Source organism: Eurosta solidaginis, chromosome 3, assembly GCF_040869045.1.
Source record: "Eurosta solidaginis isolate ZX-2024a chromosome 3, ASM4086904v1, whole genome shotgun sequence".
NCBI classification, from domain to species: domain Eukaryota; kingdom Metazoa; phylum Arthropoda; class Insecta; order Diptera; family Tephritidae; genus Eurosta; species Eurosta solidaginis.
In genome coordinates, this window is record NC_090321.1 from 263,953,436 (window position 1) to 264,088,141 (window position 134,706).

Here is a 134,706-nt window from a genome sequence, read left to right on the forward strand (position 1 = left end):
AAATGCGTTGGACGAAGCAAGGAAGAAAGAAGATCGAAAATTATGACATCTATGTGAGTGGCCATACGAATAAGCGCAGTTTCGGCGTCGGATTCGTGGTGGGAGAGAGACTTTGTCGCCAAGTTCTGGCGTTCACACCTGTGGACGAACGTCTCGCCGCTATCCGAATAAGAGCAACATTTTTTAATATATCATTCTTCTGCGCCGATGCGCCAACAGAGGATAAAGACGATGAGGTGAAAGACACTTTTTATGAACAATTAGAACGCACATATGTACGAGCGCTGCCCCCGTCATGATATAAAAGTCGTGCTTGGTGACTTTAACGCCAGGGTGGGCAAAGAAGATGTGTTTGGCCCTACAGTCGGAAAGTTCAGCCTACACAATGAAACTTCTCCTAACGGATTGACCTTTCCGGTGCTCGAAACATGGTCATATCCAGCAAGAGGTTAATGCATAAAAAGATACATCAAGCTACATGTCTGTCTCCTGATCGAAATACTCGCAATCAGATCGATCACGTTGTGATAGACGGACGGCATGCCTCCAGTGTTTTGGATGTGTGCACGATCCGAGGACCTAACATCGACTCGGACCATTATCTCGTTGCAGCCAAAATACGCACTCGCCTCAGCGCGGCTAAAACCAAGGAACAAAAAACACAAGGAAAGCTAGACGTCGAAAAGCTTCAATCACAGCAGACTGCCAATGATTTCGCAACTCGACTGTCACACCTGCTCTCTGAGAGCATAACTCATCCTGAAGGAATACAAGAACAGTGGGAGCATATCTCCAAAGCACTTCGTACTGCCGCCGAGGAAAAAATTGGTTACCGGCGGCCACGAAAAAACAACTGGTACGATGAAGAATGCCACGTTGCAACCGAAAGAAAAGGCGCTGTCTACGGGCTACGTTAAAAGCGCGCACGACAAGAGGAGTGTGTGAACGCTATCGTGAGTTGAAAAGGGAAGCGAGACGCCTTTTCAGGAAGAAAAAAGCAGAAGCAGAAAGGCGTGAGTGCGAGGAGCTTCAGCTGCTAGCCACCAGGAATAACGCCCAAAAATTTTACCAAAAAATACGGCGACAGACGGAAGGTTTTAAGACCGGGGCAAACTCCTGTAGGAACGAAAACGGCGACCTTGTTACTGATGTCCACAGAGTGCTTAGATTATGGAGGGAACACTTCTCTGCTCTCCTAAATGGAGGCAGCAATTCACCGCGCAGAGGTGAAGAACCCGATCCCACAATCGATGATGATGGAATATATGTCCCCCCGCCCGATTATGACCAAGTTAGAATAGCAACAACCAGATTGAAAAACAACAAGGCCGTGGGTGCTGGTGGATTGCCTGCGGAGCTATTCAAGTACGGCGGCGAGGAGTTGGTAAGGCGCATGCAGCAGCTTCTTAGCAAAATATGGGCGGACGAGTGCATGCCCGCTGGTTGGAATCTAAGTGTTCTTTGCCCAGTCCACAAGAAGGGGGATACTGCAAAATGCACCAACCATCGTGGAATCAGCCTTCTTAATATCGCATACAAGGTCCTTTCAAGTGTATTGTGCGAAAGATTGAAGCCCACCGTGAACCGGATGATTGGACCTTATCAGTGCGGCTTCAGACCTGGTAAATCTACCATCGACCAGATTTTCACAATGCGCCAAATCTTGGAAAAAACCCGTGAAAAGAGAATCGACACACATCACCTCTTCGTCGACTTTAAAGCCGCCTTCGACAGCACGAAAAGGAGCTGCCTATATGCCGCTATGTCTGAATTTGGTTTCCCCGTAAAACTTATACGGCTGTGCAAAATGACGTCGAGCAACACCATCAGCTCAGTCAGAATTGGGAAGGACCTCTCCGAGCCGTTCGAAACTAAACGAGGTTTCAGACAGGGCGACCCCCTATCGTGCGATTTCTTTAATTTGATGCTGGAGAAAATTATACTAGCTGCAGAACTTAACCGCACTGGAACAATATTCTATAAAAGCGTGCAATCACTGGCATATGCTGATGACATTGATATCATCGGCTTAAACACCCGCGCTGTTAGTTCTGTTTACTCCAAACTGGAAAAAGAAGCGGTAAGGATGGGTTTGATGGTGAATGAGGACAAAACGAAGTACCTGCTGTCATCGAGCAAAGAGTCATCGCATACGTGCTTTGGAAACCACGCTACTGTTGGTAACCATAATTTCGAAATAGTAAGAGACTTTGTTTATTTGGGAACCAGCATCAGCACTGAAATCCAGAGAAGAATCAGTCTTGCCAATAAATGCTACTTTCGGCTAGGTAGGCAATTGAAAAGAAAAGTCCTCTCTCGGCGAACGAAAATCATACTCTACAAGTCACTTATCTTACCCGTCCTGCTATATGGGGCAGAAGCATGGACCATGACAACAGCAGATGAAGCGGCTTTGGGAGTGTTCGAGAGAAAAGTTCTTCGAAAGATTTATGGACCTCTACTCGTTGGCGATGGCGAGTACCGAAGAAGATAGAATGATGAGCTGTACGAGCTATACGCAGACATCAACATAGTCCAGCGAATTAAAACGCAGCGGCTGCGCTGGCTAGGCCATGTTGTGCGAATGAAAGATGATGCTCCGGCCAAGAAAGTGTTTCTATCGGAACCCGCAGAGGTAGAGGGCAGCCCCCACTCCGTTGGAAGGACCAGGTGGAAAACGATTTAAACTCCCTTGGTGCGACCAATTGGCGCCGGTTGGCGGAGCGAAGGAGCGACTGGCGCGCCTTGTTGGGCGGCCATAACCGTTTAGACGGTTAAGCGGCAATTAAGTAAGTAAGTAATTATTGAGCTATTTACAAAGGGACCCTTTCACCAATCACAAAATTGTGCTACTTTGCGGTACGAACGTCCCATGTGTTGACGGGAGAATCGTACCTGAACAGGCCACTTTATATAGCTTCGGTCCCTTGCATAAGTAAACAAAATAATCAGGCAACTTTGCTGGTAGCTGGTAGTTCGTGTGTTTCTACGAATGCGCTCGTTGAGTGAGGGTTTAGGTTGTAATTTTGAGGTGCCTTTTATTTAGGCACATCTAGTATGTGTTGCAGGTAGCAGGTTATTCATGTGTGTGGAAGTATTCCCTCGTTAAGTGAGTGGCCCATTTGTTTGCAGGTAGAAAACTGTGGTTCTCATTCCTTTATCTTCTGAAAAATGATTGATTGCGTGATTTTGTTCTCACATCAATTGCCTGTGCTTTCTTTTTTTCGTATAGCAATTTGAGAAGGTCGAATAACAGGTCTGAAGCGGTGTTTGTTTGCTTATTATATCTCATGAAAAATATTTACTTTTCGCTGGGCTCCAAGCTATGTTCAAAATTGTATGTACAAATATTATATTAAATCAGGGGCTGAAACTGTTATTCCTTTTATAAGTCCTTGCAAAACTATTAATTTTGGACTTTAAATATATTTGGATAATATAAAAATTATTTTCGGATTTTTATTTTTTGAGTCCGATAGAACTAGTTGCACTCGGACTTTTAAAAATAAAAGTCCGGAAATAAAAGTTAAATCAAGACTTTTATTTTTTAAAGCCGAAATAAAAATCCCGCTTGATAACAAAGAAACGGCTTATTCGAAATAAATTTTTTTTAATTCCGATAAGCCGTTTCTTTGTTATCAAGAGAGACTTTTATTTCTGCTTTAAAAAATAAAAGTCTTGATTTAACTTTTATTTCCGGACTTTTATTTTTAAAAGTCCGAGTGTAACTAGTTCTATCGGACTCAAAAAATATAAATACAGACTTTTCTTTTATATGTGGACTTTTATGAAAAAAGTTCGAAAAATAAAAAGGATGCATGATTCGACATGATATTACTATAGGGTTACCTGAGAACTTTTTCGACTCCGAAAAAAAAAGTTATTATTTTCCGTCCCTGTATTAAATCTAAAAAAAAAAAAAATAAAAAATAAAAATTTTTTTCCATTTTAAAAAAAATTTTGACAGTGTACATTTTTGGAAGCCGATTTGAAACCATTCCAATGGTGCCAAGATCTTGGAAATCGGTTGAGCCATTCCGTAGTTATCACAGCTCAAAAGTGCCATGATAACAAAATTTAAAGAGATGCATTTACTTAAGAATTAAAAGAAAAAAAAAAATACGCCATTTTAGTTTTTGGATATTTTATATATATTAAATAGACCTTTCTAAATAATTTTTTTTTGTGTTAAAACGCTTGGCCTTTGAAGTTTTTTCCAAGAATAAAAATTGTTTCAGTGTAATAAAAAAAATTTGCAGTGCATATTTTCGAAAGCTGATCCAAATACCTTCTCAATAGCACCAAGATTTTTGAAATCGCTTGAGCCGTTCTGTAGTTATCACAGCTCAAAAGTACATATTACCGTAATTTTTTACGCATTGTATCTTTCCCTCCTTTCTATGTTTGATCCCTTTTGTCTCCGCCGTATCTTCCCCTTTCACTATATCGATTTTCCCTCTTCTACACCCAATCTTTTCCTCTACCGGTACTTCAAACTCCATCTCCTTACCTTCTCTTGCTTCCTATCTTTTCCTCGCAATTTCTCGATTCGTATCCTTTCTTTCATCCTTCTCACCTCTCTTTAATTTTCTTCCTCTTCTCTTTTTTTCCCTTTACAATCTCTGTGCATGTGGCTGTTCGTATACTACTATTTTCCTCTCGTTCTTCATTTTACCCACCACCCCTTTTTAAAACCCCCATTAATGCATCCTATTTGATACCCATGTTGTGAAAACACATTCTAGGGTCATTCCTTGACCGCCAACGCCGAACCCAACGCCCCTAGTTAAAAGCCTCATTAACACATCCTATTTGATACCCATGTTGTGAAAACACATTCCAGGGTCATTCCTTGACCGCTTTTTGATCGACATCTCGATATGTGATCCATACGGAGTTAAAACTTACAAACCATATACGAAATTATACGAAACATATGCAGCTTTAATATTGTGACGAATATTAGCATCTCTAAGCTGTTAGTCAATAAAGGCACAACTACAATAATGCAAGCTGCCACTCTTGTGTACGTAAACAAATCAATCATCATTTACACACATACATACAAGACAACGGATATGGCTACAAACTACAAATATACACGTATATGGCTGGTAACCAAGCATGAAGTTCGCGAAATAACTAGACCTTAGGAGAAATGGGTGAACGAGGAAACCGAGAGTATAAAAGCAGCGCAAGCTGAGGCATGACTTATCAGTTTTGATTTAAGCACGCTATTAGTTGGGAAGTATAAGTGTTATTGTGAAGTACTCTCAAAGTAGTCTAATAAAGGTTATTTTGCATTATTGAATATTGGAGTTAGTTATTCAACGTTTCAGCGATACGAACCTTTAGCAGAAGGTTTCAAATAAGCGGAATTTCCCAAAATTCGTTACAATATTTAAAATCGGTTTATCCGCTCTTTAATTATAAAGCAACCAACAGATTTTGTATTCATCTTTTCCTGGCCCATTTCTCGGAAAGAAAATCTCTGAAATACTTAGCGGGACAAAGAGGTACCCCTGTAGAAAATGACCAGCAAATGGGACCATAAATTATTTTTGTTCAGGATTGGTCGAAGGTTGTGTTCGTAATCTCTTTATGTTATTGTTTACCATCTGCTTCAATCATATGAATTAGGGACTCATCCAACCGCTGAACATTTTGACGGGAAAGATGTATTCTGGTAAAAGCAAGTCTGTTGTTTTTTTGTATATAAGGCTCAGTAAGAGTCCCATTAAAGGGTTTCTATCTGAAAGTTTGACATCTACCAATCCGTACATAATGCTTCACCTTCCTGGTGTTTTTAGTTTTTTTTTTGCTAAGAAGGGAAGTTACCGCTTTCTTATTATTACAGTACACCATATCTACAAGGCGCGATATACCTCTGAAGAGGTTTGGGCGAGCTTCTCGAGATGAGTTTTCACTGATTGAAAAAACTTGTTTCTAAATTGTTCATGTTGTTTCGCCCGGGAGCCGAACCCAGAATTTTCGGTGTAGTAGGCGGAGCATGCTACCACCACACCTCGGCGGCCGCCTCCATAACCTATATTACTATTTTAATTTACTTAGCATGTATTTAAAACCTGATAAAAAGCCCCAAAAAAGAATTTTTCTACATATAGTGCAAAAATAGCAACAAACACGTTTTGTCCCTATTATGGAGCAAGAGCTCGTGACTGCCAGACCTTCATTTTATAAAAGTTGAAATTTCGTCAGTGCATACTTCCAACTGAAGCAGGATCGTTGGTCTATTATAAAACTTGGGTCATAGTGGCTTTAACAGATATCGTGCAAAAATTTTGCAGAAAAATAGACCTTTCTTTCGCCATTTTATAAAGACTGATTTTAATATGGGTCTTCGTCTTGATATAAGAAGCCACTAGCCACATTGCCAGACACTTTCCATAGTGGCTTTGTCCAGCCAGACACTTTTCACACAATTCATTTTTTCATCCTCAGTATTTTGATATATGGAAGTCTATATTTATCTCGATTCCTTTATGTTAAGGTTAGACCGTTAGGAAAAGTTGGCATGGTGTTTAACCTATTTTGATTATCTTTACTCAGTCTATATAATTTGGGAAGAATAGTGTCTCAGACAAATTTCAATATAACATCTTTAACGGCTTGTTAAACTTCCAAATTGTCTTCTTCAAAATGTGGGTGGTGCCGCGCCCATATTCCAACATTTTTTTGAATTTATGTTTTGCACCTACCTAATGCACTTACCAAATTTCATTAGCTTAGCGATATTCGTTTTTGAGTTATCTAATTTTTTCCGTTTTTCTAAATTTTCGATATCGAAAAAGTAGGCGTGGTTATTGTCCGATTTCGCTCATTTTCAATACCAATCTATTCTGGGTGTAGATCAGCCCGTATACCGAATTTGGTGAAGATATCTCAATATTTGCTCAAGTTATCCTGTTAGTGGACGGACAGACAGACGGACATAACTTAATCCAATATTTTCTTTCTGTACTCATTATTTTAAATGCTACTTTGGACTAGGTAGGCAATTGAAAAGTAAAGTCCTCTCTCGGCGAACGAAAATCATACTCTACAAGTCACTTATAGTACCCGTCCTGCTATATGGGGCAGAAGCATGGACCATGACAACAGCAGATGAAGCGGCTTTGGGAGTGTTCGAGAGAAAAGTTCTTCGTAAGATTTATGGACCTCTACGCGTTGGCGATGACGAGTACCGAAGAAGATTTAATGATGAGCTGTACGAGCTATACGCAGACATCCACATAGTCCAGCGAATTAAAACGCAGCGGCTGCGCTGGCTAGGCCATATGCGAATGAAAGATGATGCTCCGGCCAAGAAAGTGTTTCTATCGGAACCGGCCTATGGAAGCAGAGGTAGAGGGCGGCCCCCACTCCGTTGGAAGGACCAGGTGGAAAACGATTTAAGCTCCCTTGGTGTGACCAATAGGCGCCGGTTGGCGGAGCGAAGGAGCGACTGGCGCGCCTTGTTGGACGGCCATAACCGTTTAGACGATTAAGCGCCAATTAAGTAAGTACTCATTATTTTGATATATCTATCTCGATTCCTTTATGCCTGAACAACCAATTGATATCCAATCAAAGTTAATATAGTCTGTGTGCAAAGCACGCCGTGGAAACGCCGTAACAGGGAAACATTTTCTCAGCCTTTTTACTGAAAGTGTACAAAAATGTATACGAGTTTTTGCTATATGCACACGATTCGCATGCGTTACAACATTTCATCATCATATATATTATTTCTAATTGCTGTTTTTAGGTACGGGTCCCTTTTTCGGTCTTATTTGGAATCCAATTCTATAAAGTTTTGGTTGTAAAGTTGGAGATTTGGGCTATTAGCGAGCTTTGGGCAATTTTGCTCGTAGTGCTTTTGTTTAGCTACATTTTATTAAAATAATTTGCTAAAAATAAACGATTGTGAGCACACCAAGAAATCTATTTGTACTATGGCACTATTGTGAATATTTACACTGCATTACCGGCAGTTGCTCTCATACTCCAGATTTTAATTGATTGATAGAACAGCTGATTTCTGTTATTTGATAAGAGACTTTTAGATTGGTTGCGTAAGATGCGCACGGGTACGGCTCGTTACTTAATAAATAAAACATAAAATACATATATGGATGGATTGTATATTTATATAAATTAAAATATATATATTTTAGTTAACGCTTATCTATTGGAATTACTTCTTAAGAAGACATACAATTTTACATGTACATACATTGAATAGCAAATATTAATTGGTTAACGAACATTTCAAATTAATCTACATATTAAAATCATTAAAAAAAATTCTGCATACTAATACATTTTTATAAATGGAATCACAATTGAGATGCCTTTGTCTTTGTCATCCAACCAGAAAACTGAAAAAAAAAAGAAAATAATCACAGTCTCGACACTTAAAAGCATCAGTTGACCGCTACAATTTTACTCTTAATTTCTTAACGATTTTGTAATATTTTGACTGTAGGTAATTGCACTGTATGTTATTATTATATCACACTTTCCCGATCACATCACGCACGTACGTCTTTTTGCGATAACCTTTCAGTGTAAACAATTTGAATGCCACTACCATCATTACAATACAAAATACATACAACAACATGCCCATGCCCATGTCCATTTCGGAGAACACATTATAGGTCATACGTTTTTGGCTCAGCTTTTCTGCCGACGGTTGTAATACAGATTCGTTGTCTGTGCCATAACGACTAACGTAACCAGGGTTATGTATGTTTATAAGGAAATGCAGTACGGCATCTCTATCCCAGTTGATAGTGGATTTGCTAGATGAAGATATTGCATCCGCTTTACGACATTGTGAGCAACTGGATTCGCTGGGAAATTGTATTTTGGGGAATTTCGGATCCTCAGTTTCATCGCCCGCTAGACGATTATTTACTTCATTATGCGCCTCCCATAGCCAGAGTGCGGCTTCAGCTTTACTGGATACATGCCAAATTTTGCGACGCACAGCCATTTCCTGAAGAGAGATTTAATAAAACTGATTATCGAGCATTACAAATAATAACAATAATAATCATATATATTATTTCTAATTGCTGTTTTTATGTACGGGCCCCTTTTTCGCTCTTATTTGGAATCCAAATCTATAAATAAAGTTTTGGATGTAAAGTTGGAGATTCGGGCTATTAGCGAGCTTTGGGCAATTTTGGTCGTAGTGCTTTTGCTTAGCTATATTTTATTAAAATTGCTAAAAATAAACGATTGTGAGCACACAAAGAAATCTATTTGTACTATAGAACTATTGTGAATATTTGCACTGTGTTACCGGCATTTGCTCTCATACGCCAGATGGCAGCGTAAGTTTTAATTGATTGATAGAACAGCTGATTTCTGTTGATATTTGATAAGAGACTTTTAGATTGGTTGCGCAAGATGCGCACGGGTATGGCTCGTAATAATAATAATAATAATAATAATAATAATAAAATAGTATTAACCCCAGGCTTATCGGATGCTTACCATATCAGTTTTCAGTTGGTAAATAGAAGAATGTTATAGGATGGATTGTACCGATATACATTAAAATATTAAGGAAGGGAAAGAGCGTGTCCGTATCGGTGCAAAATAAGATCGCGATGTCGATAGCTCGGCCCCGAGATAGTCGAGCTGGTACCTTGGTAAATAGAAGAATGTTATAGGATGGATGGTACCGATATACACTAAAATATTAAAGACGGGGAAGAGCGTGTCCGTATCCGTGCAAAATAAGATCGCGATGTCGATAGCTCTGCCCGAGATAGTCGAGCTGGTACCTTAAAGTGCTAGTTCCAGAGCGTCATGGATCTATATCAGGCAAAGGACTACCAACAGCGATATGACTCAAAAAACCTTCTACGCGTGTCTTTATCGTTGCAAAATCAAGTTTGACGGGTTTTACGTGGGAAGGGACTGGATAGGTGACGAACCCGCAATAAAGGGCCCTCACCATTTTTAAGTCTTGCGTAAAAAGCTAAAAGTCACGCATTTCATACGTTCATCAAACACTCATTTGGATAGCTGGATACAGAAATGTCGACGGGGAAATAACGGATGGATGAACAAGCAAATTCCCGGGCTTCGTTAGACTTTGCTGCTGAGACACGGTGCATCGTCCACTTACAACACCAAACATATTGTGACGAATATTACCATCTCTAAGGTTATTAAATAAAGGCACAACAACAGAAACACTAAGTTACATAAACACATTAATCATCATTTACCCACATATGTAGATACAAGGCAACGAAGAGATAACTCACATACAGATGTAGTCATCGGTGAAGGTAGTACTCACATATACACGCGCATATGACTATGCGGGAGGCTATAAACGTGTATCTGTAGTTTATAGCTGGTAGCGTATAGCTGGTAACCAAGTAGAAAATTCTAGCAGAAGAAACGTCTAGACATTTGGGCACAGAGTATAAAAGCAGCGAAAGCTGAGTAATAAGCAATCATTAAGCAGTTTGATGTATGCACGCTATCAGTGAAGTTTAATTTCGAAGTACTTTCCAAGTAGGCTAATAAAGACCATTTGTAATACAGAATTTTGGAGTGTTTTATTCAACAGCTTAGCGATACGAACGTAAGCAGAAGGTTGCAAATAAGCGAAATTTCCCTAAATTCGTTACAATATCCTTATACAACATATACATTAGACTGGGTTGGTCCCCATACAAAAAAAAAAGTTGCTAATGTCCACCCCTAAATTTAAAGATTATGTTGAGAGGGTTTCGGAAACATTTTTTTTATTTTCTTTATCCTTCGAAATACAGCCGAAAAGTTTTTTTCTTCGTAACTTGGTTATTTGACGTCCGATTTTTAAAATTGATATGCCATTATTTTGGCCTTGAGAAGCTTCACATTTCCGTTTAATGTCCTTTTAAGCTATGAAGCCGTTTTCACATGATTAGGCCAGCTAACAAAGTTGAGGCTTAAGTAAAGAAAGTACTATCTCCATTTTTCGAACTTAGCCTCCAAAAAAATTGGTATAACAGCTGTTATACGAGGTGAAAAGTCAGACTCTGACTTCTGAATACAGTCAGACTCTGACTTCTGACTTTTCACCTCGTACACAACCTGTTATACTAAATTTCTCAAAAAAAGAATTCAGTCCTTCAAATAAGGGAAAAGAGCGGACCACGCCCACATTTTTACTTTTTCAATTTGTCGAACGCGTTAACAAAAAAATAAAATAAATTTTCGAAATGTAAAATTTCGAACTTCGTAAGCCGATATCTATTTTTTGGAGGCTAAATTCGAAAAACGGAGATAGTACTTTGTTTACTTAAGCCTCAATCTCTACGAAAAAGTGGGGTTTGTCCAATGCCTAGAAAAAAAGTTGATTATGTCGCATAGTGTTATTATTATAAATACGAAACATTAGGTTTGACTCACTTATTTACTTTGACTTCCCCTATTCATGATATTTGGCATATCTTTATTAACTTTTCAATGCAAACCCTAATAATAATTTTTCATGATGAAATCAATATTCAGGTGTTCTCATCCCGTTGACGTTTTCCCTTATTCTGACAAGTTCGGCCTGCATAATTTAGAGGGTTGTTTATCATACATAACTGGCTTTGAATTCCAAATCGATCGGAGTAGATTTTACTATACGTTTAGAAATATAATAACTATGTAAGCCGCTACCAGAATTTTTTAGACATAAACATAAACATATTCCCCAAAAGATTATAGACAAAATTTTGCAGAAAACTTGATTTTTTTAGGAAATTTGTAGGAAAAATTTAGCACTAAAAATTTAGTACTTTTGTAATACAAGTAAATACTGGTAAATAGAGCCGCCGAAAAAGTGAGGTTATGTTGTTGACATCACCTTTATTATTTCATCATGATAATTTTTCCTCCAAAAATATCACGACTCTCAGGGGTAAGTATAATAAGAATGAGGTAAAATAACAGTTGCAATAAATATTTTCAAAGTGCTATAACTTCTTTGTTTATTATTTTAGTAATATGGTTTCAAAGCAACATTTTCTTGAATTTTAAAGTACTTTCGTTTGGTAAGGAAAAAAGGATACATTAGGGGGTACAACTATGTTAGCTGACCTAATTATGTGAAAAAGACTTCATAGCTCAAAAGGGTATTAAACGGAAATGTGAAGCTTCTCAAGGGAAAAATAATGACATATCAATTTTAAAAATCGGATGTCCAATAACGAAGTTACAACAAAAAAATTTTCGTGTGTATTTCGAAGGATCAAAAAAATATTTTCGAAACCCTCCCAACATAATCTTTAAATTTAGGGGCGGACTTTTTTTTCGACCCAGTCTAATATACATACAAGAGAATAGCCATTCGCAATTGCTTGGTTTACATGGGAAAATATTTCACCTTGGGACCGAATCCAAAAATAAAATGTATTTTTTATTTGAAAATATTTTCAAATCAAAGATATTTTTTATCTTTTATTTGATTCGGCATCCAAATAAAAAATATTTTTTATAGACTTCCATATATCAAAATCATCAGTATCTAAAAAAATTTGATTGACCAATGTCCGTCCGCCGTTAACTCGATAACTTGAGTAAATATTGAGATATCTTCACCAAATTTGGTACACGAGCTTATCTGGACCCAGAATAGATTGGTATTGAAAATGAGCGAAATCGGATGATAACTACGCCCACTTTATATATATATGTATTAAATTTTGGAAAACACAAAAAACCTGATTACTTAGTAAATAATACACTTAGAATGTTGAAATTTAACGTGTGGACTGATATTTAGACTCTTCATAAAAATTTGAAACAATTTTTTAAAATGGGCATGGCACCGCCCCTTTTATGATTAAGCAATTTTCTATGTTTCGGGAGCCATAACTCGCAGAAAAATCAGTTCAGAATAGAACCATATGTATTAGTGCGCAGCCTTGTAACACTATTCAGCACACAAAACAAACAACAACAGCATTTCAAGTGTACAGCTGGGTATGTAATGTTCAGTTTCACCCGAACTTAGACTTTCTTACTTGTTATTTTTTATTTACTCGGCGTTCAAATAAAAAATGTTTTTTATTTGTTATTTGATTATTCAGGCGAATCAAAGATACTTTCTTTTTTTTATTTACTCGGCGCTCAAATAAAAAGTATTTTTTACTTGTTATTTGGTTCTTTAGGGAAATCAAAGACAATTTTAGTTTCCGATTTGGGTCGCTATCGAATGAAAGATACCTTATGCTTCTTACTTGATACGTGTTACAAATAAATGCGCATGTATATCAACTAATTTTGAGCTATGTGTCCGATCAAATTTTGAAATGATGAAACTGTATTATATATCCCTGCAGCTTTTTGGAACTACTTCGGCACCGTTTCTATACCACATCAGAACCAATTCGGAACAACTTTAGGATCGCTTCTGGATTATTTAAGGAATTATTTCGGGACGATTTCAGAATCATTTGGAGACTATATCGAATAGTTTACCTTACTTTTACAGATATAAGAAAATGTATTTATTTTAAGAGTGATTAAAAGGAACGAAGAGTTTTCTGCAATTGCAGCTTTTTGTCACCCGAATTTCAAAATTTCTTGGATTTCAGCACTAAATGCCGAAGGTCAAAACAAGTTAAGAAAGTTGACGAAAGATGTTTGTAATTAATGAAACAAACAGCGAGCACCGCAAAAAAGAAAGCACAATTTTTTTGATTTCGACAGCGTTGTTGTCAATAATATACTTAATGAAGACTTTCCTTTGTTATTAAAAGAGGAGTCTGAGTTCAGACACTTTTTCAATCAAACTTCAACTTCGCTTAATGTCCTTAATGACTTTTTTGCAGTAAAAAAACACAGCTTTAGCTTTCTCAGCGCCGGTTGAACGGTTATTCTCGTTTGCAACCAAAGTACAACCGGATGGCAGATGCACAGTTTGAAAAAAGAGTCTTATATAAAAGCAAATTCAAAACTGTTTGAAAATTCATAAATTTTTACAAACTCATAGACTATGTTATTTAGGCTGTGTGTGAGTTGCCTAAATTTCTACCTAAGCAGGGAAAAAACCTAAATCACTGGAAACTGTCGGCAAGGCAGTGCAAAAGAAAAATTTAGAATATGTGTGAGCATACTTTTCAACCTAAAATCAAATGTCAAATTTCATAAACAAAGATATTGATTTCTCAATATTGTATATGCAAATAAATGGCTCTTGCCCATTCAATTTAAGTAAATCATAGATCATAGAGCCATGATCCCTGCTGCGATTAAGGTCCGATCAATTGTACGTGATGGTGAGCTCAATTTTGTTCATGTTGGCGACACAAGAATTGGATCCTTCTCAAATATGGACCGCAATCTGAACATATTTGGCAGCCAAGTGCACTAATTGGCCTAAAGAAGTTATTGAAGGCGTACCAACATCACAGTATTGAATTCGGGATTGTGAATTCATTGTGCATGTGCTCCACTATCTCCGGATAAAAGCCATATAAAACGGAGCCACTGCATTTTCTTGTACTGCTATCTTGGGATAGGTACTTACCGCGGACCCTAACTAATTGACCTCTTTTTTTTAAGCATGAAAACGCGTCAAAATTACCAAATTTCCCGTATTGTTATTATTTTCTTAGCAGAAATAAACAAATTAGGTTTTCAACTCGCACAGTTTTGAAAGCTTTTTCCTAAATTGTTGCAGTGCTGGAAAGTTCCAGTGGAATGAATATTAGTTTAGGTACCTTAAATTTAGGCGAACTCGCACCCAGCCAAAATATGAATATTTGTTCAAAATAATTCATCATAATTTTCATTCGGACATAGAAGACTACCATATGAGGCTTACATTTGTCCCATATTTCCGATAATGTTTAAGGTATAAATTGCCTATAGGAGAAATTTTTATTTAATTGACTGTCGTTAAAAAGAAGTTAAAGAATGTTACGCCCTATGCATATTTGGTATTCATTGGCAATGGTAATTTTATGCGACAAGAAGACATCAGCAGTTCACTGAACTAAATGCAAAAAAAAGTGGGAAGTAAAACAGACAATCAAAAAAGTGGGCAGTAAAACAGACAAATTTGCATTATGTAAACGAAATTATGGATTAAAGAAACATGGTACGTACAAATGTATGTATGAGTAAGTTTTGTTTGTTTGTATGTAAATATGAATTTATAAAATAACAAAGATTGACTTAGTATTGAACTGTTTATAAATATATACTAGAGCGGGTCAAATTTCATTCAAATTCTAAGTAAAAAAAATAATTTTTTAATTAAATTACATTACAATTATAAAAAATTATGGTTTTTTTGTTTATTAGCTGAAAATATAGGCTTTTTTTTGAACATTTTTTTCTACTAAAACGAATTTGAAAAAAGTAAAACTGCCTGAATGAAAGTTGTTGGAAATGTTCTGAGCTTATTTTAGCTGTAAAGAAAAAAAATGTCCATACGAAATTTGTTAAAAATGATAATATAGTACATAGTTAAAAGTTCATTTTAGGCTAATTTCTCATAATTTAAGCCTGATATCTCTACTAAAAAAATTCTGAAATGTACGTAAAATACCTTTAAAGTAAGCCCAATATGATATTTTTCCTATAATTCTATCAGAAGCTGTGAAGATTTGTTGGCCAAACCCTACATTCATACGGCAAAATATTTATTTTGCAAAAGTCGGGGACTTGAAATCGGACTTACAGCTATGGTGTCTTTAACAATTTTTCTTAGAATTATATGTAGATTACGTTTTTGCTATACTTATACCTGATGAAAAAAAAATCCATCCATACAATTTGACCCGCTCTAATATATACTGAGTTCCTTCAATGTATCAAATAGTGTTAGGCAAGAGAAAGCCGATTAACGGGTCAATATCAAAAGCATAGTATGTATTTACAATAAAAAAAACTGTAGAAACGATAGTAACCTTTAAGCACACGTTTCACCAGGTCCAGTAATTTTGTCAATATTTGTGATAGTTGACATAATGTAGCGAAAATCAATGTGACCAGCGCTATGAATTTATTATTGGTTTAATTTGATTTCTTTGCTTAATTCCAACTTAAAAGACAAGAAAACCAAGATGTTCTTCAAACTATGAAGTGGGTTGCGAAACCTCAAGTGGAAAACTATTATTTATTTAGAAAGGAAAAAATGCTAGCGCTATACTACTAAAAAAATTTAGGGGGTACTAGGTTAGGTTAGGTGCACGTATCATCAAAGATGACTTGATACGAAACTCTCTCATTTTTTGCGCTCTCACGGGGGATTTATCTTAATTTTGTGCTGGCAACAATCACAGATAAATCCCTCGCGCCAGCTGAAGCGGGTGCCAGAACAAAAAATGTGCCAGCTAAAACGTACTGTAGAATAGCGTTCAAAAATTATGAGAAAAAGGATAAAAATACTTGTTTTAGTGTAAATATTATTAGTTCGAAGGCGGAGGGTAAATAGTATTTCCCATTCAAAAGTTATCACTAAAAACAGGTTTTGTAAATATGAAGTCCCGATGCAAACAGTCGCATTTTGATCACAGAACTTGGAACGTCAGATATGTAGGATAAGCCCTATCCATTATATTATGTAAAGTATTATATCATAGGTCTGATTTACTGAAATTTCAAAAGAATATATGGTTTTCACTGAGAGTTAAATGCGTTACAATATTTGACTAATTAATTTAATCAAAATGTAAATTTTACTTAGACTTGTTTATATTTAACTCTAACTAGTCGTATTATTGTAAAAAAAGTTTAAAGAAATGAATATTTTACGACTATCATTTTATTAAATGATTGAAACTATAATCGCCGAAATGTATGTCAAAAATCTCCATATTGAGATCTATTCATTTTTGTTTGGAGTGGCATCATTGACAAAAATGTGCATTTTGACAGCGCTCTCTCGAAACAAAGAGTTGCAAATCCATTCATCTATGGTATCATGATGCAATAATCCAGACGGTGAAATCATATTACAAAATAGAGTCGCATTTGCCAATACTTGCCCTCATAAATTTAAGTGATGCTTCTTGACTTATCAGCAGCATTGATTTTTTCAGTAGCATAAAAACAACTACACTGAAAGAAAAAAACTTGTAAAATCAACCTCGTTACGTGTCAATTCACCGATATTTCTGACAATTTTTATCCATCGCAAATGGCTGTTGAATCAAAATCGCACCAATTGATGATTCTGAATTAACAGTGGATTCAACAAAAAAATTTCATCAAAGCAACAGGTCTCCTAAAAAATAAATATAATAAACTACTTTTTTTCTGACGATTTAGGTGTTGGTTTTTCCAGGCCTTCATTCCAGGATTTGCGGTGTGGTGGGCATAGCATGCTACCACCACACCACGATGACCGCCTATGTCTGGTGTGTTAACTAACAATTATTACTGTCATCCTTAAAATACCAATGAAAACTGTTGAAACATAACAGTTGCTGTTAATATTACAGAAATTTCTGTGACACTTTAGTCATAATAACAAGTAGTAGTGAGCGCCGTGAGTATAAATATCGCTTTAAAATTTGCTCATGCATTTTCATAATATTGACAGTTGCCGCTGTTGAAACGACCAATGAAATCAGTTCTTTTATTAGAAAAATCAGTAAGAATGATTCAGAATCTGTAATTTTTACAGAATATTGTTAACTTGAGCACAACAGTTTGTCTTCTGTTGAAATGGCTATGCAAGTTTGCCCACTTGACAAAAAACTCCGTTGAATTAACTATAATGCGATGATTTTTACTGAATAACTTCTAATTACTGCTTCGAAATTCATGACGGGATTATGAGGGCCGTAAATTTTTGTTGTTGTACTACTGACTTCACCTGCCTGGTTTTATTGCGTCATGGCATGTGTAAAGAAATGAAAGAAAATGTATATTATAAACTAAAGAAAAGTTCAAGTTTGGCTTACGAAGGTAGTGTAAACAAATTTCTTGTGCATTCTCATGAGAGCTGTCTAAAGAAGGTACAGCACAATATCAATTGAAACTTACCTGAAAATGTTCCGAGCAATGCGTACAACCGAAAAAGAATTTCACATAACCATGTATGGCTCTTAAAACTTCTAATGGATCACGACTAATATCTAAACGTTCCGCTTGTATCGTTAAATAATGGAAGAGCGTCCATAGTGAACATGTATAGCCGCGTTTATTTTGCTGTGAGGCGACACAACCAACAAAATTATTTGATGAGAATATCGGACCAAGGGTTTTATTCAACTTTTCTAACTCATTTTGAATATTTGCACCAGATAATGTACCATTTGCATTCAAAACAAATTCATTAAGGCGACGAATGACTTTACCACCTTTTGGACCAAGTGGATGATAGTTTTGCAACACGTGTAGCATACTCTGCAACGCTAGCAATTGTTCACTTTGTATTTTATTTACTTTTGGTATTTCATTGAATAGCATTTGACGTATAGCCATTTCCAGATCAGCCTAAAATGAGAACAAAATACTAATTAGAAACACATGTTTGAACATAATAAATATTTTTAGAAGAAAAAAAAGCGGTTACTTAAATATTAACATTATTATGACATATGTACATAGCTATGTGTGTATAGTCAAATGGTAAAGTTGTCATATTTTGTTATTATTAAACGGTGTTTAGCTCATGAATTCTTAGAAATTAGGTGCAATTAAACACTAACTAAAACAAAAAAATATTTTTAAATTTTTTGAAAACTTTCCTATTGACGTCAAGTGAAATTTACGAGGCCTGGGGATAAGAAGCTGGAAAATTGCACGCGCCTTTGTTTTGACGTTCTGTTAATGGCATTCAAGATCACAATAAATTCCATGTTGCCGCCTTGAGATATTCAAATCAGGGTTCAGAAAAATTCTTTTACAAAGAATTAAAATTCATTCATTTCATTTTTATTCCGTCTGCGAATCAATTTTAAGACATTTGTTTTCATTTATTACTGACGAATAATTAAATATTCTACAAATCCGGAAAACAATTTTTTTTACATTCATTTATGCCTTTATACAATTTTGATAAATATTCTACTTCCATTTCATTTATACAACTGAATGATTTTTTTTTATACGGTCTTAGGCAAACAATCTCCCTACTTATCATAGGCATTTCAGCAGATATACATATGTGTTGCGGGGCCTGTTGCGTTCTCAATCCCGCGCTCTGAGGAACATAAGCAACCTATTTTTGAGACACGATCACCTAAAGGTGTGGAGATTCAGATTTTAGCTGAGCTTCAATGAGTCCACTCCGAAATATTCGCCTACTGTTCACCACTATGGGCGCCTGTAAGGGCATAAGTGATTTGCTTTATAGGGTGACGCGTGTATTACAGAGTTCTCCTTTAGATTTTGGACTTGCAATATTGAAAACAGTTGCAATGAATTGCGAAACGAAAAAACCTCGTATGATCATCCTTGACAAATGTAAAGATGCTATGACAAGCATATGAAGCGGCCGGGCCCTTAGTAGGAAAGGCTGCGATGGCGATGCCATGTCACCGCTGTAAACAAAGTCTCATATCACTCTCTTATCACAGTGTCCATGTAAATGAGAGCATTTCTGGCGCTGGTGCTTGTCACGATACCGCACAGCTGCACTAAGCGATCATAAACTGTTCCTATGAGCGATTTGATGACAAGTTCCATACATGTGAGCTATGTAAGAAACACTTTTCTTCATTTTTAAGTACTAAAGGAGAAGATAATGTACATAAACGAATTTTGGTTTCGTCACCCGACTTTATTTATAACCGCTATAATTAGTTGCGAAGGATAATAATTATGAAGACATATACATTAGGGTGGGTCGATTTGTATGGACGAAAGTTAACCAATATCGATAGGATTTGGGCTCAGGAAAAAAAGTTCCCCTACGCATACCCGAAAAAATAATTTTCGAGCCTGCGAAATTTTATTTTGAAGCTATTGCATAGATTTTATCGCGGGCTTGGCGATTAAATCAAAAAAAACCGTAACGGATATTTGTCAAAAAAGATCCGAAAAGGTTCGAAAAGATTCGAAAACGTTCGTAAAGGTTCGGTGTTAGCAACAGGCCAAATACATAATATTGGATCTCTATCATACAAGCCAACCTAATATAAACGCACGCAAGTCATTTTCTGTCAAAAATGTCTCATGCACATACAACTTGTATGAGAGCAACTCAAATTGAATTTGCTGCGTGAAGACCAAACTCGATTTCCAATTTTTGTTCTGCGTGACATTTAGATTTGACGTTTGCACACATGCTTTACATTGTCGCAACGCATGCTTATTTGGGTTAGGGCAAAAATCGCCGGTTGTTTGCGTGCGCTAAAAAACGCAGTGCGGTTTTATTAGGTTGGCTTGATAATCAGCGGTGGGCAGGTTACCAAATTGAGAATGTGTTAGTAAACACGAACGCGTAGCGAGAACGAAAGCAAAATCAATTATTTATTTAGTTTGATTTCAATGCTTGAACGGTGAACATGTGTCACACGCACTCTTTGGTACTCTGTTTTAAGCGCGCGTGCGACACTTCCTCACCGTACGACCATCGAAATCAAACTAACAAGCCAACCTAATAAAACCGCACTGCGTTTTTTTAGCGCACGCAAACAACCGGCGTTTTTTGCCCTAACCCAAATAAGCATGCGTTGGGACAATGTAAAGCATGTGGGCAAACGTCAAATCTAAATGTCACGCAGAACAAAAATTGGAAATCGAGTTAGGTTTTCACGCAGCAAATTCAAGTTGAGTTGCTCTCATACAAGTTGTATGTGCATGAGACATTTTTGACAGAAAATGACTTGCGTGCGTTTATATTAGGTTGGCTTGTAAAAGAGCTGTCGCTGATTTTCACGAAGTAGCCATTGTGCTACCGCTTATCGCATGGTCGCTTACAAGCATGGCGCAACGATACAAAGTGGCAGCATGGGACAGCTGATTTTAAGCTTTTTTTATTTGATTTGATACATCAAATTACGGCGCAGTACGATTTTGACATGTGTCCATCGAATTTACAAAAACAAAGTACATGAAATTTTTATTTATGTTTGTAGGTATGTCACCATGCTGCCACCTTGTATCGTTCCGCTATGCTTACAAGCCAACCTAATAAAACCGCACTGCGTTTTTTTAGCGCACGCAAACAACCGGCGTTTTTTGCCCTAACCCAAATAAGCATGCGTTGCGACAATGTAAAGCATGTGTGCAAACGTCAAATCTAAATGTCACGCAGAACAAAAATTGGAAATCGAGTTAGGTTTTCACGCAGAAAATTAAATTTGGGTTGCTCTCACAAAAGTTGTATGTGCATGAGACATTTTTGACAGAAAATGACTTGCGTGCGTTTATATTAGGTTGGCTTGTTAGCAGGTGCTAAGCTCACGCCCACCCCGGAGAAGTTAAAGTTAAAGTGAATGTTAATTTTAAAGCGAAAGTTAAAGTTAAAAATAAAGTTAAAGTTAAAGTGAAAGTGAAAGTTAAAGTTCAAGTTCAAGTTAAAGTTATAGTTAAAGTTAAAGTTAAAGTTAAAGTTAAAGCTAAAGCTAAAGTTAAAGTTAAAGTAAAAGTTAAAGTTAAAGTTAAAGTTAAAGTTAAAGTGAGTGTTAAAGTTAAAGCGAAAGTTAAAGTTAAAGTTAAAAATAAAGTTAAAGTTAAAGTGAAAGTTAAAGTTAAAGTTAAGGTTAAAGTTAAAGTCAAAGTTAAAGTTAAAGTCAAAGTTAAGGTTAAAGTTAAAGTTAAAGTGAATGTTAAAGTTAAAGTTAAAAATAAAGTTAAGGTGGAAGTTAAAGTTAAAGTTAAGGTTAAAGTTAAAGTCAAAGTTAAAGTTAAGGTTAAAATTAAAGTTAAAGTTAAAGCTAAAGTTAAAGTTACAGTTAACGTTAAAGTTAAAGTGAATGTTAAAGTTAAAGTAAAAAATAAGGTAAAGTAAAGTTAAGGTTAAAGTTAAAGTTAAAGTTAAGGTTAAAGTCAAAGTTAAATTTAAAGTCAAAGTTAAGGTTAAAGTTAAAGTGAATGTTAAAGTTAAAAATAAAGTTAAAGTTAAAGTGGAAGTTAAAGTTAAAGTTAAGGTTAAAGTTAAAGTCAAAGTTAAAGTAAAAGTTAAAGTTAAAGTTAAATTTAAAGTTAAAGTTAAAATTGAAGTTAAAGTTAAAGTTAAAGTGAATGTTAAAGTTAAAGCGAAAGTTAAAGTTAAAAATAAAGTTAAAGTTAAAGTGAATGTTAAAGTTAAAGAGAAAGCTAAAGTTAAAGTTAAAAATAAAGTTAAAAATAAAGTTAAAGTTAAAGTTAAAATGAAAGTTAAGGTTAAAGTCAAAGTTAAAGTTAAAGTTAAGGTTTTTTTTTTTTTTTTTTTTGTTTCGTGGAAGGAGGAAATGCTTTATGCACTGACCGGGATATTTAAGCCTCACTGCGAGACTCTCCGAGTGTAGGACTCCCTTCTTCCATGAAGGCCTACCCACTAAAACCTAACCTCCCACGGCCCGCGCAAATCCCCGTACCTGGGACCGCGTTTAGCATTACTTCGGCTACGGGTGCGCGCTACGCGAGCTCTATGGCTACTCTCACGCTAATGGGCTAGGCATCCGTCTTCTCGTTTACTGGTAAGTATATGCCTCACATATGTGCTGACCGTATCCCATCTGTCTCTTCGACAGGTCATGTTATTAATGACACTGCCCGGGGATAGGTCGCCAAGTACCTCTTCTACCCTCCTTCGCTGATGGGAGAAGTGCCTGCATTCGAAGAAGGTGTGGCGTACATCGTCTATTTCCCCACAGTACAGGCAGCTCGGGCTATCAACCTTACCCATTCTGTGTAGGTATTTGCGGAAGTAACCATGCCCCGTTAGAAACTGGGTCAGGTAAAAGTCTACCTCTCCGTGCGGTCGCTTCAACCATGGATCAAGTTCAGGGATTAGTTCCCTAGTCCACTTTCCTACGATGCTGTTGCTCCACTGATCTTGCCAACATCGGATCGATTCTTCTCGCGCCTGCATGGCAACAGCAGCTCTACTTGCTTACGATCCGTTGTCATATATTGTTTTTCTTTCCTCAACGAGAAGATATATCGGTATGGTTCCCGCAACGACCAGGACAGCTTCAGCTGATACCGTGCGGTAAGCCGAAGATATTCGCAGCGCCCCTCTGCGTTGGACCGAGGTGAGGGCGACTCGGTTCTTCCGGTATTTCATTGCGTCCGCCCAGATTTCTGCACCATATAAGAGTATAGAATCCGAGGCTGATGCAAGCAACTTCCTTGTGAATTGCTTTGGGCCACCTGTGTTTGCCATTAATCTACTCAACTGCGCTATTATGCGCGCAGCTCTTTCGCAGGTTCCTCGTATGTGATCCGAGAAGTTGAGTTTGCTGTCTAACCTCACTCCCAGATATTTCGTTGAAGCGAGTGTTTCTATTGGCTGGTCCCCAACCATCATGTTCCTGGTAGTGGGAATACGTTTCTTTGTGAGGATGACGATCTCCGTTTTGGCTGTTGCTAACTGGAGACCGTGCTCAGCCATCCACCTATTTACATTAAAGTTAAGGTTAACGTTAAAGTTAAAGTTAAAGTCAAAGTTAAAGTTAAGGTTAAAGTTAAAGTTAAAGATAAAGTCAAAGTTAAAGTTAAAGTTACAGTTAATGTTAAAGTTCAAGTTAAAGTGAATGTTAAAGTTAAAGTTAAAAATAAAGTTAAAGTTGAAGTTAAAGTTAAATTTAAAGTTAAAGTTAAAGTTAAGGTTAAAGTTAAAGTTAAAGTTACAGTTACAGTTAATGTTAAAGTTAAAGTTAAAGCTGAAGTTGAAGTTAAAGTTAAAGTTAAAGTTAAAGTTAAATTTAAAGTTAAAGTTAAATTTAAAGATAAAGTTAAAGTTAAGGTTAAAGTTAAAGTCAAAGTTAAAGTTAAAGTTACAGTTAATGTTAAAGTTAAAGTTAAATTGAATGTTAAAGTTAAAGTTAAAAATAAAGTTAAAGTTAAAGTGAATGTTAAAGTTAAAGTGAAAGTTAAAGTTAAAAATAAAGTTAAAGTTAAAGTGAAAATTAAATATTAACTTCGCATTTATTCAATAAAAGTAAAAAATTTGTTTTCTTATCGGTCACCACGTTTAAAAAACTTGAATTAATATCAAAGACAAAACTTGAATTAATATCAAAGAAAACAAAATGTTGCATAAGTTGATAATATGCAATAGCTTTACCGCGGCAGTCCCCGAGTGCCACACGTCCTTTTTTTTTTTACTTTTTTCGACTTTTGAGTTTTAAGGTTTTTTTCATGACCTACTAAAAAAATTTTTATTTGATTGTAAAATTTGAGAAATTTGTTTTCAAAAAACTGTTATCGCTAACGTTTTTAGCGGTAATTTTTGAGTCGGTCTTAAAAATCAAAGTCGAAAAAAGCCAAAAAAATGAATTGAGCATAGTCCAAACTCATTTTGCATTTCTTCTACATCGCGAAGCATGAGTTTGGATGCCTTAATCATGTTGGATCCATTGTCAATGGTTGTGGAATATATATGTTTTAGGCATATTCCGTAACTATCTAAGCACTTTGATATTTCATCCTTGATGAAACTTGAGCCATGCGTTTGTTGTAATTGAATCATACCAATCATAATTTTATAATCTTTTATGTATTGAACGTTTATTCCTAATATGGTATTACCCATTCGAATTGCCACATCTATTTTAAGACTTATAGTTCTATCTTTTAAAATATGTCTTAATTGGGTTTTTATTTTAGTAGCACACAAGCTTAAACGCTCAGTAAAGTTTTTTGAATTTATAGTTAAAAAGAGTAGGTATCGCTATATGGCTGAAGCAATCTCTTAAAGTATTTTTCATCGTCAAAAATTCTGAAGAGCATGTTCAACAGCAGTTCCAAAACTCCTCCCTGCTTAACTTTAATGGTGCCTTCGTTAATTGACGCCTTCTTACCAGATCTGTTTCGATGAAATTAGTACCAAAATTATGTTTATGAACTGCGTCATAATGGTGTTTTATGTTTCCCAAGAGATGTCCTTTTAATTCTTTTTCAAAACGAATATACTTAGACAAATTTTGTATCTGCATGGTATTTCACTAATTTTGTTTTGTCAATATGTCAAACTCTGCCCATTCCAAACACTAGTTCACACAAAACACAGCGTAAAAATTTTTTTTATGTATGATCTATGAAGGAAACTCTTTGGAGAATGAAAACAAATGTTTGTTTTTCTATTAACTCTTATTACAAATGAAAAGATAAATAAAAAAAGTTCAAACATTTCAGAACAAATTCCTGTGCTTACTCAAAAAATTCAAATTTTTAAAATTTTTATTTGTGATAGTAGTTGAACCTGTACTCCAGCTGTATAAATATTTCAATAAATTTCAAATATTTGGGAATGATAAGAACAAAAAAAATTCGAAGCAAGTGTTCGCTATAAAGAATAATTTGTGAAAAAAAATTATATTTCAAACATTCTCTGAACCCTGATTCAAATTCACAAAATTTAGTTTTTCCCAATTAGCTTCCTCCCCTTTGTCATGCTTGCGATTTTCTCTCAGTACGAAGTTGAACATCATGAAATTCTCCCCAAGTCCAGTCTGAACTAGTTTTTCGCGGTGGTCCATGGATAGTGAAAATTTAAAAAATCTTCCGAACTTGGAAATTAGTACATAAAGATAAGAAATCTTTTGTCATATAACAATCAGGCATTACCAATCAAGTATGTATATACATTAGAGCGGGTCAAATTTATTGTTGAAAAGGCACATCCAGTTTCTGAATCTATGGGTCATACTGAGTAATATTGCCCATGGGACCATAGGTCTGAAATGAATTTCGGGCCTTCCTAATTTTGTTAGAAAATTTTATATCCCAATCCGAATCCGAATTTGACATTTATTTTCATGTATTTTATTTGTGAGATTTTTGTTCTAACAAAATTAGGGAATCTCGAAATTCATTTCAGACCTATGGTCCCATGGACAATATTACTCAGTATGACCCATAGATTCAGAAACTGGATGTGGACCTGAAGTTTTTTTCCCCATTTTTCCCCATACAATTTGACCCGCCCTAAGAAAAATATGCCTAAATGTACATTTAAGTTTCATTCAATAGATAAATAAAAGTTAAAGAAAAATAAAATAGAAGAAGTATAGAGAAAGGTACATATTGTAACGAATTTACTGCAAATCCTCTTATTTGCCCTTTTGCTAAGTTCGTATCGCTAAACTGTTGAATAAATAACTCCAATATTGAATAATGGAAAAATGGCCTTTATTAAAGTACTTCACAATAACACTTATACTTTGCAACTAGCTGGCTTTATAACCAAACTGACTGATAGCTTAAATGAAACTGATCTATTGCCCGACAGATAGCGTGCTTAACTGAAACTGCCCATAGCGCCTCTACCGCTGATGCTTTTATACTCTGTGATTTCCTCGTGGCATCTCCTAGGCGCTTCCAAAATTTTACTTAGTTAGTTATAAATTTCTCAACTACAACTACAGATGTATAATTTTTATAGCTTCTCTCATACCCCATGCGCTTGTATGTGTGAGCGACACTTCCACAATCACAACTGCATACCAGGCATGCTTAACGAACGAAACGATATCATTTCGTTACGATAATCAACGCTAATAAACGAAACGAAGTCACTTCGTTTCGTTTATTAGCGTTGATTATCGTAACGAAATGATATCGTTTCGTTCGTTAAGCATGCCTGCTGCATACCTTTAGGAGCATCTCAGATAAGATATCTGCATGTGCCTGTACGTTGCTTCTCCCTCGCGTGCACGTATATGTGTAGACATAATGATTGATTCGTTTATGTAGATACATAATGATTGATCTATGGATGTGCAAGTTAAGGAACATGACTCCACTCAAATCAGGTGGCAAATATAAACAAATTCTTTAAACGTTGCTATTTGATTTATTTACGAAATCCGTTGTAACATTCCATTCCCACATACTGACATTGCGTTAGCCAGCTGATGCAATGCCAGGTGTAAAATTACTAAGGTATCGTATTAAGATAGGCATCCTATTCAATATGCCTATTGTAAACTATTTGTAAGTTATAAATAAGAGTAAAATGTAAAGCTTAGTCAGTTTTTGAGCGGCATTGAAATAAAGGGCAAGAGTTTTTTAAAAACTCAATTTACCCAACTTAAACTTTAATTGGCGATCCTGCCAGGAGCCACGCAGAGATAGCCTGTAAAAAGGTTGCGTGTCCTCTGGAGTGAAAAAAAAACACTGTAAAAATTAAAATAAAACAAGTATCTGTAAAAAGGAGAGAAAAGGGGGAAAAACACTGTAAAAAATTAAAATAAAACAAGTATCTCTAAAAAGGAGAGAAAAGGAAAAAAAAAACACTAAAATTAAAGCAAACAAAAAAATGACCGGAGAGTAAATTTTTGTTGTGTCTTTTCGATTAAAGGACATTAAGAAAAATCTTCCTGAAAAACAATGTGCATTTGTATACAAAACAACGGCATATGTATAAAAAGCAACACACGATTATTTGCATATACAAACGGAAGTTCGTACAAGATTGAGTGAAAGCAATATTGGCCAAAAATATTTGTCACCTTACAAGAAAACTAAAAACGCGAAGTACGTAGCTCGGGAAAGTGAAAGGACCACCAACATATGTACAGCAGCATTCATCCACAAAGCGAACAAGGATCAAACAGAAGGACGAGAATCCGAAGACGAAGAAGCGTAAGCTAATTAATAAAATAGTTAAGTAATATGTTAATACATAGTATGTATAAATAATTATATGTATATATTTTCCTGAGTTTGTGGGTAAGATAAATAATTATGTAAGTTGTCGCGAAGCAGCCAATAATTCCATGTCCTTGTACACAAGGGGAAGTAGGAAATATTTCGCGGAGTTAACAATTTTAAGGAATAAAATTACCCGTGAGGCCAATGATATACTGACCAATCACGGAACAGTTTTGAATTTCGACGCAATTTTAAGTCGTCTGGACTTTGCCTTTGCTGACAAAAGGACAAGTCATATAAAGTTGACGCTTCTCATACATAAGACCATAATGACTCATGGGACAAGCTCACCCATAACTAAAGAGCTAAACTCTAAAAACAGAGCCACTGCTCTGCGGACTTTTATAACTGGGCTTAATCACCCATTAGATCAGGGATCCAAGGGGTTGTGTAGCGCAATATATAGCTTCTCCAACCCAATTGTCAACCTCACCTTCGAGCGGCGAATCCCGTTTCACTAACAGACGAGGCTCTGGCGACCCCATGCTCCTCATGGAACTTGGGGGTGGGGAGGGAGGGATGGCCTGAAGGTTTAATGTGGCCATATAAATCGTTCCCGAGATGGTCGGGCCAGCACGTGCTGTGTTACCGGAGCATATCGGATCTGTATCCGACAAAGGACCATCACATCGATAACACTCCCCAAAGCCTTCGGGGAGTAACCTAATCGCTACAACAACAACAACAACAACAACCCATTAGATCAAATATTGTTTGTCTTGGCACCGAAGGATTTGCCAAATGCCCTTGCCAAGGCTCAAGAGTTAAATGCCAATCAAATGAGGTCACAATTTGCTTTGCAATATTCGCAAAGCCACCCGCAGAAAAGTTTTAATTCATCTCCCCACAGACTTCCTTATAATAATCGGAGAAGTCAGGAGTTTCAGAATAATTTGAGGTACCCGCAGAAAAATAGTCCAATATTCGGCGACAATAAAAAAACCCGTCCAGCGCCAATGGATGTAGATCCATCCCTGCAAATTGAGAATAGGCCTAGTAATAGATATATGCCACAGGGAGTTAGAAACAATTCGCAAAACAACAATTTTAATAAAAGATTTGGAGGTGCGCAAGTCAGTGCGCAACCACAGGAAAAAGTACAACGAGTAAATAATATTAATGAAGGCCATTCTTTAGACCCAAAGTAAGCTTGCCATATATATATCTGTATGACCAAGCTATAAAAAAAGATTTTGAAATTTTAGTAGATACAGGTGCAACATCCTGTTACATCAGGAAGGGAATTTATAGGAATCCAAAAGAATTGGATATTTATAAGAGAATAAAAATCATTAATGGTTATACAATAATAAGATTTTACCACGAAATTCATCTGTTTGGCGTTAAGAAGATTTTTTACGAAATTGATAACTTGGAGTCAGATCTCCTTATAGGTTATAATTTATTGCGGAAAGTCAACGCTTTAGTGGATCTGGAAAACCAGAAGTTAATTGTTAATAGAATTGGAAAAATTTATGAATTTGGGGAAAGGAGTGCTATGAAGCACAGTTGTGAAAAAGAAAGTGAGGTTGATAAAGTGAACTTTGTGGAACAAAAATGTTCCACAGCGCCAGCCGACGGTAATACCAGTAATACCGGCAATAGTACAGATAATATAAAAAATAGAACAAATGTGGAACAAGAACGTTCCACAGCGCCAGCTGAAGAATGTACCAGCAAAATTCCAAATAATAAAATAAGCCCAAAAGAGGGCAATATAGAATCTTCGTCAGAAGATAATTGATGTTATAAAAAAAGAATATGAAGATGTTGATTTGGATTTACCATTCAACACAGATGTCAGAGCAGAAATTCGCATGGATTAGGAAAGACCCATTTGGTCCAAACAATATCCATATCCAATATCTGTTAATGGTTTTGTTAATGAAGAAGTCCAAAGCCTATTGCAGAAGGGGATTATAAGGGAAAGTAAGAGTCCATATAACTCTCCATGTTGGGTAGTTCCAAAAAAGGGAATTAATAAGGATGGAAGTCCTAAGTTACCCTTAGTGATTGATTTTAAAAAAATAAATGAAAAAACTATTCCGGATAGATATCCGATGCCGAATCCAGAGATCATACTTTCAAATTTGGGGGAATCAAAATATTTTTCAACGATAAATCTCGAATCTGGATTTCATCAAATATTAATGAGAGAAGAGGATATTGAAAAAACGGCCTTCTCCGTTAATAACGGAAAGTATTAGTATGTGCGGATGCCCTTTGGCCTTCGCAACGCTCCCAGCATATTCCAACGGACTATGAATAATATTTTGCATGAATATATCGGGAAGTTTTGTCATGTCTACATTGATGACATTATAGTATATTCACGTAATTTGGAGGATCAGTTGAAACATTTAGAATTGGTAATAGAAGTACTGAAAAAGGCTCATATGAAAATATCTCTGGAAAAGTCTAGGTTTATCGAGCAAGAAGTTGAGTTTCTGGGATACATTGTATCTCATAAGGTCATTAAAACCGATCCAAAGAAAATAGAAGCAATAAAAAATTATCAAATACCAAGAACTCTACGTCAGGTTAGAGGATATCATAGGAAATTTATAGAAGGTTATGCTAAAATAGCAAAACCAATTACAAAATATTTACAAGGGGAAAATGGTAAAATCTCCCCAATATAAATCAAAAAAAAACTATTGTCAATCTAGACCAAGCAATAGCTGCTTGCGAAAAACTAAAGGGATTGTTGTGTCAGCAGATAGAATTGATACAACCAGATTTTACAAAAAAATTAGTTCTAACAACAGATGCATCAAATGTAGCCGTAGGGGCTGTGTTATCTCAAGAGGGGAGAGCAGTGACTTTTATTCCAAAAACATTAACCACGACTGAAAAAAACTATGCGACAAATGAGAAGGAATTATTTGCCATTGTGTGGGCATTGAAGAATATACGAAATTACCTTTATTCGGTGAGAGATTTGGAGATTCACACCGACCATCAACCATTATCATTTACAATTTCTGAAAGAAATCCAAATATCAAAATGAAAAGATGGAGGGCATTTATTGAGGAGTTTTCGCCAAAAATTATTTATAAACCAGGTGCAATAAATGTGGTTGCAGATGCTTTATCCCGGCAAAATTTTAAATAATGTAACAGAGTCGGAAAATTATGAAAGTAACTCAAGAGTCTTTAACTAATACACAACATTCTGCAGAAAGTAGTGATTAACATCAAATTGCTGCCACAAAAATCATTAAATCATTTCAAACAGCAAATCCTTATTGATAAGGGTGCTAAAATTACAGCCTTGGAAACCATATTTCCATTTAATAACAAACGCTTTTTGATCGAATATGATCAACCTGAAAATATTCCTTCGGTTTTGACAGAATATTTGAATCCAAAATTGGTTACCGCAATTTACTGCACAGGTGATTTATGGAATTAAACATGTCTTAAGAGAAACTTACCCATCGACAAAATTTATACATTCTAGATCTTTCCCTAATGATATTACTAATAGGGAGGACCAAGCGGCTATTATAGAACAAACTCATAATCGCGCACACCGCAATTATAGAGGAAACTTAAAACAAATCAAAGATCAGTACTATTGGCCCGAAATGTACAAGCAATTTAAACAATATTCAAGAAATTGCGAAGTATGTAACAATAATAAATACGACAGGCATTCGAAAAAGATTCCAATTGGGGAAGTTCCAATACCGGAAAGAGAGGGAGAACAAGTACATATTGATATTTTGTATGCTCAACATTTGAAATTTATTACTTGCATTGATGCATATTCTAAATATTTGGTAGTAAAGCAAATTGAAGATAAAATTAATTTGGAGGAAAAAGTAATGGAAGTTATCCAAAGTTTTCCTGAGTTAAAGGAAATAACGGTTGATAATGAACCTGGGTTTATTACAATGCAGTTTAAATCTTTAATGCAAAGATTAGGAATAAGAATTATTTTTTGTAGTCGAAGTCATAGCACTAATGGACAAGTTGAAAGAGTGCATTCGACCGTAATAGAAATCCCGCGTTGCATTAAACACGAATATAATTTAATAAGTTTTGCTGAGTCGATATATCGTGCTGTGCATCAATACAATAAAACGATTCACTCAGTAATAGAAGAAAAACCATTTCAAATATTTTTTAATAAAGTGCCACTTGCTCAGTTCGGTCAAAGCTTTTGACTGCGCAAAATAAAATGTTAGGTAGGGAAAATGGAAACATACCAACGTGGCGATGTTATATATGAAAAGATTATAGGCGAGAGAAATAAGCTAAAACCTAGATTTAAAAAGCAAGTGGTAAAGGAAGATTTAGGAAATAAAGTTAGACTCAATTATAGGAATAGAATAGTACATAAAGATAACATTAAATCTTAACTTTAATTACAGGGAATGGAGTTAATCATATTTCTGGCATTAATTACTATAGTAGGGATGGATATAATCGATTATACAAGAGAAGATTATGTATTAATATAAGATGGAGACGTAGCATTATACAACGACTTTGGCGACCTTTTACATGTTACAAATTTAACTTATTTTTCCGAAATATTACTGCTAGACGAGGAGGATTACAACAAAAATTTAGGTTATGATAATGTTAGGGAAACTGACATACGTGGCGAATTTCATATCAATATCGACCCAGAAATAGAGCTAATACAGACGTTGTTAGGGCAACTACAAAAAATGGAGAGACGTTTAAAAAGAGGAATTAATGAATTAGGGACTTTATGGAAGTGGATAGCCGGTACCCCGGATCACGACGATTTAGTTTTGGTAAATAATAAATTAAACGAGTTAATTTTAAATAACAACAAACAATTTATGACAAATTCAGAAGTATTTAAAGTTATTTCTCAATTATCAGAGACAATAAAAAACGCAAATAAAAATGATCATGCTACACAACTACGGAAACGTAGGAATAAATTTTTACTAAATGAATTACAGAATATTATTCATACAATAACTTTAGGAAAATTAGGAATTTTGAATCCAGCAATTTTACATTTAGATGAAATTAGAGACATTATTGCAAACGAACATGGACGATTGAGTGTGACAGATTTAATAGATATTTCTAATATTAAAATATTACAGAATAAAGATTTAATAGTTATTTATATTAGGTATCCAAAATTTTTTTTAGATTGTAAATTTTACGAAGTAAGAGCAATAGCTAAGCAAGATGGTAAGTTATTTATCGAAAAAGAGATTGCAAAATGTGAGAATCAATATGTTAATGTTAAAAATTGTAAGAAAGAAATAGTGAATGTATATTGTGAAATAAAATCTTCAAATTCTTGTTTAGTGTATATTTTGTTAGGAAAAACGACTAGATGTATAAAAATTAAAGAAAGGAATAAAGAAATTGATGTAATAAAAGATGGTGTTATTTTAGTTTCAGGAAATCATACTGTTGACAATCATAATGTAAATGGAGTTTATCTCGTAGCTTTTAAAAATCAGTTAAAGATTGACAATGTAACTTATGAGAACACAGATGCAAAAATATGGAAATATGTAAAAAATAATAAATTCAGTAGCTTTGAAATTGTTAAATATATAGAATCTGAAGACTTAAATTTAAAATTTGAAAATATAAACTTTATTCATGTCATAAAAGGTGAAATAAAATCAAAACCCATATTTTGGATAGGTTTAATAATAGTAACAGTTATATTTATGATAATAGTATTAGTCAAAGCTGCTAATCAATACAAAATATTTAAGCAAAGAAAACAAACTGAAATTAATGAAAAGATATTTAAAAATTTAAGTTCTCAAAATTAAATATTAACTAATTCGCTGAATGAAACAGGGACGTTTCATCTGAAGAAAGGGGGGAGTTAAGGAACATGACTCCACTCAAATCAGGCGGCAAATATAAACAAATTCTTTAAACGTTGCTATTTGATTTATTTACGAAATCCGTTGTAACATTCCATTCCTACATACTGAGATTGCGTTAGCCAGCTGATGCAATGCTAGGTGTAAAATTACTAAAGTATCGTATTAAGATAGGCATCCTATTCAATATGCCTATTGTAAACTATTTGTAAGTTATAAATAAGAGTAAAATGTAAAGCTTAGTCAGTTTTTGAGCGGCATTGAAATAAAGTGCAAGAGTTTTTTAAAAACTCAATTTACCCAACTTAAACTTTAATTTGCATGCAAGGCGCTGCTTAGCATCGGCTTAGATATGGCAGCACCCCTTAGTTATGCTAATATTCGTAACAATATGTATGTAGTTACAAATTATTTTAGGTAGCCAATTTAAGTTTCATGATTAGAGAAACAGCTGTAAAGAATACATCTATAGTTGCTTTGGTCCAGGGAGTTTCTCACAGCAGCTGGGATTTAGTTCCAGAGACGTGTGGTGTTGACAAAGAACGGCCTAGTGGAGGGGCATAGTTGAAAGTAGGTAGGGATGGAGTGCATGAACGGAGAGACCTATTGAATAAAATTTTATTATAGAAGTATGCCAGTGATTTTGAGAGGATCAAACGAAAGAGAAAGATGCAACTCATGGCCTTTTGATAGTCAGACAGGTTACATCGCAGAAGTCTAGATCACCAAGCGGATATATGGTCAAACTTACGTAAACCATAGGCATATTGGGTGACGTGGTTAAAGGCAACCCCCATTTTTTAGGTAGATCTTGAGTCGAGCTTATTGTATGACAGATCCGAGGACGTAATAAGGGGTAAAATGAGTTGAATTCAAGCATTTCCCTGATATCAAATAACGTACAAAGCGCGGACTGGTGTAAGTTTCGCAGACCTTTCCTAACACGAAGTTGATATAATCAGTAGCAACAAGGCTAGTATGATTCAGGAAAAGACTAAAAATTTAAGAACCAGGCAAGGAGTAAAATAGTTTTCTAGATGACACAGGGATCAAGATATTTAGAGGTATAAAAAGTTTTTTTTAGAATTTTGGAATCTTGCGATCGATTTTTAAGTAACAACTCATTGAGCCAAAGAATAGATGGACCAGAAGAAACGAAAAATGTCTCTTTAAACAAATATGTACATAATCTTGTTGAACTTTGATATTAAAGTTTTAACATAACTACTGTAAAAATCTGTATGAAGAACAAAAATATAAAGGTGGAGTGCAATAAATAGACTTTCGATATAATCCTTTCCTTAGTTCGGCAATGTGCTCCAGCGAAACGGCAAGATTGAGGAAACTCATATCAACGGGAGATCACAGAACGACTACGGTGAATGGTCACAAAGTAATGAAGAGTCCATTTAGGCATTACTCAGTACACACTTCCTATAAGGAGATGATACGGAAGAGTTATATAACAACATCTGAACTCCAAATACGGAGCAACCAGTAGCAGAATATAATACCAAAATTGAATGGGCGATAAAATATTGTGACGAATATTATGATCACTAAGCGATACTACCATCACTAAGCCGATACTAAGGAGCCACTTGTATGTACGTAAACAAATCAATCATCATGTACACACATACATACAAGGCAGCAGAGAGATACTCACAAACGCATGTCATCATCAGCCGATGTAGTAATCACATATACACACGCATTTGGATACAAACTACAAATATACATGTATATGGCTGGTAAACAAGCATGAAGTTCACGAAATTTCTAGACCTTAGGAGAAACGGGTGAGCGAGGAAACCGAGAGTATAAAAGCAGCGCAGCTGAGGCATGACTAAGCAGGTTGATTTAAACACACAATTATTTGTGAAGTAAGAGTTATTGTGAAGTACACTCAAATAGCCTAATAAAGACCATTTTGTATTATTGAATATGGGAGTTATTTATTCAACAGTTTAGCGATTCGAACGTTAGCAGAAGGTTTGGAATAAGGGGAATTTCACTAAATTCGTTACAATATAATATTTGAGGGTTGAATTAAACTGAACCACTTCCCGCAATCTAGGAGAACGGCGCGAGTAGTCCTCATACCGAAAACGGGAAGAACCGGTCATCTGCACTCACAATACTTAAGTTGACATCTTTTCTGCTCAAAATCCTAGAGAGATTAATGTATGTATAAATAAAATCATATCGAATGCAGCAATCTCTTCATCTCAACATGCTTACATTAAAGGCAAGTCAGTTGATATTGCATTGCATATGGTGGTCATAAATATAGAGAAAGCCTTGGAACACCAGGAATATGCTTCACAATACAGCTCACTGATGGATTAGGCGCTTAGGGATGTACACTAACCTGGGATGATTTGTATGGACGAAAGTTAACCGATATCGACCCAGTCTTATGTACACGCCTGGGCATCTGAGGTCTGCTAACGAGCTAAAAAAATAATCTACATAGTATTATTTAAAAGGAAATATAAGGTCCTTAATTGCACTAAGTCCAAGCTTGGAATGGTATCCCTACAAGAAAAGTACAACAACAATAACAAGGAATTATACTAGATATTTATTTTTCGTGGAAGCTGCATGTGGAAGAGAGAGCGAAAAGAGCCTGCGTCGCAATGTTTGTATGCAAGAGGATGCTAGGATTCATGTGGGGCCTATCGCCAAAGCTCTCACATAAGGTATTTGCGGCAATTACCAAGCCCATACTTGACTATGGAATCCCGGTTTGATGGACAGCCACACAAAAAAGTACGTATACCACAAAACTTGAGGGGGTATGCTGATTATAATTGATTGGCATAACGGAAGCCGTGAAAACTACGCCCACAGTAGCATTGTATGCCATTCTGTACATCCCAGACATAAAAGCCGAAAATATAGCGCTAGCTACTGCAACAAGGCTTAAGGCCTTGGCCACAGCAGTATAGCGCTATTAAATATCGGTCAAACGGACTATATGGACCCGCACCCGAGCACGAAAGAGATCTTGGGGAGGGTTGGCGCAAGCCTGCGGAAATGCCAGAACTTACTATACACGTGTATATTGATGGTTGCAAATTAACGGAAGGGGTCGGGTCCACTGTTTACTGTTCACGATCCAAAAACAAGTACATCCAGATCACTGCAGCGTCATTCAGGCGTAAATTTTGGCCATCTAGAAAGCATCAGAAGTTCTGGAGGAAACCTGGTTAAGCCGCACTCCCGTCAATATATATAATGATAAAGCCAATTATCTCAAACAGTACTTCATCAAGAAATGTCCTGGAATGCAAAGAAGCATTGGAGAGACTTCGTTCTGGATGGATTCCAGGTCATAAAGGAATAAAAGGTAACGAAAAGGCCAATGAGTTGGTAAAGGCGGGTGCAGCACTCAATGAATCGAGAGAAATCAAAAGCATTGGAGATACTTCGTTCAGTATTGATTCCTGGTCATAAAGAAATGAAAGGTAAGGAAAAGGCCAATGAGTTGGTAAAGGAGGGTGCAGCACTCAATGAACCGAGAGAAATCAAAAGGAAACAGGATTTGCATATGATACATCAAGTAGGAAAAGCGTGAAAAGAAGCTGCGGGGCTGCAAAATTTCTCACATCATTTGTAAATTCTACGACGTTAGACTCACAAAGTTGATCATATCTCTGAAGAGACAAGACTTAAGGCTCACGATGGGCATACTTGCTGGACACTCCCTTCAGGTGTCACATGCTTATAAGTTAGGCCTCGTCAGTAACAGCAGATATTGGAAGTCACTTATTCGTTCTGGCAACTGGCGCCAATCTCACATCAAACGAATTTAAATAGTTTTCAATCTGGTACTTCTTTCAAAGAACTTTTCTCTCGAACACTCCCAGAGCCGCTTCATCTGATGTTGTCATGGTCCATGCTTCTTTACCATATAGCAGGACGGATATGATAAGTTACTTTTAGAGCATAATTTCGTCTGCCGAGAGAGGACTTTACTTTTCAATTGCCTACCTAGTCCAAAGTAGCATTTATTGGCAAGAGTGACTCTTCGCTGGATTTCAGAGCTGATGTCGTTGTTAGTGTTAATGCTGGTTCCCAAATAAACGAAGTCTTTTACTATTTCTAAGTTATGGCTGCCAACAGTATCGTGGTAGCCAAGGACTTCGTTTTGTCCTCATTCACCATCAAATCTATCTTTACCGCTTCTTTTTCAAGCTTGGACTGAACAGAACTTACGGTGTTCAGGCCGATGATATCAATGTCATCAGGATACCCCAGTAATTGCACGCTTTTATAGAATGTTGTTCAAACATTATGATTAGATAATATGGGTCCCGGCAACTATCACGTGGATCTCCCAGTACTAATGGCATTAGCGAATTCGATTGAAGGGTATATAGATCCTTCTACACCATTTGCATTTGTAAATGAAAAAGCGTCATTTGGAAATTAGAATAGTTACTTTAAAATGAGAAAGCGTCATTTGAAAATGAGAATAGTTACTTGAAAATGAGAAAGCGTCATTTGAAAATAAGATTCGTAAATTGTAAATGAGATTAATCAGTGGTAAATTAGGAAGCGTCAATGTAAATGCGAAAGCATCACTTCGATATGAGAATAGCCACTTGTAAATAAGAATATTACATAAATTGTAAATGCGAAGAGTGAGCTGTAAATAAGTATAGTGAATTGTAAATGCGAAAGCGTAGTTTGGAAATGAGATTAGTCAATTGTAAATGCGAAAGCGTCACATGGAAACGAGAACAGTCTCTTGTAAATGAGAAAACGGCATTTAAAAATTAGAAATAGTCACTCGTAAATGAGAATAGTCAATTGTAAATGAGAAAGCGTCATATGTAAATGAGAATAGTCATTTGTAAATGAGCAAGCATTAAATGAAAATGAGAAAGAGTCATTTGTAATTCAGAATACGTAGTCAATTATAAAAAAGAAAGTATGACTTAAAAATGTGAAAGCGTCATATGGAAATGAGAATAGTCAATTGCAAATGCGAAAGCGTTACGTAGAAATGAGAAAAGTAAGTAAATTTTGAATGGGAAAGCATTAAATGAAAATTCGAAAGACTTATTTATTATTAAGAATAAAATTTGTCAATTTTATGTAAAATTATAATGTAATGTTTCCCTCTCATTACCCTTTTCCCACCACTGTACAAGAACTTGGACTTCTCCCCCAGCGGGCTAGGGGCTTAGAATATATTCGCGGTAGGTATGCCTGTCGTAAGAGGCGACTAAAATACCAAATTTATTCAAGGGGTTGTGTAGCGCAACCCTCTCTATATATAGCTTCTCCAAACCAATTGTCAACCTCACCCACCCGTGGCGAATACTGTTTCATTAACAGCCGAGGCTCTGGCGACCCCGAACTCCTGATGGCTCTAGGGGATGGGAGGGCGGGATTGCCTCGAAGGTTGCATGTGGTCATACCAAATCGTTTCCGAGATGGTCGGGCTAGTACCTTTTTTGCGCTTGTTATCGGAACGTACCGGATCTGCATCCGGCAAAGGACCATCCACATCGATAACACTCCCCAAGGCCTACACTCCCCTTATCGCTACAACAATAACAACAACTTATTTCTCTTCAAAAAATGCATAAGGAGTCCAAAGTCCGAGGGACATAATGGGAATAATCAACAAAGCCTTATTAATACCTAGCGTTATTTTAGTGACACAAATAGTGGTTAAATACCATCCTACAAGTTAACCACGGTTTCAAGTTATTTAAGCAATTAGTTTGGATCTGTTTTCTCATTTACAAGTGACTATTCTCATTTCGATATGACGCTTTCGCATTTTCAATTGACAATTCGCATTTACAACTAACACTTTCGAAATTACATCTGACGCTTTCTAATTTTCAAATGAGACCTTCTCATTTACAAGTGACTATTCGCAATTCCATGTATAGTGTTTATTATTTGTTGTTAAATTATTAACTTTGTATTTTATACTTTGAATTTTAAATAGTTTGTTATCGCATTACTTTTTGTAAATGAAAATTTTTGAATACTTCAAAAAGAAAATTTTTGATAATAAATAAATAAATGTAAGGCGCGATAACCTCCGAAGAGATCTAAGGCCGAGCTTCTCTTCCAATTTGAGTCGTGCTCCTCTTGATTTTCCCTACAAATTGGCCGGACGGGACCTACATGTTTTATGCCGACTCCGAACGGCATCTGCAAATTTTTGATAATAATATTTTAAAATATCAAATAAATAAAATAATAAATATAGTGTTTATTATTTGTTGTTAAATTATTAACTTTGTATTTTATACTTTGAATTTTAAATATTTTGTTATCGAATTACTTTTTGGTAAATGAAAATTTTTGATTACTTCAAAAAGAAAATTTTTGATAATAATTAAAATAAATTAAATAATATTTTTAAAAAAATAAATATTTTAATATTTGGTTAATCACCAAACCATGTGACGCTTTCGCATTCACAATTGACTAATCTCATTTCCAAATGATTCTTCCGCATTTACAATTCACTATTCTCATTTACAATTGACTATTCTCATTTACAAGTGACTATTCGCATTTTCATATGAAGCTTTCGCATTTGCAATTGACTGTTCTCATTTCCAAATGACGCTTTCGCATTTACAATTCACTCTTCTCATTTACAAGTGACTATTCTCAATTACAATTGACGATTTCGAAATTTCATTTAGTTTTCTCATTTACAAGTGACTATTCTCATATCGAAGTGACGCTTTCGCATTTACAATTGACTATTCTCATTTCCATATGACAGTTTCGCATTTATATCTCACGCTTTCTCATTTAAAACTGGAAATGGTGTAGGCTATAATGGATGGTAGGCGGTCTGCAGAAATTATTTTATTAATCAAGGCTATTTATCTGTTTCGGATCTTTCAGGACACTGTCTAAAGAGCGTAACTGGAAGCCCTTGCTGCAGCTGTATTTCCAGACCTCCACCATTCATATAGCTTTTCCCAGGAAACAATAGAATCTTCAGAATATTTTTGACTATGCAGTTTGTATTTTAGTCTAGCAATGTAATGTTTCAGTTTTTTTCTATATATAAAAAATAAAACTATGCGTCCATCGTATGGCAGAAAACCTAAAGGCCACTTCGGTAAAAAATGTTCATAAATCAATACGACTAAAATTGTTCGACAAAGCTACATACTCAAAAAAGTTCTAAAAATTCTAAATGTTCATGCAGATTATCGAATTTTGGGAAATTTTTCGAAAAAGTTTTTGAGATCGTTGAATATTTTGGGAAAAATTGACACAATGTGACATCAGGACAGAAAAGGCGACAGCTGTCTCCTTTATACCTTGCAAATTTCTTCAAAGCCTTTTCTCCCGGGAGTATGATTTCAATCCGCACTCCTGTGATGATCGATTTGTCGACTCTCACTCGACCAAAGCCACGTCATAACGTTATGCAACTTAATCCCAATTGCCTTGTTTTTGCATATATTTATACCTCCGTACCAACATACTAGGAATGTTCTTTTTGAACTTTTGAAAATGGTTTGCTAGTTTCAGTTAAAGATTTTATGATTTTTTTTCCTCAAATTATTGAAAAAAATAATAATAAGTGCTGAAGTTCGCTAAAAAATTGCGACTGCCATTTTTGTTTAATTTTGCTGTAGTGATAAAATCACTCCCCGAAGGTTTTGATGAGTGTTAGCGATGTTGATGGTCAGTTTAGGCGGATTTAGATCTGGTTCGAGAACGACCATCTCGGGAACGATTCAATATGACCACATTGAAGCTTTTATGCCATGCCGCTTCTCCAATCCCTAATTCTATGTGGTGCTTGGAGTAGCCATAGCCTAGCTTGCGAAATATATCTATGATACATTTATATTTGTAACAGGATTCCCCTCGGGTAGGTGAGGTTAACGATTGGGTTGCGAAAGTTGTGAAGCTTTGAATTGAAACCCTAAAGCAGTTTAACTGTTTTACAGATAAAATAAACTTATAGATGTTATGTAAATGCCTATAAAATTAATTTTTCTTTCGAATTATCCGTTTGGAATAGATTTGGAATGAAGCTCCCAATTCGAATATTATTGCAGAGAAAAGGAGGGAGTAGCTAGGCACAATCAAATATTTGATGTGAGCAGGTCTGGGAAAAATTAAGTCTTCCTAGATGGCCTAGATCTTTTCATGTGGTCATACTAAATCGTTCCCAAGATGGTCAGGTTAGTACCTTAATGGTGCTTTTTACCGGAACGTAACGGATCTACATACATATATCCGGCAAAGGACAGCCAATACAGATTTTATGACCACCTCCGAAATGGTGATGGTCGGCTGCACAGCGAGACATTTGGCATCCATACTTGTACCAACAGCATCTGAGTATGTTTATGTATTTAAATTAATTACCCAAAGGGGGATTGTGGTAAAAGTGACACTTGAAAGCACTGCGAGGGGAACAGAATTATAACCACATAGTAAAACCGTTGAAATGAATTGTATCTTTTCAAACTCGAATAAAGCATACACAATTGTTGCATTCACGGCGGTTGATTTCCATATTCCTCGTGTTCCAATGACACATGAACCAGATACGGATACAGATTTAACATGCAAATGTAACAACGATGTGATCCATATGGTATGATATGGTTGATATGATCCATATGGTTCACATTGTTGTTGCATTTGCATGTTAAATCTCTATCCGTATCTGGTTCATGTGTCATTGGAACACGAGGATTGTCTCTGAAGTCTTTCTAGTTTCTAGGACAAAGATTATCTCTGAACATTTTAACCCTATGGCTTCGTCTTGAATACTGTTTTATGTCAACTTTGCAAAAAGTGCGGAAAAAGCCTTTCATCAAGGAAAGAACGTATTGTGACGAATATTAGTATCACTAAGCTAGAGATGGGATTTTACCGGGTATTTACCATTTTTATGGGTAAATACCACGAAAATGCCCGAAATATTCCTTTGTTGTATCTTTTTTTGGATATTTAAAAATCACTTGAATCGAGTCTGCTTAGAATTACAATTCAGCACTTAAATTTTTACGTCGTTTGTAATTAAACAAATTTCGTTTTGATTTTAAACAAACAACCCAGCAAACACTCGAAGTCAACAACTAGTCCGAAAGGAGTCCGAATTTTGGATCGTTTGGACTCATTATGAACTCATTGAGGAGCTTGAAGTGAATTTGGTATGACTCCAAACACGCTCATAAGCAGCTCAAATTTTGCCTATATCAAATATGAGCCTTATTGGCTGCATATTCTGCCAATTTTGAGTCCTATAGTAACACTATTTCAGGGCTTCTAGTAGGAACTTTTGACACATATCCGAAGCGGAAAACATAGAGGAGAAAATTGTTGTAATAAAACTGCCATAAGGATAAGATAGAAATGAAATTAGTATTACTTGAATTATATTTTTATTTGGAATAAATTATCCCAGAAAATTTCTGAAATTTTACTCCAGAGCTGCCTAGTTTACTGATTTTAATATTTTTCGTTTGTTCAAGATTTCTTCAAATTTGAATCATAACAGACTCATAGCTGATAACATATCTCCGGCTGATATTTTTCACATATTTCGGACCCATATTGGACTCCAGAATTGTGAGCGCTTATAGAATGTTTATAGGGTATACATATTTACGCAAAATAGGTATCATTTAATAAGAGTTATAAATGTTACCTTAAAGAGTGCCAGTAGAGGCTAAATATAAACTGTTTTAAAGCCTTTTAAGATTCATATCGAACTCTTATTTAGATTTACGCTCTAATGATATATGTAAATAGGCTCATATGGAACGATTGTTGCAAGAAGGGAAATACATTCATTCCGGCCTCTCAAATGAGCTCATATCGACTGTAAACGCTCTGATTTAAATATTTTTTCTAACTTTTTTGTGTTTATAATGTTGGCTGGGTAAACTAAAATTTTTGAAACGGCATGTATTATTGGGTAAAGATATTTGAAAAACGCTGGATTACACATTAAAACTAATTCGATAGCGCAATGGATAACCACCCACACCTATGTAGGACAACTCGGGTACATTTTTAATTGAATTTGCGTGCTTGTTTCCCATATTTTGTAAAATTTTATTTTTACCCTTCATTATGGTAAATATTTGGGTATTTACCCATTTTTACCATATATAACCAATTTACCGGGTATTTACCATTTGGGTATTTACCCCTATCCCATCTCTATCACTAAGCTGATACTAAGTAAATAAAGGCCAACAACAATAAAGCAAGCTGCCACTCTAAACAAATCAATCATCATTTAAACACATACATATATACAAGGCAACGAAGAGATACTCACAAACACGTGTAATCATCAGCCGAACTAGTACTCACTATACACACGCATATGGCTACAAACTACAAATATACATACATGTACATATATGGCTGGTAACCAAGCATGAAGTTCGGGAAATTACTAGACCTTAGGAGAAATGGGTGAACGAGGAAACCGAGTGTATAAAAGCAGCGCAAGCTGAGGCATGACTAATCAGTTTGACTTGAACACGCAATTAGTTGTGAAGTATAAGTGTTATTGTAAAGTACTCTCAAAGTAGTCTAATAAAGAACATTTTGCATTTCTGAATATTGGAGTTATTTATTCGACAATTTAGCGATTCGAACGTTTGCAGACGGTTTCAAACACGAGGAATTTCCCTAAATTTGTTACAGTATATGTGACCCGGCCTATGAAAAGGTGGTTTATGACTCAAAAAAGAAATTGCGAGAAACAGCTGTGAAAGATAAAAAAAAAAAACTATCGAAAAGAGAAAAAAATGGAAATTTTTTTTTGAGTCATGAGCCACCTTTTCATAGGCCGGGTCACATGTTATATTACACATTATCACACAAACTTATCCCTCATAGTTCTCAAATCGCTAATTTAAGAAAATATTGCACATTTGAATTTAATACAGCAAAGAAGTTCGACTAAAGGAATTTATAACCCAATATGTTACAGTAAATGTAAGCTTCGTTTCAAATGATTTATTATGTATGCAAACATGTAAAAAATCATCTACTGACACAATGTGCTTATTACAGTTTTTTGCATAGTGCGCTGGCAGTAAATTTCAAATTATTAGAAAAGTATTACCAAACCATAAGTTAAACCAATAACTTTAGTTCGGTTTTTGTGTAGAGGTTATTACACTTTGAAACGGAGTCCAGCCCCAAAATTCCAACATTCGCTAACGCTAAAACTCCATCGCCAAAAATATCCAAAATTGTATCAAGTGCGCGGAAAAGTATGCAACATTTAGTACCATATGGTCATAAGGAATAACCGCCTAAGTCCTATGTAAAAGTATTGGAGTTAAGCTGTTATTCCGTGAGACCATATGGTAATCTGCGCCTTGATACTGTTTTAGAAATTTTTGGCGATGGAGTTTTAGCGTTAGCGAATGTTGGAATTTGGGTCACGGTTGCCACTTTCGTCCATTTTGACCAAAAATGGTCCCTTCCAACCCATATGGTCCGGTGGTCCTTTTTCGGCAGTAGCCACGATTTTGGCACCTTTCTTTCTTTTTCACTCAGGTAAAAATTTACAATATTGCCCAGAGATGTAAATTTATCCATTCTCTGATATTGCCCGAAAAATTTGTCACACTTTCGTTAACCCACATATAATTTTGATTTTTGAATTTAATTCAATGGAACTCTCGCCACAATAAATTCCTCAGTTAATACTAAAATGTACCAGAACAATGATATTGCATCTAGGAGATACTTTAGGCGAGGCATTAAGAAGAAAAGTGTTGGCAAACACATTGGCGCTAATTGTTGATGAAACAACCGACTTAACAAAAAAGTATCTTGTTTCATAATAATAATAACATTGCGATCGGTTTTCAGAAACTTAATGAAAGATTTTTGTCACTAGTAGAGCTAAAAGTATGTATTTCAAATGCACCTGTGCCTCTTACGAAATTTGACAGAGCTTGCTACTGATGAAGCCATTACTATGGCCGTCAAGTTAAATGAATTGAAAACTAAGTAAAAGAATGAAACTAATTTGGGTAATTCTATACGACAGCATAACACTCCAAAAATATCGGGAGGGGTGTCAAAAGAAGCGGGTTCCAGGATCTCGAATCCGAAAGCGGAAGTAAAAAAATTCATTTCTGTCGTAAGGTATTTTCATAAAAACCTAAAATGGCCCCGGAGTGCTCCGAAACCGGTGGTGGGATCTATAGTATTTTTGCGCTGAACACCTTTCTGCATTGGGGGCCTTCGACCGCGCTTATAAAAAAATTACTCTGTGTGGGTCCAACACCGGTTTGGAGACCAAAACTATATCCGCGCAAAACGCTTTTACCCACAGGTTTTTTGTTGGTACAACAAAATCATCAAAATTACAACAACCACATGGAAAATTTCAATTTTGTATGCAAATATCTCCGGAAAGAAATAAAATTTTTTCCGCTTTCGGATTCGCGATCCTGGATCCAAAGCGCGTCTTTTTGACCCCACTCCAACCTCACCTATCCGTGGCGAATCATGTTTCGTTAACAGCCGAGGCTCTGGCGACCCTGAACTCCTCATGGATCTAGGGGGTGGGAGAGCGGTATGGCCAAGAAGGTCGCATGTGGTCATAACAAATCGTTCCCGAGATGGTCGGGCTTGGTACCGGAACGTACCGGATCTGCATCCGGCAAGGGACCATCAACATCGATAACACTCCCCAAGGCCTTCGGGGAGTGTCCTTATCGCTACAGTAACAACAACAACAACAACATCCCTCCCGATATATTTGAACGTGTATTAAGAGTTTCATGCTGTCGTATAGAATTACCCTAATTTTTTTTATATTAAGTGTACTTGCCACTCACTTAATTCAAGCATACCTAGAGATATTATTCCGAGTTTGTGAAGGAATAACTATATCAATTTCCCAATGTAAGGCTGACGACAGAGTGGAAGCGAGAAACGTTGCTATAATATAAACATATACAGCTATTAAAATTAATTCCTACGGAAAATTGTAAAAGTTGTCACAATGCCAGAAATGTTTCAAGCTTGTAAAATATATGGAAATAAAAATTGCTTCTTATATAGCTTATAGCGAGCACTTTGCCGTCACCCCAGCGGGTTAGAGGGTCAGAATATACCCGCGGTAGGTATCCGCGGCGAATCCTGTTTCACTAACAGACGAGACTCTGGCCTCGTTCCATGAGGAACTTGGGGTGGGGAGGGAGGGATGGCCTGAAGGTTTAATGTGGCCATATAAATCGTTCCCAATATGGTCGGGCTAGTACCTTAATGGTGCTGTGTTACCGGAGCGTGCCGGATCTGTATCCGGCAACCATCACATCGATAACACTCCCCAAAGCCTTCAGGGCGCAACCTTATCGCTACAACAACAACAACAGCACTGTGTGTACAAAGAAATGCTATGCCTTACTTCTCGTTTGGCACATCGACATTTAAATCTTTCTCACCCAGCTCAATGAGTTCAAGGAATTCCAGAACTACTGTGGTGTTAAGCCATGCCAGGTAATTGAAAACTAAATATTTTAACTGGAAGGCAGAAATACTTTTTGAAGGCGATAACTTTAAAAGTGTACAACGAATTGCGATTAAAAAAATGTATTTTTATATTCAGCTTTTGAAGCAAATGCAAAAGAGATTTGATTTCGAAAGAAATGTTTTGTGTAAAATTATTCCCGTAGGTGCTAGCAGAACTCGCATTAACCCCTGAGGACTGGGAAGACAACTCACACTTACTAAATATAGGCTCTGATATGAAGTTTATACGTTAAGGGGAAAGAGCATATACTAAAATAGCACTAACAAAATTGCTTACTTTCATTTATATATTACTTCATATTTTATTTCATTGCAATCAATAACACAATGCCGAAACTAAGAGATTTGTGAATAAAACTAGGTTCACAACGTTTTGTTCGTGAAAGACATAGATTTAACCTGGAAATGTGAAAATATAATGCCATGAAGTACACTTAATTTTTGTTTTTTCAGTTTGAATTAAAGCAAAGTTGTTGTTGTTGTAGCGATAAGGTTTCTCCCCGAAGGCTTTGGGGAGTGTTATCGATGTGATGGTCCTTTGCCGGATACAGATCCGGTACGCTCCGGTAACACAGCCCCATTAAGGTGCCTGCCCGACCATCTGGGGAAAGATTTATATAGCCACATTAAACCTTCAGGCCATACCTCCCTCCCCACCACAAGTACCATGAAGAGCTTAGGGTCGCCAGAGCCTCGTCTGTTAGTAAAACAGGATTCGCCGCGGATAGGTGAGGTTGACAATTGCGTTTGGAGAAGCTATATATTGCGCTGGCAACCTGAAAGGGTTGCGCTACACGGCCCCTTGAATCTGGTATTTAAGTCGCCTCTTACGAAAGGCATACCTAGCGGGGGTATATTCTGACTATCCCGCAAAGTATTCACTATGTTTAGTAAACTTTTATATAGGAAACCAAGCAAACATCCTAAAATTTTATATTTTACAACGAATACGACCCTTGTGGTCCTTTTTATACTCAGTTGAGCAGAGCTCACAGAGTATATTAAGTTTGATTGAATAACGGTTGGTTGTACATATATAAAGGAATCGAGATAGATATAGACTTCCATATATCAAAATAATCAGGATCGAAAAAAAATTTGATTGAGCCATGTCCGTCCGTCCGTCCGTCCGTTAACACGATAACTTGAGTAAATTTTGAGGTATCTTGATGAAATTTGGTATGTAGGTTCCTGAGCACTCATCTCAGATCGCTATTTAAAATGAACGATATCGGACTATAACCACGCCCACTTTTTCGATATCGAAAATTTCGAAAAACCGAAAAAGTGCGATAATTCATTACAAAAGACCGATAAAGCGACGAAACTTGGTAGATGAGTTGAACTTATGACGCAAAATAGAAAATTAGTAAAATTTTGGACAATGGGCGTGGCACCGCCCACTTTTAAAAGAAGGTAATTTAAAACTTTTGCAAGCTGTAATTTGGCAGTCGTTGAAGATATCATGATGAAATTTGGCAGGAACGTTACTCTTATTAGTATATGCACGCTTAATAAAAATTAGCAAAATCGGAGAAGGACCACGCCCACTTTAAAAAAAAAAATTTTTTTAAAAGTAAAATTTTAACAAAAAATTTAATATCTTTACAGTATATAAGTAAATTATGTCAAGATTCAACTCCAGTAATGATATGGTGCAACAAAATACAAAAATAAAATAAAATTTAAAAATGGGCGTGGCTCCGCCCTTTTTCATTTAATTTGTCTAGGATACTTTTAACGCCATAAGTCGAACAAAAATTATCCACTCCTTTTGAAATTTGGTAGGGGCATAGATTTTATGGCGTTAACTGTTTTCTGTGAAAATGGGCGAAATCGGTTGATGCCACGCCCAGTTTTTATACACAGTCGTCCGTCTGTCCTTCCGCATGGCCGTTAACACGATAACTTGAGCAAAAATCGATATATCTTTACTAAACTCAGTTCACGTACTTATCTGAACTCACTTTATCTTGGTATGAAAAATGAACGAAATCCGACTATGACCACGCCCACTTTTTCCATATCGAAAATTACGAAAAATGAAAAAAATGCCATAATTCTATACCAAATACGAAAAAAGGGATGAAATATGGTAAGGTAATTGGATTGTTTTATTGACGTGAAATATAACTTTAGAAAAAACTTTATAAAATGGTTGTGACACCTATTATATTAAGTAGAAGAAAATGAAAAAGTTCTGCAGGGCGAAATAAAAAACCCTTAAAGTTTTGGCAGGTATTACATATATAAATAAATTAGCGGTATCCAACAGATGATGTTCTGGGTCACCCTGGTCCACATTTTGGTCGATATCTGGAAAACGCCTTCACATATACAACCACCACCACTCCCTTTTAAAACTCTCATTAATACCTTTAATTTGATACCCATATCGTACAAACTCATTCTAGAGTCACCCATGGTCCACCTTTATGGCGATATTTCGAAAAGGCGAACACCTATAGAACGAAGGCCCACTCCCTTTTAAAAATACTCATTAACACCTTTCATTTGATACCCATATTGCACAAACGAATTCTAGGGTCACCCCTGGTCCACCTTTATGGCGATATCTCGAAACGGCGTCCACCTATGGAACTAAGGATTACTCCCTTTTAAAATACTCATTAACACCTTTCATTTGATACCCATATCGTACAAACGCATTCTAGAGTCACACCTGGTCCATCTTTATGGTGATATCTCGAAAAGGCGTCCACCTATAGAACTAAGGCCCACTCCCTCTTAAAATACTCATTAACTCCTTTCGTTTGATGCCCATATTGCACAAACGAATTCTAGAGTCACCCCTGGTCCACCTTTATGGCGATATCTCGAAACGGCGAACACCTATAAAACGAAGGCCCACTCCCTTTTAAAAATACTCATTAGCACCTTTCATTTGATACCCATATCGTACAAACAAAGTCTAGAGTCACCCCTGGTCCACCTTTATTGCGATACCTCGAAAATGCGTCCACCTATAGAACTAAGGCCCACTCCCTCTTAAAATACTCATTAACTCCTTTCGTTTGATACCCATATTGCACAAACGAATTCTAGAGTCACCCCTGGCCCACCTTTATGGCGATATCTCGAAACGGCGTCCACCTATAGAACTAAGCCCCACGCCCTTTTAAAATAATCATTAACAGCTTTCATTTGATACCCATATCATACAAACAAATTCTAAAGTCACCCCTGGTCCACCTTTATGGCGATATCTCGAAAAGGCGAACACCTATAAAACGAAGGCCCACTCCCTTTTAAAAATACTCATTAACACCTTTCATTTGATACCCATATCGTACAAACAAAGTCTAGAGTCACCCCTGGTCCACCTTTATTGCGATACCTCGAAAATGCGTCCACCTATAGAACTAAGGCCCACTCCCTCTTAAAATACTCATTAACTCCTTTGGTTTGATACCCATATTGCACAAACGAATTCTAGAGTCACCCCTGGCCCACCTTTATGGCGATATCTCGAAACAGCGTCCACCTATAGAACTAAGGCCCACTCCCTTTTAAAATACTCATTAACACCTTTCGTTTGATGCCCATATTGTGCAAACAAATTCTAGGGTCACCCCTGGTCCACCTTTATGGCGATATCTCGAAACGGCGTCCGCCTATGGAACTATAGGATTACTCCCTTTTAAAATGCTCATTAACACCTTTCATTTGATACCCATATCGTACAAACGCATTCTAGAGTCACCCCTGGTCCATCTTTACGGCGATATCTCGAAAAGGCGTCCATCTATAGTACTTAGGTCCACGCCCTTTTAAAATACTCATTAATACCTTTCATTTGATACCCATATCGTACAAACGCATTCTAGAGTAAACCCTGATCCACCTTTATGGCTATATCCCTAAATGGCGTCCACCTATGGAACTATGGCCCACTCCCTCATAAAATACTCTTTAATGCCTTTCATTTGATACACATGTCATACAAACACATTCCAGGGTTTCCCTCGGTTCATTTTCCTACATGGTTATTTTCCCTTATGTTGTCACCATAGCTCTCAACTGAGTATGTAATGTTCGGTTACACCCGAACTTAACCTTCCTTACTTGGTTTCTATGAATTTTGGTCCCAACCGAAAACATGGTGTGGCAACCGTGATTTGGGTGCAGAACTCGCTCAGTTTGACGATTTTTTTTTTTTTTTGCCCGACATAGCTTTTTCTTTCGTCAATTTACTTTGTCTGATAAAATAGAGACTTCGTGGTTGCCTTTTGATCTAACAGCGAAGAAACGCTTCGAAAATACGTCGGAGCCATTCGAGTTTGTTTTGTTCGTTTTTTCGGCCAAATGACAGTCGGCGGTTAGATGAGATTATGAACAACGGTTGCCAAATGTAGTGGTTTGCTACCACTTTTATGGATGCGTCTCCATTTACTATATTTCCGAATCTTATAGGAAATTAGTGCGGTCGAATTCAAAAAAGCAAAATGCAGTTTTTAGCTGACGTGTACTCGTTAAGTAATAATGAGGATGTTTCTATTCAGGGCGCCTCAAATTGTGTATGACTATGATTATGTTATAAAAAACTAAAAAAATTGTTAATCAGGCCAATTCACTGCCAATTTGCGTTGTGCTACTTTTGATTTTTCCTATAAATTGTTGGGACGGGACCTACATGTTTGATCTGCAAAGCGATGATTTTCCGCCGAGAGGCTTTTCATGACAGAAATTTGCCAACTTTTGGGTCAACTCCGTTTAGAAATACTGTTTCTTTTCCTGGTCTTTGAACCCAGGACCTTCGCAGTGGTAGACGCGCACGCTATCACCACACCACGGCGGCCGTAATGGACTATATACATATACCTATGAATTCAGTCAAGAAACCATCAGTAGAATTTTTAAAATTCTTCCCACAATAGTTTATGTTGTAACAGGTGTTTTAATTCCTATACTCTATAGCTTTAATGAAATAAATACATCAACACGTATACAAAACATATTCATAATGTGTTTGATATTCTACGAAGGTTGCATTTTATATTTTGCGGCTTGCCAACACTACATGTGATTAGCTTTAATTAGATATTTTTATCGTAAGGTGTGGTATTTTTTGGCATAAACTTGCATATAACGTTTTCACTTAACATTTTCGTGCGATGATTTACTACGATTTTCGACATGGATTATCGAGACAGGAGTGCATCAATCAAATTACTTCTACTTTTGGTGTTGAATCACCACACTTAGCCACTGTGAAACGATGGTACAACGAGTTCCGACGTGGCCGCCAATCTTTGCAGGATGAATTTCGTGAAGGTCGTCCAAAATTGGAGGTTGTGCCAGAAACAGTTGATAATACAAGACCGTCATGTGTCATATCGCGAGATAGAGGCATCGTTGGCCATTAGTGGGACCAGCATACATTCAATATTGCATGAACATTTGGGTAAAGAAGATTTGTTTTCGTTGCTCAAAAAAGGACACGTGTCGATTGGTGTAAAGAAATGTTGAAGAAATTTAGCCTTGGTGGATCAAAGCACGTCTAAGACATCGTAACAGGTGACGAATCTGGGATCTACGCATACGAGCCAGAAACAAAAAAGCAATCGACTTCATGGGTGTTCCAAGACGAGCCTAATCCAACAACAAGAACAACGCAAGAAGCACCTCAAAGCAAATGGTCGCCTGTTTTTTCGGAAAATCTGGTCATTTCGCAACAGTCAATTCTGAGTGTTATACAACCATTTGTTTGCCAAAATTTTTTGTAGAATAAAGGAAAACCAACCGCCGAAGAAAAATCATTCTCCACCAAGACAATGCGAGCTCTCACGTATTGATTCACACAAGAGCGTATTTGATAACTCAAAAGGGCGAATTGTTGGGTTATCAGCCTTACAGCCCTGATTTGGCACCTAATGATTTCTTTTTATTCCCGAACATCAAAAAAATTCGTGGTCAACGTTTTTCAACGCCTGAAGGAGCTGTAGAGGTGGGCTCTTCTGAGTAGCAAAAGTGCTTTGAAAATTGGTTCGAGCGAATGCAGAAGTGTATTAACTTGGATGGAGAATACAATAAAACAATGTTCCTTAATATTTGACTGTGTTTTCATTATTAGGCGGAAAATATAAAAGGCAACCCTCGTATATGGTAAATATTAGGACATTTATGTTCGGTTTTTAGTGCAAGTTTAAACTCCAGTTAAAGTTGACGAAACTAAATGTTATCGAACAAAGTATCAAAGTTGAAGACTAGTCAACTTTAACTAGAATTTTAACACGCACTAGAAAGCCGAGCCTAAGTTAAATAATAAATAAATTTCGATTTTTTTACTAACCTGATAAACTAAATGCTTATTGCGAAGTACTTCTGAAATTATAGCATGATTATCATTATGAGCGCTTCCTAAGTCCGTTGTAGCTTTTGTTTCAAATGAGCGTGGCTTAAAATTTTGTGCCTCAAGAAAGCTTTGTATTGTAGCAAAATATTCCAGAGCTGTATCTTGTTTTACGCTATACGGCACTACATTACTCTGCCTATCAACAGTAGCTATCTTATAATGTACTCCATCAATTTGGAATATATTGGCTACATTCAAATCGGTGACGCGGCGTACTTGCACATCTGGCCACAAGTGAAATTGTAAAATACATTCTAATCCAATCGTTGTATTCTCTGGCTCATAAGTTAGTATCACATATTTCTTATTGCTATCTAATCCACTAAAGAGTGTGTTCTTCACATCATCCATTGACACACTCTGGAAGTTAGGGAAATTTGGCAGATTCGCTGTACCATTTTCAGCTGCTACACTTTGCGCCATATTTGAAGCAAGCTCATCTATATCAAAGAGTGGAGTATTACCTTGTCCATAGTTGCCTTCTTTATACATGTAACCAGGTGAAAAGTAACGTAATGTTGGATATGCAAATATTTCGTAATCACGGCATATACCAGTATTTTCAAATGCATTACAATCGATAGCTGCTACAAGTAATGTTTCCCGCCATGGGTATAAACGTTCCGCCAATGCTTTATAATATGGTGCATATCGTTGACAATGACCACAAAATGCATTATAAAATTCAACTAATACGGAACGATTCTGGCGTAGCACAGTGTTATTAAAATTACTTACTGTAAGTATAGCTACTTTACCATTTTCTTCATAAAGCCCAATTAGCGGAGCTTCGGATGTGCCACGTAAATCAGGTGGTACTACATTTCCAGATGCAAGAAGCATCCATTGTCCGACTAAAGTAAGTATTAATGCTAATTTCCCGGTTGAGATACAGCTTTTGGAAATCATTTTTGTTGTTGTTTAAGTGCAACTAATGGTTGTTTGTATAGTGCCAGCGCGAAAAGATTTTTCAGGTGGCTGTTTATTTTTTAAATACACGTACAAACTGTATTACCTGGCTATTGTTATTGTACCTTAACTCCCTCTATTTCAAGGCCTTTAAAAGCGGATTTCCACGTTCTCTAATTGGTGCTTTTTCGTCACATTCAGGTTTGTTTCAATAGCAGGCACTCTACTACGACGTTAGCTTTTTTTTATAAATCTTTAATATTAAAAAAAAATTACTAGAATACAACACCAAAAGACATCAATTTCACTTATAAACATTTATTAACTACCGTTAATGTTAACAAATACAAGATAACTAAAGTAGGTGGTAAATGGAGATTGGGGCAATCGTGATATGTGCTCCCCAACCAGTGCTGCCAAGTCGCAATGTGACAGTAGCGAAACGTAAATTTGTTTAGATAATTCGACGGCGTTTATAACGTTTGAATTGTTTATTCGTGCTTTTATTCTTTAAGTACTAAGTTTGCGTTGATTTACTTTATAACGCCATGGCATTGGTTATTTGCAACTTTTATACTTCAATGCATTTTTTTATACACAATATGCGAGTTTAAGGGGCTCATTAATGTTGACTTATAACCATAAAACCATAACCAGATAAAGCAGCTGATCGAACCTACCTTATGGAAATCAAAGTAATCTATTAAAGGGTCAAATAATGGTGTCTTATAACCATAAAACCATAACCAGATAAAACAGCTGCTCGAACCTACCTTATGGATATCAATGTGTACCATTAATGGTGCCATACCATAACGTTAACGCCATAACCATACCATAGCCAAAGAATTGGTTTTTGGTTTCCCGCCATATCCATAACCTAAAAATACTTGAGTTGGTGAATTTAATAACTTTTTGTAGATTTTATTCATTGTTTTGGATACGTTATGACTAAGAGACTTATTTTTCGTGGAATATGTTTGTAATTTTTTGCGTTTTCTTCATTTTTATGAAATTTTCACGATTTTTAGGTTAAGGCACCATTAAGCGATCACAATGGAGATGGTTATGGGAATGGGTATGGTTACGACTATGGCGTTAGGGTTAAGTTAGTTTAATTGCCCTTAACTTTGCCACTTTCGCAGAAAAACAGTACCCGTAAACTAGCTAGTCCCCAGCAAAGACTATACTCGTAAACTGGCTAGTAAAATTACCCTATCTGTAACGATGAAAGACGCAAAATCTTCAATCCAATATCTCAAGAGCATCAGGAACTTTTGTGACCATTTCATCACATATCGTACATACTTATGTGATTGCCCATACTGCTCACACATATAGCGCAAATATACAGAAGCTTTAGGGCTATACTGTATCGTACAACCTTTTTGGGGAACAGGCTGGAATTTTTGTTGTTGGCCGATAGTTTCGGTCAGTAGATTTTTGCAGGGTGAAATAGCCCAATCTGTGACTAACAAATACAAAATTGCGCATTACGCATGTAAACAAAAGATCAGCTGCGCAACTACGTCACACTTGACTGCTTCAGCGAATGAAAGAAAGAGAGAAAAATGGAAAATGACGTAAAAATTGCCTATAAAAAACAGCTGAATTAATGTTTACATACGCAATGCGTCACCTTCTATAATTCCATCATGTTGGGGCTGTACCATGTCGGAACGATATAAGGTGGTGGTACCATGGTGACATACCTACAAACATAAATAAAAGTTCCATGTACTTTATTTTTGTAAATTCGATTAACAAATGCCAAACTCGTACTGCGCCGGAAGTTGATGTATAAAATCAGCTAAAAAAAGTTTATAATCGGCCGCCCCGTGCTGCCACCTTGTATCGATCCGGGTTAAATTCTAGTCACCTTTAACTGTTCTTTAAACTCGTACTGAAAAAACCGGACGTAAGAACTCAAGTCTTAAAGCTGGAGACATTGGTGCTTTATCGGTAACCGTATCGGTAACCTTCAGCTGATTCGACCAACCTTATGTGAATCAATGCAATCGATTATTGGTGCCGCTAAGATCGTAACCGTATCGTAGCCAACCAATTGGGTTTTGGTTTACCGTCGTAACGATAAACAGCTGATTACGTTAGGGATACGGATACAGCGATACGACATACGGCACCAATGACTCCCGCTTTACCAATCTCGCATTATTTTTGTTATTGTTGTAATGCTTAATTGGAATGGGATTCAAGGGTTGTCTATCGAAATACATAGCTTTACAGCTTCTGCTAGTTCTGGAGCGTACTGCATCTTAAACGACTATGCTAAATGATAGTGACCAACACCATCATTTAAGTGACGTACCTAACGGATGGGTAACCCCCTTCATGTCAGCGCTAAGCTTTGTAACGGACGTGAACAAATAAGCGTGAAAAGGAGCACCGCGCAAATTGAAAGAGAAGCTTGGCCTGAATCTCCTAGCGGGTAAATCGGACTAAGTATACATTTTCATTTTGTTATGTAAATAGCGTTCAGGCATTAGTGAGACTGCTCGTAGCAATATTTGGCAGGCCTACAACTTCCGTGATCCGTTGGCCAATTGCTTCGTGCATTGCCTGAAACACCTCTTCGGTGCGTGTGCACTGAGGATGACACTAATATCAAACATGCTACCCAAGATTATATACATTGTCATTGTGTTTTTTGTTTTCGAGGTATGTAGGTCACCCCACCGGGAGCTGATATCTTAACAATCAAAGTTGTCGTCAGTGCGGTTGAAATAGGGGCTGAAATTATTTTATTACACAGTGTTATGCCAGACCGCCTCTATTTCCACACCCACAGTAATTACAGTGAACATTGTACTCAGTGTAAACTCAGAGCTCCGAATTCATAGCTAATTTTAAAGCAATCGGCCAGCCGCTTCTATGCTACGCGTTTCCGATTTGGCCACCGACTGGAAGAATATGCAGGCCTCTTAAAAGACTGCGCTCAATACCACCGCGGGATATCTTCTTCTGTCTCCAGAACATCATCTATACAGTTAAGCTAGAATACTGCCCATAAAGGGGAGAAATGAAGTTTATGTGTACCCAGAAACCTGGACATCCTGACTGGCCTGTTCTTCTTTTTTAAACTAAAGCCAACTGGGAAATCGCAGAAAGGAAAGATCCCGCCATCCGTTGGCAATATCAGCTGGTGACTGGTCCCTTGAAGTTCCTAACTCTCCTCTATTAACAAACCGACTAGTGTGCTTTTAGTTAGTAAGTAATTACATAAATCTTCTGGAGTCGAAATCGGTGCAAACACCCGGTTGCTCGGGAGTCGAGCTCCTATATCACAAGGCCGGTAACAAAGACTATTGAAATCAATGCTTCGAACACAAATGTCTGCAAATTTTGGTCTATATTTTCAAAATTTTATCCACGGTCTTCACCCATGAGTAACACGATATCCACTTAGACTGCTTATCAGGGCCGCCGAGAGAAAATCCGGGCACGGGGGAAAAAATACGGGCCCCCATACTAAAATGAACGAATTCTCAAAATCAAAATTAGCATCTTTTACAAATTTATATGCATTTGTATATACATGTATATTTAAGCGTATACATGAATACGTATTAGGCTGGGTAGATTTATTAACCGATATCGCGCCATCGATTTTTCGATTGGGTTTGCGCTCAGGAAGAAAAAGTTCCACTACGCATACCCAAAAAAATAATTTTCGAGCCTGCGGAAAAAAATAGCGAAAGGGTCATTTCCGACCAAACCCCAAAAGATATCTGTTTTTTTCCAAAAAACTGCTATCTCCAACGGTTTTACATACACACATACATTTATATCGCTGTATAAGAATTTGCATCATACGGAATTTTTCTGCTACAACAGAAAACGAATTCAACTTTATGCTACAAAGCCGACGCCAAAAACCAACAACACCTTATGCGGGGTGCAGATACGTTAAGATATTTTTAATATTTGTTGAAATTTAAAATGATTGCTATCTACGAAAGGTGTGGTTTGTTTTTTTTTGTAAGCAAAAAGCTTGGATAGCATTTTGAGATTCCCGGGCCCCTCCAAAGCACGGGGGTAATGACCCCCTCGACGTGCAGACGACGTGTGACGAGTGTTACAGTTAGCCCAGAACAACAGCTACAAAAGTGTGACCATTTTAAGAATTTCTCCCTCCCTCCGCAAGGAGCTACTCGCTAAATTTTTTAACGATTTGCGAAATTTTGAAGCAGAACCCCTGGATTTATCCAAAATGTCCGAAACGTCGATTTCCTTAAATACATACAAGCAAAACCTTTCCAAATAGTTTTTTTTAATTATTATATTACAAGCCTCCCAAATACTCATTCGCAACTTTAGGATATTGTTCCAGATCGGCAAACATTCGATTGACGACAGCAGTAGGTTTCGATATTTATAATTGTAGAAAATGTGTTACTCTGAAGTTCCACCGCCGCCGATAAAGTGATAGGCGTAAACCTCTAGTATATACATACTTGATTGGTAATGCCTGGTTGTTGTACGACAAAAGATTTCATCATCTTTTTGTACTAATTTCCAAGTTCGGAAGATTTTTGAAATTTTCACTATCCCTGGACCTTCCTTCCTTCCTTAATTGGCGCTTAACCGTCTAAACGGTTATGGCCGTCCAAAAAGGCGTGCCAGTCGCTCCGCCAACCAGCGCCAATTGGTCACACCAAGGGAGTTTAAATCGTTTTCCACCTGGTCCTTGCAACGGAGTGGGGGCCGCCCTCTACTTCTGCTTCCATAGGCGGGTTCCGATAGAAACACTTCTTTCATTCGCATAACATGGCCTAGCCAGCGCAGCCGCTGCGTTTTAAATCGCTGGACTATGTTGATGTCTGCGTATAGCTCGTAAAGCTCATCATTAAATCTTATTCGGTACTCGCCATCGCTAACGCGTAGAGGTCCATAAATATTTCGAAGAACTTTTCTCTCGAACACTCCCAAAACCGCTTCATCTGCTGTTGTCATGGTCCATGCTTCTGCGCCATATAGCAGGACGGGTACGATAAGTGACTTGTAGAGTATGATTTTCGTTCACCGAGAGAGGACTTTACTTTTCAATTGCCTACCTAGTCCAAAGTAGCATTTATTGGCAAGATTGATTCTTCGCTGGATTTCAGTGCTGATGTTGTTGCTAGTGTTGATGCTGGTTCCCAAATAAACGAAGTCTTTTACTATTTCGAAATTATGGCTGCCAACAGTAGCGTGGTTGCCTATCCCTGGACCACCACGAAGAAATACTTCAGACCGGACTTGGAGATAATTTCATGAATCATGATGTTCAACTTCGTTCTGAGAGAAAATCGCAAGCATGACAAAGGGGAATCTAATTGCGAAAAACAAAATTTTGTCAATTTGAAAATCTCAAGGTGCACATATGGAATTTGTTTGAACGTCAAAACAAAGGCGCGGGTAAGTTTTGCAGCTTCTTATCCACAGGTACTCGTAAATTTAACTTGACGTCGATAGGAAAGTTTTCAAGAAACCTAAAAATGTTTGTTTTAGTTAGTATTTAATTGAACTTAATTTCTAAGAATTCATGTGCTAAACACCGTTTAATAATAACAAAATATGAAATAACAATTAGTTATTATCACAGGTGTTGGGCTCATGAATTCTTAAAACCTAGGAAATTTTAAATCAACTTACACATTAAAATCAGAGGAACTTTACCACTTGACTATACATACATAGTTATGTACATATTTCATAATGTTAATATTTAAGTAACCGTTTCTTTCTAAAAACAATACGAGTAATTATTATGTTCAAACAAGAGTTTCTCATTTTAGGCTGATCTTGAAATGGCTATACGACGTCAAATGCTATTCAATGAAGTACCAAAAGTAAATAAAATACACGGTGAACAATTGTCAGCGTTGCAGAGAATGCTACAAGTATTGCAAAACTATCATCCACTTGGTTCAAAAGGCGATGAAATCTTAAGTCACCTTAATAAATTTGTTTTTAATGCAAAAGATAAATTATCTGGTGCAAATATTCAAAATGAGTTAGAAAAGTTGAATAAGAAACTTGGTCCAAATAAGTTTGTTGGTTGTGTCACCTCACAGCAATATAAACGCAGCTATACATGTTCACTATGTACGTTCTTCCATTATTTAACAATGAAACTGGAACGTTTAGATATTTGTGGCGAACCATCAGAAGTTGTAAGAGCCATACATAGTTGTTTGAAAGTGGTTTATACTACCTTCGTAGGCCAAACTTGAGCTTTTTTCAATTTAAAAATGACAGATTCTGAATCATTCTTACTGATTTTTCTAATAAAAGAACTGATTTCATTGGTCGTTTCAACAGCAAAAACTGTCAATATTATGAAAATGGATGAGCAAATTTTAAAGCGAAATTTACGCTCACGGCGCTCAATACTACTTCTTGTTATGACTAAAGTGTCACAGAAATTTCTGTAATATCAACAGACACTGTTATATTTCACAGTTTTCATTTGTATATTAAGGGTGACAGTAATAATTGTTAGTTAGCATACATCGTGATGTGGTGGTAGCGTGCTACGCCTACCACACCGAAAATCCTGGAATCAAGGCCTTGAAAAAGAAACAGCTAAAGCATTACAAAAATAGTTTTTTATTTTATTTAGTTTTTTAGAAGACATGTGACTTGCATGAACTTTTTTTGGTTGATTCCACTGTTAATTCAGAATCAACAATTGGTGCAAAGTTGATTTAACAGCCATTTACGATGGATACAAATTGTCGGTTGATTTTACAAGCTTTTTTCTTTCAATATAGTTCTTTTTATGCTACTGAAAAAATCAATGCTACTGATAAGTCAAGAAGCAACACTTAAATTTACGAAGGAAAGTATTGGCAAATGCGACTCTATTTTGTAATATGACTTCACCGTCTGGTTTATTGCATCATGATACGTGCATATTATTTGTAGGATTAGACATCAATCTTTAACCTTTAAGTGCTTTTTAGAATGTGTAATTTGGGATATTTTACTACCCCTAATTTTTTCCAGTAGTATAGAGCTAGCAATTTTAAACGGTTTTATTTTATATATTTAGCTTGACTTGATAGGCCGGCCGGTCGGCCGTTGTGAACGAACTTTGTAATTAAAATTTAAGTAACTTCCCCATAATCTACAAGCTTGAAACTTGGAATATAGTTCAGAACCCGATCACAATGCAATACTAAGATAAAAAAAACTCCGATAGGTGGCGCGTGAATCGACATATTTCAAAAAATCGTATTTATGGTCCGATTTGGTTCATATTTGGAACACATAATACATACAAGAATAGAAAGCGACCTATAAAAAAAACGCCGCTAGGTGGCGCAAGGATTGAGATATTCAAAAAAATCGTATTTGTGCTTCGATTAGGCTCATATTCGGAATACATATTACATACATACATGAATATAAAAAAAGGCAAGGAAGGCTAAGTTCGGGTATAACCGAACATTACATTCTCAACTGAAAGCATTGGAGACAAAATAAGGGAAAAACACTATGTAGGAAAATGAACCTAGGGTAACCCTGGAATGTGTTTGTATGACATGGGTATGAAATGGAAGGTATTAAAGATTATTGTAAAAGGGAGTGAGCCTTAGTTCTATAGGTGGACGCCTTTTCGAGATATCGCAATAAAGGTGGACCAGGGGTGACTCTAGAATTTGTTTGTACGACATGGGTATCAAATGAAAGGTTAGCTTAGGTTAGGTTAGGTGGTAGTTACCCTGATAAGGATAGCTCACTTGGACAATACGAAGGTCAGTTGTGATACCACATACACCAAAAATAACGCTGACTTAGATCTAGCTACTTAGCGAATCGTTGGGTAGCAACGATAAAGCTCCGAATGATACCGATCTCAACATTCTATAAATCCTCGGGAGATCCAATTGAGTCGCGACCGAAGTACTTTCGCCTAGTTCCGGCAAAAGCTGGGCAGTCAAGCATAAAGTGATTTGGTGATTCCACCTCATCATCCTCCATACAGCTGCAGCAGGATGGAGTTTCCAGTATATTGAGACGTACCGGATGGATACCCATGGGACAGTGTCCTGTCAAAACCCCAATGACCATTGATAGGTGAGCCTTAGTGAACCCAATTATTTCAGCAGACCTCCTGCCATCCACTTTCGGCCAGAAAGATCTTGCTACCCTGCAAGACGTGGTGTCCGCCCAACGTTTGCTGAGCTGACTCGAGGCCCAGCTATGGAGGAGCAATCCACAGGTGGCCAGCGGAATCCCGAAATCCCTACAGCCGTCTTCATCCAGTTCTGTTGTACCGATGCGGGCTAAGAGATCCGCTTTACAGTTACCCGGAATATCACTACGGCCCGGGACACAGATAATCTTAATTGTAAAATAATTCGATGCGATCGCAAGCGAGGTCAGGCATTCCCAGACCACCCTCGATCGCACTGTAGTTGAGCTCAAAGCCTTGATAGCCGCTTGCCTATCAGAGTAGATGTTAAATTCCGTAACCGTAGTAGCACTGTATAGCATTTCATCCACCGCAGCTTACATTTAGCTCTTGACAAAAGTTCTGAAATCGGGCACCTTATATCTCCTTGTAAAAATAACCAATTCCGTTTTCCCGGGTTGACCGCCAATCAACATGATTCAGCCCACTTAGCCACAGTATCCAGGTAGCCCTGCAGAACATTGGGCAGGGTGCCAAGAAATTTGCCTCTGACTAGGATAGCGAGGTCATCTGCATAGGCAACCACCCGCGAACCATTGGCTTCCAGCTCCACAAGAAGCTCGTTGACTACCACAACGTAGAGCAGAGGAGATAGGACACCTCCCTGTGGCGTCTCCGGGCACACCTTCCTTTTAATTATGGCCCCTCCCCACTCCGCTGCGACAATTCTGCCGTATGTTTGCTTATAAATTCAACCAGAGCCGCCTCGACTCCTTTGCTTTACAATCGAATGGAGAGCCGTTTCCGTCGATCTGCCCTTGCAGTACGCATGCTGTGAAGCCGATAGTAACCCCCGAAGTATCCTTTCCCGTAGGTAAAGGTCAATAAACCGCTCGAACGTCTTAAGAGGAAACGACGAGAGACTGATTGGCCTGAAATCCTTAGGTGATACATGAGAGCTTCTGCCGGCCTTCGGAATGAAGATAACCCTAACCGTGGGCCAAGATTTCGGGATATAGTTAAGCCTGAGGCAGTTAGTGTAAATGATGGCCAGCCAGTAGCAGGAAATCCCTAAAGACTTTTGAAGTTGCGCAGGAATGATTCCATCCGGGTCCGGAGACTTATAGGGCTTGAACGAACCTATAGCCCAGGTTATTTGCGCAACTGGAACATCGGGAAAATGATTGTCCAGTAAAAGCCCTAGGTACTCCTTGCTAGTCATCGACCAGTCCTTACCATCATCTCTCAGATACCCCAGAGGAGCGGAATTCCTAGAGAGTATTTTTCTAAGCCTCGCAGATTCATTGCAGCCTTCTTCGCAGAAGCTTCGCCATGAATCTCGCTTGGCTATCCTTATTTCGTATTTATAAATCCCCATACTCACCTTATAGAGCTCCCAGTCCGAGGGTAGTTTACTCCTCCTGGCTCTGTTGAAGAGCCGCCGACTGGACGCTCTTAGGTCGTCAAAAGAATCCCACCACCAGGGCGGTTTGCCCTTCTCCCTGTAAATGTTCAATTGACAAGACAGTTGAAAGGCGCTATTGCTTGCCGAGGTTCGGTGTTCCACCAGAACGTCTATCTCAGATTCGGACAGGTCCGAACTAACGGTAGGCGCCGCAGGCAACAGCTCTCCACGCTTCTAACAATACAAGTTCCAGTTAGTACTTTTAGGGTTCCTAAAAGATATTTTACCGGGACATTCTTCGTTCACCGAGAACTCAATATATCGGTGATCAGAGAAGGAGTGCTCGTTGAGAAACCTCCAGCCAGATATCCGACCTTCCAGTTCAGTACTAACCAGGGCAAGGTCCAGTACCTCCTCCCTTACCGCAGTAATAAAAGTCGGGTCATTTTCCCTATTACATATACAAAGCCCCTCATCTACAATTAAAGTAAATAAAGACTCACCTCTAGTATTGGTATCCGAGATTCCCCAGATGCTATGATGGGCATTAGCATCGGCACCGATGATCACGCCAACACCTCTCCGCCTTGCCTCAGCGGTGATTTCGTCCAGTATCGCAGGTGGCGGTCCAGCTGCGTCCCCATGGGGCATGTACGCTGAGACCACTGAGCTGAGACATTGCTGAAATTAGAGAGAATAAAAGCTTTAATATATTTTTTAACAAGCACACAGGATCTAGGCCTACCTTCATCCAGAAATCTTTCTGCCTAGGACTATATCCACTCTACCTTTTTCAAGGCAGAGCAACAAATATGCGGAAGCCGCCTTAGAGTGCTGAAGATTGATTTGACGGATTTCCATCAAAACCGCTCTTCTTCCGCACCCCACACTTAGCGGATTCGTGTTAGTCTTGTCCATTCTAAAAAGTCCCCCCTCAAGGCCACTATCCGGAGCCGATTGTGTGGTCGCCCTTCAACGGTCTTGTGGTTGTCTATGCTACGCAGGGAATCCACGCGAGGGTTGACGCATTACCTTATGTGTAATGCGTTCAGAGCCAGATCGGACGCAAAGCGGCAAAATTTTCAACCGCACCTACACCACCAACTTAAGGGACACGGAGCCGGAACGTAGCTTCAGTCCCGCCACGGTTTTAACGGGACGTGGGCAGGTGCAGCATTAGCCTACCAGCCATTTCGGTAGGATTTCACCCCGACCTACTAAGATGGCAGAATACCGCACCTACCAGCTCAAAGTCATCAAGTCAAAAATCAAAGTAATTAATCAAAAGCCCTAACAATCCAGTTCGTCACCGTTGTGTACCGATCTTGTAACTTAACAGAGGTCTCCCTCCCCTGAGCTCGGCTCAGGGGTGCGGGTTTTATCGAGTTGTCCTCTCTAGATCCGCCATTATCAGAAGCAAGGGCACCTCGTGCAGGGCGTGATAACTAATCACGCGTGACAGCTCCTCGCTATGGCCGGTCTAAGACTGATACAAATGAAAGGTGTTAATGAGTATTTTAAAAGGGAGTGGGCCTAGTTTTATAGGTGGACGCCTTTTCGAGATTTCGCCATAAAGGTGGACCAGAGGTGACTCTAGAATGTGTTTGTACGATATGGGTATCAAAAGAAAGGTGTTAATGATTATTTAAAAAGGAGTGGGCCTTAGTTCTATAGGTGGACTCCTTTTCGCGATATCCCCATAAAGGTGGACCAGGGGTGGCTGTATAATATGTTTGTACGATATGGGTATCAAATTAAAGGTATTAGTGAGGGCTTTAAAAGGGAGTAGCCCTTTGTTTTATATGTGAAGGCGTTTTCGAGATAGGTAAGTTTTTGTTCGACTTATGGTATTGAAAGTATTCTAGACAAATTAAATGAAAAAGAGCGAGGCCACGCCCATTTTGAAACTTTCTTTTATTTTTGTATTTTGTTGCACCACATCATTACAGGAGTTGAATGTTGGCATAATTTACTTATATACTGTAAATATATTAATTTTTTGTTAAAATTTGACTTTAAACAATTTTTTTTTAAATGTGGGCGTGTTATTCATCCGATTTTGCTAATTTTTATTTAGCTCATATATAGTAATGGGCGTAACGTTCCTGCCAAATTTCGTCATGATATCTTCAACGACTGCCAAATTACAGTTTGCAAAACTACTAAACTACCTTCTTTTAAGAGTGGGCGGTGCTACGCCCATTGTCCAAAATTTTACTAATTCTCTATTCTGCGTCATAAGGTCAACCCACCTACCAATTTTCATCGCTTTATCCATCTCTGGTAATGAATTATCGCACTTTTTCGGTTTTTCGAAATTTTCGATATCGAAAAAGTGGGCGTGGTCATAATCTGAGTTCATTCATTTTAAATAGCGATCTGAGACGAGTTCCCAGGAACCTACATATCAGATTTCACCAAGATACCTCAAAATTTACTCAAGTTATCGTGTTAACGGACAGACGGACGGACGGACATGGCTCAATCGAATTTTTTTTCGATACTGATGATTTTGATATATGGAAGTCTGTATCTATCTCGATTCCTTTATACCTGTACAACCAACCGTTATCCAATCAAAGTTAATATACTCTGTGTGCAAAGCACGCTGAGTATAAAAATCGCCGCCAGGTTGCGCAGGGATCGAGATATTAGAAAAAATCGTATCCGTGGTCCGACGTGTCCAACGCGTTAATTTAATTGTCTGATCTACGCCCTAGATTGAGGAGCGTGATGACTAGTACCTAGGATATATGTACCTAATTATTTTCTAGCTCGCTGCCGTTTGCCCACTCGTTCCTCTCTGGGGTTCTTGTTGTATGTGCAAATTCAAGAAGGTATCGGGGACCTGCTTCAGGATCCGGATGTGACCAAACCTGCAGTCCCTCCAAGGTTCAATAGTGTCGAGCCTTGCCGCCTTGCAGGAGGCACAGTATTTTCCATACAGACCAGTGGGGAGAAGGAATAATATGGTTTCAAGAGCTTTTGTTGGAGTGGAGGGAAGGGCGCCACTAGTAGCATTGCCGCCATCCTCTGCACTCTCGTTAGGTTGCTCTTGTTAGATTCGATATCGAGTGCCGTCCGGTGACGGCGTAGATGAGTATGGGTCTCACCACTGCCGTTTAGATCCAATGGACAATGCGGGGTTGGAGACCCACCTTTTTCTATTGCCTACTTACAAGCGTAGAGAGCCATTGTGTCGTTCCTGGATCGTTCCTCCACATTTCGCTTCCAGTCTAGCTTCTTGTCTAAATAACTCCGAAATATTTAACCTCGGTAGAGAGTTTGATTTCCCTCGCATTTAGGGACGGGGGGGGGGGGGGGGGGGGTAAATTCCGGTATAATACGTTTGCTGAGTCCGCATTCCCTAGACCAAGTATTTGTTAGATTAAGAGCACCGTTCACCAAGCACCGGAAGGTGTTTGCCGGTGTCAAGGCTATGTCATCGGCATATGCAATGACTTGATATCCGGTGGGCTGTAGTATAGATAACAGAGCGTTCACCGTCAGGTTCCATAGTAGAGGAGAAAGAACGCCGCCCTGGGGGGTTCCACTGTTGGTATACCTAACTAACGATGAGTTGCCCAGCTCAGAGATAATGCTTCTTTTGTTTAGAAGGAGCTCGACGAATTTCACAAGAGGCTTTTCCACCCCTAGTGAACGTAGAGATTTTGTGACCGCTGCTTGGAGAACGTTGTTGAAGGCTCCTTCTATGTCGAAAGAGATACCCAGCGTGAAATCTTTAAAGGCAAGTCCCTTCTCTATCTTAGTAGTGATAGCATGTAGAGCTGTCTCTACGGATTTGTCCTTAGAGTAGGCATGTTTGTTGTTAGAGATTAGTGCTTGATTTGCCGATCGTCTAGTATAATCGTCCAGCAATCGTTCTAGAACATTTATTTAGCTAGATCTAAGTCACCGTTATTTTTGTTGTATGTGGTATCACAATGGACCTTCGTGTTGTCCAAGTGAGCTTGCCTTATTAGGGCAGCTACCACCTAACCTAACCTGTACGACAAAAGATTTCATCATCTTTTTGTACTAATTTCCAAGTTCCGAAATTTTTAAATTTTCACTATCCCTGGACCACCACGAAAAAATACTTCAGACTGGACTTGGGGAGAATTTCATGATGTTCAACTTCGTACTTAGAGAAAATCGCAAGCATGACAAAGGGGAAGCTAATTGCGAAAAACTAGATTTTGTGAATTTGAATATCTGAAGGCGCGCACATGGAATTTATTGTGACCTTTAATGCCATGAACAAAACGTCAAAAAAAAAGGCGCGTGCAAATTTCCAGCTTCTTATCCCAAGGTCCTCGTAAATTTTACTTGACGTCGATAGGAAAGTTTTCAAGAAATTTAAAAATGTTCGTTTTAGTTAGTGTTCAATTGAACTTAATTTCTAAGAATTCATGATCTAAAAACCGTTAATAAAAACAAAATATGATAACTTTACTATTTGACTATACATACATAGTTATGTACATATTTCATAATGTTAATATTTAAGTACCTAACCGTTCTTTTCTAAAAACAATACAAGTAATTATTATGTTCAAACAAGTGTTTCTCATTTTAGGCTGATTTTGAAATGACTATACGACGTCAAATGTTATTCAATGAAGTATACTAAAAGTAAATAAAATACACGGTGAACAATTGTTAGCGCTGCGATGCTACAAGTATTGCAAAACTATCATCCACTTGGTTCAAAAGGTGATAGTCATTCGTCGCCTTAATGAACTTGTTTTGAACACTGAAAGAAATGGCGCTAGTAAAATCAACAAATCGGTTCTGTTGTTCTTGACTTAACGGAGATTCGGTGAAATTGATCGAATTATGGTTAATTCGACCGCGTTCTTTGTCAAGCGAACAAACTAGTTTAGTCATTTCAACAGAGGAGAAATTGTCGCTCTTAACAAAATTCTGTAAATTTGACAGATTCTTAATCAATTTAACTGATTTTTTTGTTAACACAACTGATCTCACTGGTCATTTCAACAGCGATCAAAAGTCTATACATGAGCAAATTTCAAAGAGAATTTTACGCTCACTGCGCTCTCTACTTTGTACTTATGTATGCTGTGTACTATATGTATGCACATATTTACATACGTATGTATATGGTGGCCGCCACACAGTGGGCTGGATTTGGCTTTCAGTGGACTTAGGGAAATGAAAAAAATATTAGTTAATAACACAAAAACTTTGATGGGGATCGATTTTAAGTCTCATTACATGACGTTTTTATATATGAGTATAAGTCTTAAACAAAAAATTTATAGGAAATAAAACAATTTTGGTATGGCAAAAATCACATTTTTATCGTTAACTCAATTTCCTCACATTTCCTCAAAACTTCATTAATTTATTTATATAGTTAGGGTTATATACTATGCAATGTACTCGGTTTCATGGTTCGAAAAGGTTCGGGGGTTTTGTTTTTGTTTTTTTTTTAGTATTGCGAATCACTTTTTAATTTTGGATAGAATTTAAAAACAAAAATATTTTTTCGTATGAGTTAATCGGGGATTGCCCGTATTGCTTTAAATGTATGAAAACATTTATTTCAAGCAATTTTTAATTTTATAAAATATTTAATAATTTGGGAAAAATTTAAATAACGTGACATCAGGATGGACAATGCGACAGCTGTTTCGATTATACCTTGTAAATCTCTTCGAAGCCTTTTCTCCCGGGAGTGGGAGTCGAACCCGCACACCTACGATAGTTGAAATGGTTGCAAACGCATTCAGCTATTAAATAAATTATAAAATTAAAAATTGCTTGAAATTAATGTTTTCATATATTTAAAGCAATACGGGCAATCCCCGATTAACTCATACGAACAGACAACATTTGGTTAATTCGTTGTAGTTCTATAAATAGAACAAAAACAGCAACAATACCAGGTTTTTCTGAAACCGCACAAACATGCATAACTTCACCACATAATTACATACGAAGTATGTGATGTGTAGAAGAATATATGCAAAAGAAGGCCATTGGGAAAAACTTTACAACAACTAAGGCATAACGTAGCTGAATGCGTTTGCAAACATTTCAACTATCGTAGGAGTGCGGGTTCGACTCCCACTCCCGGGAGAAAAGGCTTTGTAGAGATTTACAAGGTATAATTGAAACAGGTGTCGCCTTGTCCGTCCTGATGTCACGTTATTTAAATTTTTCCCAAATTATTAAATAAAAAATATTTTTTTTTGTTTTTTTTTTTTTAAATGTTAGTATTGGGAATCACTTTTTAATTCTGGGTAATATTTAAAAACAAAAATATTTGATAATTCATATTATGCATTTAATTTGTTTATATGGAATTTGCATTTACCAATCCAAAAAAGGTTCAAATCAACAATTTAGCTATTCCAGCTTGTTAGTTAGTACCAAAAGAGTAATTAAAGAAATCTCCAAATATACATATAGGTATATGACAAAAAAAAAAAAACACTAAAAAAAAACAATTTTTATTATTTTAAGTAAATGTTGCGTTTCATAGGTAGTATGTATATTCGTACCCAATTAAAATTGAGAAACTAAAATATTTTGTTTTCTGTATCATAGTCGGGGTTTTGCGGTAGGAGTAGTAGAGATTTCACTTCTTCGGATATTTCCTCATGCTTACTAGGTAATTTCGATCTCCTCGAAGAAATAAATGGGTCAGAAGTAACTAACAAATTATTTAAAATGTCCTCATTTGTGGCTTTGGGGCTAATTTTTCTTGCATGGTCTCGACGATATGCTCTAAAATCTTTATTTCTGTATTCAGCGGCTTCTTCGGACAACTTTCCGATAGGAATTGAACCAAAATGCTCTATTATTGATGCTCCCCGTGATAAAAATTTATGTACACTTGAAGGCATGTAATACCATTCATATAGTTCGGCGTAAACTCGAATGGTTACTCAGGCGTACATGTTGAACTTTTGTACATTTATTGGACACCCACATGAAAGTGCCCCTAATATTATAGAGAATCTTTGAATGAGATTTTCACTAACACCAGTTATAGAGGCGGTAGTTTTAATGTCAACGAAAAATCGTCTAGCGGTATTTCCATCATTCGTCTACCAATAAACCAGTCTGAATAGTAAAAATTATTTTAGTGAAGTCAGAATTGCTGGAAATTGGAAAAAATACCTAGATGTACACATATGCTCGTTAGGGTATGTCGATATGAAACCCGGTTACTAAAAGTGTCATCACTTTTTTAAATTAGGTTTTACGAATAAATGTTATATAACAATAAATTATGGAAAAAGATTACAGAATACGAAAATGTGCAATTTTCAATTTCGTTCCACTGTGCGCCGTGGTGTGATGATAGCGTGCTCCGCCTACCACACCAAAGACCCTGGGTTCACACCACGGGTAAAGCAACATAGGAATTTTAGAAATAAGGTTTTTCAATTAGAAGACATTTTTCCCAAGCGGGGTCGCCCCTCGGCACTGTTCGGCAAGCACTCCGAGTGTATTTCTGCCATGAAAAGATCTCAGTGAAAAATCATTTGCCTTACAAATGCCGCAACATAGGTAATTTCGTACAAAGCTGTCGCAACAACTTTTTTTTGTTCATTTGACTACTAAAACGGTCAATTACGAATCAACGATTTGTGCGCAGTTGACTCAACATCTTGTTGCGATGGATACAAATTGAAAGAAATTTCGGTTGAATTGACCCGTATTTCGGTTGATTTTACCAGTCGTTTTCTTTCAGTGAATGCACATAATAAATTATCTGGTGCAAATATTCAAAATGAGTTAGAAAAGTTGAAGTTGAAGTTTACCTCACAGTAAAATAAACGCGGCTATACATGTTCATTATGGACGCTCTTCCATTATTTAACGATGAAAGTGGAACGTTTAGATATTTGTCGTGAACCATTAGAAGTTTTAGCAGCCATACATGGTAGGCTGAAGGTGTTTTATACTGCCTTCGTAGGCCAAACTTTTTTTAGTTTAAGATATAAATTTTCTTTCATTTCTTCATACATGCCATGACGCAATAAAACTGGGGAGGTGAAGTCAATAGTACAACAACAAAAATTTACGACCTCGTAATCCCGTCATGAATTTCGAAGCAGTAATTAGCAGTTATTCAAGAGGGCACACTTGTATAGAAGAGAAACTGCTGAGCTTAACTTAACAATATTCTGTAAAAATTACAGATTCTGAATCATTCTTACTGATTTTTCTAATAAAAGAACTGATTTCATTGGTCGTTTCAACAGCGACAACTGTCAATATTATGAAAATGCATGAGCTGTAGCGTGCTAAGCCTACCACATCGAAAATCCTGGAATCAAGGCCTAGAAAAAGCAACAGCTAAATCATCAGAAAAATAGTTTTTTATTGCATTTATTTTTTTAGGAGACATGTGGCTGTGATAAACTGTTTTTGTTGATTACACTGTTAATTCAGTATCGACAATTGGTGCGAAGTTGATTTAACAGCCATTCGCGATGGATAAAAATTTTCGGTTGATTTTACAAGCTTTTTTCTTTCAGTGTAGTTCTTTTTATGGTACTGAAAAAATCAATGCTGCTGATAAGTTAAGAAGCAACACTTAAATTTATGAAGGCAAGTATTGGCAAATACGACTCTATTTTGTAATATGACTTCACCGTCTGGTTTATTGCATCATGATACCTGCATATTATTTGTAGGATTAGACATAAACCTTTAAGTGCTTCTTAGAATTTTCAATTAGGGATTTTTTACTACCCCTAATTTTTTCCAGTAGTATAAAACTAGCAATTTTTCCTTTCTAAATAAATAATAGTTTTCCATTTGAGGTACATTTCGCAACCCTCTTCAGGGTTTGAAATACATCTTGGTTTTCTGGTTTTTTAAGTTGAACTCAAGTAAATGTTGGAATTAAGCACATTGATTTTCGCTCCATATATGTTTGTCAACCATTGTGGGAAAAACGAGTGTGATAACTTCTGCATAGACGATAGACGTCAAAATTACATATAGAACAGGTCGCCTGATTTTTAATTGACTATGATAGTCAGTGTTGCAGGAAAAAAATTTCTTTGGGCCTAGAATGTAGAAAAAAAATGGCTAGAAAAAGATAAATTTTTTCAAGAAAATCCAAAACCCGTTGCAAAAACGCTAACGAAACAGTTATTTGTTTTTTTTTTTCAAATTTTTCTTATTGCATATTTTTCTATCACTATGTAGAGCCCACATTTCTGCATACATATGCCGTTTTTTTATATCTCTTTTGGTTTAGAAGTGATCGAAAACATCTATGTGCTCGTAGTACTAGAAGTGCTCTGAAAAACGGTTATGTACTTACTTGCTTATAATTTTTTTTAATCGCTAGCGAAAGTGCTTTGATTTCAATGTAAAAATAATTACAAACCATCTCGCTTCCCAAGGCAGCCGGTTCTATAAACCGGAGCAACTCGGGATTTTTCCTGACCAAGGGCTGTCATTTCAGTGTAACCCCATTTAACTTGTTGCGTCCCTCCCACAAATTTGCATCCTCCCAGCAGATCCTTGCAGTGGGACTTCGCCATATTCTCTTGCTCCGAGAGGGTATCGAATTCAATCCGGGACTTGTACCTGACCCCGGTCCAGAGAAATGGTTTTGCTGCGTTTGCCGGAAAGTAATATTTTTAGGACGGCCACACTCTAATTGTCAGTGTTTCACGTGCAAGGGATAATTGCATCGGACAGGAAATTCTGGGCTAAACCCCAAAACCCGACGTCCTCGTATCTTTTATAAATTTGTTGTGGCTCCTTGCTGTTCACGCCCAAGGGAGTCCTATAGTCTGCACTTTGGCGCCCACTACCTTCTAGCAGCCCCACTGCTCAGCAAGCCACAACAAGTGCCCGCTGCTGCTCGCACCCTACGGAGCCACCAGCTCATACGTCCGCTCCTCCTCATAAGTACAATCTCCGTAGTAGAGTCGGTGGCAATGCCGATCATCAGCCCCGGCCCCGTTTTCTTCTCACCCTCTGCCCAACACTAGCATTCGAGTAGGTCAAGAAAACAAACTCTTAGTCCCTACCACCATTTGCCAGCATAGAATATATATGTTTGCGACATCTGGCCAATGCGGGTCCAACCTTGGACGGTGCCACTTTCCTATATGTTCTGGTCTCAGCGACATCAACCCCCCAAGGGTTTCATCGTGCCATGCTGTCAGGCCGCAAACCCAACTACACCGGGTACCCAAATGCTTACCCAGGGACGTCCAGTGCCAGGGCCACAACAGCAATTAGGTCTTGGCCTCCCTCAACTTACCCGTTACACAACAGAATTCTGTTAAACTGTAATGGGTTAACTGAGAAGATCACGGAGATAGTTGATTTAATGAAACGGCATAACATTCGCATTACAGTGATCCAAGAGACCAAACACACAGCAAGATCTGCTCTGCAGACCTGCTCTGGACATAGAGTCCACAGAAGAGATCGCGAGAGCGGGGACGGAGCAAATTTTTACAATTAGTACCCATTTATTTATTTATTTTTTTAAAGTCCAAAAATTAAAAAAACGCATAATATGCATTTTTTATGGCTTTCTCTTACTGAGAAATTCTTCTTTTTATTGATGTAATCTGAATATATACTTAAAACATTTCATAACAAGTTTGAGAATTACCCGTGCATATGTGAATGGAACTAAACGAAATATATGAGTTAAAAAAATATAACATAAAAAAATCGTTTTAAAAAACTTCAGAGTTTGACGGTGTTCGAACTCGCGCCACACAATCGCAATCGCATCATAGCCGCTGGGCCACTACGAATGTTTGGTGGCTTGGCCCAATGTTGTATTTAACATGGTAGTGCGCACGAATTGTACCGTTCCTTTTTTCTTGAGCTTAATTTAAGAACATCGTTCTCATTAATACAACATTTGTTCATATTTTAAGACCAGCCGTTCTCTTTTCAAGAAAATGGTGTTAGTTCAAGGACAAGGTTGTTGTTTTAAGAAAAGGTCGTTCGTTTTTTAAGAACAAAAAAGTAAGAACATGAAAAGTTTGAATTGAGTCCGGTGGTGCTGGATTTTAGAACTGCGTTTTTCTCTGAGTGTACTACTTACAAAGCAATTGGCTGGCCGATTGCATGCTACGCGTCCCCGATATGGTCGCCAAGCGTAAAGGTTATACTCACTGGAAGAAAATACAGGCCTGCCAAAGTTCTGCCCTCAGAACCGCTACGGGCTGTCTTCTTATGTCCCCAGAACACCACGTACACAATGAGGCGAGAGTACTCCCTATTAGGGAGAGAAATGAAATGCTAAACAAACAGTTTCTGTTGAATACCCAGAAACCTGGGCAGACATCTGATTGATGAAGCTACACCTCCCAGTGGCTTAAGGGGTCATCTCCGTAAGCATTATGAGGAAATACGCCAAAAATTTCATACATTTCCCTACCGCCAGAAGCAAATTTGAATCGTGTTTGAAAGCAGCTATGTGCTATAAAACGGTGCAAATATTTATGACGTCGTAATGGGTTAAAAAACATAATTTTTTCCTTCACATATCAATAACATACTTTCCATAAAATATTTCAAAAATACATTTGCAAAATTTTGCAAATGGATAACAGAAATAAGTTTTTTGATCTCCTGAAAAGTTACTGAAAAACACATAGCTGTTTTTGTGAGCGCATTTTCTAGTTCATTTTATATTTTTTAACAACAAAAAAACGTTTTATTTTTTAACTTTTGTTTTGTCATTTGGCGGTAAGGTATCGTGCGATATTTAAGTCTATGTTGGGACGAGATATATATGAAGGGCCTTAGACTTCAAAATCTATGATTTGGTCCTCAGAAGATGAATTATTATTATTATTATCGTTAATTTTAAGAGATCGTTGTTTATTTCAAAGTCATGACAGCATAACTAAATTCATTTTGTTTCTGTGTTTGATTTTAGTTTGAAAACGTTCTTTCAGCTTCAGCATTACTTTTTGGCAGAAAAAGAAATGTAAGCACAAAATCGACAAGCTCTTGGAAAGGGTTTTCATTTAACGCGTTCTTAAACTCTTTAACCTCAAACCAAAAACTTAAAGTTGAAGTCACATTTTTCCAATTTCGAAATTTTTGCATTTCTAACCTAGTTATTTCATCAGTGCTATACCTGTTTTTTTCATTTGTGAAATATGAAAACAACCGAGGTTTCACAATTCTCAATGTGTTTTTAACTGAAAAGAAATCTATTTTGCTAAGCGTTTCTATATTTTACGGCAAGCGTTGCCTTAATTGCTCTATTAATTTAATTATGAAGTCGCGACATATGTATACATATTACGTATCTTTCTTTCAATAAATTCGTCTATACATTTATATCCTTTTTTAATTCGTATACATTCTTCAAAGGTATAATGAAAATAAGGTACGGGAGACAAAAATTTATTATAATCTGAAGTTAAAGGGTCGAAACTCTTAGAAGGTGACACTATGCTGTTGCACAAGCTGGAAAAGCAAATGTACAACCTCATGACACAGTTTATCGATTAAAGTTTTTGTTATCAGTTGAGTACCGAGTTGCAACATCATATATAACGAAACAAATAAAATAAAACTTCACACATAAAACACATTACAAATTTCACAATATGTATTGCCGAAATAGTTTTGGAGCCAAAAAGGGGCAAATATTTTAAAAAGGGCCAAAAAAAGAGCTAGGAGCTAAACCGTAATTTTTGGAGCTAAACGCAAAAAAGGGCTAGATCTTGCTCCAAAAGCACCAAAATGGCAACACTGATCCTAATCTCATTCTGTATCTCTTTCTATCACCCGAATCGTGCCAAAACGCTAAAAGTAGCCATCCTGCCAGGCAGTGACGGATAAGATATGACACTTGTTTTATACACAATGATGTTAACTATCAACAATATTAACAAAATTACTGAACCAGGTGAAACGTGTGCTTAAAGCTGGAGACATTGGTGCTTTATCGGTAACCGTATCGGTAACCTAATAACAGCTGATTCGACCAATCTTATGAGAATCAATGCAATCGATTATTGGTGCCGCTAAGGTCGTAACCGTATCGTAGCCAAACAATTGGGTTTTGGTTTAAGCCGGAGTCATTGGTGCCGTATGTCGTATCGCTGTATCCGTATCCCTAACGTAATCAGCTGTTTATCTTTACGACGGTAAACCAAAACCCAATTTGTTGGCTACGATACGGTTACGACTTTAGCGGCACCAATAATCGATTGCATTGATTCTCCTAAGGTTGGTCGAATCAGCTGTTAAAAGTTTACCGATACGGTTACCGATAAAGCACCAATGTCTCCAGCTTTACCGTCGTAACGATAAACAGCTGATTACATTAGGGATACGGATACAGCGATACCCAATTGGTTGGCTACGATACGGTTACGACCTTAGCGGCACCAATAATCGATTGCATTGATTCTCATAAGATTGGTCGAATCAGCTGTTATTAGGTTACCGATACGGTTACCGATAAAGCACCAATGTCTCCAGCTTTAAGCACACGTTTCACCTACACGTTTTACTATATTAATATCCCATTTTTTCACAAAAAGACTTCGCCTTTTCTATTGCTTTTTCAGAGAGAGTGTCTCGAATTTCGGATGGTTCAGTCGCTAATGATTTAAGATCATGATACGCTTCTCTAAAATTCATTCCCGGATCTTATACTCTGAGCTGCACACGATCATTCCTCCGTAAGATTTCATACCAGAAATGAACTAATGTTACAAAACTAAAATTTAGTATATTTTGCAGCAGAACTGTGGCTTCGCTTCTGGTGTCACTTGTGGTGTTAGTGTCCTCTGCTAATTGTTCTAAGTGTTCTACTACATTCTCCAGCCCATCGACGATAACGCTTGTATTCTAGCGCTCCATCGTTTTTCACGTTTGACAGTTTTTGTTAAAGCATTTTTTTTATAATTCCCATAGTAACGGTGAACGTGGGAAAAAAAGATATATGCTTTTAATTATTCCACAACCTGTCGCAAGTGTTCCGGATATATGCATGCATTTTTTGTATAGAAATTTTTTTCCAGAAATCATTTATAATAAAAATACAACTTATCCTAGAAGTTCTGCTTTGCGGACCATTTGGCGCCGCCCTGTGAGTAGCGCCCGGGGCAAGATGTTTAAGCTCCAATTCGGGAAATCGTCAGTAGCGAACAACGGGAATGCCGAAGATAAAGTTACTGCATTGTACGTGACGTTAAAAGGACTTGCTGCTGAGATCTTACAGACCATTCCAGAGGTAGACAGAAACAACCATGAAACATTGATGGCCGCTCTAGAGAGACGGTACGGTAGCGAGCATAGCAAACAGATTTACCAAATATAGTTGCAAAACCGCTACCAAAAAGCGAATGAGACTTTGCAGGAGTCTGCGTCGGATGTCGAAAGGCTGGACCATCTAGCAAATGGGGACGCACCCGTGGAATACACCGAGATGGTAAAAATCTAGAGATTTATAAATGACATAAGGGATGTGGAAACGAAGCGAGCTACATACGCAAACCCAAAGCCAACATTTGCTGAAACGGTGTCCCATGCACTGACTCAGGAAACATCCTCACTTCTGAGTAAGGCCAGACCGGGTGAACACAATATTGGAGGCACTGAAAGGATCTCAAAAGCGGAGTGAAAGAGTAATCAAATTCGAGAAGCCAGGTCACATTGCACGACATTGCGGTCTTGACCCAAGTGGTTCCAATATCATGGGTTGTCTTATGTACAAAGCTTGAGGAAATGAGCAAATCGGAAGAAATTCGAGCAGTCTTACCGTAAGAGGATGTGTGGATGATAGATGATTAGAGATATACGCCGCCGTAAAAAATATCGGCGCGTTACTATATTTTCTACTCATTGAAGACATTTTGCATCACCCAATTCACCAAGTTATTAAAACAAAACACTAAAAGAAACGTCATATAAAAAATTTAAATGCTCACTTTGCATAATTTTTTTCAAAAAATTAATAAGGAACAATGAATTCAAATAAAATGACCCGAGTCGAGCATGTTTCCAAATTGTTCCTTTACCCGAAAAAATGCAGATTTTTGCGAAAATTCTATATTCCGATTGGCTAACATAATAAGCGAAATCAGTGATCCAAAATCCATTAGTAGGTTCCAGGGGTTTAAACACTCCTTTGAAATGATTCCCACCTCATACTTAAGTTGAAGATATATGTACGTATGAGAAAGGTTTGAAAAATCACTTGGGTTTACATTCAAACATCTGCTCTTTATTTGCGTAGCTATACAATAGTGTCTGAAATCTAAATTTTGATTTTCACACTTCATCCTTCAACACCCAAGTCTCCCGGGCTCATATTTCCTAAAGATGGCGGCCCTATCCCCAACTAGTCCATTGGAGTGAATCACATTGGATATAGCCTATTAACCATGTTTAAATATCACCTACACGTTACGGCTCGTGTTACAAATGTGAATACGTAGGCACATATTTTAACCAGGTTAAGCTTTGTCCTTCGTAAGAACACTCAGTGGTGAAGCAAAAGCTTTCCCAAGACTGTCGAATAAATGGCCGTGTGTGGTACTATCCTAACGTAAGGGATAGTTGAACTAGGCTGAAAACTGAAAGCGGACATCCATAATGAGCTCTTATATCATAAGGCCGGAAACAAAGATTATTGATTGATTCGATGATTCGAACACGTCTGAAAATTTTGGTCTATATTTTTAAAATTTTATCCACGGTTTTCACCAATGAGTAACGCGATATCCATTCAGACTGCATATGATTTTGAGGGCGGCATCCTTGGCCGAATAGTTACTCCCTAACGTTTCAAGGTGTAGCTAGGCAGCAAAGCCTGACAAAAACATCCTTCAGAAAGTCTTCGGAGCTACAGCTAGAGCTTCTAGTGACGTCAACGAAGATATGACTGCAGTCGCAGTCTTCGAAACAGCCGAAAAAAGTGAAAGCGCCCTTTGGCGCGATCAACAATAAGCCAGCATTGATGCTAATCATTAAAACTGTGCCACCAGAGTCTTGAGTATTGGTAGTTAATTGATAGCAACCGTAAGTCGCCTTTGTTCGTGGCCAGCATGGAGCCACAAATGAATTAAAGAAATCTTGCCGACGACGAGTGTTAGAAATAGCCCAGAACAACAGCTACAAAAGTGTGACTATTTTAAGCATTTCTCCCTCCCTCCACAAGGAGCTACTGTGAAATTTTTGAACGATCTGCGAGAGTTTGAAGGGAAAAACCCGGATCAATCAAAAATGGCCGAAACGTCGATTTCCTCAAATACATATAAGCAAAAACTTTCCAAATATTTTTGTTTTTTTTTTTTTCATATTAAAATTTTCCCAAATAGTCATCCGCATCTTTAGGATATTGTTCCAGATCGTCAAACTTACGATTGACGTTAGCAGTATGTTTCCATAATGGTTTCCATATTTGTGACCCGGTCTATGAAAAGGTGGCTTATGACTCAAAAAAGAAACTGCGAGAAACAGCTGTTAACAGCTGTTTTTTTTTTTTTTTGTATTCGTAAGCCACCTTTTCATAGACCGGGTCACATTTATAGTTGTCGACAATGTCTGAAGTCCCGCCGCCGCCGATAAAGTGATCGGCGTAAACCTCTAGTATATATATACTTGTTTGGTAATGCCTGGTTGTTGTACGACAAAAGATTTCATCATCTTTTTGTACTAATTTCCAAGTTCGGAAGATTTTTGAAATTTTCACTATCCCTGGACCACCACGAAAAAATACTTCAGACTGGACTTGGAGAGAACTTCATGAATCATGATGTTCAAGAAAATCGCAAGCATGACAAAGGGGAAGCTAATTGCGAAAAACTAAATTTTGTGATGTTAAATATCTGAAGACGCACACATGGAATTTATTGTGACCTTTAATGCCATTAACAGAACGTCAAAACAAAGGCGCGTGCAAATTTCCAGCTTCTTATCCCCAGTTCCTCGTAAATTTCACTTGACGTCGATAGGAAAGTTTTCAAGAAATTTAAAAATAGGTGTTTGTTTTAGTTAGTGTTTAATTGAACTTAATTTCTAAGAATTCACGAGCTAAACACCGTTTAATAATAACAAAATATGATAACTTTACCATTTGACTATACATAAATAGTTATCTACATATATCATAATGTTAATATTTAAGTACCTAACCGTTCTTTTCTAAAAACAATACAAGTAATTATTATGTTCAGACAAGTGTTTCTAATTAGTATTTTGTTCTCCTTTTAGGCTGATCTGGAAATGGCTATACGTCAAATGCTATTCAATGAAGTACCAAAAGTAAATAAAGTACACGGTGAACAATTGTCAGCGTTGCAGAGAATGCTACAAGTATTTCAAAACTATCATCCACTTGGTCCAAAAGGTGATGAAGTCTTTCGTCACCTTAATAAATTTGTTTTGAATGAAATAGATAAATTATCTGGTGTAAATATTCAAAATGAGTTAGAAAAGTTGAATAAAACACTTGGTCCGATATTCTCATCAAATAAGTTTGTTGGTTGTGTCACCTCACAGCAAAATAAACGCGGCTATACATGTTCACTATGGACGCTCTTCCATTATTTAACGATAAAATTAAAGAAAAAAAACTTTTTTAAAACTAAGCTTTTATTATTGGTTAACAAAATTAACTAAAAAGTAAAAAATAAATTGACTGTAAAGAAATATAACACTTTATAAGTTCATTGTAACCTTTAGCGATAATTAGGCTTCTCCGTCTGCGACAAAAAAATTCCATATTGTACATAATAATATTTTTAACATTAAAACTTTACACCTAAATTATTAAATCTTACAATTAATTTTTTTGTTGGTTTTTTGGCCTTTAGTTTGTAAAAATGTTTGTAAATTGTCGAGCTCGAGGCCATACAATATTAAATAACAAACAAATAATAACTGTTTATTTGTATATGTTATATATTGTCGTTTTTTATTTATCGATATTTCGACTTCAATTAGAAGTCATCTTCAGGACTAGAAATACAAAAATACAAGTATTATAATAAAAAACATAAAAGTACATGTATACATTTGACTTACATCTGGTACATCCAACGATGTAAGTCAAATGTATACATGTACTTTTATGTTTTTTATTATAATACTTGTATTTTTGTATTTCTAGTACAAGTATTATAATAAAAAACATAAAAGTACATGTATACATTTGACTTACATCTGGTACATCCAACGATGTAAGTCAAATGTATACATGTACTTTTATGTTTTTTATTATAATACTTGTATTTTTGTATTTCTAGTCCTGAAGATGACTTCTAATTGAAGTCGAAATATCGATAAATAAAAAACGACAATATATAACATATACAAATAAACAGTTATTATTTGTTTGTTATTTAATATTGTATGGCCTCGAGCTCGACAATTTACAAACATTAAATCTTACAGTTTATATCACAGTCCTAATTGTTCTAATAAAAGCATGTTACATTGTGATAGCAAGAAAAGGAGGTCCTAAATGTTCTTAATTATACCATCAAAATTTAACACGCTTTTATTAGAACAATTAGGACTGTGATATAAACTGTAAGATTTAATAATTTAGGTGTAAAGTTTTAATGCTAAAAATATATAATTATGTCCAATATGGAATTTTTTTGTCGCAGACGAAGAAACCTAATTATCGTTAAAGGTTACAATTAACTTATAAAGTGTTATATTTCTTTACAGTCAATTAATTTTTTACTTTTTAGTTAATTTTATTAACCAATAATAAAAACTTATTTTTAAAAAAATTTTTTTTCTTTAATTTTATTTTTTACTTTTTAGTTAATTTTATTAACCAATAATAAAAGCTTATTTTTAAAAAAGTTTTTTTTTTAGTTTTATTTTTTACTTTTTAGTTCGTTTTATTAACAAGTAATAAAATCTTGCTCTTAGAAAAGCTTTCTTCATAAATTTAATTTAAATATCAATTTTTTTTTAATTTTAAGTAGGGTAAAATATTGTTTAAATTAGTTATGTAGTCTTTACTTAGTTATTTGTAACGTTGCTCATCCTATCTTTTTTTTCTTTTTAATGCATCAATATTACAAGGTTTCTTCGAACAGTCACAGACTTTGAACAGTCAAGTTCTTCAATTCGAAGACCTGCTAAAGACCTAACTCGGCTTAAAGCCACATAAACTTGACCAGCAGCAAATAATTTGCAGCCTAGATAAATAACAGCATGATCTACATTAGTTCCCTGCATTTTCTGCACAGTTGAAGCCCACGACAAGACAATCGGGAGCATTCTTCTTTCAGCTGTGCCGTGATTAAATTTATAAGGAAATTGAACTGCTTAGGCTGTATTACGCCATCGTTACCAAAGTCTTCGCGAACCGATGGTATATCGTTATGGTATAGTTGAGCACGTCTGTAATATGGCCATATAATTTCAGTGATGTAACCTATTGCTCCATTTACAAGTCCCTTGGCAACGTCAACGTTAGATCTCAACATAACTTTAGCACCAACAAATATTTCTAGTTCTTTTGGAAGACCTCCTGGTTTGTTAATGTCTGAGTGTATTATATTATTAACATCAATCTGATCATTGTTTTTTGTTCCAGCAATTAATTGATCTTGCTAATAATCAGTTATCAGCTGAGAGAATGAATATACAAATTTTTGAGAAAAATCGTATGTGTTTGCCAAAAGTGGCTTCACTTCGGATATCAGCATCTTCGGTTGTCAGATCGCGTTCAACGCTAACGCGGTGTCAAGATGAAAAAGACTCTCAACCAAATTACTGATACGAATCGCTACGTTTAAATAACCCTGACTGAGTATAAGTACACGATTTTTTATACCACGATCCTAATATATTGGGGCATATTCATAATCGAAATAAAATGTGATTAAGTTAGTTGAAGCATTTTTGACAGAGAAAATATAAAATTGTGTCAAACAGTGTTAATTAGCTTAAAATCTAATTTTATTGGGACTTTGCCTATGCCGCATTCAGTTTACAACTACTCATTGCAGATCTCTGCTCTGTGGGTTAGGTTGAACTGGCCGGTCCATGAGGACCTCACATAGACTGATTGAGTCCGTAGTGTTACCAGAAGTTTGTTTTAACGACCAAACTGAAAACCCCTATCAAAAACCTGGACCTATGTTATAAAATAACTCCGTCCTCTTGGCAAATACTAGAAGCTTCCTAGGACTTAAGCCACTTGCTGCTTCTAGATCCGACAGCTGTATCACTCCTAATAGCTGGAGTATTAGCCTGGCAAGTGCAGGACACGAGCACAGAACGTGCTCGATCGTTTCCTCCTCCAAGCCGCACTTCCTACATCTGCTATCACTGACCAAGCCTAACTTAAAGGCATGTGACGCCAGAAGGCAGTGTCCAGTCAGAATACCCGTCATGATTCTACAGTTCTCACTTTTTAATGATAGAAGCAACTGTGTTAGTCTAAGGTTGTAAGACCTACACATAATCTTCGACACTTTACAGCCCTCGCTTGAACCCACGCCTTTCCCGCTTGGTCGATCATGTGCACCTCTCGCCTTCGCTTAATCTCGCCCTATATAATTGGGACGTCTACGGAGCAAGCTTCAAGGGATGCGCCCTTTTTAGCTAGTTCGTCCGCTTTTTCATTCCCATCTATTCCCATATGCCACAGGATCCAATATAGATGTATGCTTCTCCCTGTCCCGATTCTCTCCAGAGACTGCTTACACTCAAACACGCATTTAGATGCTGTGCTATCCGAGATTATTGCCTTAATTGCTGCTTGACTGTCAATATAAAAGTTAACACGGGTTAAATCTGTAAAACAAAATCAAGTGCGCAGAAAAAGTATGCAACACTGAGGAATAACAGCCTAACTTCTACGTTTGTGGTGTACACAAACAAAGCGAAGTTACCTCGTTCGTGAGCCGCTGTAGGTTATTCACACCATCACAAAGGACTTAGGCTTTTATTCCCTTGTGAACACAAATCAGTACCGATAACTCTGTTATCGATTAATTTATCGAGTTCTCGGAAAGTGATATTGCATTGTCATCGGAGTTATACATGTGTGCAAAATTTCAGCTCAATCGGACACCGGGAAATGTATCAAATTTAACTTGTAAGATTTGATTACAAACAACAGCCAAGTGAAATTAAATAAAAGCTTATAATAATAAAAGCGGAACGTTTAGATATTAGTCGTGATCCATTACCGTGCTGTTTCGCTGGAGCACTCAATGTCCGTACAGAAACTTTTCCATGAGATTCTCTTCGCCCTCAATGTAATATCCAGAACATTACTGGATGCTGGACCAATGTATGTAGGGACATTTCCCCTGTTGGCTATCTGCAAATTGGTTTTCAGGATATAACAAAATGGAGATTCGCCTCTCTCGTTCGTAACTGCTCCTCCCCACGCATTGTGATGCGCATTAACCCTCCTCAAGGATTAGGAGGAGTTCGTTTGACGCCACTTTACTGTGTTGGAGGTCTATCTGAAGGACTCGCAGCACCATTGGGCTGTTTGTCCTCCTCCAGCATCTTCGTTGTGACACATCGTCCTCCCCTTGCCAATTTAGTTTAGAGTATTCGAGGCCCCCTTCAGTCTCTCGTAACTGTTGTGCCGGGTGTTCCTCTGTGCGACTCGCAGCACAATTTGGCTGCTGGTCCCCTTCTAACACCTTCGTGGTGACGTCGGCTACCCCCACCTGTATTTTTTTCTCTTAAGCTTGTATGGGCCCTTTCGACTTCGCCCACTTCTAGTGTGTTAGGATTTTTATCCTCGGGACTTCTTTTCCTGAGTCGCATGTAAATTTTGCCAGTGCCAAAGGACATTTTGCCAAGCTGCGTGTACAAAATATCCTCCGCCTGCTTGTTTATTTGGAAGATGTAGAACTGACCATCCTCGGTAGGCCGAGATACAGTAAGTACCTTCCAATCCTGTGTCGGTATGTTCGGATTCTGATTCTGCAGAAGTCGCAGTGTATCCTCCGACTTCACCACGCATGGTATCCGTACCTTAACTTTTGGTACCGTGGGGATTTGCGCTTTATCCACCACTTCAAACCGCGCGTTCGTGCCTTGCCTTTGGAACCGAATCAAAGGTTGGAAAGGGCTTACTTGGTTGTTCCCGCATCATCTTAAGCATTAAGTTAATAAGCTCCCTTTCTACAGATCTCCACCTTTCAGTATCTGCCCGAAAGGACTGCTACGATCAACGAGCGCCACAGTCAGTGACTGTTTTGCCACACAACTAATCTTCTCGGGGAATGCCGGAGCCTTAGTGTTACCTCCCTTTGCCACATCCGAGAAAGCCGGGGCCTTAGCGTTAACTCCCTTTAACACCTCCGAGAGAGCCGGAGTATTAGCGTTATCTCCCACTTTCGTAGTTGGAACTTCCCTCTGACTCGCAGCTTTCGAGGTAGTTGCTACCTCGATATTGGGGCCTATCTGCCAACAGCTTTGGTCCTACTAGTCTTGTCTATGCGACTGCCCTGCCTCGCGGCTCTGGGACTGGGTCCTTTCTGTTTCTTGAAAGCAGACTTGTCGCCTTCCGCCGAACGTTGCCTCCTTATTCTGCGATTCGACGCTTTTTCCTCCTCGTACCGGTTGTAGAACCGAGGGTTTCTCGCAGCAAACCTTTTGGAACTGCCTTCGACCTATTTCTACCGCCTCATGGGCCCATTCAGGCGTTGGACAATTCTTAGTGCTGCACGGTACTGCGAGAGAGCTCTTTTACTTCCTCTGCTCCGTACTCTTCTCCACTCTTCTGCTCCGTTTTCACTTGTGTGTTTTTCTAACACGGAGTTCATTGAATCAGCATCGCCTAATACGTATTTGTCGTCCTTGGATTGCGACTCAATCCTCCTCTTATCATCGTCCTTATTACAATTAGGTAATGAGTCGTTCATCTTGGTCGTACGACCACCTGCCCGACAAGGCGGGCTCAGTGGTCCGGTATTATATACGGGGAAAGAACCGCCCGCCACAGCGGCGGCCCTTACTGTGGCAAGACCATAAATACTTCCCCAGGTGGCACGGTATCGCGAAAGCTCCGTTCGAATAAAGCCGAATTTATCCCTTGGCTGCAAATCGGCCAATAGGCACGGTCCGCATAACACCCTGGATTAGGGGGTTGGCAGGAGATTCGACAAAGACCACAAAAGTCAAAGGCAGTGAACCGAGCAAAGATTGGTGGGACGAATGGAACACACAAATCAAAACCGAATGTACCTGTGGGAAGAAAATTGGCATTGACAAACCCAAATGGACGCACTAAAACGAAGGAAAGAATTTCCCAGAAAGAATGCATGGGTGGTTTCAAGACAGGGCGCACTACTGCTGTGAAACGTCAACACGGTAAGGATTATGCAAAGCCAAACTATCAAGTTCAAGCTCTTTGGAGTAGTCCATCGGCCAACCACAACAGGGTATGAGGCAACGAACCATGATAATGAGTAGTACGATGAAACACAGGTAAGATAAGAATACCAATTCGGAACGTTTCCTGGAGGGAGATTTGGTAGTGGTATACAACCCTCACCGGCGGAATGGTGTTCCATCAAAATTTCAGTGTAGCTGAGAAGGCCCGTACAAAGTTGTAAAACGGATCAGTGATGCCATCTTCCGCATACAGACAATTGGGAAACCTCGAAATAGGGGGTGATTAGGAGAAATAGCGGAACGAGGCTAACTGAGAGTATGAAAGCAGCTTGGTGCAAGCGATAATAAATCAGTTTGATTTAAACACGCTATTAGTGAAATATAATTGTAATTGTGAAGTACTACTCCCAAAGTAGTCTAAATAAAGACCATTTTGCAAAAATGAGTATTGGAGCCACGGTTGCCGATTTGGTTCCATTTGGTTCCGCTCCAGCCCCGTTTAGTCCTTTTTTTTCAATTTTGGTCCTTTTTGGACGAGCCGTCACGATTTTGGTACTTTGATTTCAATTTTTGAATTTTTTTACTTTCAGAACAATACGCAACACTGATAAAAAAAAATTTCTTGTTTGAACACCTTGGGAATGGCAATCGATGATGTAACATTCATTGTGCGTGTCTCGAAGTAAGTGGCATTAGGGCAATACAATTAGCAAATTTAATGTCAGATCCCAATATATAAGCCGTATATGCTGTTTCTCGCCTATATTCTTAAAATTATAAATACCTTGAATAAAGAGTGCCAATCAGAAAAGATTCGTCTGCCATTCCTATATCATCAAATTGAAGCACAGAGCAACTTCATGCATAATGAGTACATAAAAAATATTTCGTTGTTTTATAGCTTTTAAACGTTTAAACGGTTAAGAGCCTAATACCCTGCAAAAATCGTTGGATCACGTGGTCCACTGGAGTACTTACCATTCTACTCCACTGTAATGCAGCAATGGACCAACTCATGTTTCTACACGAACATATTGTAAGCCGATCATTGCTCGTTTTTAACGATTGTGATCACTACACGATGTTTATTGAACTGTGGGTACTCCATGGATTACTCTGATGTAATGCAGAGCTGGAGTATGTGGTCCAGTCCTAGGACGTCGCAATGTTAATTGAACCATATTTGTTGGATGAATTCTGGTTAATTTTGGAGCACTCGCTTGGTCCATAGCGAATACTCCATACATGCAAGCATGGAGTACTCGCTATTTTGCAGAGAGTGAACAGCGGAGGCATTGTTAAATAAAGCGCTGCTAAAAATCCAATGTAACTAGCCTCTGTTGATGCGCGCCTGTAAATATACCACACAATTTGGATCAAAAACATGCTTTGTGGATTGCATTCCAAAAGCAATGGATATTTAGCATTGCATTCTCCAAAAAATTATATACGGCTTTGCATTTGCTACGTCATGCAAATACGCAACCTCAAAAACCGTAGTTTATTTTTGTAATATATGTAAGCATTGTTTGAAATTCGAAACTTCTATCTGTTAAAATGGGGCAGAAATTACGAAAAGTACCAAAAAGTACCCTTATATTCCCTACTTTAGGGAGTTCAGAATTTTGTGTATTTGATGTTGGAAACGCTGCTACAGCAAATGAAAGCTACGGATCCCGAACAACTTTTTCGATTTAAATAACTGTGTTTTTTTTTACATATATAGACGTTTACGCGTTTACGCTTAAACTTTATATGGAGTCCTAAGCGTCAAACTTTAAATACACCTCTGAAATTGTTGCGCATAAAATTTGTGCTACTAAATTTCAATACGCGTTATACTCTGATGTAACTGAAATATGTGTCTATGTTTCCCCCTCTACACTAATTCTATGTATTCTATGCGTGTCAACTATTCATCGCAACTGATTCAGCTATATGTTATACATTATGGCCACCAGAGGTTTGTGTCTCCAATTTTAGGTACACCCTGTTCTGTAGCTATTTATTTAACCACTGCCGCTAGATGGGTCTCCTAAGCATTATCTAAGCGAGGATAAGCGTTTGTTTTTTACGCGCAAACACGGCTAATGTTAGCCAAAGAACTTTGTACGCAAAATCCAGGTCCTTATTACGTTTGGTCGGTGAAAGATATAGGTTGGTCCTAGAAAAGTTATACAATGAACGATATAAAACTGTTTGTGTTGTTATCATTATACTTTTCTTTTTATGTAGCCCAAATATATTATAAATATATATTAAGTTCTTAAATATATACACATACATATGTGTATGAGACTGAAAAAATATGCCCATATGTGATAAAATGTATTTAATTATCATCAATTTTAATTGAAGCACTTTTTGTTTGTTTGTAACATCGTCTTGTTTTCTACTTTTTAAGTTGTTGATTATTACATTGTTTGTATACCAATAAATGAAAACAAATTTTGGCCTTTTTTTTTTGAAATTTGGTCCTTTTTTCGACGAATTTTGGTCACAAATGAAAACAGGCTGTGACAACCGTGATTGCAGCTATTTACATTTGCCGTTCTTCAGTGAGTTTTACAGCTCCGGCTCCCGCTCAATTCTCAAGGGAATGCTCTGGATCATTGAGAGACTTGAGAAGCAGATGTCGTGAAATTTTCGCACCAGTGAAATGTGATAGGCAGATGTCGCCGCTATTTTTCATTTAACTCATACGGCGAAAGGCTAAGCAGCGACATCTATTTTTGAAAAAGTAGTTTTATTAAAGGCAGCGTTGCCAAACTAAAAAGAAGTAATTAACAACTTATCTGGCTCACAAATTGAACCAGGCTTCTATCTGGTTTATCTGGCTCAAATCGTTGTTGTTGCATTTACATGCAAAATTATTTATCTGGCTCAGGATTTTGCCACCGGATGATAGCTATTGTGGATAATTTCAAGTGAGTTAACTTCTTTCTCACAAGCACTCGGATAAGTTAGCATAACGGGAATATCTGTGTTGCCATTGTTGTTTCGGTTTAAAACGCTCAGTTGGGGTTCTGTGCAGGAACATAAAAGATTGAAACAGGGTTATGTACTCTTAAAAGTGTTGCTGTGTTCCACAACATTTTAATTTTATATCATGCCGAAAATTGTTCACTTCAGAGTGTGTGATTTTCATTCAAAATTTAATTTACTTCATGAGGTTACTCCTCTAAGTCTTAAAAGCATAGAAAACGAAGAGTTTTTCAAATTATTGTGAAACGCTTTTTATACTCAACAACAAAGTATATCGGTAAAATATGTTCTACGATTTCTGAATTTCTATACTCAAGTTCATTATATTTGTGTAATACAAGAATCTGTTGATAACATTTTTTTAATGAAAAAATAACAATGTTATTGACAACAAACGTATCATATACTAAAAATTTCTTTAAATGCATATTTTTGCCTGCTCTTTTGGTTTATTTCCATTCACAGCACACAACCAGGATCTATATTATAAAATAACTGCGTCCTCTTGGCAAATACTAGAAGCTTTCTAGGACTTAAGCTTAACTTGCTGCTTCTAGATCTGACTGCTGTATCACTCCTAATAGCTGGAGTCTTAGCCTGGCAAGCGTTTACCAAAGCTTTTATGTAAATTTGCCGTTATGCATTTGTGTATACACCATACAAGTGAAATTATTCATGAGGAAAACTTGTTACACGTATGGCGCTTTATATTTTGTTAAGTTTCTCTTGGCTTTTTTGACTCTAATTTAAATAAATTTTAGTTTCCGTATGTTTTCGCATTGTTGGAGGCCACAAATCTTCTATTATTTATATTTCAGCGGAAATGTATGCACTATTTCATTTGTAGATACTGCAAAAATTTATTAAAATATCAAATGCAACTCAGCTTTAAGTAGTCTTACGTACCAAAAATGCAACTCTAGACCTGAGACCTGAGATTTGCATCAGGTGAGCGAGGCTGTTTGTAGTTTTGACCATTGTGAATGATGACAAAGTGTGATCTCTTATCTGTCAACTGCCTGACAGGCTGTTCAATATGGCTACTTTTCAGCGTTTTGACAGGCTGTTCAATATGGCGGCGCCTATCTTCAGCGGGTGATAGAAAGAGATACAGAATGAGACAGCGATAGTCAAATACGAATCAGGTGATCCAATCACTTTAGAATTTTGACGTTTATGCAGAAGAGATCACACTTTGTCATCATTCACAATGGTTTTGACGTTTATCGCTTAGTTGACACACTAGGTATCATAGCGGAACTATATCATTTTGATGTGTATTGAAATTAATCAAACATAGTTATTAGGTAACTAAAAAAAGTTTGCTGAACTTATGTTATAGAATAACTCCATCCTCTTGGCAAGTACTACACCTTATCCAGTTTAAGCTCAGAAAATTATAATTAAAGTTCAGAAAATTACAACTCAAGTTTAGAAAATTTGTCGGGTATTTTTTTTTCATCCCATGGAAATAACAGTATGTTAGATGGTAAATGTTAGAGCTAATAATTTGATACATGGACATGAAGGCATACTATCTGTTAAGGAAGCATTGGACTTCTTAACTCACTTTAAACATTTTCACATGAAGGAGATAGCGAAGAAAAAAACCCTTTCCTCTTCTCTCTCCTATATTCTTATGGTCACAAGCATTGAGTATGAAACCAGTGAACGGAGCGTCCACACTCCCGCAAGTAACGTATAGGTACTGTGTGCACAGATCAAGTCTTCCTTCACCTGCCCCTCACAACTCTTTGACTGCTTCCAAACTGCGTTGTCGACTGAAAAACTTTCATGGCCGGAGCGTCCTCATGCACTTGTTGCAAATAGTTATCCTCCGTTTGATTTCTAAGCTGGGGATGTACACGCCGTGGAGAAAACTATATATCCAAGCCACCATTGTTAACGAAGCATCAACACTTCCGGAAGTAACAGATAAGTATTACAATACGTGGTATGAATTGGAATTACTTTTGAATAATAACACCCTACTTATAAATTTCGGACTTTGAATTGTAAATTTTAGAATTTAATTCGGAAATTCTGAACTTGAATTGTAATTTTCTGAACTTAAACCAAAGAGGATAGGTATTGTAACGAATTTCGGGGAAATTCCGCTTTTTCCAAACCTTCTGCTAACGTTCGAATCGCTAAACTGTTGCATAAATAACTCCAATATTCATTAATACAAAATGGGCTTTATTAAATTACTTTTGGGAGTACTTCGCAATTAAACTTCACTTCGCAACTGATAGCGTGCTTAAATCAAACTGATTTCTGACTACTCAGCTTTCGCTGCTTTTATACTCTCTGTTGCCTCGTTTACCTATTTCTCCTAAGGTCTAGTAACTTCACGCCTGGTTACTAGCCATATATGTACATGTATATTTGTAGTTTATAATCTCTCGCATAGCCATATGCGTGTGTATATGTGAGTACCACTTCGGCTGATGATTACATCTTTGTGTTTGTTATCTCTTCGTTGCCTTGTATGTATGTGAGTAAATGATGATTAATGTGTTTATGTAGCTTGCTTTAATGTTGTTGTGCCTTTATTTAATAGCCTTAGGGATGTGAGTATCAATCAGTGATGCTAATATTCGTCACAATATGTATATTTTATATTTATTTTATTTACTATTTTAATATAAATTCCTAGGGTGTATATGCCGTCGGCAAAACACTATTTACATCCATGTTTACATTTGCATATATTTTCTTAACATTTTTGTACTTTTTAATTTATTAATAAAAAGGGATCTGTAAAGATAAATGATGTATACTGGAACGATTTTCCGTCATCTCTTGTCAAATTATGTTTCGAGACAAACATATTTATTTGAGGTCTTTGCAGATCGATTTTTCGTTCGAAAATCGACACTAATGATGGCACAACGCTGAAACCGGTTTGTTTAGAAACCAAATTTGAAAAGGGATGACGGAAAATCGATCTGCAAAGAGCTCAAATAAATACGGACACTCATTTCATTTTGGCATATTTTCCCACATTCATAATCACGGGAGCAAAATGAAATACCAATATAAATGGGCAAGGAATGGCCGACTATGTCTCAGAAAACATTCGTCAGTCTGTTCTAGCTAGCAATTCGCTACTTTTTCCGAACTGAATTTCTCTCTTCTTCTCTTTATATACCAGTATCTATCCTCTTTGGTATTGCATCGAAACTATTGTTTGTCATATTTTACCGGCACAATTTGTTCAGCCGAAAATTGGATTGCCTACAAATAAAAAGTTAGCCTCGTCTATCCCATTCTGTTCTAGTTTATTTTTCATTTCTATTCTTATTCTTGTTTTTTTCTTATATTTTTTATCCCAAACCCACCCCCACTCCCACCACGGTTTTCTTATATGTACTATTGGAATCTCTATACCAAGTGTTGAATACCTGCTTCACGTGACCGACCAGTTTCAACATTGCTTTTTTTATAAACCATTACGAAACCAAAGTACAATTTTTAAAATCCCATTCATTTTATATATATAAGACATATATTGATAATTGATACGTTCACCTGCTCTCTTCCTGTTACTCTCCTAGTAAGACGAGGCTACTTAAAAAAAAATTGTGTATCTTTCTAACTTTCCCTCCTTTCCATGTTTGATCCATTTTGCCTCCGCCGTATCTTCCCCCTCTCACTATATCGACTTTTCCCTCTTCTACCCCCAATTTTTTCCTCTACCTCAACCTCCATACCTTCTTTTGCTTCCTCTGCTCCCTATCTTTTCCGCGCACTTTCTCGATTTGTAACCACTTTCTTTCATCCTTCTTACCTTTCTCTTTTATTTTCTTCCCCTTTCCGACCTCTATGGCCGTCGCTGTTCGTATAACACTCACCCTTATCGCGAAGTTCACGCGGAAAAGTGTTCGCCTTCACTTCTTTTGTTCGGGTGAACTTTTTCCGCCTATCGGCATTTTCGGGCGAACAAAAGTTCACTTCGAAACAGCTGATGCTCTATTGTGACCTAGCAGTGAACAAATAATTTACTTGCAATTGTGTAAATTTTGTAAACAAGCATATATTTCCTTAAAATACAACAAAAACAGAGATAAAAAATTTATAAAATAATGTTTAGTATTGCACTTAGGTTGGTATTGATTGAGCGCCAGGAGAATATAAATGTGAAAGCGATTCGGAGGCAATTAAGGGACAGTTCTAACCCTTTGGAGCTAAATGATTCACTGTAAGCTAAAAATTACTACACTTTTGAATAACAAGTTATATTTTTTTCAATTAGCTTTCGCCAATATTACAGGGTAAACAAGCCGACATTCTAATATTTGCTAGATATCTTACCAACTCCTTGCCCCCCATTGAAGCACAAATTTGGAGTTCCACCAATTGTAAAATTGAGTACATGTCTTCGTTTTTTCGCATAGGGAAAAAGCGTCGGAAACGACCATGAAGTGGGTCTTAGCTAATCTTGTTTCAGTGAGGTGCTCAACATTTTGGAACCGTTGCTTTGTTCACAATGGATAACTTGGCCGACTGATACGTTGTCATTAAAAATAGAATTTACAGCAATACAAAAATTTCACTTCTTACACTCAGCTTCCGATTGTGCATTATTTATTGATTTATTTCTAATAGCAAAAGAACATATAATTATAAGAGTATCATATATCAAAACAAAAAATTACTTATATTTTGTTTTCCTCTCGTTCGCCTGTAAAATATAAGTGAACAAATTTGGGTTTCCCCGCTGTTCATTTCGCCCGAACAAAGAGTTGCCGATAAGGTGAAATCTTTTTCGAACACGACAAATTTTTTCACCACCCTCTGCGATAGGGTGAACAAAAACTGTGAATATTTTCGGGTTAAAATAAAACTCGCGATAAGGGTGACTATTTTCCTCCCGTTCTTCCTTTTACTCAACGCCCCTTGTTAAAACCCTCATTAACACATCCTATTTGATACCCATGTTGTGAAAGCACATTTTAGGGTCATTCCTTGACAGCGTTTTGGTCGACATCTCGATATGTGATCCATACGGAGTTAAAACTTACAAACCAAATTATACGAAATATAGGTTAGGTTGGGTGGTAGCTTCCCTGATAGGGGAAGCTAACTTGGACTACATGAAGGTCCGTTGTGATACCACATATAATAAACTAAAATAACGGTGACGTAGATATAACTACTTAGAGAATCGTTGGGTAGCAACGATAAAGTTCCGAATGATCCCTATCTCAACCGTGGATAGGTCCACGAGAAATCCAAGTGAGTCACGACCGCAATACTTTCGCCTAGTTCTGGCAAAACACTGCAGTGATCAGCCAACTTTAACTTGCGGCTTACATTTAGCTCTTGACAAAAGATCCCCCCCGCCAACTTTTCCGTCCAACTTGGACCCATCCGTGAACAAGTTAACCGGGCTCATGCCCCCGATAATTCCTCTTCCACACTCCTCCCTCGGGGGAATGACTGGGGTGAAGGTTGCATGGGGAGCGGTTATCGGCATACAATAGTCCGTCCTGTCCGGGATAAAGTCGAAACTAGTAAGAAAGCTAGAGTGTCCGAAATCAGAAAGCCCATAACCCATATCACGAAGCCTGACCAACGACCGGGCCGCCGCTGCCTTTCCCTCAATATTTACTGGATGTATATTCAGCATGACATTCAGTGCCAAGGTAGGTGTTGTTGTTGTTATACGAAAACATACGCAGCTAAAATTTTTAAAATCGGTTTATCCGCTCTTGAATTATAAAGCTACCAACAGATCTTGAATTCATCTTTTCTGGTCCACTTCCCGGAAAGAAAATCTCTCAAATACATTTATTTATTTAAAAAAACATTTAATTGTACGACTAAGACTACAAATCTTTTATATGTACATCAACTGAGAAATTCATAAATTCAAGCACACAGAATGACAATATTCCACAAAAAAGTACATATCTGCTTAACATAGGCTTATAACTAACAGGGATAGAAGATCTCTAGGTAAATGAGAGCAAGTAGGAAGCACAGATTCACACCCAGATTACTTATATTCATATGCTAGTAAAGTATTGAAGTATGTTTGTCTTAAAGTTATTCCTAGTTAGTCCAATCTTGACACTTTCAGTAATAGAGTTCCAAAGTCTTGTAGCGTTAATGAAAAACATTCGCTCAGTAGTAAGAGAGTTGTATCTGGGAACAACCAAAGTATTGCATCTCTATGACCTGGTTAGCTGTAACTTATCATACAGATACGCCGGAGTCTTCCACTTTAACAATTTATACATGGATATGCAATTTGTTGCTGCTTTAAAATATTACATTCAAGAATTTTGTTCCGCCATGGCGATATATGATCATATCGTCTTAACATGCCAACCTAATAAAACCGCACTGCGTTTTTTTAGCGCACGCAAACAACCGGCGTTTTTTGCCCTAACCCAAATAAGCATGCGTTGCGACAATGTAAAGCATGTGTGCAAACGTCAAATCTGAATGTCACGCAGAACAAAAATTGGAAATCGAGTTAGGTTTTCACGCCGCAAATTCAACTTGGGTTGCTCTCATACAAGTTGTATGTGCATGAGACATTTTTGACAGAAAATGACTTACGTGCGTTTATATTAGGTGGGCATGTAAGCCATACACATACCTCGTAACATTGTTAAATACAACATTTACTTTATTGGACGAAACTGAATCAAGTTTGCTGTAAACAAGCTCTGCGTAGGTAATATGTGGTAAAATCAATTGCATCAATCCCACAAGGCAGTCACCTTGGTCCAATTCTGTTCTTGCTATTTATTAATGATACCTGTACCACTATAAAAAATTCCAAAATCTTAATGTATGCTGATGATGTGAAACTTTTTAGGTCTTATGCGTCTATCGAAAAACGTCCCTAGCTTCAAGCGGATTTAAACTGCCTAGTTACTTGGTACAACGTAAATTCAATGCCGCTGAATCTCAATAAATGCAAATACATGTGCCTCTCTCGAAGATCTTTGCCAGCAGTCTGTTACGTAATTAATAATCTTTGTCTTCTATCAGTAAACTATTCTGTGGACTTGGGAGTTACCATAGATGCTAAACTTAGTTTCAACCCTCATATTAATGCTATTTTCATCACTTTAGTTAGACCGATACTAGAATACGGATCAATAGTCTGGAATCCACAATATCGGGTTCATGCAGATAGACTTGAATCGATACAAAAGCAATTTCTACTTTTCTTTTTAAGGAATTTTCAGTGGGACTCTGCGTATAATCTTCCACCTTATACTAGTCGGTTGAAGCTTATCAATTTTCCAACTCTTGCAAGTCGTAGAGAAATGCTAGGCGTTATTTTTGTGGCTAAACTTCTGAATGGATTGAGTTCTTGTCCAATTCTTTTGAACGAAGTAAACTTTAACGTCCCATCACGGGTGTCAAGACATTACAAACCTCTTCTTTTGAGGCAGTGTAGAACTAACTTCGAATTAAATGAACCTTTTCGGTGTTTATGCCATGATTTTAACACTCATTCTAATTCATTTGATATAACGGATTCACTGTTTACCAAAAACTGTCTTATCCGATCTTACTCTTAACAAAAAAAAACAAAAAAAAAAAAAAACAAAATCACATAAACTAACTAATTTCTAACTGTTATGTGTAGTACTCAGCTGGTGATTTTTATTCTGTAGCTGAGCTGTTTTAGATCTCGACGCTTAACAACCCTCCGCCTATCCATGGTTCAACTATATACAGGTTGGCTCATCTGTAAAGCAACAAAACATGTCTGTTCAAATTGTCAAAATCTGTGTATTGGTGTTGGTGCGAATGGTATGGAATGAAAACATAAAACTTAGCAGTAGTTTTTGTATGTGTAAGTAAAATGTTGCCAATGTGTTGGTTTTATTTTGAGTTTGCCATCTCCTTTTGACAATCCCTTCGACCATGCAATGACATAAATAAAATCAGCTGATGAGATGAGCCAACCTGTACATAATTGAACCATGCGCCTATCAACAACTCGGCAAAAACAAATCCGTGCGTCATGCGCATGCGCCCCTCGCGCCGGTTGGGCGGGCTTTGTAGGGTATTAATCCGTTGGGTATTATTATTATAACTAACTTCCGTTGCATAATTTACGCAATATAATATATACACTGCTAACAATCTTATCCACATGATCTGAGCAGCTTAGTTTACTGTTGATAATGAAACCTAAGTTCTTTATCTTATCAGTAGTCTTGAGGGCAGATGTGCCGATCACTAACGATGGGATATCGTCTGTATTAAATATACTTTTAGATACAGGCACAACATAAGATTTGGCAGCGTTCAAGAAAAGAGCATTTGTTTTTGCCCACAACATTATAGCAGACATATCACTATTGATTTTATAACACAAATCTTCAACAAGGCCAATACGATTACAGAGGTACAGTTGTATATCATCAGCATACGCGTGGACATTGACATATTTACATACCCAGAATACATCATTTATAAACATAGGAAACAACAAAGAACCGAGAACTGAGCCCTGGGGAACACCCACACTTAAACTTTTTTTGTCGCGATATATATCTTTCCCCTTTAACGTGCTGAGTTCTTCCACATAGGTAGCTAGATAAAAGTTTAGTAGGACTTTCTGAAAATCCAAAGAAGTGCTTCAGCTTCCAGCAAAGAGGATAAATACAATAAGAGCCGTCACTCGTTATTTTTTTGGCATTTACTCGATGTATACTCAGAGGTAGTCGCTACTTTTTTTTTGGGCGAGATGTTTATAAATGTCTTCTATACATTTTCGTGGGGTATTTGTGTTTATTTTTCGACTGTATTTAATTAATTTATTTAATTCTCTTTCCAAAAATCACAGTTGCACAAGGGGCTTACACGGCATGGATAAATGTGAGACAATTAAAAATGTCCCTCTCAGAAGACATTCGGCATACATTTTTTCAATTTCCAGCGAGATAGGTTAGGTGGTAGCTGCCCTGATAAGGATAGCTCACTTGGACAACACGAAGGTCCGTTGTGATACCACATACACCAAAACTAACGGTGACTTAGATCTAGCTACTTAGAGAATCGTTGGGTAGCAACGATAAAGCTCCAAATGATACCGATCTCAACTTTGGATATATCCTCGGGAGATCCAAGTGAGTCGCGACCGAAGAACTTTCGCCTAGTTCTGGCAAAAGCTGGACAATCATGCATAAAGTGATTTGGTGATTCCACCTCATCATCCTCCATACAGCTGCAGCAGGATGGAGTTTCCAGTATATTGAGACGTACCGCATGGATACCCATGGGACAGTGCCCTGTCAAAACCCCAATGACCATTGATAGGTGAGCCTTAGTGAACCCAATTATTTCAGCAGACCTCCTGCCATCCACTTTTGGCCAGAAAGATCTTGCTACCCTGCAAGACGTGGTATCCGCCCAACGTTTGCTGAGCTGATTCGAGGCCCAGCCAGCGGGATCTCGAAATCCCTCCAGCCATCTTCAGCCGGTTCAGTTGTACCGATGCGGGCTAAGAGATCCGCTTGACAGTTACCCGGGATATCACTATGGCCCGGGACTCAGATAATCTTAATTGTAAAATAATTCGATGCAATCGCAAGCGAGGTCAGGCACTCCCAGACCACCCTCGATCGCACTGTAGTTGAGCTCAAGGCCTTGATAGCCGCTTGGCTATCAGAGTAGATGTTAAATTCCCTAACCGTGGTAGCACTGGCTAGCATTCCATCCACCGCATCCTTAATCGCAGCAATTTCCGCTTGGAATACACTGCAGTGGTCAGCCAACTTAAACTTGCGGCTTAAATTTAGCTCTTGACAGTCAGAAAGTCTATATCCCATATCACGAAGCCTGACCAACGACCTTGCCGCGGCCGCCTTTCCCGCAATATCTGCACTCAAAGAAAAAATCGTTCTAAAACGAACGAATCCCGTTCAAAATTAAGAACATTCGTTGACAAAAGTCTGTTAAGTACGTTTTTTCTTAACTCGTGACCGATGGGCTTGTTTTAAGAACGGTTTTTCCAAGCACACCGTTCGTATTTTATGACCAGTTTGGTATTGATGTGTGAACCTTCTGTGCTCATTTCAAGCACTATTTGGGCTTGATTTAAGTTTTGTTTTCTCACGCTTCGAGAAGAATTTGTGGTCGATTTAATACTTTTCGGTCTCAATTCTAGAACGTCTTGGATTTGAACTTTGGGGGGAGTGCAGAAGTTAATTTTTCCAAGTAGTACCCATTCATTTATTTTTTTTATTAATAAATAATTTGTTGTCATTAATAAAAAATATGAATAACAAAACAAATTATTATTAAAATTCTCTTATCGAGAAATGTTTCTTATTTGATGATGTAATTTGAATATATATTTAAAACATTTCATAACAAAGTTGAGAATTACCTGTGCATATGTGAATGGAGCTGAACGAAAAATATGAGTTAAAAAATAGAATATAAAAAAAACTTCTGCGTTTGACGGCGATCGAACTCCCGCCACACGATCGCAACCGCAACATTATAACCGCTGTGCCACTACAACTGCTTTATAGCTTGTGCCAAATGTTGTATTTAACATTGCAGTGTACACGAATTGTACCGTTTCTTTTTTCTTAAACTTAATTTAAGAACATTGTTCTTAATTTAAGAACATTGTTCTCATTAATAGAACATTTGTTCATATTTTAAGACCAGCCGTTTTCTTTTCAAGGAAACGGTTGTCAGATCAAGAACAAGGTTGTTGTTTTGAGAACAGGTCGTTCGTTTTTCAAGAACAAAAAATTAAGAACATGAAAAGCTTGAATTGAGTCCGGTGGTGCTGGATTTTAGAATGGCGTTTTTCTCTGAGTGTACTGGGTATATGTTCAGCATGACGTTCAGTGCCAAGGTAGGTGTTGTTCGGAGAGCGCCACTGATACCGATCAGTGCCGTCCGTTGCACTGACACTAACATTTTGGAGGTGCTCGCCGTGTCCAGTGCTTTCCACCAGACCAGCACCCCATATAGCAGAATCGGTTTGACCACCATCTCATAAAGCCAGTGTACTATTCTTGGCGAGAGTCCCCATCTCTTCCCGATAGCTCCTCTGCAGCAGTACAAGGCAATGGCGGCCTTCCTGGCCCGATCTTCCACATTGGGTCTCCAGGACAGTTTCTTGTCCAAAACAATCCCCAAATATTTAACGAGATACTGGCCACAAAATAACGAGTGACGGCTCTTATTGTATTTATCCTCTTTGCTTCCAGCATAGCAACTGATGATTGACAGAGGCGAACGCCTTAGAAAAGTCTAACAGACAAAGTAGCGTTAAATCTCCATCATCATATGGTGTTCTTATATCATCCATGACTTTCATAATAGCAGTGGCACAACTGTGCATTGGTCTGAAACCGGACTGCAGAGGGGATAGTAATTTATTACTATGAACATGGTTTGATATTTGCTGAGCCATCAAAGACTCACAAACTTTCGAGAATACCGGAAAAATGCTGATAGGTCTGTAATCTGATGGATTTGAAGCAGGTGATCTTCTTAAAACAGGCACTACAATTGATTTTTTCCAAGCGGCTGGAAAGTGTCCACTTGAGAAACAGTTATTTAGTATGTGAGTAAGAGGAGTAATAATAAAGGGGAGTATAATTCTTATACATTTCATTGGCATACCCTCACTACCCACTGCATTCCATTTAATTGACATAATAGCCTTGATGACGTCCGACGCATGGACTCCTCGGAAGCCAAAAACAGTGAAGTTTGACAGTTTTGGAGGGTCACTATAAAGTTATTTAAAATATCTGGATCGATCTTGCACTTCTCAACCACTTTACCATGAATTCGTAAGCTGCTCAGGTTTCTCGACAGATCTTTCGATAGGAGAGAGGGATCCAATTTACGACGATAGAACCTTATTTTTTCTTGTCTTATCACAACATGTGCTTTGTTTCGTGCAGTTTTATATAAATTCCAAGCAATCAGAGTACGTGACTTTCTCCACTTGGAGTGCAGCATATTGCCTTTCTTTATATAAGCACCATGATCATGGACAGGACTTATTACTGATACAGATGATGCGCATAGGGACATGCCGATCAAACAAGTCAATAATTATATTATGCAGCTGCTCAAGCTTCTCATCTACAGTCTACAGTTACGTAATACCAGCAATTGTTCCAGCACAAGCTCGAGCAGTCACGACACATAAAAGTGGCATCAGATGCGGGACAATTGAACTGAACATTCAAAGTGCAAAAAATTAAATCATGGTCCGATATAAAGCAAAGTTGGTCAAATTTAAGTACAGAGGTTAGGTCAGAAGTAATAAAATAGTCTAAGAGGCTGGGATTTAAAGTATTATCATATCTAGTGGGCATTGTACTATTCACCACAAACAACCCAGCGGTTGATGACGCAAAGAGGTAAAAAATCACAAGCAAATGGGACCATAAATTATTTTTGTTCAGGATTGGTCGGCACCTGGCACACTTCCTGGAAAGAAAAAAGTCGAAGGTTGTGTTCATAAACTGCCTATGTTATTGTTTACCATCCTGTTTCAAGCATATGAATTAGGGGCTTATCAAACCGCTGAACATTTTTCCAATTTTGACGGGAAAGATGTATTCTGGTAAAAGCAAGTCTGTCGTCGTTTTTTGTATATAAGGCTCAGTAAGAGTCCTATTATGGAGTTTCTAACTAAAAGTTTGGCATCTGCCTATCTCTACAAAATACTTCCACTCAACGCTTTTTTTGTTTTGGCTAAGTAGGGAAGTAACCGCTTTCTTTTTGAAATAGGCGCGATATACCTCCGAATACAATTTCGGCCGAGCTTCTCTTCCAATTTGCGTCCTGCTCCTTTTTAATTTTTCCTTCGAATTGGCGGAATGTGTCCCCAATGTTTTACGTCGAATCCAAACAGCATCTGCAAGGAATATGAGTTTTCACTGAGAAGGTTTTCACGGCAGAAATACACTCGAAGTGTTTGCCAAATCACTGCCGAGTAGCGACCGACCACGTTTAGAAAACTTGATTGAAAAAATGTGTCTATAAATTTTTGATGTTGCTTTGCTCGAGAGCTGAACTCAGAATCTTGGGTGTGGTAGGCGGAGCATGCTACCACCACACCCTGGCGGCCGCCTCAATAACCTATATTACTATTTTTATTTACTTAGCATGTATTTAAACCCTGATAAAAAGCTTCAAAAACGAATTGGAATCGTTCAGTTTTTGGCACATAAAACGCAAATAAGACAAACGGCGGAATATAAGTTATCGCAAAAGAACAACCTTTAACAATTATTTTTATAGGGTGCTCGATTGAAGCACTGCTGATTTTTGATTAAATATTTGGCAATAAGTTGTCCCTATTATTTTGCCATCACTGTAAGTACATTTGTACATACAACAACTAAGGGTGTATAAGTTCGGGTGTAACCGAACAATATATACTCAGCGTGAGTTTCAATTGTACAGTTCAATTCAGATAATACACCTTTCTAATCCTACTGAGGTATATTTTAAACACAAACTATTCCCAAAATTAAAGCGAGTCTAAGTTCAGGTGTAACCGAAGTTAAATTAATGCTGCTGTTTATTTTACATCTTATTAATATCATTAATGTGAAAGTTTAGCTGTTTGGATGTCCAGTCGCTTGTCTTTGTAACTCAATCACGCAAGAAAGGCTGGACGGATTTGGATGAAATGGCACACATATACCCAATAGTCTAGAAAGATCTACTTTCTATATGTTTTTGAAAAGGGGGACGTCCAGCCCCCTAGAAACATTTATAATTTTATTTTATTTTTTGGTCTTTGTGACTGAATCACACAGATTTTGATGAAATTTGGGACAGAAGATATACAATAGTCTAATGGCTAAAATATTTTTCGAAAATTGAAATAGGAGAGTTCTACGACCCCTTCGAACAGTTAATATTTATTAATTTTTACTCATTATAACTTAAAGTACACTTTAGTATTTTTTCGGGACTATTTGGGATAATTTGCGGACCCTTCAGAGATATTTATGGATGATTTTCAGTATCCGTACGGGATTCCGATGTGGTAATTTCGGAATTATTTTGGGACCCTTCAGGGATCATTTCCGGATGGTTATTGAGATCCATCCGGGATCCCATCAGGCTCATTTTGGTACTTTTTCGGGATCATTTGCGAACCTTTCCGAGATCATTTCTGGTTTTCGGGATCCGTTCGTGACCCTGTCGGAGTTATTTCGGAACTTTTTCGGGACTGCTACGGGATCATTCCGGAATCCTTGTGGGATCATTTCTGAATGATTTTCGGAATCCCGTCAGGGCCATTTCGGGACTTTATTTTTTGTATATACATACGTTTTATATACGTATACGTCCGGAATACCGTCGTGGTCATTTCGTGACTTTTTCTGGACTATTTCAGTATAATATGGGACCCTTCCGAGATCATTTCTTGATCGGCTCAGGATTCCGTCGAGCTCATTTCGGGATCATATTGGGACCCTTCCGGGATGATTCCTAGATGGTTTTCGGATCCGTCCGGGATCCCGTCAGGGTAATTTCGGGACTTTGTCTGAACTATGTCGGGATCATTTAGAGGCCCTTCCAGAATATTTTCTGGATGGTGTTGGTTATGGGAGCGCGTCAGGGTTATTTCGGGATAATTTGGGGACCCTTCAGTGATCATTTCTGTGTGGTTTTCTGGAGCCGTCTAGGATCGCGTCGTTGTCATTTCGGGACTATTCCGGGACCATTTGGATACCCTTCCGGGAGGATTCTTGGTGATTTTCGGGATCCGTCGGGGATTCCGTAGGGGCCATTTCGTGCCTTTTTGCGGATAATTTTGGGATCATTCGGGGACTCTATCAGATTATCAGCTCATTTATTTCTTTTTTGCTCTATTACAAAAATAAAACATATTAGGCAGAAATAATTTTTTAAACAGATAACTTAATAAACAGGCTAACGTGAATATCCCATATATTTTATTTTCTGCTTGCGGACGGGAACTTGGGTAAATGCTAGTATTCATATAAAAGCCTTGCATGTGTATCGAATTTTGTTTCAAGGGGTTTTTTTTTGAGGCTATAGAAATGTTGTGTAACGCTTGGACGGATTGAGCGGTGGCACCGTCCATTGAAAAAAAAAAATCTCCCAATTTCCTCTTACAATAAAACTTGGTAAGTGAAACATCATTGATATATAACTATTTTTCGCTAAGATATAGCTTATTATTCTTGTTTAGGACCCTTTTAAACATCCTTTATATATAAAAAGTGGGCGTGGTTTTAACCTATCCCCTCCATTTTTACTAGAAATATTTCCTGCTATAAGGAAAATATATGCACCCAATATTATTACAATCCGTTCATTTTTTTCGAGTTATGGCTCCCGAATCAAAGAAAATTGCTTGGTTAAAAAAGGGGGTGCCAATTTCAAAAATTTGAATTTTTTGCTTTTTGTTGTTATAATTCCACATCGGAAACGAAACAACATTTTTTTTTAAAGATATAGCTTATTTTATTCATTATTGCCTTTAAAAATCTTTTATATAAAAGTGGGCGTGGTTCCTAACCGATTTCGTTCTTCAAATTTTGTTATGATAGGTTTAACAGTTTTTGTTTTATGATTAATAAAAAAATTTTATTTCAACATTGCAGGTATATTATTTACTTAATAATCAGGTTTTTTGTGTTTTCGAAAATGTTACATATGTGAAAAATGGGCATGGTTATCATCCGATTTCGCTCATTTTAAATAGCGATTGGAGATGAGTGCCAAGGAACTCATATACCAAATTTCGATAAGTATGCCAATATCTACTCATGTCATCGTGTGCACAGACAGACGGACGAACGGACGGACGGACATGGATAATTCAATTTCTTTTTTCATACTGAGCATTCTCGATTCGTTTATGCCGTTGCGATTAACCTTTATGTTACCAAAGCTAACAAGTACTATGTGCAAAGCACGCTGTGTATAAAAAGTAGGATTGGCTTTCAGGCGATTTCGCTCATTTTCAGAGCAAACAGCTGTAGCTATGAAAAAAATGTTTATGTCAAATTTCGTTCGGGCTGGAAGATTTTTGTTCGACTTATGGCATTAAAAGTGTTTGAATGAGTAACAAAAAAGGGACGGGTTACCCCCATTTACACAATTTTTTTATGTTTTGTTCTTACCTCAACCATACCACTACTGAGTTAGAATATCAGTCAAATGTAGTTATTACAAACTATGTTAAGGTTAGAACTTTAGGAAAAGTGGGCATGGTCTTTAACCGATTTTGATTATCTTCATTCGGTCTTTATAATTTGGCAAGCATAGTCCCCAATTTCAATGTAATATCTTTAACGGCGTTTGACTTACGGGTTGTTAAACTTCTAAATTTTCTTCTTCTAAATGTGGATGGTGCTACACCCATATTCCAAAATTTGTTTGAATTTATGTTTTGCGTCATAAAACCAATGCACCTACCAAATTTCATTAGCTTAGCGGTATTCGTTTTTGAATTATGTCATTTTTTCCATTTTTTCAAAATTTTCGATATCGAAAAAGTAGGCGTGGTTATCATCCGATTTCGCTCATTTTCAATACCAATCTATTCCGGGTGTAGATCAGCCCGTAGGCCGAATTTGGTGAAGATAGCTCGTGTTAACGGACGGACAGACGGACATGGTTTAATCAAATTTTTTTTCGCTGCTCATGATTTTGATATATGGAAGTCTATATCTATATAGATTTCTTTATGCCAGAACAACCAATTATTATCCAATCAAAGTTAATATACTCTGTGTGCAAAGCACGCTTAGTATAAAAAGTTTTGTTACGAAGCTGTATGGGCGGACCGTAGAAACGCCGTAACAGGGAAACAATTTTTCGGCTTTTTTTACCGAAAGTGTACAAAAATTTATACGAGTATGTAGCTATATGCACACGATTCGCATGCGTTACAACATTTCATAACCATATATATTATTTCTAATTGCTGTTTTTATGTACGGGTCGCTTTTTCGCTGTTATTTGGAATCCAAATCTATAAATAACGTTTTGGTTGTAAAGTTGGAGATTCGGGCTATTAGCGAAGCTTTGGCAAAGTTTGGTCGTAGTGCTTTTGTTGAGCTATATTTTATTCAAATAATTTGCTAAAAATAAACGATTGTGAGCAGACAAAGAAATCTATTTGTACTATGGCACTATTGTGAATATTTGCACTGCATTACCGGCAGTTGCTCTCACACCCCAGATAGGAGCGCCTGTAAGTTTTAATTGATTGATAGAACCGCTGATTTCAGTTGATATTTGATAAGAGACTTTAAAGCCGGAGTCATTGGTGCCGTATGTCGTATCGCTGTATCCGTATCCCTGACGTAATCAGCTGTTTATCTTACGACGGTAAACCAAAACCCAATTGGTTGGCTACGATACGGTTACGACCTTAGCGGCAATCGAATGCATTGATTCTCATAAGGTTGGTCGAATCAGCTGTTATAAGGTTACCGATACGGTTACCGATAAAGCACCAATGTCTCCAGCTTTAGATTGGTTGCGCAAAATGCGCACGGGTACGGCACGTTACGTAATAAATAAAAAATAAAATACATATGTATATGGATGGATTGTATATTTATATAAATTAAAATATATATATTTTAGTTAACTCTTTTCTATTGGAACTACTTCTTAAGAAGACATACAATTTTACATGGACATACATTGAATAGCAAAGATTAATTGGTTAACAATCGATTAAGAATTTCGTGTCGTATTTATGAAATTTGTAACACGTAATATAATTTGAAATATTAAAACCGCTTTGTCTTACCTAAGTATAAAGCGAAGCGCACATTTCAATTTAATCTACATGTTAAGAGCATAACAAAAAATTCTGCATACTAATATATTTTTATAAATGGAATCCCAACTGAGATGCCTTGTCTTTGTACATACGTTTTTAGCGTATTACGTGTTACGGTCAGCGACTGAAAACCATTTTCAATTAAGCGATAACTATGCAACTATTTCTAAAAATTAGTGTAAGTGATGGATCTTACGAGTACTATATGTTGCGGCTCGTAATACGTAATATGGTCCCTGATTTGTTGTCTGTATCTGTGCCATAACGACTAACGTAATCAGGATTATACATGTTTTTAAGGAAATTCAGTACGGCATCTTTATCCCAGCTAGCCGCTTTATGACATTGTGAGCAACTGGATTCGCTGGGAAATTGTATTTTGGGGAATTTCGGATCTTCAGTTGCATCGCCCGCTGTACGATTATTTACTTCGTTATGCGCCTCCCACAGCCAGAGTGCGGCTTCAGCTTTACTGGATACATGCCAAATTTTGCGACGCTCAGCCATTTCCTGAAGAGAGATTTGATAAAACTGATTATCGAGCACTACAAATAATAATAATAATAATAATAATAATAATAATAGTATTAATAATAACCCCAGTATTATCGAATCCCTACCAAATCAGTTTTCTTGCGCCCGGGGCAAAGAAAATAAACATTAGCAATTGCTGTTTTATTGATGTCTGTCAGATCACCAAGAAAACATGGTTTGTTTGTGATCATAATGGCACTGGGAGCTTACTAATCAAAGCAAGGAAAGAAATATTAAGAGCTACAAACACAATTAAGGGGTTTTGGCTGTTTGGTGTATATGCTTAGGGAATGAGAACGCAGAGGAGATGCGACCAAGAAAACTGCAAATAAATGGCCCCCCCAATTTCGCTACAGTTCTTAAAGGAAATAATGACAAATTACATTCACAATGGTATTGGACAAATTTTCGACCACGATCAATCTAGAAGTATATACCCACTCAGCAAACATTCGGATTCAAAAAAGTGCCGTAGAAGACACGGAGCGTTCACCCTCATTATGAACTCATTTAAGAGCCCGAAATGGGTGTATTTCCTTGCTTGCATTGGTTCTCAGATGTGAGCCTTATTTAATACATTATGTGAGTCTAAGTAGGAGTACGATCAGACTCCCATTACTCCTATAAAAAGCTCATAATTTGCTTCCTATATAACTCTTTTCGAAAAGAATTATGTGCTTTATTTTAGGAACATATTGCGTTAAAATTGGAGGAACATATCATTAAATTTGGTAGTACTTGCCCTCATAAATCTAAGTATTGCTTTTTGACTTATCAGCAGCATTGATTATGCCAGTAGCATAAAAAGTACTACACTGAAAGAAAACAACTTGTAAAATCAACCGAGTTACGGGTCAATTCAACCGATATTTCTGAAAATTTTTATACATCGCAAATGGCTGTTGAGTCAACTTCGCACAAATTGTTGATTCTGAATTAAACGTGGAATCAACAAAAAAATGTTCATCAAAGTCACAGGTATCCTAAGAAAATAAATACAATAAAAAACTTGTTTTCTGAAGATTTAGGTGTTGCTTCTTAAAGGCCTTGATTCCAGGATTATCGCTGTAGTAGGCGTAGCACGCTACCACCACACCACGATGACCGTCTAGCTCTGGTGTGATAACTAATACGTCCGACACATAAGCAGTTTTTCATAGTTTAGGACATGCTTATGCATTATGAGTAGATTGCACGTATTTTTATGGAGAACGGTAGAATGAGCGACACTGGCGCCATCTGATATTGAAAAGTGGCCAACTCCCCAATTTTGTTCCAAGCAAATCATAAGAAGAAGAATTTGACATTTGCTTTGGCTAAGGGTGTTGGCACACTTTACAAGTGAAATTATTTTTCCCACTGGTTGGTAAATTTTCTAACAATTTTCGCAATTAAAAACTGCAATATAAAAATCGAATACGACACCAAATATGTTAGCAAGTATTTTTGTTGTATAGGGACAATGTTTACAATAGTGCTTCGCGAAATTTTGTATGTGAATGGGCAAGGCGTAATAAACTTCAATTGCCAAGTCTGAAGTTCCTTCATATTTACAAATGCAACATTTTGGTTGATTGTGGCGATGTTATTGGAATGCATAAGCTTGTGCTAAATGCATCTGTATGAAAAATGTCATTGCGTCACGGCCTTAACAATCACTAAGGCCGCGGAACAATAGGGGGACTCATGATAGCATATAAACTTATAAGGTGTAAAATTATATTCATTTACACACGCGGTTATATGAACGCACCTAGTAATACTCTTGATAAACTTGATTGTTTTTCAGCTGTATTATTGCCAAACAAATTTTTTTGATTGTTATACAAATTAAAAAATACCAAGATTAAGTGAATAATCAAAACTAAAACGCCTTTACTTGCTGATGTTGGAGATTTCTTATGAAAATGCCGGCTGTAATGTCTGCAAGGCTGCATTCCTTTGAGTTTACCGCGTTTACACAATGAAATGTGCGCGTAAATTTATACAAATTGTGTAAATGATTTTTCATACAAAATTTGACAGCTCGTTTACGCACTAGATAAATTTATACGTTTACACACTTTATAAGGCATTTATACGGTTACATGAGTCCCCCTAATGAAATTTTTCATGTAGATGCGTTTAACACAAGGTTATGCCACAATCAGCCAAGATTTTACGTTGAAAGAACTTCAGACTTGGCAGTTGAAGTTTATTTCGCCTTGCCCATTCACTTACAAAATTTCGCGAAACACTATTATAAACATTTTCACTATCGTCATCATCATATGAAGGGCTTAGAACCAAAAGGATCTAAGTAACATCGGCGTTGAATTGAGATAATTAAGGTTAATGAATACAGGATAGTCAACGAATTCAAAGGATGTTTACTGCAGATGGAAAATAACTGTAAATTTCCAAAAATTATTGCAAAAATTTCTTAAATTATTGCAATAAAATTTCGAACGTTGATTGCTCGGCCAAAAGAACATGTAGAATTTTTTCGAGTATGCAGTCTTGTAGCCCGTTTAATTTTAGTATAACAAAGTGCTAAACTTAATTTCGTAGGAAGTCTCGCTGATTTTTGACAATTTTTTTTCTGGATCCAAGCGCACTTAGACCCTTTTGGCTCCAAAAATTGTTGCAATAAAATTCCGATCGTTGATTGCTCGGCCAAAAGAACATGCAAAATTTTTTAAAGTATGCTGTTTTGTAGCCCGTTTAATTTTAGTATAATAAATTGCTAAACTTAAGTTCGTAGGAAGTCTTGCTGATTTTTGGCAATTTTTTTTCTGGATCCAAGCGCACTTAGACCCTTTTGGCTCCAAAAATTGTTGCAATAAAATTTCGAACGTTGATTGCGCGGCCAAAATAACATTTCAAATTTTTTCGAGTATGCAGTTTTGTAGCCCGTTTAATTTTAGTACAATAAAGTGCTAAACTTAAGTTCTTAGAATGTATCGCTGATCTTTGGCAATTTTTTTTTTCTTACGAGGATAAGGACATTTTTCCATATAGAAAAAATTACGTTAAAAAATTCCTATGGGGTATAACTCAAGAAAAAAATTGCCAAAAATTAGGAAAATTTTTTGCAAAACTAAGATTAACTTACTTACTGGCTTCAAAACTGCTTACTCAAATTTTTGCGAATTTGGCATACATTAGGCATAGTTACATTATATTAAGTATTTACAGAAAATATACAACGTACAGTTCCAGTTCAGCAAAAAATTCGCTATTCTTAACAGTTTCATTTTATTTTATTTTGTCACTGCTATACGATGATGTATTTTCATGTAAGCGTGCTTTTACATTAGTCAAGTATTGAACCCAAGTCTGGGGCACAGACGAGAGAGGGGAGAGGCTTCTTCACCTCTTTCAAATCAGCGAGACTTCCTAAGAACTTAAGTTTAGCACTTTATTATACTAAAATTAAACAGGCTACAAAACTGCATACTTGAAAAAATTCTGCTTGTTCTTTTGGCCGAGCAATTAAATTTTATTGCTTGGAGGAGCGCACTTAGATCTTTTGGCTCCAATCATTAATGCAATAAAATTTAGTACGTTTTTGGCCTGGCAAATATATGGCACTAAAATGTCCAAAATGCCTTGGATCGCATTGTCAACAAATATACACTATATTAAATATACAAATATGGGTATAACTCAATTTTAGAAAAAATGTCACTTAGATCCGTTTGGTTCTGAGCCCTTCATATATATTACTTTTAAATGCTGTTTTTTTTCGGATCCCTTTATCGCTCTTATTTGGAATCCAAATCTATAAATAAAGTTTTGTTTGTAAAGATGGAGATTTGGGCTATTAGCGAGTTTTTTATTAAAATAATTTGTTAAAAATAAACGATTGTGAGCACACAAAGAAATCTATTTGTACTATGGCATTATTGTGAATGTTTACCGGCAGTTGCTGCCATACGTCAGATGGCAGCGCAAGCTGTAAGGTTTTAATTGATTGATAGAACAGCTGATTTCTGTTGATATTTGATAAGAGACTTTTATATACTTGCAACATATTTTGTGTCCTATGCATTTGTTTAATTGCAGTTTTTAACTGTCAAAAATGTTAGAAAAGTTACCAACGAGTGGGAAAAATAATTTCACTTGCAAAGTGTGCTAGCACCCTTAAAAAAAAGTAAGGCATGATAGCCTCCGAAGATATTTTAGGCCGAGCATCTCTTCCAGTTCGCGTCGTACTCCTTTCAGTTTTTTTCTACAAATTGGCGGTACGATACCTACCTGTTTAATGCCGACTCCTAACGGCAACTGCAAGGCAGATGAGTTTTCGCTGAGAAGCTTTCTATGGCAGAAATACACTGCCGAGGGGCGACTCCGCTTAGAAAAATTTCTTTCTCATTGAAAAAACGTGTCCCTAAAATTTTTATGTTGCTTTGCCCGGGAACCCAGGATCTTCGGTGTGGTAGGCGCGCCATCATACCACAACGGCCGCAAGCAAGCAAAGCAAATGTCAAATTCTGCTTATGCTTTGCGCACAACGAAAGTTGGAAGTTGGCTACTTTTTCATGTCAGATGACGCCAGTGTCGCTCAATCTACCGTTCTCCATAAAAATACCTGCAATCTACACATAATGCATAAGATTGAGTTAAACGCATCTATATGAAAAGCTGTTTATGTGACGGGCTTTTACTGTCACCCCTTAAAATACCAATGAAAACTGTTGAAATATAACAGTGGCTGTTGATATTACAGAAATTTGTGTGGCTCTTTAGTCATAAGAACAAGTAGTAAGCGCGGTGAGCGTAAATTTCTCTTTAAAACTTGCTCATGCATTTTCATAATATTGACAGTTGTCGCTGTTGAAACGACCGATGAGATCAGTCCTTTTATTAGAAAAATCAGTAAGAATGATTCAGAATCTGTAATTTTTACAGAATATTGTTAACTTGAGCTCAACAGTTTCTTCTGTGTTGAAATTACTTTACAAGGTTGCCCTCTTGACAAAAAACTCCGTTGAATTAACTATAATGCGATGAATTTTACTGAATAACTGCTAATTACTGCTTCGAAATTCATGACCGGATTATGAGGGCCGTAAATTTTTGTTGTTGTACTACTGACTTCATCTGTCTGGCTTTATTGCGTCATGGCATGTATTAAGGGCCAATTAATGGTGACTTATCCATAACCAGATAAAGCAGCTGATCGAACCATCCTTATGGAAATCAATGTAATCGATTAATGATGCGTTACCATAACGCTAAAGCCATAACCATACCATAGCCAACCAATTGGTTTTTGGTTTTTCGCCATATCCATAACCTAAAAATATTTGATTTGGAGAATTTATTAACTTTTTGTAGATTTTATTTATAGTTTTGGATACGTTTCCTCATTTTTATGAAATTTTGACGATTTTTAGGTTAAGGCACCAATAACTGATGGAAATTTGATATGGATAAGTAAAAATATGGTTATGACTATGGCGTTAGGGTTAAGGAAGTTTTATTGGCCCTTAAAGAAATGAATGGAAATTTATATTTTAAACTAGGAAAAGCTCAAGTTTGGCATACGAAGACAGTATGAACTGCTTTCTTATGCATTCTTAAGAAAGCACACCACAATATCAATTGAAACTTACCTGAAAATGATTCGAGCATTCCTCACAACCGAAAAAGAATTTCACATAACCATGTATGGCTCTTAAAACTTGTAATGGTTCACGACAAATATCTAAACGTTCCGCTTTTATCGTTAAATAATGGAAGAGCGTCCATAGTGAACATGTATAGCCGCGTTTATTTTGCTGTGAGCTGACACAAGCAACAAAATTATTTGATGAGAATATCGAACCATGTTTTTTGTTCAACGTTTCTAATTCATTTTGAATATTTGCACCAGATAATTTATCTTTTGCATTCAAAACAAATTTATTAAGGTGACGAAAGACTTCATCACCTTTTGCGCCAAGTGGATGATAGTTTTGCAATACTTGTAGCATATTCTGCAACGCTGACAATTATTCACCGTGTATTTTATTTACTTTTGGTATTTCATTGAATAGCATTTGACGTATAGCCATTTCCAGATCAGCCTAAAATGAGAACAAAATACTAATTAGAAACACTTGTTTGAACATAATATTTACTCGTATTGTTTTTAGAAAAGAACGGTTAGGTACTTAAATATTAACATAATGATATATGTATGTAGATAACTATGTATGTATAGTCAAATGGTAAAGTTATCATATTTTGTTATTATTAAACGGCATTTATGTCATGAATTCTTAGAAAAAATAACTAAAATAAACACTAACTAAAACAAAGAAACATTTTTAAATTTCTTGAAATCTTTCCTATCGATGTCAAGTGAAATTTACGAGGGCCTTGGGATAAGAAGCTGGAAACTTGCACGCGCCTTTGTTTTGACGTTCTGTTAATGGAACTTCGGAAGGCCAGAACATACTAGAAACGTGTATATCGATGCTTACACATTAACGGAAGGAGATCCACCTGTTTACTGTTTATGATCCAGAAATACATAAGTATGTACATTAGAGCGGGTCAAAATTTTTTTCCATCAGGACTATAGCAAAAACGTAATCTACAGATGATTCTAAGAAAAATTGCTTAAGACACCATAACTCTAGGTCCGATTTCGAGTCCCCCACTTTTGCAAAATAAATATTTTGCCATATGAATGTAGGGTTTGGCCAAAAAATTTTCATAGCTTCTGATATAATTATAGGAAAAATATCATATTGGTATTACTTTAAAATGTATTTTACTTACATTTCAGTATTCGTATTAATATCTATAGTGGTTTTGAATTTTAGTAAAGATATCAAGCTTAAATTATGAGAAATTAGCCTAAAATGAACTTTTAATTACTATATTATCATTTTTAACAAATTTCTTATGGACCTTTTTTTTCTTTACAGCTAAAATAAGTTCAGAACATTTCCAACAAATTTCATTCAGACAGTTTTTCTTTTTTCGAATTCGTTTTAGTAGAAAAAAATGTTCAAAAAAAAAACTATATTTTCATGTAATAAGCAAAAAAACACAATTTTTATAATTTTAATGTAATTTATTAAACATTTTTTTTTTTACATAGAATTCACCATTTGCTGTTTCAGTAGATTTAGCTAACGTAAAACAAGGACCAGTTGTACATTCTCGATGGCTAACCAAAGAAAGCAGGGTATTACGTCTAAATACAGTAACTAATACACCATCGGGAAATTTGAAAACTCTAGCAGTTTATATTATTAGAATTTATGTGCCAATGTTACTTACTTACTTAATTGGCGCTTCACCGTCTAAACGGTTATGGCCGTCCAACAAGGCGCGCCATTCGCTCCTTCGCTCCGCCAACCGGCGCCTATTGGTCACACCAAGGAAGTTTAAATCGTTTTCCACCTGGTCCTTCCAACGGAGTGGGGGCCGCCCTCTACCTCTGCTTCCATAGGTGGGTTTCGATAGAAACACTTCCTTGGCCGGAGCATCATCATTCATTCGCTGCGTTTTAATTCGCTGGACTATGTTGATGTCTGCGTATAGCACGTACAGCTCATCATTAAATCTTCTTCGGTACTCGCCATCGCCAACGCGTAGAGGTCTATAAATCTTTCGAAGAACTTTTCTCTCGAGCACTCCCAAAGCCGCTTCATCTGCTGTTGTCATGGCCCATGCTTCTGCCCCATATAGCAGGACGGGTACGATAAGTGACTTGTAGAGTATGATTTTCGTTCGCCGAGAGAGGACTTTACTTTTCAATTGCCTACTTGGTCCAAAGTAGCATTTATTGGCAAGATTGATTCTTCGCTGGATTTCAGTGCTGATGTTGTTGCTAGTGTTGATGCTGGTTCCCAAATAAACGAAATCTTTTACTATTTCGAAATTATGGCTGCCAACAGTAGCGTGGTTGCCAAGGCGCGTATGCGCTGACTCTTTGCTGGATGACAGTAGGTACTTCGTTTTGTCCTCATTCACCATCAAACCCATCTTTACCGCTTCTTTTTCCAGTTTGGAGTAAGCAGAACTAACAGCGCGGGTGTTTAGGCCGATGATATCAATGTCATCAGCATATGCCAGTAATTGCACGCTTTTATAGTATATTGTTCCAGTGCGGTTTAGTTCTGCAGCTAGTATAATTTTCTCCAGCATCAAATTAAAGAAATCGCTCGATAGGGGGTCACCCTTTTCCCAATTCTTACTGAGCTGATGGTGTTGCTCAACGTCATTTTGCACAGCCGTATAAGTTTTGCGGGGAAACCAAATTCAGACATAGCGGCATATAGGCAGCTCCTTTTCGTGCTGTCGAAGGCGCCTTTAAAGTCGACGAAGAGGTGATGTGTGTCGATTCTATTTTCACGGGGTTTTTCCAAGATTTGGCGCAATGTGAAAATCTAGTCGATGGTAGATTTACCAGGTCTGAAGCCGCACTGATAAGGTCCAATCAGCCGGTTCACGGTGGGCTTCAATCTTTCGCACAATACACTTGAAAGGACCTTATATGCGATATTAAGAAGGCTGATTCCACGATAGTTGGTGCATTTTGCAGTATCCCCCTTCTTGTGGGCTGGGCAAAGAACACTTAGATTCCAACCGTCGGGCATGCACTCGTCCGCCCATATTTTGCTAAGAAGCTGCTGCCTGCGCTTTACAAAACCCTCTTCAGGGTTTGAAATACATCTTGGTTTTCTGGTTTTTTAAGTTGAACTCAAGTAAATGTTGGAATTAAGCACATTGATTTTCGCTCCATATATGTTTGTCAACCATTGTGGGAAAAACGAGTGTGATAACTTCTGCATAGACGATAGACGTCAAAATTACATATAGAACAGGTCGCCTGATTTTTAATTGACTATGATAGTCAGTGTTGCAGGAAAAAAATTTCTTTGGGCCTAGAATGTAGAAAAAAAATGGCTAGAAAAAGATAAATTTTTTCAAGAAAATCCAAAACCCGTTGCAAAAACGCTAACGAAACAGTTATTTGTTTTTTTTTTTCAAATTTTTCTTATTGCATATTTTTCTATCACTATGTAGAGCCCACATTTCTGCATACATATGCCGTTTTTTTATATCTCTTTTGGTTTAGAAGTGATCGAAAACATCTATGTGCTCGTAGTACTAGAAGTGCTCTGAAAAACGGTTATGTACTTACTTGCTTATAATTTTTTTTAATCGCTAGCGAAAGTGCTTTGATTTCAATGTAAAAATAATTACAAACCATCTCGCTTCCCAAGGCAGCCGGTTCTATAAACCGGAGCAACTCGGGATTTTTCCTGACCAAGGGCTGTCATTTCAGTGTAACCCCATTTAACTTGTTGCGTCCCTCCCACAAATTTGCATCCTCCCAGCAGATCCTTGCAGTGGGACTTCGCCATATTCTCTTGCTCCGAGAGGGTATCGAATTCAATCCGGGACTTGTACCTGACCCCGGTCCAGAGAAATGGTTTTGCTGCGTTTGCCGGAAAGTAATATTTTTAGGACGGCCACACTCTAATTGTCAGTGTTTCACGTGCAAGGGATAATTGCATCGGACAGGAAATTCTGGGCTAAACCCCAAAACCCGACGTCCTCGTATCTTTTATAAATTTATTGTGGCTCCTTGCTGTTCACGCCCAAGGGAGTCCTATAGTCTGCACTTTGGCGCCCACTACCTTCTAGCAGCCCCACTGCTCAGCAAGCCACAACAAGTGCCCGCTGCTGCTCGCACCCTACGGAGCCACCAGCTCATACGTCCGCTCCTCCTCATAAGTACAATCTCCGTAGTAGAGTCGGTGGCAATGCCGATCATCAGCCCCGGCCCCGTTTTCTTCTCACCCTCTGCCCAACACTAGCATTCGAGTAGGTCAAGAAAACAAACTCTTAGTCCCTACCACCATTTGCCAGCATAGAATATATATGTTTGCGACATCTGGCCAATGCGGGTCCAACCTTGGACGGTGCCACTTTCCTATATGTTCTGGTCTCAGCGACATCAACCCCCCAAGGGTTTCATCGTGCCATGCTGTCAGGCCGCAAACCCAACTACACCGGGTACCCAAATGCTTACCCAGGGACGTCCAGTGCCAGGGCCACAACAGCAATTGGGTCTTGGCCTCCCTCAACTTACCCGTTACACAACAGAATTCTGTTAAACTGTAATGGGTTAACTGAGAAGATCACGGAGATAGTTGATTTAATGAAACGGCATAACATTCGCATTACAGTGATCCAAGAGACCAAACACACAGCAAGATCTGCTCTGCAGACCTGCTCTGGACATAGAGTCCACAGAAGAGATCGCGAGAGCGGGGACGGAGCAAATTTTTACAATTAGTACCCATTTATTTATTTATTTTTTTAAAGTCCAAAAATTAAAAAAACGCATAATATGCATTTTTTATGGCTTTCTCTTACTGAGAAATTCTTCTTTTTATTGATGTAATCTGAATATATACTTAAAACATTTCATAACAAGTTTGAGAATTACCCGTGCATATGTGAATGGAACTAAACGAAATATATGAGTTAAAAAAATATAACATAAAAAAATCGTTTTAAAAAACTTCAGAGTTTGACGGTGTTCGAACTCGCGCCACACAATCGCAATCGCATCATAGCCGCTGGGCCACTACGAATGTTTGGTGGCTTGGCCCAATGTTGTATTTAACATGGTAGTGCGCACGAATTGTACCGTTCCTTTTTTCTTGAGCTTAATTTAAGAACATCGTTCTCATTAATACAACATTTGTTCATATTTTAAGACCAGCCGTTCTCTTTTCAAGAAAATGGTGTTAGTTCAAGGACAAGGTTGTTGTTTTAAGAAAAGGTCGTTCGTTTTTTAAGAACAAAAAAGTAAGAACATGAAAAGTTTGAATTGAGTCCGGTGGTGCTGGATTTTAGAACTGCGTTTTTCTCTGAGTGTACTACTTACAAAGCAATTGGCTGGCCGATTGCATGCTACGCGTCCCCGATATGGTCACCAAGCGTAAAGGTTATACTCACTGGAAGAAAATACAGGCCTGCCAAAGTTCTGCCCTCAGAACCGCTACGGGCTGTCTTCTTATGTCCCCAGAACACCACGTACACAATGAGGCGAGAGTACTCCCTATTAGGGAGAGAAATGAAATGCTAAACAAACAGTTTCTGTTGAATACCCAGAAACCTGGGCAGACATCTGATTGATGAAGCTACACCTCCCAGTGGCTTAAGGGGTCATCTCCGTAAGCATTATGAGGAAATACGCCAAAAATTTCATACATTTCCCTACCGCCAGAAGCAAATTTGAATCGTGTTTGAAAGCAGCTATGTGCTATAAAACGGTGCAAATATTTATGACGTCGTAATGGGTTAAAAAACATAATTTTTTCCTTCACATATCAATAACATACTTTCCATAAAATATTTCAAAAATACATTTGCAAAATTTTGCAAATGGATAACAGAAATAAGTTTTTTGATCTCCTGAAAAGTTACTGAAAAACACATAGCTGTTTTTGTGAGCGCATTTTCTAGTTCATTTTATATTTTTTAACAACAAAAAAACGTTTTATTTTTTAACTTTTGTTTTGTCATTTGGCGGTAAGGTATCGTGCGATATTTAAGTCTATGTTGGGACGAGATATATATGAAGGGCCTTAGACTTCAAAATCTATGATTTGGTCCTCAGAAGATGAATTATTATTATTATTATCGTTAATTTTAAGAGATCGTTGTTTATTTCAAAGTCATGACAGCATAACTAAATTCATTTTGTTTCTGTGTTTGATTTTAGTTTGAAAACGTTCTTTCAGCTTCAGCATTACTTTTTGGCAGAAAAAGAAATGTAAGCACAAAATCGACAAGCTCTTGGAAAGGGTTTTCATTTAACGCGTTCTTAAACTCTTTAACCTCAAACCAAAAACTTAAAGTTGAAGTCACATTTTTCCAATTTCGAAATTTTTGCATTTCTAACCTAGTTATTTCATCAGTGCTATACCTGTTTTTTTCATTTGTGAAATATGAAAACAACCGAGGTTTCACAATTCTCAATGTGTTTTTAACTGAAAAGAAATCTATTTTGCTAAGCGTTTCTATATTTTACGGCAAGCGTTGCCTTAATTGCTCTATTAATTTAATTATGAAGTCGCGACATATGTATACATATTACGTATCTTTCTTTCAATAAATTCGTCTATACATTTATATCCTTTTTTAATTCGTATACATTCTTCAAAGGTATAATGAAAATAAGGTACGGGAGACAAAAATTTATTATAATCTGAAGTTAAAGGGTCGAAACTCTTAGAAGGTGACACTATGCTGTTGCACAAGCTGGAAAAGCAAATGTACAACCTCATGACACAGTTTATCGATTAAAGTTTTTGTTATCAGTTGAGTACCGAGTTGCAACATCATATATAACGAAACAAATAAAATAAAACTTCACACATAAAACACATTACAAATTTCACAATATGTATTGCCGAAATAGTTTTGGAGCCAAAAAGGGGCAAATATTTTAAAAAGGGCCAAAAAAAGAGCTAGGAGCTAAACCGTAATTTTTGGAGCTAAACGCAAAAAAGGGCTAGATCTTGCTCCAAAAGCACCAAAATGGCAACACTGATCCTAATCTCATTCTGTATCTCTTTCTATCACCCGAATCGTGCCAAAACGCTAAAAGTAGCCATCCTGCCAGGCAGTGACGGATAAGATATGACACTTGTTTTATACACAATGATGTTAACTATCAACAATATTAACAAAATTACTGAACCAGGTGAAACGTGTGCTTAAAGCTGGAGACATTGGTGCTTTATCGGTAACCGTATCGGTAACCTAATAACAGCTGATTCGACCAATCTTATGAGAATCAATGCAATCGATTATTGGTGCCGCTAAGGTCGTAACCGTATCGTAGCCAAACAATTGGGTTTTGGTTTAAGCCGGAGTCATTGGTGCCGTATGTCGTATCGCTGTATCCGTATCCCTAACGTAATCAGCTGTTTATCTTTACGACGGTAAACCAAAACCCAATTTGTTGGCTACGATACGGTTACGACTTTAGCGGCACCAATAATCGATTGCATTGATTCTCCTAAGGTTGGTCGAATCAGCTGTTAAAAGTTTACCGATACGGTTACCGATAAAGCACCAATGTCTCCAGCTTTACCGTCGTAACGATAAACAGCTGATTACATTAGGGATACGGATACAGCGATACCCAATTGGTTGGCTACGATACGGTTACGACCTTAGCGGCACCAATAATCGATTGCATTGATTCTCATAAGATTGGTCGAATCAGCTGTTATTAGGTTACCGATACGGTTACCGATAAAGCACCAATGTCTCCAGCTTTAAGCACACGTTTCACCTACACGTTTTACTATATTAATATCCCATTTTTTCACAAAAAGACTTCGCCTTTTCTATTGCTTTTTCAGAGAGAGTGTCTCGAATTTCGGATGGTTCAGTCGCTAATGATTTAAGATCATGATACGCTTCTCTAAAATTCATTCCCGGATCTTATACTCTGAGCTGCACACGATCATTCCTCCGTAAGATTTCATACCAGAAATGAACTAATGTTACAAAACTAAAATTTAGTATATTTTGCAGCAGAACTGTGGCTTCGCTTCTGGTGTCACTTGTGGTGTTAGTGTCCTCTGCTAATTGTTCTAAGTGTTCTACTACATTCTCCAGCCCATCGACGATAACGCTTGTATTCTAGCGCTCCATCGTTTTTCACGTTTGACAGTTTTTGTTAAAGCATTTTTTTTATAATTCCCATAGTAACGGTGAACGTGGGAAAAAAAGATATATGCTTTTAATTATTCCACAACCTGTCGCAAGTGTTCCGGATATATGCATGCATTTTTTGTATAGAAATTTTTTTCCAGAAATCATTTATAATAAAAATACAACTTATCCTAGAAGTTCTGCTTTGCGGACCATTTGGCGCCGCCCTGTGAGTAGCGCCCGGGGCAAGATGTTTAAGCTCCAATTCGGGAAATCGTCAGTAGCGAACAACGGGAATGCCGAAGATAAAGTTACTGCATTGTACGTGACGTTAAAAGGACTTGCTGCTGAGATCTTACAGACCATTCCAGAGGTAGACAGAAACAACCATGAAACATTGATGGCCGCTCTAGAGAGACGGTACGGTAGCGAGCATAGCAAACAGATTTACCAAATATAGTTGCAAAACCGCTACCAAAAAGCGAATGAGACTTTGCAGGAGTCTGCGTCGGATGTCGAAAGGCTGGACCATCTAGCAAATGGGGACGCACCCGTGGAATACACCGAGATGGTAAAAATCTAGAGATTTATAAATGACATAAGGGATGTGGAAACGAAGCGAGCTACATACGCAAACCCAAAGCCAACATTTGCTGAAACGGTGTCCCATGCACTGACTCAGGAAACATCCTCACTTCTGAGTAAGGCCAGACCGGGTGAACACAATATTGGAGGCACTGAAAGGATCTCAAAAGCGGAGTGAAAGAGTAATCAAATTCGAGAAGCCAGGTCACATTGCACGACATTGCGGTCTTGACCCAAGTGGTTCCAATATCATGGGTTGTCTTATGTACAAAGCTTGAGGAAATGAGCAAATCGGAAGAAATTCGAGCAGTCTTACCGTAAGAGGATGTGTGGATGATAGATGATTAGAGATATACGCCGCCGTAAAAAATATCGGCGCGTTACTATATTTTCTACTCATTGAAGACATTTTGCATCACCCAATTCACCAAGTTATTAAAACAAAACACTAAAAGAAACGTCATATAAAAAATTTAAATGCTCACTTTGCATAATTTTTTTCAAAAAATTAATAAGGAACAATGAATTCAAATAAAATGACCCGAGTCGAGCATGTTTCCAAATTGTTCCTTTACCCGAAAAAATGCAGATTTTTGCGAAAATTCTATATTCCGATTGGCTAACATAATAAGCGAAATCAGTGATCCAAAATCCATTAGTAGGTTCCAGGGGTTTAAACACTCCTTTGAAATGATTCCCACCTCATACTTAAGTTGAAGATATATGTACGTATGAGAAAGGTTTGAAAAATCACTTGGGTTTACATTCAAACATCTGCTCTTTATTTGCGTAGCTATACAATAGTGTCTGAAATCTAAATTTTGATTTTCACACTTCATCCTTCAACACCCAAGTCTCCCGGGCTCATATTTCCTAAAGATGGCGGCCCTATCCCCAACTAGTCCATTGGAGTGAATCACATTGGATATAGCCTATTAACCATGTTTAAATATCACCTACACGTTACGGCTCGTGTTACAAATGTGAATACGTAGGCACATATTTTAACCAGGTTAAGCTTTGTCCTTCGTAAGAACACTCAGTGGTGAAGCAAAAGCTTTCCCAAGACTGTCGAATAAATGGCCGTGTGTGGTACTATCCTAACGTAAGGGATAGTTGAACTAGGCTGAAAACTGAAAGCGGACATCCATAATGAGCTCTTATATCATAAGGCCGGAAACAAAGATTATTGATTGATTCGATGATTCGAACACGTCTGAAAATTTTGGTCTATATTTTTAAAATTTTATCCACGGTTTTCACCAATGAGTAACGCGATATCCATTCAGACTGCATATGATTTTGAGGGCGGCATCCTTGGCCGAATAGTTACTCCCTAACGTTTCAAGGTGTAGCTAGGCAGCAAAGCCTGACAAAAACATCCTTCAGAAAGTCTTCGGAGCTACAGCTAGAGCTTCTAGTGACGTCAACGAAGATATGACTGCAGTCGCAGTCTTCGAAACAGCCGAAAAAAGTGAAAGCGCCCTTTGGCGCGATCAACAATAAGCCAGCATTGATGCTAATCATTAAAACTGTGCTACCAGAGTCTTGAGTATTGGTAGTTAATTGATAGCAACCGTAAGTCGCCTTTGTTCGTGGCCAGCATGGAGCCACAAATGAATTAAAGAAATCTTGCCGACGACGAGTGTTAGAAATAGCCCAGAACAACAGCTACAAAAGTGTGACTATTTTAAGCATTTCTCCCTCCCTCCACAAGGAGCTACTGTGAAATTTTTGAACGATCTGCGAGAGTTTGAAGGGAAAAACCCGGATCAATCAAAAATGGCCGAAACGTCGATTTCCTCAAATACATATAAGCAAAAACTTTCCAAATATTTTTGTTTTTTTTTTTTTCATATTAAAATTTTCCCAAATAGTCATCCGCATCTTTAGGATATTGTTCCAGATCGTCAAACTTACGATTGACGTTAGCAGTATGTTTCCATCATTGTAAATTTTACCAAGTAGCGCAACTAACAGCTGATCGGCGAAAATTCGCACATTCACACGCACAGTTCTCGACTCAGTTTCAAAACAAATCTTTAGATTATTTAATTCAAATTTTAAAGTGAGATAATCCTTACAAATTTATGTATACAGAATATATATGGCGTTTTTGTTGTTATTAAAACAATATTTTTATTTATATTAAAGCTTTTATCATTTTTTTTTTAACTTTGAAAAATCTCCGAACACCATTCCTTCATTATATGACATTCGACTGCCTAGTCCACTGCCTTCCACTCTATTCGCAACATAACCTCTACTTAAGCTGCCAAACTATATAGTAAACAATGGTTTCCATATTTGTGACCCGGTCTATGGAAAGGTGGCTTATGACTCAAAAAAGAAACTGCGAGAAACAGCTGTTAACAGCTGTTTTTTTTTTTTTTGTATTCGTAAGCCACCTTTTCATAGACCGGGTCACATTTATAGTTGTCGACAATGTCTGAAGTCCCGCCGCCGCCGATAAAGTGATCGGCGTAAACCTCTAGTATATATATAGTTGTTTGGTAATGCCTGGTTGTTGTACGACAAAAGATTTCATCATCTTTTTGTACTAATTTCCAAGTTCCGAAGATTTTTGAAATTTTCACTATCCCTGGACCACCACGAAAAAATACTTCAGACTGGACTTGGAGAGAACTTCATGAATCATGATGTTCAAGAAAATCGCAAGCATGACAAAGGGGAAGCTAATTGCGAAAAACTAAATTTTGTGATGTTGAATATCTGAAGACGCACACATGGAATTTATTGTGACCTTTAATGCCATTAACAGAACGTCAAAACAAAGGCGCGTGCAAATTTCCAGCTTCTTATCCCCATTTCCTCGTAAATTTCACTTGACGTCGATAGGAAAGTTTTCAAGAAATTTAAAAATAGGTGTTTGTTTTAGTTAGTGTTTAATTGAACTTAATTTCTAAGAATTCACGAGCTAAACACCGTTTAATAATAAGAAAATATGATAACTTTACCATTTGACTATACATAAATAGTTATCTACATATATCATAATGTTAATATTTAAGTACCTAACCGTTCTTTTCTAAAAACAATACAAGTAATTATTATGTTCAGACAAGTGTTTCTAATTAGTATTTTGTTCTCCTTTTAGGCTGATCTGGAAATGGCTATACGTCAAATGCTATTCAATGAAGTACCAAAAGTAAATAAAGTACACGGTGAACAATTGTCAGCGTTGCAGAGAATGCTACAAGTATTTCAAAACTATCATCCACTTGGTCCAAAAGGTGATGAAGTCTTTCGTCACCTTAATAAATTTGTTTTGAATGAAATAGATAAATTATCTGGTGTAAATATTCAAAATGAGTTAGAAAAGTTGAATAAAACACTTGGTCCGATATTCTCATCAAATAAGTTTGTTGGTTGTGTCACCTCACAGCAAAATAAACGCGGCTATACATGTTCACTATGGACGCTCTTCCATTATTTAACGATAAAATTAAAGAAAAAAAACTTTTTTAAAACTAAGCTTTTATTATTGGTTAACAAAATTAACTAAAAAGTAAAAAATAAATTGACTGTAAAGAAATATAACACTTTATAAGTTCATTGTAACCTTTAGCGATAATTAGGCTTCTCCGTCTGCGACAAAAAAATTCCATATTGTACATAATAATATTTTTAACATTAAAACTTTACACCTAAATTATTAAATCTTACAATTAATTTCTTTGTTGGTTTTTTGGCCTTTAGTTTGTAAAAATGTTTGTAAATTGTCGAGCTCGAGGCCATACAATATTAAATAACAAACAAATAATAACTGTTTATTTGTATATGTTATATATTGTCGTTTTTTATTTATCGATATTTCGACTTCAATTAGAAGTCATCTTCAGGACTAGAAATACAAAAATACAAGTATTATAATAAAAAACATAAAAGTACATGTATACATTTGACTTACATCTGGTACATCCAACGATGTAAGTCAAATGTATACATGTACTTTTATGTTTTTTATTATAATACTTGTATTTTTGTATTTCTAGTCCTGAAGATGACTTCTAATTGAAGTCGAAATATCGATAAATAAAAAACGACAATATATAACATATACAAATAAACAGTTATTATTTGTTTGTTATTTAATATTGTATGGCCTCGAGCTCGACAATTTACAAACATTAAATCTTACAGTTTATATCACAGTCCTAATTGTTCTAATAAAAGCATGTTACATTGTGATAGCAAGAAAAGGAGGTCCTAAATGTTCTTAATTATACCATCAAAATTTAACACGCTTTTATTAGAACAATTAGGACTGTGATATAAACTGTAAGATTTAATAATTTAGGTGTAAAGTTTTAATGCTAAAAATATATAATTATGTCCAATATGGAATTTTTTTGTCGCAGACGAAGAAACCTAATTATCGTTAAAGGTTACAATTAACTTATAAAGTGTTATATTTCTTTACAGTCAATTAATTTTTTACTTTTTAGTTAATTTTATTAACCAATAATAAAAACTTATTTTTAAAAAAATTTTTTTTCTTTAATTTTATTTTTTACTTTTTAGTTAATTTTATTAACCAATAATAAAAGCTTATTTTTAAAAAAGTTTTTTTTTTAGTTTTATTTTTTACTTTTTAGTTCGTTTTATTAACAAGTAATAAAATCTTGCTCTTAGAAAAGCTTTCTTCATAAATTTAATTTAAATATCAATTTTTTTTTAATTTTAAGTAGGGTAAAATATTGTTTAAATTAGTTATGTAGTCTTTACTTAGTTATTTGTAACGTTGCTCATCCTATCTTTTTTTTCTTTTTAATGCATCAATATTACAAGGTTTCTTCGAACAGTCACAGACTTTGAACAGTCAAGTTCTTCAATTCGAAGACCTGCTAAAGACCTAACTCGGCTTAAAGCCACATAAACTTGACCAGCAGCAAATAATTTGCAGCCTAGATAAATAACAGCATGATCTACATTAGTTCCCTGCATTTTCTGCACAGTTGAAGCCCACGACAAGACAATCGGGAGCATTCTTCTTTCAGCTGTGCCGTGATTAAATTTATAAGGAAATTGAACTGCTTAGGCTGTATTACGCCATCGTTACCAAAGTCTTCGCGAACCGATGGTATATCGTTATGGTATAGTTGAGCACGTCTGTAATATGGCCATATAATTTCAGTGATGTAACCTATTGCTCCATTTACAAGTCCCTTGGCAACGTCAACGTTAGATCTCAACATAACTTTAGCACCAACAAATATTTCTAGTTCTTTTGGAAGACCTCCTGGTTTGTTAATGTCTGAGTGTATTATATTATTAACATCAATCTGATCATTGTTTTTTGTTCCAGCAATTAATTGATCTTGCTAATAATCAGTTATCAGCTGAGAGAATGAATATACAAATTTTTGAGAAAAATCGTATGTGTTTGCCAAAAGTGGCTTCACTTCGGATATCAGCATCTTCGGTTGTCAGATCGCGTTCAACGCTAACGCGGTGTCAAGATGAAAAAGACTCTCAACCAAATTACTGATACGAATCGCTACGTTTAAATAACCCTGACTGAGTATAAGTACACGATTTTTTATACCACGATCCTAATATATTGGGGCATATTCATAATCGAAATAAAATGTGATTAAGTTAGTTGAAGCATTTTTGACAGAGAAAATATAAAATTGTGTCAAACAGTGTTAATTAGCTTAAAATCTAATTTTATTGGGACTTTGCCTATGCCGCGTTCAGTTTACAACTACTCATTGCAGATCTCTGCTCTGTGGGTTAGGTTGAACTGGCCGGTCCATGAGGACCTCACATAGACTGATTGAGTCCGTAGTGTTACCAGAAGTTTGTTTTAACGACCAAACTGAAAACCCCTATCAAAAACCTGGACCTATGTTATAAAATAACTCCGTCCTCTTGGCAAATACTAGAAGCTTCCTAGGACTTAAGCCACTTGCTGCTTCTAGATCCGACAGCTGTATCACTCCTAATAGCTGGAGTATTAGCCTGGCAAGTGCAGGACACGAGCACAGAACGTGCTCGATCGTTTCCTCCTCCAAGCCGCACTTCCTACATCTGCTATCACTGACCAAGCCTAACTTAAAGGCATGTGACGCCAGAAGGCAGTGTCCAGTCAGAATACCCGTCATGATTCTACAGTTCTCACTTTTTAATGATAGAAGCAACTGTGTTAGTCTAAGGTTGTAAGACCTACACATAATCTTCGACACTTTACAGCCCTCGCTTGAACCCACGCCTTTCCCGCTTGGTCGATCATGTGCACCTCTCGCCTTCGCTTAATCTCGCCCTATATAATTGGGACGTCTACGGAGCAAGCTTCAAGGGATGCGCCCTTTTTAGCTAGTTCGTCCGCTTTTTCATTCCCATCTATTCCCATATGCCACAGGATCCAATATAGATGTATGCTTCTCCCTGTCCCGATTCTCTCCAGAGACTGCTTACACTCAAACACGCATTTAGATGCTGTGCTATCCGAGATTATTGCCTTAATTGCTGCTTGACTGTCAATATAAAAGTTAACACGGGTTAAATCTGTAAAACAAAATCAAGTGCGCAGAAAAAGTATGCAACACTGAGGAATAACAGCCTAACTTCTACGTTTGTGGTGTACACAAACAAAGCGAAGTTACCTCGTTCGTGAGCCGCTGTAGGTTATTCACACCATCACAAAGGACTTAGGCTTTTATTCCCTTGTGAACACAAATCAGTACCGATAACTCTGTTATCGATTAATTTATCGAGTTCTCGGAAAGTGATATTGCATTGTCATCGGAGTTATACATGTGTGCAAAATTTCAGCTCAATCGGACACCGGGAAATGTATCAAATTTAACTTGTAAGATTTGATTACAAACAACAGCCAAGTGAAATTAAATAAAAGCTTATAATAATAAAAGCGGAACGTTTAGATATTAGTCGTGATCCATTACCGTGCTGTTTCGCTGGAGCACTCAATGTCCGTACAGAAACTTTTCCATGAGATTCTCTTCGCCCTCAATGTAATATCCAGAACATTACTGGATGCTGGACCAATGTATGTAGGGACATTTCCCCTGTTGGCTATCTGCAAATTGGTTTTCAGGATATAACAAAATGGAGATTCGCCTCTCTCGTTCGTAACTGCTCCTCCCCACGCATTGTGATGCGCATTAACCCTCCTCAAGGATTAGGAGGAGTTCGTTTGACGCCACTTTACTGTGTTGGAGGTCTATCTGAAGGACTCGCAGCACCATTGGGCTGTTTGTCCTCCTCCAGCATCTTCGTTGTGACACATCGTCCTCCCCTTGCCAATTTAGTTTAGAGTATTCGAGGCCCCCTTCAGTCTCTCGTAACTGTTGTGCCGGGTGTTCCTCTGTGCGACTCGCAGCACAATTTGGCTGCTGGTCCCCTTCTAACACCTTCGTGGTGACGTCGGCTACCCCCACCTGTATTTTTTTCTCTTAAGCTTGTATGGGCCCTTTCGACTTCGCCCACTTCTAGTGTGTTAGGATTTTTATCCTCGGGACTTCTTTTCCTGAGTCGCATGTAAATTTTGCCAGTGCCAAAGGACATTTTGCCAAGCTGCGTGTACAAAATATCCTCCGCCTGCTTGTTTATTTGGAAGATGTAGAACTGACCATCCTCGGTAGGCCGAGATACAGTAAGTACCTTCCAATCCTGTGTCGGTATGTTCGGATTCTGATTCTGCAGAAGTCGCAGTGTATCCTCCGACTTCACCACGCATGGTATCCGTACCTTAACTTTTGGTACCGTGGGGATTTGCGCTTTATCCACCACTTCAAACCGCGCGTTCGTGCCTTGCCTTTGGAACCGAATCAAAGGTTGGAAAGGGCTTACTTGGTTGTTCCCGCATCATCTTAAGCATTAAGTTAATAAGCTCCCTTTCTACAGATCTCCACCTTTCAGTATCTGCCCGAAAGGACTGCTACGATCAACGAGCGCCACAGTCAGTGACTGTTTTGCCACACAACTAATCTTCTCGGGGAATGCCGGAGCCTTAGTGTTACCTCCCTTTGCCACATCCGAGAAAGCCGGGGCCTTAGCGTTAACTCCCTTTAACACCTCCGAGAGAGCCGGAGTATTAGCGTTATCTCCCACTTTCGTAGTTGGAACTTCCCTCTGACTCGCAGCTTTCGAGGTAGTTGCTACCTCGATATTGGGGCCTATCTGCCAACAGCTTTGGTCCTACTAGTCTTGTCTATGCGACTGCCCTGCCTCGCGGCTCTGGGACTGGGTCCTTTCTGTTTCTTGAAAGCAGACTTGTCGCCTTCCGCCGAACGTTGCCTCCTTATTCTGCCATTCGACGCTTTTTCCTCCTCGTACCGGTTGTAGAACCGAGGGTTTCTCGCAGCAAACCTTTTGGAACTGCCTTCGACCTATTTCTACCGCCTCATGGGCCCATTCAGGCGTTGGACAATTCTTAGTGCTGCACGGTACTGCGAGAGAGCTCTTTTACTTCCTCTGCTCCGTACTCTTCTCCACTCTTCTGCTCCGTTTTCACTTGTGTGTTTTTCTAACACGGAGTTCATTGAATCAGCATCGCCTAATACGTATTTGTCGTCCTTGGATTGCGACTCAATCCTCCTCTTATCATCGTCCTTATTACAATTAGGTAATGAGTCGTTCATCTTGGTCGTACGACCACCTGCCCGACAAGGCGGGCTCAGTGGTCCGGTATTATATACGGGGAAAGAACCGCCCGCCACAGCGGCGGCCCTTACTGTGGCAAGACCATAAATACTTCCCCAGGTGGCACGGTATCGCGAAAGCTCCGTTCGAATAAAGCCGAATTTATCCCTTGGCTGCAAATCGGCCAATAGGCACGGTCCGCATAACACCCTGGATTAGGGGGTTGGCAGGAGATTCGACAAAGACCACAAAAGTCAAAGGCAGTGAACCGAGCAAAGATTGGTGGGACGAATGGAACACACAAATCAAAACCGAATTTACCTGTGGGAAGAAAACTGGCATTGACAAACCCAAATGGACGCACTAAAACGAAGGAAAGAATTTCCCAGAAAGAATGCATGGGTGGTTTCAAGACAGGGCGCACTACTGCTGTGAAACGTCAACACGGTAAGGATTATGCAAAGCCAAACTATCAAGTTCAAGCTCTTTGGAGTAGTCCATCGGCCAACCACAACAGGGTATGAGGCAACGAACCATGATAATGAGTAGTACGATGAAATACAGGTAAGATAAGAATACCAATTCGGAACGTTTCCTGGAGGGAGATTTGGTAGTGGTATACAACCCTCACCGGCGGAATGGTGTTCCATCAAAATTTCAGTGTAGCTGAGAAGGCCCGTACAAAGTTGTAAAACGGATCAGTGATGCCATCTTCCGCATACAGACAATTGGGAAACCTCGAAATAGGGGGTGATTAGGAGAAATAGCGGAACGAGGCTAACTGAGAGTATGAAAGCAGCTTGGTGCAAGCGATAATAAATCAGTTTGATTTAAACACGCTATTAGTGAAATATAATTGTAATTGTGAAGTACTACTCCCAAAGTAGTCTAAATAAAGACCATTTTGCAAAAATGAGTATTGGAGCCACGGTTGCCGATTTGGTTCCATTTGGTTCCGCTCCAGCCCCGTTTAGTCCTTTTTTTTCAATTTTGGTCCTTTTTGGACAAGCCGTCACGATTTTGGTACTTTGATTTCAATTTTTGAATTTTTTTACTTTCAGAACAATACGCAACACTGATAAAAAAAAATTTCTTGTTTGAACACCTTGGGAATGGCAATCGATGAGGTAACATTCATTGTGCGTGTCTCGAAGTAAGTGGCATTAGGGCAATACAATTAGCAAATTTAATGTCAGATCCCAATATATAAGCCGTATATGCTGTTTCTCGCCTATATTCTTAAAATTATAAATACCTTGAATAAAGAGTGCCAATCAGAAAAGATTCGTCTGCCATTCCTATACCATCAAATTGAAGCACAGAGCAACTTCATGCATAATGAGTACATAAAAAATATTTCGTTGTTTTATAGCTTTTAAACGTTTAAACGGTTAAGAGCCTAATACCCTGCAAAAATCGTTGGATCACGTGGTCCACTGGAGTACTTACCATTCTACTCAACTGTAATGCAGCAATGGACCAACTCATGTTTCTACACGAACATATTGTAAGCCGATCATTGCTCGTTTTTAACGATTGTGATCACTACACGATGTTTATTGAACTGTGGGTACTCCATGGATTACTCTGATGTAATGCAGAGCTGGAGTATGTGGTCCAGTCCTAGGACGTCGCAATGTTAATTGAACCATATTTGTTGGATGAATTCTGGTTAATTTTGGAGCACTCGCTTGGTCCATAGCGAATACTCCATACATGCAAGCATGGAGTACTCGCTATTTTGCAGAGAGTGAACAGCGGAGGCATTGTTAAATAAAGCGCTGCTAAAAATCCAATGTAACTAGCCTCTGTTGATGCGCGCCTGTAAATATACCACACAATTTGGATCAAAAACATGCTTTGTGGATTGCATTCCAAAAGCAATGGATATTTAGCATTGCATTCTCCAAAAAATTATATACGGCTTTGCATTTGCTACGTCATGCAAATACGCAACCTCAAAAACCGTAGTTTATTTTTGTAATATATGTAAGCATTGTTTGAAATTCGAAACTTCTATCTGTTAAAATGGGGCAGAAATTACGAAAAGTACCAAAAAGTACCCTTATATTCCCTACTTTAGGGAGTTCAGAATTTTGTGTATTTGATGTTGGAAACGCTGCTACAGCAAATGAAAGCTACGGATCCCGAACAACTTTTTCGATTTAAATAACTGTGTTTTTTTTACATATATAGACGTTTACGCGTTTACGCTTAAACTTTATATGGAGTCCTAAGCGTCAAACTTTAAATACACCTCTGAAATTGTTGCGCATAAAATTTGTGCTACTAAATTTCAATACGCGTTATACTCTGATGTAACTGAAATATGTGTCTATGTTTCCCCCTCTACACTAATTCTATGTATTCTATGCGTGTCAACTATTCATCGCAACTGATTCAGCTATATGTTATACATTATGGCCACCAGAGGTTTGTGTCTCCAATTTTAGGTACACCCTGTTCTGTAGCTATTTATTTAACCACTGCCGCTAGATGGGTCTCCTAAGCATTATCTAAGCGAGGATAATCGTTTGTTTTTTACGCGCAAACACGGCTAATGTTAGCCAAAGAACTTTGTACGCAAAATCCAGGTCCTTATTACGTTTGGTCGGTGAAAGACATAGGTTGGTCCTAGAAAAGTTATACAATGAACGATATAAAACTGTTTGTGTTGTTATCATTATACTTTTCTTTTTATGTAGCCCAAATATATTATAAATATATATTAAGTTCTTAAATATATACACATACATATGTGTATAAGACTGAAAAAATATGCCCATATGTGATAAAATGTATTTAATTATCATCAATTTTAATTGAAGCACTTTTTGTTTGTTTGTAACATCGTCTTGTTTTCTACTTTTTAAGTTGTTGATTATTACATTGTTTGTATACCAATAAATGAAAACAAATTTTGGCCTTTTTTTTTGAAAGTTGGTCCTTTTTTCGACGAATTTTGGTCACAAATGAAAACAGGCTGTGACAACCGTGATTGCAGCTATTTACATTTGCCGTTCTTCAGTGAGTTTTACAGCTCCGGCTCTCGCTCAATTCTCAAGGGAATGCTCTGGATCATTGAGAGACTTGAGAAGCAGATGTCGTGAAATTTTCGCACCAGTGAAATGTGATAGGCAGATG

The 134,706-nt window shown here is 37.3% G+C and overlaps 2 protein-coding genes across 3 annotated transcripts; both read right to left on the minus strand.

Moving 5' to 3' along the window:
- Positions 1-8,124: 8,124 nt before the first annotated feature.
- On the minus strand, positions 8,125-54,870 carry Qsox1 (Quiescin sulfhydryl oxidase 1). 2 transcript variants are annotated; one of them, XM_067776242.1, is made up of 4 exons: positions 54,560-54,870; positions 53,482-54,475; positions 18,010-18,462; positions 8,125-9,004 (listed from the first exon to the last, which is right to left on the minus strand). In XM_067776242.1, exons 2-4 carry the CDS (start codon positions 54,451-54,453, stop codon positions 8,516-8,518), a joined length of 1,914 nt encoding a protein of 637 aa, XP_067632343.1. In that variant the 5' UTR covers positions 54,454-54,475; positions 54,560-54,870; the 3' UTR covers positions 8,125-8,515. The 2 variants fall into 2 exon arrangements, with proteins under 2 accessions (XP_067632343.1, XP_067632342.1); XM_067776241.1 differs by having other exon boundaries at positions 53,482-54,869.
- A 53,035-nt stretch (positions 54,871-107,905) lies between these two features.
- On the minus strand, positions 107,906-114,665 carry LOC137247134 (sulfhydryl oxidase 1-like). The gene is made up of 2 exons (XM_067778211.1): positions 114,273-114,665; positions 107,906-108,648 (listed from the first exon to the last, which is right to left on the minus strand). The coding sequence occupies exons 1-2, from the start codon at positions 114,630-114,632 to the stop codon at positions 108,340-108,342; spliced, it is 669 nt and encodes a 222-aa protein (XP_067634312.1). The 5' UTR covers positions 114,633-114,665; the 3' UTR covers positions 107,906-108,339.
- Positions 114,666-134,706: the final 20,041 nt, after the last annotated feature.

What these genes read in the sequence shown, in the direction of transcription:
- Qsox1 (XM_067776242.1), bottom strand. Translation starts at nt 54,453, where the DNA reads ATGATTTCCAAAAGCTGTATCTCAACCGGGAAATTAGCATTAATACTT. An exon ending in ATAAGCATTTAGTTTATCAG is followed by an intron (nt 18,463 to 53,481) that starts GTTAGTAAAAAA and finishes TTCTCATTTTAG; the next exon opens with GCTGATCTGGAAATGGCTAT. An exon ending in ATTGCTCGGAACATTTTCAG is followed by an intron (nt 9,005 to 18,009) that starts GTAAGTTTCAAT and finishes ATCTCTCTTCAG; the next exon opens with GAAATGGCTGTGCGTCGCAA.
- LOC137247134 (XM_067778211.1), bottom strand. Translation starts at nt 114,632, where the DNA reads ATGCTACAAGTATTGCAAAACTATCATCCACTTGGCGCAAAAGGTGAT. An exon ending in AATGCTCGAATCATTTTCAG is followed by an intron (nt 108,649 to 114,272) that starts GTAAGTTTCAAT and finishes ATCTCTCTTCAG; the next exon opens with GAAATGGCTGAGCGTCGCAA.